Source organism: Macrobrachium rosenbergii, chromosome 52, assembly GCF_040412425.1.
Source record: "Macrobrachium rosenbergii isolate ZJJX-2024 chromosome 52, ASM4041242v1, whole genome shotgun sequence".
In the NCBI taxonomy this organism is placed as follows: Eukaryota; Metazoa; Arthropoda; class Malacostraca; order Decapoda; family Palaemonidae; genus Macrobrachium; species Macrobrachium rosenbergii.
This window is the reverse complement of record NC_089792.1, coordinates 27,190,399-27,294,135: the sequence shown is the minus strand read 5'-3', so window position 1 is coordinate 27,294,135 and position 103,737 is coordinate 27,190,399. Positions and strand designations below refer to the sequence as shown.

General features: G+C 36.8%; 1 protein-coding gene across 4 annotated transcripts; it reads left to right on the top strand.

Moving 5' to 3' along the window:
* The first annotated feature begins 15,803 nt into the window (after positions 1-15,803).
* LOC136833767 (bridge-like lipid transfer protein family member 1) lies at positions 15,804-95,516 on the top strand. 4 transcript variants are annotated; one of them, XM_067096013.1, is made up of 19 exons: positions 15,804-16,084; positions 23,899-24,100; positions 28,117-28,803; positions 42,020-42,204; positions 44,986-45,196; positions 46,818-46,997; positions 48,160-48,417; positions 53,207-53,326; positions 53,463-53,696; positions 59,180-59,383; positions 59,539-59,751; positions 62,588-62,727; positions 63,498-63,795; positions 68,268-68,380; positions 73,621-73,801; positions 79,498-79,659; positions 79,829-79,932; positions 81,828-81,958; positions 92,823-95,516. In XM_067096013.1, exons 3-19 carry the CDS (start codon positions 28,429-28,431, stop codon positions 92,987-92,989), a joined length of 3,276 nt encoding a protein of 1,091 aa, XP_066952114.1. In that variant the 5' UTR covers positions 15,804-16,084; positions 23,899-24,100; positions 28,117-28,428; the 3' UTR covers positions 92,990-95,516. The 4 variants fall into 4 exon arrangements, with proteins under 4 accessions (XP_066952114.1, XP_066952115.1, XP_066952112.1 ...); XM_067096014.1 differs by lacking the exon at positions 15,804-16,084 and having other exon boundaries at positions 23,970-24,100; positions 59,557-59,751; positions 92,823-93,910; XM_067096011.1 differs by lacking the exons at positions 15,804-16,084; positions 23,899-24,100 and having other exon boundaries at positions 28,308-28,803; positions 81,795-81,958; positions 92,823-93,910.
* The last annotated feature ends 8,221 nt before the right edge of the window (positions 95,517-103,737 follow it).

The window sequence follows — 103,737 nt, the reverse complement described above, 5'->3', positions numbered from 1 at the left end:
TGTAAAATTCATAAAAATCAAAAACCCTTGTGGGCCGTGCAGTCCCAGCCCTTGACAGGTAAGGGAAAAGGGGATTAACAGTAGGCCTCTGTGTTTCTTCACAGAGGCAAACATACTAATTATACAAGTGTAAAACATATGGCTGTGAACGTATGTGCAAAGCTAAATTAATGGTATTCTGATACATAGACAGGTACAGTATCAAGAAGGTGATTATAACGTTGTTGGAAACATTCACTGAAAACATTGTCTCAAGATTTTGTGTTTTCTTCTGACCTCTTGTCATTGCATGGTTCACATGCAGTGCTTTCTGAGGTGCACTGAAGTCATCGGGGTAGGCCGTGTGGTTGAGCACGATGTGCCAGGACTCCTCCCCAGGAGAAAGCCTATGTCTGTTGGCTGGTTTCAGTCGGAAACCCACGTTGTTCTTCTGTTAATCATCATCTGGAATATTTTTTGGTCATCGTTGAAGAATTCTGTGTGGGCCGGGTATGCTTGGGAGGAGGGGTTCATGTGCATCAACCTGATGAGCGGTACTTTACGTTCATTGAGTCTATGGGGATGAATATTTTTCTGTCTGCTTGGTATGTTGTTTTTGCCGGTCACAATTTCTCAATTGCTCTTCTTGTTTCAGATGTCGTCAGTGGGCTTTTTTGTTTTCTGGGAACACGTCTGCTGGTAATGTCAACGCTTGGTTATAGAGGACTTCGGCCGATGATACATTGAATGCCTCATATGGCGTCGTTCTTCATCCCAGCAGGACCCATGGTAGTTCTTTCCTCCAACTGCCTCGAGGCTTTTAATGATCGATGTAGCCTCTCAATTATTTTGTTTGCTTTGGGGTTGTAGGTGGTGGTTGGCATTATCTTTAGCATTATCTTGCTTCCCAAACTGTTGGCGGTGTTTCACAGACGGAGGTAAAGTTTGCACCTCTGTCGCTGGTGATGATCTGGGAATGCCGTCTACTGACCCAGTCAGTAAGGGCTTTAATGCAGCTTTCTGCCGTCTGTTGTCAGATGAGGATTGCTTCTGGCCATCTTGTATTCCTATCTAGTTTTGTGAATAGTTACTTGTATCCCTCTGATGGGGATAGGGGTCCCACTATGTCGATGTGAATGTGGGAAGGTGGCGTGATGTCATCTTGTATTTTTCTGTCCTGTTCTCCTTGTGCCTCATAATTTTTGAAGTTTGGCCTGGGATGCATCGTCTTGCCCATGTCATGACATCCTTTCTCATGCCCCACCAGACATACTACTCTGCTATTATTCTGGTGGTGGATCGTCCTGATGGGTGGGATATGCTGTGAGCAAGGCAAAAAGCTCTCTTCCTTAAACCCTCTGGCAGGACGGTGTGGGTGTCCCGTACTCGTCTTGCAGGTGATGGTTGCTGTTCCTTCATTGATTGGCAGGTCACTCCCATTTGAGGGCAGGATTTATCTGCTGCAGTTGTTGCAGTTGTTACCTCAGGATATGGGTCCCAAGCTGGATGTTTTGGCGCAGTTTCTGGATAGGGCATCAGCCACAGTGTTTGATGAGCCCTTCAGGTACTTGATAGTGCAGGAGTACTCCGCTATTGTTGACAGGTGTCGTTGTTGATGCACTGACCACACGTCTGCTGCTTTTGTGAAGGGCGTGATTTGCGGGTTTGGTGGTCTGTGGACCACACGATTCTCATCCTCGATAATTGATGGAAGTGTCGGATCTGCGTTGTAGACTGCCAAGTTCTCTGTCGAACGCCGGTATTTCTGCTCTCCTGTCGCTAGCTTTGCTGTAGAAAGCTAACGGGTGACGACCATCGCCAGTGTCCTGCTCAAGTACAGCACCCATCGCCGATGTTGCTTGCATCGGATTTGTCAATGTGAGGATCTGGATAAAGGAAATATTAGTGTTGTTGCTAAATTGTTATTGCTTCTTTTGCTAACCAAATGCATTTGTTGTGTTCTTGCCCAAGTTAACTATTTTTTATTTCCTTTCAAATACTGGATATATGGGCTCATGATTTTAGCTATATTAGGAATGAATTGGTGGTAGTAGTTCATGGGTCCCAGAACTCTTGTACCACTTTCACTGTTGTTGGTTTGGGGAATTCTGTTACAGTATTGCTTTTATTTTTCAGGTAGCAGTTTATGCTGTCTTGTCTCACTTTGAGTCCCAAAAATTGACTTGTTTCTTTCCCATTCGCACTTGTCTTCTTTCAGAATTAACCCTTTTTTTAGTCTTTTTAACACTTCTCTGATATGTTTGATATGCTGCTTTAGGTTTGGGCCAAATATTATTATATTGTCACGTATACTACACAGAACAGAAGGTCCCTGAATATGTTCCACATGTTTTAGTGGGTAGACCCCACGTCTTTCAGCAAAACCCTCTTGACTATTTGGCAGACATTTTCCTGACTATTGTCCTCCCTACTCTAAGTAGGGAAAGGTTACTTTGATCTTGTGCTCAATGCCTGAAGAGCAAATAAGAGAAAATGAAAGTTCATACTGGTGTAAAGATGGCCAAGTTAGTTTGTGTGGCCCCATGTTTCAGGGAATGGCATACAGAAGAATAATTTTTCCCTTGTATGTTTCATGCACATTATAATCTTTTGGAAATAACAATGCGAAATATATTTTTTCGTCTGGTCTTATCCTACATTCTTTACTATCCTAATATGTTTACAACAATAATATCAATATAAAAGAATGCTTAAAAAGAATAAAAACACACATAGACCAAATGACTGCTCTGTGAACGAGAAAATGTGACGATATGGGAGTGGCAGTGTCTCCCTTAAGTGATGCTTAACAGGTTAAAAACAAACTTTAGTTATGAAGTAGGTATTCTAGACAGCCCTTTGTTGGCCGACTCGGTAGAGCTTTAGACTGTCATTCGATGGGCGAGTTCAATTCCCGCGCCGGCTGGATGAAGAGTTAGAGGAATTTATTTCTGGTGATAGAAATTCATTTCTCGCTATAATGTGGTTCGGATTCTGCAATAAGCTGTGGGTCCCGTTGCTTTAAGTAGCCAAATGGTTTCTTAGCCACGTAAATAAGTCTAATCCTTCGGGCCAGCCCTAGAAAGAGCTGTTAATCAGCTCAGTGGTCTAATTAAAACTAAGTGTATACTTACTTTATACAAAAAGATATATAATTAATACAGTAAAGTATCATGCAAGTGTCTCCATATCCATATTTGAAAACTGGTAGGTTTCAGTCATAACATTTTTTTTTTTAGGGTCTCCATTAGCCTACATGGTGTATTTTGAGAGTAAACAGTGTCAGGCCAAAACATTGAGACAGTCTGTGTATGCATGAAGTGTTATGTTTTTTTTTTTTTCAATATTTTGCAGGATTGCACAGAAAATGATCCACCTTGCCCTACAGTTGCCTTGGACCGCTTGATATTTGAAATGAATAAAAGTTACACTGAAGCATGATTACAGGCTGTAGTTTCACCTCTATACTTACAACATCAGACAGTTACACCCATCGTCCACATGCACATCAGCATTTGCGTACTGGCTTTCTTATGCTGTCTGGCCTTCAGGTTGGTGTCTTTTCCATTTTTCATAAATGTATTTTGAAAAATACTGTTTAAAAATAAATTAGTGTGAAGTTAATATTACAGTGACCTATATTCTTTGATAACTAATATGCTTTATTTTTGTAATTTTATGAACTTGTAATATTTTTGATTTTAAATTTGATTTATTAAAAGGACTTTTATACTTTGCTAGATGCGCCATGAAACAATGTTTAGTGCAGAAGAGAACCATTAGATGATGAAGAACATTAGAGTATGCGTGGCTTGTAGAATTAACAGTTGGTACACTGTGTGGCAAGCTGACCACACCTCAGGTTAGTACAGTAGAGAATTATGAAATATAGTATATACTGTAGTATGAAAACAAGATGCTATTTTTTCCTAAAATAAGTCTGAAATTTACAGTGCATCCAAGAGACCAGAGGTTATCTTATGCTAAATAGTAATCAGAATTACTGTATATGACCTATCAATGAGTTGTAAATAATATCGTTTTATGAATACAGTACAAACCATTGGCCTTTACATTATGCAAAAATTGAATATGCACAGCTATGAGTACTATGGTTATGAAAAAATTCTGTGTAAATAAACAGGTATGGATGAGTTGAAACATAGCGTCACAGAATGGGGCCAGTGATTGTGGGAGGAGTCTCATTTCAAGAAGTCCGTGAGTTGCACCAGTATTCTCTTAACTGCCTTCTCAGTGGTTGTGTGCAAACATCCTCATCAAAGCTGGTTTTCTCCTCCTGCCATTTTGTTTGCAATTGGTTCTAATTTCTGTGTTTTGAAGTGGTGTATATTGTGCCTTTTTGTGTATATGTTTACGCTCCTTGGGGTCTTTGAAACTGATCCTCATGTAACTTGATCGAGACAGGTGTAGCCACATTTTGCAAATCAAAAGTCCCTGATATTATTTGCAACTTATTTAGTCCTTGCTCTGAATATCAAAATTGGTCTCTGAGCAATGGAGACATTAAAAGAAGAAGAAGAAGATTACAAGAAGAAAGGTGATGCTTAGCCATGAGGTGAGGGTTTAGACTTTCTATGAATACAGAGAAATTAAAAATGTTCCTTTTCTCCTTCAGAAATCATCATCTTGCTGCTTCTTCCTTGGAAAAATTTACCCTTCACATGTCTGTTGTTTCTCAAAGATGTTTTGAAAGACGGGTTTGGGAGTTAAAGGAACATTGTTGACTCTCTCCCTGCTCTGGCGGTGGGTAAGAACACTCCTCCCTCCTTGGATGAGGGATGAGATTCAGTTTGTGATTACTTCATGCGATTTGGATATTCATGGCTCTACTCTCCATGATTATTGATTGACCATAGGCTTTCCCAGAGAACCATTGTTTAGTATACCACTTTATTCTCTGATTTCTTCCATCTTACTTTCCACTTCTGCTAACAATTGATTCATAGTTAGTCTGCTGAGGTTGAAGTCTTCAAGAATGACAAACTGCAGTCAGCTCTCTTGACAACTGAATGGCGTATCGGCAGTTGCTTCTGGCCTTTGGCCTAAATTCGGTGTTTCAATTCATCATATGATGTTCTATGTATAAAGGATGCTCCATCCCAGCTTTAGCGATCGGTCGAACTGGGAAATCTTGAGAAGACTCTTCAGGCCTCACTAAAAAGGGTTGCAGTCCTCGACAGGTAAAACTCTGAATTTTTATGGTGGAAAACAATGCATACAATCTCTGGAAGTTCTCAAAAGTCATAGTCTTAATAAATTCTTTGAAAGAAAGATGCTAGAAGAAGAGGACTTTTATAAAAAGAGCTTTGTAAGAAGAATATCAGTCGAGTCTGTGTTTGACTCCTGGATCCATTTCCTACAAGAAATGTGGAGGGTTTGTTAGCTTATGTCATCCTGGACATTCCATCCAAGGTGGTTACGGGTTCAGCCCTCCACACCCCTTTTTGTGAGGAAACCACACTTCCAAGGGTCTGCATTTTGTCTGTGTGTACTGATCTTCTAGGAAGTCTAGATATAATCACTCTTACCACCACGTTTACACCCTCTCATAATTTCTTAGAATATGGAGAAGAAATCAGAAGGACTCACCTCCAGTACTCCATTTTCCCTTTTGGTAAAGTTGAATATAAAACTCGTACCAGTGATATATAAGGAAGATATATATATATATATATATATATATATATATATATATATATAGGATATATATATATATACATCAGTATATCATACCAATATATATATATAAATATATATATATATATTGTTATATATAATATCTATGTGTATATATATTTGTAGATACCTATAATAATAATAATAATAATAATAATAATAATAATAATAATAATAATAATCAATAATAATTTCAATTTATTAAAAGGTAACTCGAAAAATGTTTTAAATTGAAGTGTATTATTATATAATGACGCACCACTCCAGTGTAAGGAAAGATGTCCATTGATTTCCGGGAGCATTATTATGGGTTGGTTATGGGTCTGTCTTTGCCCTGATATGGGCAGCAGCCATGTTTGCTTTAATCAACTGATGGCTTTCTATCGTCAGTGATTAGATCGGGCCAGCAGACTGAGTTCGATGATAACATATTCGCAGCAAGTCTCGCTCGGTCTCACTGATGCTTGACGTACACATACAAAATCAATAACGATAATAGTAATAAGGCGAGGAGTGACAGGAACGGCAGCAGACGATCAGCGAAGTTAAGATATGTTGGTTGGGATCTGTACGTACCTGTATGAGGACTATCGTTGCCGCTAGAGAACAAACGGAATTACGAAGAGAAAAAGCTGACTCAGGCTGCTGACGAGGTGTCGACTTCCCACATACAATTCACACAATCGCCTAGCAGACGTAAAATTGCGAAGATAGGATTGGCTCATGAAAGTAATGGGAGATCACAGGCAAAAAGTTGATGAAATCTCAGAAGGGGTAGTAAAGCCCAGCCACAAGAGACAGATATGGAGGTCAGGGGATATAGAGGAAGGGGTAGGGCGTAGGGCTTTACTCCGCAACCTGATAAAACTATGATGAAAGCGAAAAGTAGGAGTTTTTACTCAATCAGTGTAGAAAGCGAGTTCCATTATAGCACGCTTATTGAATAGGCCTCGGTTTGGACGAAACACTGCTGATGTGAAAATTATGTAAGAGCGCCTGATTCCAGTACCACCCAACACTGACCCGGCCCAGGTTTTTGTTGAACATTACTCTAGTCTCCGCAGCAGCAACAGCAGCAGTCGGAATGAGTTCGCCCGTATTATTTTCGACGACAAAGAAGAAAAAAGAAAAAAATGCTACCCACAAAGAAGCGTTGCGTTTATATGATGGCGCACCGCTGAGTGGATACATTTGCTGTGTATGTCTTCAAATGGCATTGCTTGAAGAAGTGCCAGTGTCTATCTCTTCAGGCGTGGTTAGCATTGTGCGTATTATAATGGCACCCGCTATCTATACTGATTGAGAAAAGACTCCTACTTCTACTTTTCGTTTTCATCATAATTTATCAGGTTGCGGACTAAAGCCCTGCGCCCTACTCCTTCCTTTGTATCGCCTGACCTTCATATGTCTTGTGGCTGGGCCTTACTGCCCCTTTTCTGGTTTCATCACTATTTTGCCTGTGATTTCAGTCCTTTTTTTTTCAGTGGCAAAGCTTTAGATCGAGAAAAATATGGTAATAAAGGAATGGGGTTATTTAGGCTTTAGATATAGTTTTCTTAGGACCTATGTGGAAGCTCCTCCGTGATTATGGTCAGCTCAGCTGTTTGCACATAATATATAATATATATATATATATATATATATATATATATATATATATATATATATATAACCCCACCATATATATATATACAGTGTATACACACACACATGTAACTATACACGTGTGTGAAAACATCTCTAACTCTTGAGGCTTTTATTTAGGGTAGGTCAACGATCATGAAAACCAAAACCGCGTAGGTGAATTCAACGTGTGACAATTTTAATTAAGATAATGACAGTAGGTTAGGCAGCTTCTTTTAACACCACTTGCTATTCACACATTAAGAAACGGCATCGCTTCTAATGTTGGTGAGCAGTCCTTACCTGAGCATCAGGAAATTTGAATTTTGTGGCTAATTTGAATGGCATACTGTAAATTTAAAATTTCATTATTTCAAAAACAGTACCCCAAGGCACCCCTCCAGACTATGAGCTTTCAGAAAAACTATCACGGCTTATCTTTTGCCGTTGTTATCCCAGATTTGTTAGGTCTTACCCATGCTCCGACCATCCCCGAGCACCAAAAATCGATGTCTGGATCTCCGAAACGGGCGAACGGACTTCGACATGAAATTTTGGGTACGATTAGAGACTTTAGTGGAAACCTCTAAAGCCAGGTTTTCATCCCTGTCGCTTGAATATTTCCCAGAGTTATAAAGGCCAAACTCGTGGTTTTTGTACTCAGGTGGCTGGGGCTTTACCATTAACCGCCAACTACCGTGGCGGCTGATAAACAGAAGAAGGGACGTAACAACGCCAGTAGATCTTATATTCTTATTTTTTCTTTTTAATCTTGTTTGAGAGAGAGAGAGATAGATAATTTTATATACATAGAGAGAGAGAGAATTTAATATACTAAGAGTTTATATATATATATATATATATATATATATATATATATATATATACATACTTTTTTACATATATATATATATATATATATATATATATATATATATATATATTATATATATATATACATATACATACATACATACATACAGTATATCTAAAGATGGAGCAGGACGAAGGCATGTTTGATATCATGACTTCATTAGTTGCCGACGTTTTCAGGACCACATAAGTCCCATTTTCAAGGCTAAACAGACAAACAAATTTACAATCATTAAAATGACTCTTGACAAGAACGAAATAAAAATTGCAATTGTCATAAAAATGATTAAAACAGATAAACAAGCACTGAAACACAGAATGAAGGCACACCTATATTTCAAGAAGAAAACAGTAGAATGACAACAAATGGCACCTTGGGGTTCCAGGAACACTCATGACTGGTAGAGAGCGTGTGGTAGAGGACTGGGAGTTGAACTGCGGAACAATCTGCTTAATAAATAATGATTCCAGAACCGTTAGAAGGTGGTCATTCGAGGCTCTACCCAATATTTCAGAATCATCATATTTTATTTATTTTATGTTTTACATTGAAGCAGATATTCTTGTATGCTGGGAATTTTTAGCCTTGAAAATGGCACTTGTGGTCCAGAAACGTTGGCAGCTTTAATAAAGTCATGATATCAACATGCCTGTCCCTCTCCCTCTTTGATATATATATATATATATATATATATATATATATATATATATATATATATATATATATATATATTATATATATATATAAATAAATTTCTGACTCATGGTCGGGATTTTGACCCAGGTCTCTCAGAGTGGAAAGCAAGGGCGTTATCAGTCAGAAATTTATTTCTGTTCAATCATTGTGATTGTGTGTTGATGATTTCTATCTTATTCACTCCAGAAGGGATAATATATATATATATATATATATATATATATATATATATATATATATATATATATATATATATATATATATATATATATATATATATATATATATATATATTATATATATATATATATTATATATATATATATATATATATATATATATATATATATATATATATATATATATATATATATATATATATATATATATATATATATATATATATATATATATATACATACACACACAAATATATATAATTTATTTAGATCAATAGATGTTGTGTTGAGAAATTTCTTTTGCAGTGAGTACCTATTTAACAGGCACTAGTATTTATAGTAATTGTGATTTCTGATTTAAAGCATTTTACTTTTGTTCTACATGTTACAAAGCGCTTTACTCTGTGCATATCTTTGTTTTGATCAAAGTGGCATTAGCAGCAAGTCTTGGACTATTATGGTTATTCTTCTTTTTGACTCCAGTATATTTTAACAGCCCAGTAGCTTTTGCTGACAGTAGGAGCATGGAAAATCGCACGGCATCCACGTCCCCCATCTGTTTACATTTGTCATGCTCCTCAGCCCCAGTGTTTACACACAACTGATAGACACTTTGTAACAACCCAGATGTTATCAGAAGTACAAGATGATGCGTGCTTTGTTGATGGCCTCAGTCTCAGCAGTAGAGTCTGGAACTAATCTCTCAGTTTACAGGTAAATTTGTGTTCCACTGTGTAAATGTGTTCATAAGATACATTAGACTTATTTCCTCACAAATATCCAGTGGTAGGAGAAATACTCAACTCCTTATACTGTATGTATATCCAGGCATTGATTTTGCTAAGTTTTGTTGAAAGGCATACCAGAAGTTATTGCAGACTTGGAAACAACCTTAGGAAATAAACTTTAGGGAGCGGAACTTAAGCAGTTGTACAGTGATGGGGTTTTGTGCCCAGACAAATGAGGGATTTGTATGCCAGGAAATTTTTTTATTATTGCAGTGAATTTAAGCCTCAAAAGAGAAATGATTAATAGCATTTTTTTAAATGAACCTACTTCCATCAGATAGCCGTTTACTTCCCATTGTAGCAGAGTTTGACAGATTAAACAGAAAATGAGAATACTCAGTTTCTGAATATTCTTCTATCCATCTTCCCCACCCCCCACCAGGGGACTAGCTTAGTCAGTCTACTTCTGTCGCTGACTGCAGAGTTCGCAGATGCACTCAGTTTTCTGTTGGTTTGTCCTCTTATTTTTTTGTTTGTTTGCATGATCATGTAAGGTAAGTTACTGTAATAGGCATTATTCAGTTTTATTACCCTCAGGTATGTTTTGCCCGAGGGGAAAATTTATGATTGGATAACGATATGATCGTAATTGAGGGCCCGGTCATATTCCCCTCAGACATATTCCCAGACATTTTTCCCCTGGACATTTTCTTTTCCCATGACATATTCCACCCTAACATTTTCCCCTAGTATACGACAAGTTACTCAATTACCCCAGTGATAGTTTAAGAGTTGGGATGCTAGTTCTGCTAATTCTGTTGATAGTCTTGTTATCACAGTGTACAGCCTGTACACACAGATATAGTATTCTGCCACAGAATGGCCTGAAATTCAACCATGTCAGCTTTCTTTGGGACTAATAAATCTGAATGTAGGCATATTAGTCACTTGGAACAGAAAGTTACCAATATTTAATTTCACTTACAGGCCCTCTGACTGGCCTCCTGACGTTTGATGGGTGTTTTCAGCCATATTAGTTGGTTAAAACCTTACATCTCTCATTTTATGATTAAAGAGAGATTCTTATAAGTTTAAAGAATCCAAAGAGTGTAGGATGTTCCTAGGAGACCTTGGTTTCTTAGGAGAAATGATCCTGGATTCTTTGCTCTTTAGTAGTTTTCCCCAGAACTCATACCTAAGACAGTTTTTCTAAACTTCCACTTGCTGAAAGTTTTCAAGTTTCCACGTGATTCAGATGTCAAGTAGACACCATAACCATCTTGTGCTAGGGGAGGTTTGTCTATCTAACTAAGGATCTATCCGAGAGAAGTTGCAAGAGGTTCAACTACTAATGTTTTCCAGAAGCAGTGGTTAGTTCTCTCTCTGGAGTTGAACTCTAGGTATTTCCTGACCATGCACCCCTATAGCAACTTCATTAAGTTCTTAGTTTCTAGTTGCTGTAAATGCTGTCAGTTCAGCTCTTAGAGTTTTGGTCTTGTCATACTATGTTATAGGTAATGCTATACTAGACATTGCTTGCAATCTCTGGACCACAGGAGGTCTTTAGGTCAGGTGTGTAATTAAAGGACTTGGTACACTGTTGCTTTTTTTGGAACCTTGATGGATTTAGTTTTGGTTTCCAAAGCTGTTTCTGAGTCTTTGCAAAGCTTCTTAAAGCAATTCAACCTCTCTTGGTAGCTCTAGGACCTGTGATGTGGAAAGAGAATTGCAGAGTGCTGGGCAATGCTGCCTTTGCGCTGAAGATACTAGTCTTGGTTCTGACCTAGTTTTCCCCTCTCCAGAGTTGTTAAATGCAGACTGGACCTTATTTATAGATAATGATTTGACACTCTTTTATGCCAGGTAGCAATTAGAGTGTGCTCAAATAGAGTTATGTCTAAATGTTCTACCCCCTTTTTCGTTAGCTGGTCAGCATAGCACACAACCTCAACCTTAGTTACCAGAGATAGGATAAAAATGTTGCTATTTAGGCCATTTTAAGTTGTTTTATGTTATGTATTTTTGCCAGAATATGTGATGGGAAAACAGTATGAGGTTTTAAACAGTGTTTTATTTCATGAAAAATGCAGAAAACAAAATCAGAAGTGATACAATCAATTCTGCACCCACGGGAACAGGGTGGTTTTACTCTGAATTTGGCTGACATTGCAAAGCAATAGACATATAAACAGTGAATGAGCACCTGATCAAATTCATAACTGAAAATTAATTAGTACACATAACTAAAAGAAATGAAAAATAGAAACGCACATTTGATTAATGTTTTAATTAGCTAACGATTATCACCTAAATGAAATTCTGGCTACCACCTGTTTACAAAACATAATTCTATAAAATACACTGTCCTCTGTCAGTCAACACATTTTTATAAAATGAGAAGCTCCTCCCTACATTCACATTGGCAGCTGGGGCATATTTCAGATTCACTATATTTGCTGGCCCCATTCCTTCAAGAATTGTGACACTATTTCTGTCCTTGCCTTTCAAAACTTCTTTTGACTGAATGTAATACCAGTATCTGGATTTCTTTGCTAATACTGCCTCAAACTCTTCCTAAAGTTCATTACCCTTTTCTCCAGAAATTTCTGATCTTACTCTTGGTTAGTTCCAGTTGGTGAAGACCTCCACTGTGCGACAAACCTGCAGTCTCTAGTTTTTCTCAACTGAATAGAATGAAAACAAATTTTGAGCTGTGAAGGTGAGATCTGTTGCTTGCAGTTGGAGATCTTCAGTGACTTTCTGTGCTTTCTGCATTGCCACTGCTTCTGCTGGATCCAACTTGGCTAAGACAGACTTCACAGCATCAAAATTTTGAGCATAGGAACAATGCAGCTTCTATCCATGTTCCCCATCTGGTTCAGGTGGAAGAGGTATTTCAGTGCATGTTTCTTTCCCAGTACACACGGTTTGGGGCTTTAAAATACCTTCTTCACAAAAAGAGATTAGTTCATGAACTTCCAGGAAACATCTCTTGAATTGTCCAACAGGCGTGATGCAGAGAGCAAGAGTAAGACATATCACATGCATCATAGAAGGAAAATACTTTGAGTCCTTCCCAGACGTGAGCATGTAAGCTGCTGTATCACTCAGTAAAAGTTTCCAGAACATTACATTTAATTCTGGCCAGAGGCATATAGTATCGTTGATCATCCGAGAAATGGGGAGAGTTGGGTTTATCAATGAATGCACAATTTGCAAGTGGTGGATTGTTCTTCTCACTCTCAGTTTTCAATCAGTACATTAACCATATCTCACATGCATCAGTTGTTTTTATCCCACCAACCCATATGGGAGAGTTGTACAGTGTCTGGATTTCTTTTGCCTAATCGTAGCATTCTGAAGGTAAACTTTTCTGATTGTAGTTTGATCTGGCAGTGAAATCCCAAGATTTGCTCAAGAAAGCCTCGGAACATTGGATTCTGGCCGCCATGGAATATTTGCTGAGAGCATGGCCTTACAAGCTCCTTCCCTAGAATTTGAGTCCTAGACTTCTTTGGTTTTGGAGCAAGAACATCTCCCAATTGGCACTGTTTTAGTTGTAGATTTCTAGCATATTTAGCCAGTTTCTGATGCTGCTCAAGATACAAAACTGCTAGGGGCACAACTTGTTGAGCAGCCACCACTGGACCCAAGGGAAGTTGTTCAAGGACCTGTGGGCAACATCCTCAGGTAGAAGGATATGAAAGTGGTTTAGTGAAGCCAAGAACCCACATTCAAAATCCTATGAACAGATAAGTTCTTCTGAATGCCCAGGAGGAAGAAAGCGAAGAAACTGGGAAGAGTGGGATGGATAGGATCTGGAAGCAAGTGTTATTAGATCATAGTAAAGCTTGTAGTTGTCGTTTCTGAGAGCTGCTAGAATGTTTGAGGAGTCTCCATTCTGAACTGTCTTCAGATGAAGAGGTTCAAAAGTTGAAAGGTCTATCACTGGCCTCAATCACCAGTGGCTTTGGGGACTAGAAGACTCGGCTGTAGAAACTCAGGAAGGATGCTTGACTTACATTTCTACTGCTCCTTCTCCATCACCTTCCTCACTTCTTCTTGGAGAGCTAGGTTTTTGAGAGCCCTGGGCTAAGGGAGGTGTGAAGGAGAGGACTGTCTCGAGAGGGAGGCGAAAGTGGAAGGCAGTACATGGAGATATCCCACTCAAAGAACATCTATTACCCATGGCTCCACTGAAAATCTGCAATGTATCCCAATGGTTCGCCAGGCATCCCCACTGGTAGCAAAAGAGTGGGGAGGGCACCACTCCATCATCTGCCTCCACTAGCTCACCTCTAGCTCCCCTTCCTGTCCTGGAAGAGCAAGACTGAAAGGGACGCTACTGGTGCAGACTTCTTCATTGACAAGCAGGTTGAGAAGGCTTGCTTTGTGTGGACCTGGTCTTTAAGACTACTTGGGAGGAGGCAGTGGATTCTGTCTTGGGACATTAGGGCAGAGGGACCTGCTGCTTAGTCACTGCCTGTTGAAGTAGACAATCGTTATTGTCTTCTCGACGCCTGTCGACAGCTGCCTCCAGCTGATTCCTAGGGAAAAGTAGCTGGGAGTCCAGGATATAGCCATTCCTTAAAGATAGCAAAGAGTCAACATTGACAGACCGAGCTACTTTGGAGAGGGCTGCATCTCTCCTCATCAGCAGGATATTAGCCCATAAATTCGCACTTAAATGGGTATGCGATATGGCCCTTAGCACCAGATTGCAACAATGTGATGTAAGACACTATTAACTTTATTTCTTGAAAGAAGAAATTCTGGCCACTGCTGCTGGACTACAATCAGAAGCCTGAGACAGTCTGGAAGGCAGAAGATGCAGCTTCTTGAAAAGGAAAGGACCTTCCACTTAACCTGATCTAGGCCAGCCCGGCTTCAACCGAACAACATGGGTTGACTTGTTCATTTAGAAGAGGCACAGAGGAGTTGCATAATACCTTCTAAGGTGAAGAGAGGAGGAAGAAACCTGAAAGACTGCTGGAACAAAAGAGAGTTATCCTGGCCCAAAAATCAAGGAAATGACTTGATTTAGGACAGAATCTGCATGAATAGAGCAAGGTAACTCAAAGATGTTTTTGAGTCTTTCTTCAGTCCTAGCTATGCTTCTCTATACCTGTCAGGGTCCTTGAGAAGGAGTCACAGCTTTCTTAGAAAGATTATTGAACCCATGAATGAGAAGTAAGAAACTCTTGACTCTCCAAATCTCCATTTCCTGGTCACAAAGATTCCTGTTTGCCTCTGCCAATGGATCTGCAGGGTTTAGCACCATGTCAGCAAGATCTATCAGGTCCTAACACTTACGGGGAAACTTGACACCTTTAGATGTAGAGGATGTGTGGTCTTGATCACTGGTTCCAGAATGCAGAAGACTCTCTTCTCGACGATGGGCGTGATCATCCTGCGGTGTTGAAGAGGGCAGTAGTCATGCCTCAGGCCTCCAGAAGACAAATGTCTTTCCTTGGAGATAGCGATGAGGTATGTTGTGTTTTTACTCAGTAGCTTTAAGGGTTTGTTGATTTTCACTTGCCCACCTCCTGTTTCAAATGTGAGAATCAACTATATAACAGAGAGGTAAGGTTCATTTAAAAATATAAATATTTAATTTAAGATTCAATTTTTAAATACTTACTTCTCCATTATATAAATTGCCCTCCTACCTCCCACATTCAAAGTGGACAGAAGTACCCTGAAGGCTATGGGTGTTTATGCCCATTAATCCTAAAAGTGGCGGGTGGGAAGTATGGATGGATAGAAGAAAGATATTCATAGAAAACCCAGTGTGCTTGTTTTTTGTTTTAATCTGTTGAACCCCGGCTGGCACGGAAATAAACGCTATATAACGAGAGGTAAGTATTTAAAAATAAACTTAAATTAGTATTTATATTTTCATTACTCCTCTTGAAATCGGGTGGCTAGTTCTTATTTCAATAATTTATTTGTGTGAGGTATCAGACAAGCGTATTTCTCTCATCAAACAGGTGTACCCTATTAAGCATAGCAACATGTAATCTTCATGGACAGCACACAGGTCTGGGCATTACTGCTCATATTCAAAATATTGGTGCCTGAAATTACATTTGTGGCCAGCATGGCTTGAAAGAAGGTGGTGGATTTGAGGCGTAAGCTTCTTCCAACCTGTGGTACATCAACCAGTGGAATGGGTGGTGGCCTTGGTTTTAGTGATTTTTATTCAGATGTTTGGTTAGAAGCTGCTGCTGCGCTTTGGGACCTGTATATGTGGATGCTGCTACCAGTATGGATGTTCTTTATCATGACATGCAGGTTATACAACACAAGTAAGTTCAGTAGTTTTTTTGTATATTAATTGTAAGTATTAACCACAGCCTTTTAACCGTTAACTCAGTTAAAAGTTTTTCACAAGATATGGAGATGTTTTGGAATACAGGCATTGGAAGTCGTTTGTAAGACTGTTAAGGGAAGGTTTTATTAAATCTAAGTACTTTTGATGTAAATGCAGTGCCCGGGAGGGCTGTACCATAAATGTCACTTTTTAGTTCATGAGATATCTTGGGATCCAAAACTCATCTGGTATACCACTTTTATGGCATGACTTGTGCATCTGTTGTGAAGTTTTGATGATGCTAAGTCTATGAAGTTGAATGAATATTATCCATAATTAGTTTTTATCAATGCAGTTATATGTCATGATGTTTGACATCCACCCTTTCTCGTTTGCTAGGAAACATCTGATGAACAAACATTGATGATGATGAGAATTATGCATTTTATTAAGCTAAACTGTACTTAGAAATATTGTATGCATCTTGAATATGTTTTGTGGCAATAGCAGAGTCCTCACCTTGTAGTTATCTATGTTTTGATTTTTTGACAATAAAATTAGTTTATGGGATTCATCATCCTCTGTTCATAGTTAGGCATTCAAATTTTTGATAAGTGCATTTGCTCATTTGTGTTTTAAAGAGTTTGGTAGTTATTAAATTGTTTAGAAGTCCAGTGCACGTAATCCTTTCAATCACTTGGCCTTTGCAAGTAATGTTTGTCCCAGAACTAGAATGTGTTAAGTAGTAATGTGCTGTTTTGCCATATGTGTAGTTATTATTTCATGCTGTAGTACTCATTCTGGTTTCATGTCAAAAGTAGAAGAATTGTACTGTGGTATGTTAAAAAGCAAATCAGAACAGAGTCAAATAAGGAATTAAAATCACCAAAGATGTCCCAGTCAGTGTGTCACCAGTGACTGAGACAGGATTTGATGACACAGCATGGTCATAAGTGATCCAAGGCAATAATTTTTGCTCCTTTAGAGCAAGTGAGTCAAGGAGTTTCAATAGTAACTCTGCAGAACTGATTAAATGTAAAAGTGTCTAGGACGATAAAATAGAATGTATGAAGACATTAATTAGCTGTGTGATCATCATTATATACCGTACATTAATATAAGTTTAACAGGACCATAGGTCCATCTACAGTCTTATAGGGTTCATGTGAAAGATTTGTTCTTATATGAGGGATGAAAATTGGAGTAAAGTTACAGAAGTTTAACAGCTAAGTTTTGAGCGATAGAAACACTGAAAAGTGTGGTTAGTACCATCTATGCTGTAGAGTGCATTACATGGTACAGTACTGTACACTGTAAGTAGTATTGCCCTCTTTCAGGGAATTGGGGTTTATGACTTCAACTGCCTTTCTGATACATTTTTTGCAAAAGGTTGAAAAGGTAAAAGATGATGATGTGGTTAAAGGCTGTTTTTAGACAACAGATACAGTGTTTTTCATATAGAAAGAAAATGGGAGAGGAGAGATTGGTGATATTGGTGTATGATATGTTAATTTGATAGTGTACAGCTTGAGTGTAAGAATAAAAGAGCTTTAGTTTCAAGAAAGCATGAGAGTGCTTGTAAGTTGACTTAGATGACTTGCAGTATATGTAAGGATGAAGTAGTCATGTTTCCTCTGAAAATACCTGCTTTTAGGAGGAAGGGCTTATTACCGAGATTATATAGTTGTCCCATTTATCAATGTATGCCCTTCTGCATGAATTATCAAAGTAAGTTGGATCAGTTCCAGGATTTTAATAGCCGAACTGATGGATGAAGGCCACCATTAATGTATGGCATACTTTAGTAGTCAAAGCAGTATTCTATCGCTGTTAAGTTAGTGCAATTTCTTTATGTGAAATGCTTAATGTATTGTAATTAACTGTGATGTTCATCAGTTTATGACAGTTTTGAGAGGTATTAACTCTCAGCCATTACTCCAATGATAAAACAGGTTTTGATGTAGGAAAAACTTATTTTTGCCAGCTGCTGTAAGTCTCAAAGGAGTTCACTCTCATGGTCTCCCGGGTCTGTAAGACAGACCAACTTTTACAAGAATTCTCATTCCTGGTGGTCAAAGACAGGATAATGCTTGTTGGCAACAGTGATAGTATAAAGGAATCAGGACAGGAGGGCTCTGTTTCTGTCCTACAGTGACTGCCTCGGCTCTCCATGCTCCATTCACACAGATGTGACAACAGTGTTTGTCTGCCATCTACCTCATTATACACCAGGTCTGTGCAAGATAAATGTTCACCCAAGTCCTGTGCCTTTTTGTCAGGGATAATGGTTGGGTTTGAGGACTAACTTTTCCCTACCCCAAAAGTAGGTTTTCCTTATGTCAAAACCTGTTTTTGGCTTTAGCACTGCTTTGTTTGTCCTCAAAGAAGCTCTCCAAGTTGACAAGTAGAAATATAATTTTTTAATCTAGTCCATACAAGTATATCAATTTAATATTCCAAGTAGTAATTCAATATTAACAAGTTTCTTTATTCCAGAATTGAAGGGTTTGGCAAGTAAAGTTTAGGAAACAACACCTGAAACCAATATATGATCTTGTGTTTCCAAAATTTTTATTTAATTCTTGTCGAGTGTTACTGGATGTGCCTTTTTGAAACTTCCCATGCATGCATAAATATCTCAGCATGACCATGATTATAGATGTGTTTCATAAATTTTTGATTCAAGGAAAAGGTCACAGGTTATCAACTGTTTGAACTTATTCCAAGATACCCATTGGGGTTTGGCATTTAAGAACAGGAACCACACACGAATCCTTTAAATGTATTGTCCACTTGTGGTTCAACATGTGACTTACCTAATTACTGTTATGGTATGGCTGCCTTCACGGTTCATAAATGATGGCTAGATAACTGATAGTTGAAACTTGGAGACTTTTTGAAGGTAATATGCTGTGAAGAGAGTTAATGATGTTTTGCCTTTTTGATGTCATTGACTTAGGAATGGAGTGAGGGTCTGCCTTTTTAATCCAATACCTAAATATTCTCAGCCCATTGTAGAGTGGGTTGTTTGTTTGTGCTAGCGTGTATGGTCAGGGCCATTTGGGATTATCTGCCATGACATCTATCTAAACCTCCCTAAGAACCGGGCATAATACTTCAAATTGATACTGTATACTGAGTCCTTTATGAGAAAAGAGATTTTTCACATAATTTTCGTCATTTTCTTAACATCTCATAGGTCCTAGGCCAGGAGACCTTTTAGTTATCTGAACCAGAGTGTATTACCTCTTCATCAAACAATGAGACGACACTGAAATCATGGACAGTTCACTTCCAAACATTTCTATTGCATGCAATCAAGAAGAGGCTGTCTTTTATTCATTGGGCCATGAAGTGAGTGGATGACAGAGTCTAAGAAGTTTATTCAGGGACCAGGTAATGGAAACCTAGCAGGAGCTGACCTTTGCAGCGTAAAAAGACTGGAGAACAGAATTAATCATTTCTGTATTAGAATCAATTCCAAAACCGTAAGGCAAGGGTTCTGCCAGTGTTGCCTTCTATGCCATGATTGTTGAAATAGCAAGGTGTTGACCTCAAAAATTAATAAAATTAAAACTGTTTCAACAGATTTCAACTGTAATCTCCATTTGGAGGTAACCTAATCCATTTTTCCATCGGACTAAGATGTTGGGATGAAGTATCAGTTTTTTGTGACTGGGTACCCAGCAATGTTAACCAAATATGAGCAAGGTAGACTTGATTTAAAATCCACATGCATTGCCAAGGAACCAAAGGAGGGGATCTGTCCTTCCATGCTTTTCTGTCTGAGATAAACAACAGACAGCACTGGAATCTATTTTCACACCTGTTGAAGAAATAGAACAATGACATTTCATACATAATACAGGGGCCACTAGATAGTGGTTCCATTGAAATACATATTTTTTTTTTTTTTTTTTTTTTTTTTTTTGTGTAGATTGTTAAAGCTTTCAAAAATATGGGACAATGAAGAGGAAAATATATCATCCTCTATTTGTTCCAGTCTTGTGTGGAATGCATCTCTTGCTATTGCCTGAATGTCCAGGTTCAGAGACCTAAACACCGATAGTTGATGGTTCTTGCATATGGCAAATCAGTCCACTATCAGATTGTGGAAGAAACATGTTAGCAAAACCTACTTGAAACTTTGCAAATTAGCCCAACCTATTGGTCTAAGACATTGCAGTCATACTAGAAGTTTCCGAAGTTTTTTTCTGAGATAGAAAGACAGCCAATAACCCCAGGGAGCTCATAAGATATTCCTTTAGAACAGTCCTCCCAATGATCTCCCCAACTTGTCAAGGAGACATCCATGTGTTATCATTGATACAAATGGTGGAGTCAGGTCAGCCTGTTTTGCCAGAGGGACAGAGTATCTGAGATGAAGGCGATTTGCTCTTTCGTTTTTCCTGGCATATGAGTGCCAGACTCTGTTTAAATCCTAGAGTCACAATCTTAGGATTAGACCTACCATGGACCCAAACTGTAACAGGCCCAGACTTTGCTCCAATTGTCATCTGGAAAAGCTGGGCTGTGTGTGGAATCATCTCAGGTCCTTCTGTATTGTGGTTTGAGTGCTGTTGGGAAGAGACAGCTGGCCATGAAGAGTAGCCCAGCAAAGACCCAGCCTCAGAAAAAGTCTGCTGAATGTAAATAATGTAAATACTGTTGTTGTTGATGGTATTGTTTATTGTTCTGTTGATTTTTACAATGTTACTGTTGTTATGAGTCTATTAGTTTTGATACTGATTTTGTGTTTGCAAAGTGCATTACTCTAAAATGTTTGGGGCTGAAGATCAAATTTTCATGATCTCCAGAGTTGTGCCTGCAAGTACAATGTTTTTTATCTGAGACTCCTGTTAGTATTAACAAGTCAAAGGTTGAGTTTTTAATACCAGGGTTTGATGGCCTTGATTTTATTTAACGTTGTAACATCCCACATGCGTATGGTATGGCTGTATGCACTTTATTCCATCAGAAAAATTTGGAGCGTAGTTGCCATGAAGTTCTTTGTTTTAAAATTTTCAGTAAGTTCTACATTGTTTGCATATTTGCTGTTTACTGCAATCCAAATATTGATGATTCTGTATATGACTGTCTTTCGGAAAGGATTAGTATGGCTCAGTCACAGGATTTAAAAGCTTCATTCGTTATTTGTGGAGACTGTAATGCAAAGCACAGTGAGTGGCTAAATTCAAATTCCACAGATCAACATGGCCGGTCTGCTCTTGAGCTATGTGTATCTGCCGATTTTGTCCAACTAATTGAGGAACCCACCAACATTTCTGGTAATAGATTAGACATCATATTCACAGATGTTCCAGCTATTGTGAAGTCAAAGGTGTGTGACTATATAGGCACTTCTGATCATTGTGCCATTGAAATGGACATATCTGTCAATCAGCATATGCCTAATTCCACCATTGGAAAAATGGTTTGGCTAAAATCCAGAGCCAATTGCTCAGGCACTTAATATTTCAGTTGCTGTATTAGATCATGATCCCAAGAAGTTAAATGAAATGTTGGTGGCTATTTTAATAAGGTATTTTCCTAGAAAAGTCATCAAATTTAGGACAAATGACCAGCCATATTTTGATGATACATGTGAACAAGCCTACCATGACAGACCAAATTCAATGCATGGAGACAAAATCTTTTGTGACCTCTCTGACATGAAGTCAAATTGACAGTTGCTGATTTTAATTTTTCTTAGCCTTTCCTCCAAAATGTTCTCCAATTTGTATGTAGATGTATTACTCAGGATGAGCTGGAAATAATCAGTGAAGCTTTTGGCATAGTGATCAATTGGTGGTAGATGGATGATTGGGGTGGGTGCCTCATTCACCTTCTGTAAGCCAGCTGTATTTTTTGTTGGCTGTGGTTGAATTAAGATGTCTTGCTGTGCTCTGACTGTCAAGTTTAAGCTTCTTTAGTCTTTTTGACTGTAGTTATGGTGTTTGTGTTTTTTCTTCTGTGTGGATTTAAACAAGAAAAGTGAACAGTGAAAGCTATATGAACAGCTTAAGCATGTGTATGGCTGTTTTATGCCCTGTGTTAGTATTTTCTTGTGAATTTGTTGTTGGTTTCTTTCCTAGTGGTAGAGGTTTGGTGAGAATAGTGGAAGGCCAGACATTCACTGGCATCTTCAGGGTGGGTTGGGATGCTTTAACCTTGACACAGCCAGATCTTTTTGGCTACGTCATCCCAGACTCCCTCCCATCAGTCCTTGCCCATTTTTTGCTTGTTCTCCTTTGGTTTGTCAGAGGGGGTTAAAACATTAAGTAGGCGACTATCAAACATGTGCTCTCCACAAACAGTGCCAACCCAGATGTGCATACTAACTATCCCAGGATAGACAAAGGTGTGCTTGTTGTTTGCCACCCTCTACTCCTGCTTTGTCACCAACTTCTGTACAGTACGTGAAGATGTGGCGGTCCCATATTTCAGGCAACCTGTTGTTGTTTCCTCTAATGGGCTAAAAATCTATTGAGAATAGTCCTGTGTAGTGGTTGTCTTTCCTTTAGAGAGACCCCATGGTATCAGGCACAGGCCATACTCTTTTCAACACTGCTACCTGCCTCAGCCATATCGTCGGCTGCAGCATACGATAACAGGACCCATTGATGGAATACTGTACTACGCATGTAATCTGCAGGCTAAATGTAAAAATGAATGCAAAAATTATTAAGGATCTTTTAATTCATTGATTTTTGATTGACTTGATGTTCTTTTTCTGTGTTTAAGTAGAAACTTTATGTCAAAATTTTTTTTATTGTGTAAAAAAATATATAATGAATATACTCTAATTATTATACCCTTTAAAGACAAAATTCCACAGAAATATTCAGTTGACATCTTTTAACATTTTCAGACAGCCTTTCACTGCCATCACTTTGGCATTTGCTAATGCCAGATGTATGTTTTGTACATGCACAGTACTGTATTTGGATTGTAGATTTTTGCAGTTTTCTTTAATGAGAATGTTGAAATATTAAATTAGGAGTGCTGCTTATATGTAGGATCATTTGCAAGCTCCTCAGTGGTTTCTAAAAATATTTTGCCTCAGCCTGGATTGTCAGCAGGTCAAGGAGTGGTTGTCAGTACGTACACTTAAAAATTAATTTCTCTTTGCCATCAGTCAGCCCAACTCTTTTCTTTGTGATAACAGTGGATTTTACCAATGCCAGAAACAACAGCATTATTAATTAACTTCTTATCCTTTAAGATGGTTAAAATCATCATTTGCAGATTTTCTCCTCAAGAATAATTGCCTTTTCCTTCTCACCAGTAGCAGTAGAGACAGATGGGCATTTCATAGATATGGTGGATGCTTAAAAACATGACATAGATATAGGAGGGTAACCAAAAAGAATAGTATCAGTTACAGCATATACTCTTGCCATTGCATGGCAGACTAGGAGAAGCAAAAGCTGCTACTGCTTGAATGCCCAGCATTCACAAGACAATATCATACTGAGTATCCCATGTCTTAGAACAAATTTAAATTCATAGTTGAAAATATAGTTGTTGCTAAATGTGTATTCTCATTATCACTGTTGTAAAGTATTAATACTATGGTCATAATGAACTATCATAACTCGGGGAGGGGCTGTACTTTGTCCCATTCACATGTTTGCCCTCCTGAATATTTTTATCTTATCCTCAACTGTGGTAAGATTCTGATTCCATTCCTCTCAGTGTATCTGCTTTGCCATTGTTTTGGAAATTTTTTATTCACTTTTTGCAGTATATGCATACTTAATTTGACAGAGTATTTTTTAATTGACTGTAATTTATTCATCATTAAAGGTTCTTGAAACTTCATGACGAGAAAACCAAACGTTTATGGTTTCTTTGGCCTCAAGAATTAACTAAAGTGTCAGCTCAAGTTTTTGGCAAATGTGGGTGTGTTGGTGGCTGTGCATTCTTTGGAACAAACAGGAACGGTCCTTCCTTCTTTAAACCCAGCAGACAAGATTTCTCAGTATGGATATAATGTCGCTCAGTTACGGTAAAGTTTACTTGTACAAAGATTTAGGATCTTTTAGAAGTAATGCTTAATAACCTTTTTCATTCTCTGGAATGGATGACATACAGATTTTAACTTTTCTGTTATGGAGAACCACAAAAATATTCTAGTTTTAGGAGACAAAAAATAACCTGTAAGGACTGATTACATTTGAGGATGAGAGTAATTGGTAAGACAAGATTTAGAAATAACTGAATTGAGCATCTAATTTATTCATAACAAATCCATCAATCATATTGAGCCAAAATTGTGGCACAATGTCTGAAGATGCACCCATAATGAAGTCATGAGGACTAAAGAAATAGAAAGGGTAGGATTGACAGTCTGTGCATCTGCATACTGAACCATCAATTGAAAGGTACTATCCAGCTCATTCTATTAAGTCTTGTTACTGTAAAACATCCTTGTGAGTCTCCCAGCTTTGCTTCAGTCATTCAGATTGTGTATTCCATGTTAATCCATTTTTTGATAATGAGCAATCTGGTTAGGTTTTGGAAGACTACATCCTTTTTATTATCACATTTGTGAAAGAGAATCCAACTTTTAAAATCTTGGCAGAGTGGTATTCCAGACAGTTTTGAACAAAATTCTCCTAAACCTTTCTAAATCAGGCAGGTTGAAGAACTAGAGGATAATAATATAAAAAAAAAAGACTTGAAACAAAACATCCAGTTATCACTCCATGGTTCATTTCAGAAGCATTCACTGCATATGTATGCTTTAAGAATATGGGAAAAAATCACTTGAAAGAAGCAGCAAAAATTGAATTTTTAGAACATGTTAATCATAATAAAAAAATTAACTGAAAATTTATACTATTGGATCAGATTTGCAAGGTAGGGTAGGTTAAGTGATAGTATGTGAAGGAGAGTCACATGTTGCTAAACTATCAGGCTCTTCCTCACTTTTTACTGCTGAAGCAACTGTCAACTGTTTTGAAGCTTGTGACCAAAAAAAATTTGAATGCTCTTGTTATTTAGAGTGATTCTAGAAATTTCTTGGAAGCATTGAAGAAACGTAACCCTTCTCATCCATTAATCCCAAAGGCTCAGGAGTGGCTCTTTCACCTCTATGTTAGGCTTAAATCGTTTCAGTTTTGTTGTACAAGGCGATGAATTAGCTAACAGGGAAGCTAAAGATGTCAAAAGACAAAGGACATTTCAGAAATTTTTAATGACAATGTAGATGTAAGTAACCTTGTGGCCAACATACAAGAGGCCAAGATTTTTAATTGAGAGTAGTATTAATATACTGTATACTATATTTATTTATTTATTGTATATATTTTATGAAGGGGAAAAAACTTTATACCCTGTAGTTCCTCAAGAAAATTGCATATTCAAAGGTGCAGAATAGCCATAAGTTCAGTGCTTGGCCATAAGGCCTAAACCTCATAATCAGTCAATTAAGTCATCATATTTGTTAGCACACACATGTAATGAACACCAAGAACCAAAGTGTGCCCAAGAGAGAGGATGAGGTAACACGCCTGTCCATATCCTCCACCACCTACAAGAAGCTTGTTGGTAGCACCAAGAATCAACTCCTGCCAATTCAACAGCACCAAATTTCCTCTGCAGAATGTCTCACTTGTTCATCTCCACAGCCATCTAATGGGTAGAATGAGGCCTGAAAAAGGCAGTGACATCTTTAATAATTGTCTCCATGGTGAACAAAGGCAGACTTGCTTGTGAAGAACATGAAAGATCCTGGTTTGGCAGGGGAAAGTGATGAGAAGCTGGAACCATGACCCTTCATGTATCATGGTATATCCTCACTGATAAAAGGCAAAGACTTAGCCAGAAGGAGCTCAGATGCCTTTAGACCCATAGCATTCTGCCTGACGGACCCTCAGAAGAAGAAGGGGAGGAGGCAAAAGCAGTTGGAGAAGATACTGGTGGTGTCGAAGGGAACGGGGTCTTCTCAATGTCCTCTCACACCTGTACCTCTTCATTAATTCAGCCAAGAGAAGATCCTTAACATCAGGAGACATCGAAGGGCACGTTATGTGGATGAGACCGGATGAATAACTGAGGTTGCCGTGACAGTTGTCATGGCAGCCTTAGATCCAGTAACTGAAACTGTAGTCCCAGTTACTGATGCCGTAGAGAGGGGGCGGCTGGTTGGAGGCACTAAGATGTGCAATCAAGCCCCACACTGATGGTTCCAATGAAAGAACTAGGGGTGGCCAGAGGTTCCTAAGATCTTGAAAGGTCTTCCCAATCTCTCCCAGACCTGAAAAAGATGGAATATCAGAGGCTACCTCCCTTTGTCCAAGGGGAGAATGCTCCCCCCCTCCCCCGGAGTAAACAGAGGAAGCCCTCGAGAGATTGTGACAGGCCCCTGCTCCTCCATGCAAACGCCCCATTGTCGAAGCACCAGGGAATGTGGAGGAGTGATTTCTCCCCTAGATGAAGAAGCAGCCGAACAGAATCGCATGGGAAGAGACAAGGAGCTACCTACCGTCCTTGGAGGAGAATACCCCTCCGAAGATGGACGAGCAGCCTTCTTGGGTTTCCTCTTTCCAGCAAACCTCATCCACTGCTCTGGGGACCAGTCACAACACTCGGGACAAGTATTAGTCATCGAACACACGCGATTGCAGCATTTGGTGCAAACAGTGTGCTGGTCTACTTCAGAGGGTGAGAGACAGCAATTGCACTGTCGCTCTCCCACACCTGGTCAAAAGCGAGGTTTAGGCTTAGTGGATGATTCTTGGGTTTGCATGATATCCAAGAATAAGAAGATATATCACAAATTATACTTATAGCACTCCCCTGTGAGTTGAGCTGTACTGCCCTCCTGTGTTCTTGGATTCTAGTCTTTATTCCCTACCTGTTTCACCCATATTTGTCTCACAATTGTTGCAATTAATTATGTATACTCCCCTATATCATCTGCATTACTGTCTTCTCCTTCCAATTTATTTTTACATACTTTGTCTTTTACGGTGTTTAAAATGAAACAAATTACATCAAAAATGAAAGAAATTAATTATAAATTTGTGTATACCTTTGACAACACCATAAGAAACAAAGTATGTAAAAATAAATTGGAAGGAGAAGACAGTAACTAATGTGATGATATAGGGGGAGTATACATAATTAATTGCAACAATTGTGGAGACACGTTCTATGGGTGAAACAGGTAGGGAATAAGGACTAGAATCCAAGAACACAGGAGGGCAGTACAGCTCAACTCACAGGGGAGTGCTATAGCTAGGCATTGTTGGGGAAAAGGACCATAGGATGGATTTAAAAACAGTAGGCTTATATACAAAAGCAATAACATCAGTCATAGGAGGGTAGTGGAAGGGCACTCATCAGATAGATTAAAGTGATAGAAGGAAACAAAAGATTTACCTCAGAAGATCCCATAAGCCAATCTTTAATATTAAAAGACGCTAAGATCGACCCTTCTCTGACCTGGAGGTTAGGTCTCTGCTCAACAGACCGATGGTAACTACTGACATACCACAAGGGTTAATACCACTGACCATCAGATCAGGATATCAAACCGTCAGGAGGAGATTAACAACTCTCAAGAGAATGGAAACCAAGACAGCCATCATATAAATGACAGCACAGGGAGAAGAAGTTCCAGAAGATTGCTGGGCCTTGAACCAGCCTGACTACCTCATCTCTTGAAAAAGGGTCACAGTTAGGACCTGAAAGTACTCGAGTTTAAAAGTAACATGTAAATATTTACAAGTAAACAAGTTATACGCAGGAATCTGTGGGTTTCTCTTTCCATCTTCAGAAGAAAACTGAAAGAAGTTTTTGTTTGGTTTAACTGGTTAATCTTATGGTTGAACTATTTATTGTATGTAAGTTGTGAACTTGTTGCATGTATCATTAATTGGTAATAGAACACTGAGTCCCATGGTATATTTTTTAGTATAGTACCTCACTTCACTTTCTGTGTAAGATAACATTAAGATTTTTTTATCATTACTCTATACAAAATTCTCAAGTTTAATTTTTATTTAAAATTTTTAGGGTAAATGAGCCATCAGAAGATCCTGGGTATGGTCAAAGCATCCTGCAAGAGGGCCAGTCAGTATTTCATATAGGAGCATATTCAGAACTCTCTCATTCCCATTATGACTCTCATTCTGGTACTAGTAAAGATCGATGCGCTCTTAGCTCTGGTTATATAAAGAGTGCATCTCCTGCTACCCCAGCTGATTTCATGAGAGCCAGTAGTTCCCTTCATCATGGTACAAATCTCCATGCTTCAGACAAACTTAATCCTCGTCATAATTACCAGAGAGAAGTATCTGTCACTAGTCATGACTCGATCCCCTTGTTATGGAGTCGGAGGTGAGGGGTACCTCAGGGCCCATGGATCCAAATACTCTTCGAAGTGGTGGTAAAGATGTGGTGCTAGGAGTTCCTGGTACTGCAGATAATCTTTCAACCCCAGGAAGTCTGTCAGACTTGAGACGATCAGTGGATAATGTTAGCTCTACTAGACAAAGCAAAATGCCATCAAGTCTGTCACTTCAAACAGAGCTTCCTCTCCATGCCTCTAACAACCATAGATTATCAGTGACTGGAATGCGTGAATCCAATTCGAGACAGAGTCTTTCTAGTCAACACAGTCTTTTAACAAGTGTGCAGAGAACAGTTTCAGTTGGAAGTGAAACACAGTCTGAGGCATTCTTTTCTGCTGATGAAGATCAGGTTAGTTGCCATTACTGTTTTTATATTGCAGTATTTCTAGAATGTGTTGCATTTTAATCAGTGATATATTTAAATAAGAATCATGAATGCTTGCTTATTTAGTGTCATTGCTAAAATAACATTGTTGTTTTGTGTTTTGTTATGGAGAATTTGAAAGATTTATTGTCTGGTTATCCATTCACATGTTCTGTTAGTTTTATGTAGTCATCATTTGTAAGCATTTGCAACCATAGGTTTCTGTTATGAAGTTTGCATGTGTACATATCCCATAAGTGATGTCACTATAAGAAATAGAGTAGCATTTTGTCCACTTAGTAAATTAATTAGTGGAATGAGCATGTGTTTAGTTGGATAATCAGATGGTTACTAGCCTTGTTATTGTACGTCTTGCATGCCTTTGCTATTTTTTGCCCCTTCAATCAGGGTGAAAGTACAATAATGATATAAGGAGTGTTTTCCTAAGTTTTTTCTTTTTTTTTTCAAATTTTTATTGCTCTTGTTTTGGTCAGTTTCTTATTTTGGTTGAACTTCTGCCCCAAGTTTGTATATGAATATTCAGTTATGTTATTAATTCATAACATTCAGTGATAAATTCGCTTGGTAAAAGTATGTCATGTCTCTTGTTGTCCAGGTAACTTAATCAAGTAGGTATCTTAACTTTTCTCGTGATATGAATTGTAATAGCATCCCCGGAGGATATATTGAATTTATTTTGTTAGAAAAGCATTGCAGAATGGTCTAGTGAAATTAGCTTTCATAGCAACTTATTCATCACAAATCCATCACTTAAGTTAGCTCACATTTGTGGTCCTAAGTGCCCTAGACACTGCAGTCTGTTGTATAATAGACAAAAGATGATCAGTGTTGCCTTGTGCATGTGCCTTATGGATCCTTGGGCCCCCAGTGGTTAAATGTCTGTTAACAGCCAGCTGACTTCCCCAAACCTTGCAGCTGTTTCAGAGTTCCACAGGATTGCTGAAAAGCCTACCTTCGTGTAACCATTACATCATTGATCCTCGTTCTTCCTTTTTCGATGTGTGATCAGTGAATAAAGATAGCTCTTTGCTTGGGAGCATCCATCCTCTGTCAACTTTATTATTTTTTATGCCATTTTGGATGGTAGTTTAGCAAGGGGAATTTGTATGACTGTTAAATATGGGCTTTGAGAGAACAAAGATAATTTTGTGTCATTAACCCATGGAGGGTGCAATTAATCCAAAATAAAATTTTCATACCAATTTGTTTTTAAAAGATAATACCATTTTACCAATGAATGTTGGTTTTCTGTGGAGTAAGCAAAATATTCTTTCTTAGAAAACAATAAGATACGAGGTTTTCTGAGAAGTTCCCATATTCCTTGGTGAATAAAAAAACCTGTGTAGAGGTTTCAAAGCCTGGAACTTTAAAGGGCTGCTCACAGCTCTGTGCCCATTGTTTTAATGTTGTGGATTTTGATTTTCTGCTGTGTGGTGTAGGATCTTTCCAGCTAACAATGGTGAACTGGTCAGAAATTTTGTAAGTTCGCTAATTTTGTAGAGGGTTTGAGTATTTTTCTGTGCTCGTTCCCTCTTACTGTTTTTTTTTCACTTCTTTTGTTAACAAGCAGATGTTATTAATAGATTTTTTTTGTAATGGCATCTACTAGTGTTACTGTGTCGTGTTTTGTATGTATTTAGAATTTTGTATTTTGTTTCATTTACAATTCCTATATGGTTTTGTAATAGATTTCTGCATAATTTTATATGTATATATATTAATGCTTGTATATTCTTATTTTATGTTTACTTCCTGTACAGTAACACCTCAATTTAACAGACAGTTTGGAGGTCTACCCCTCCCGGTGAAATCCACTAAGTAACAAAGATTGGTAAATAGCCAACACAATACTGTATCTGGGAGCAATTCACTTAGCTTGTAAGGAACACCAATTCCATATAGAATAATTAATAGCCCATCCTAACTGGTATTTTAATATTTTCATTCTCTAAAATATTTATGCACTAATTCAATTTCAGAGATCTATCTGCTAAATGCATTTACAGTACTGGACAGTGCAACTTAACAAAAACAGCCAATTGCTATAACTCTATCTACTTATGGGTATGTTTACAGGATATGTAAAATACACAAAAATCGTGTCAAATTCATGATAGTCATGCAGTATATAAAATAACCAAGAACATCTTTGTTTTAACATAAGTTACTAAACACTATGAACTTACAGTGCACTCTCTCTCTCTCTCTCTCTCTCTCTCTGGTTCAGTATTTTTATTGCCATTCATTTAATGCAGTACAGAATTGTATGCAATGCAGCAGCGTAGTGCGACGTTCATAAATATTTCAATTTGTGTATGTGGTTGCTAATACTGTACATATATACATGACTTTAAGGTAAATCACACTTGTTGTGCATTTCCTTGTCTCTCTCTCTCTCTCTCTCTCTCTCTCTCTCTCTCTCTCTCTCTCTCTCTCTCTCTCTCTCTCACTGTTGTTTTTATGAAGTAATAAGAGAGAGAGCATGGTAAACTATAAGAGAGGTTAATCATAATGCATTACATGTGTGTATGTGTATATGCATACATACACAGACTAGATAAATTGGATTATCTAATAATTCATTGCTATTTGTTTTTGTTAACAGCCACTTACTATTAACAACCACTTACTATTTCAATGACCACCGCTCAGCAAAGCATGGGCATAGACAGGAGCAAAAACTGAAACATATAACTAAAGTAAGAAACAGCTGTTTGCTGATGTCAGTTACCATAACCAATGCATGTTTAAATTATTTAGAGTTGATTACAGTTGTACCTTTGTAAAAACATGCAAATTATCACTGGTAACTTCCATAAGTAAAAATAAAATACATTTTTATTCATCCTTCATGCATTGAAGAAAAAGGTCTTAAGAAAGTATATTGCTAAAGCTGCAGGGTATAACTGCGGCTGAAGAAACAGATAAAGTGCAGGCTACTAAATGTTTTGCATAGGCGAAAACAACAGCCAAAACTGACCAGTCACAGTTTTACTTAATTTAAAATTTGTTTGTATAGATAAAGATAAGCTGCATTTTTAAACCAAGCTTTATTAATTTACAAAACATGCATCTCTGAAATATGCTTCATTTAGCAACAAATAGTGATGATGTCAGTAAAGTTCAGTCAACTGATTCTGAGAATGTAAACATTACCAGAATTCAAATGGCGCATGATCGCAGTGTTTATATTTTTATATGATAAGATGACAGTAATACATTCTATATAATTGACAAGTAAATCAACAGTTTTATCAAAATTGTTAGTACTTTAGATACAGCTGTAGTGTTTGACTTTGGAGATTCATAACAGAAAAGCCACCTACACTGCTTCATTATCTTCATAGTCAAAGGAGCATTCTTGAACCAACAGTAGTGATGAATTTTTATCTAGACACAACTTAGTCACCATGGTAGGGAACAAGTTGAGACCAGGAGCAGAGAAAGGAGGTGCTCTACTAGACGTCAATATAAAACTGCATGTTGCAATCAGGCCAGGGTTGTGACAGTGCCATTGCCAGGAATTGGAACCATGGTAACAGAGTTAGACAGGACAAGTCTTTCTGCAGACCATGGCTACTAGAAACATTGTTCAAATGTCAACTATATTGGAACCAGGACATGGGGCCGGGGTCATGAGCTCAATCAATGACAAAGTTAGTCAAGACAGGGACCATGAGATATCCGGATCAAGACCACAGCCAAGGGACCAGGGAAGACAGCATTTTAGAAGTGAAGCCTGGCTGTGACATGATTCATGCAGATGCCATTAGTCTGGACCATGACCAGGAGACCAAGCAGGGTAGATTTAAGCTATAAAGCCAGGTCAAGAGACCATAAAGAGCAGCATTTCAGTCAAAAGGCCGGCAAGGACATGGACCATGCAGGCACCCGGAGTTGGGACAGTGGCCATGGCACCAGTTAAGGTGATATTCATTTGTGGGGTCATCTCAGGACTAGAGACGTGGCTGTAAGGAAAGGCAATCTTACACTTACTAAAGGAGACAGCACTGGTGCTTTTATGCCAGAATAGAACCTTCACCAAAGTGAGAAGTCACAAATCATCAACTAGTGGTTTGCTTGCAGACAGGGCTTGGACCCTGGCCAAGAGAAGCTCTTCTTTCATCATATCTCCTTGCTTAATGCTTTATGACATTCAGGGAGGACAAAGAGATGAATTGCTCTTGAGGCCAAGACTTCTGTTACTCCAGATCATGCTTGAAAAGAAACAAGAGAGAAACATCTTCCCCCAAAAATTCTTCCAGAGTTGCCATGGCTCTTCAAGGTGAGGATTCATTTTACCAAGACCTGGATAATTGTGTTTAGTATTTTTGGGATGGAAAGGCTTCAGAAACCCAAGAAGGGGATATCAGTGCAACGATAGAGTGCAAGCTGGGCTTGGCACTTAAGGATTCATCTTTCTTATAGCCTGTGGTCTCCCTGTTGCCAATGCAATTTCATAGCTTTCTGATGTTAAGAAACCAGGCTGACAATAGATCAAGTGAGGGCTAGGATAATTCCAGTTTCTCTACATTCATTTGTATTTCTTGACCAGAAGTTCCAAAAGTATTATAAGATAGCAGATGTTTTTTCACAGGCACATCAGCTACCTTCTGTGATTAAGGCCCTAACTCCTTGTGGTGGAGATCAGATGATGCCAGAGGTAAACAGCGCAAGCATAAATCGTTATCAATGCTAGAAAATGTTTCTCCTATTAGCAAATGTTTAGTGTTGCATTTTCCTCAATAGATGGCAGTGTGCTTTGTTTACTTTTTGACGGCAGTGTCAAAATGCACTGAGTGATCACCGAAACTCATTCATTGTTTTTCGTCATTTCATTATTCTCTACAATAAAAGTAAATAACAAAGAAACTAATTATGAAGGTAGTAAATTTAGGAGATGAAAGTCACCAACAATGTTCTGCAGATTCTGATAAAATTAAGTAGTTGACTTAGGGTTAGGCTAACTCAGGAATGTAGGCTAAATGTATCAAATAAAGAATAGTATTTTAAAGAAAATTTTATAGTATAAAGTTATAAAATGATAAAGTGAAAATATATTAGTAATAAAATGATAAAAAGCAGTGTCAAAACTTAGCCAAGTAGTAGGCTAAGTTGGCAGTTAGGCTATTTGTATGTGGAATTAGCTTACAAGACTATGTTTATATAGGGCTTCATTTTTTAGGGATGTAGTCTATATTCTGGGATTTTCTGTGTTCCAGCAGTGGCCTGATCCCAATGTTCCCATATTTAAGAGGTTAGACTATACCTTCCTTCAATATGAAGAACCTGTGCTGGGTGAATGTTATGGTGCACAGTTGTTTCTGGAAGTTATGGTGAAGGAACTTGGACAAGAGAACTAAGCTGCAGCTGGCAGATCTCAGTATGAGTTTACGAGAATATGCTCACTTCTTTTAAACCAGCCTCCTGAAGAGTTGCTGGTTAAAGGATGCAGTAAACACAGAAGGCAGAGGATTCCATGTTGTAGATGTAAATTTAATTATTGGCTAATAAATCAGTTGATCCTGGACTTTTCAGTGTTGAAAGTGGATGGTACACATTCAAGTAGCCCATAAAAGCATTGCTCAAAATAATACATAGGAAAACAGGAGGCAATGACATCACAACACAGGCTATCAATGAGTAGCTTTTGACTCAGTTCTTTTCAGGAAAATGCTCGTATAGACGTAATTCAAAGTTTATGTTTTTAAATAAGGATTTTTAAAATTTGAAGCAAGAGAATTAAAGAAGTTGTGTGATTTGTTTGGTTGAAACAAAGGGGCATATATGGTTATTAGGGCAAAAGATTACTTCATTGCGGTCCTTGATAAAAAACACAGGAAGGGTGCAGTAAATGAGTTGTGCAAAGTAAGTAATCAGCCTTTAGTTGAATCATATGTACCAGGCATTGAGGGACAGGTTAAATGAGACTTATATTCATGGAACATGTAAATTTTTAAAATTTATTCTCCCATAGAGTAGATTAACATTTCCATATACATTTTAGGTGCATTTTGTTGTTGCTTATCTTGATGATTATTTTTCTCTTAGAGATCCTACCAGAGGATGATGATTATGCTGCAGGAGAGGAGATTCTCCCACCAGGTTGGGAAAAAATAAGTTAATGTTAACACAATAAGCTCAATTTCAACAGCAGTATGGACTGCCTTCACTCTTGTTGCATTGCTTTCCTTGTTTATTTAGTTGCTTGTTTTTCACATTATGAAGTAAGTGGCAAGTTTCCTAAGATGGATATGCTTTTAAATCTTTTGTGGATTTTGTTTTAATGCTTACAAGAGCTATTGAAAGCTAATCAATTAGTTTTTATGTTTTATGAAGTTTATGTTCTGCCGATTCTTTATTTGTTAAGTTAATTTTACAACTAAAGTGAATGGCCCTTTGACACAAGGCATGTTATTCATAACATTTTGTCTTCAGGTTGAAGCTCTAAAACTTTCAGTTTTTTTTATTGATAGTTAACCTTGGTAGTATATGTGACTTTTTCAAGTTACAGTTTTCACCTGTGAGGTATGAAACATGAAATGTAAGCTTTTTTATAGACGCAAAGGAAAAAAGAACACTAGTAATTTTACTTTCACGATTTTTTTAATGTCTGAAGCAAACAGAATTTCTTTTGTTCATGTACCTATATTCCAACTTTGAAGATAATTAAATCAATATTGTTGCAGAGTATCAGAGTGAATAACCAGGTTGTAAGGGCCCTATGGAAGGTTATCACATACAGTGTACCTGAGTGGCAAACAGTAGGCTCTATATTAAGGTATTGCAGCATTTCATCAGCCTCAGTGTTATATGTTTTCTGTATTTTAATTCTCATCCAATCTTTTTGGTTTCTGCCCATCTGGCTGTCTATTTTCAATACCTTCAGTCCCTTAGATCACATCAAAATAACTGGATGCCACAAATGTTTTATGGAGCTTGATGAAATCCCTAGACAGGGCAAACTTTAAGGTTGGCTAACTTAAAAAAAAAAAAAAAAATACATCATTGATAGAAAATGACATGCACATGGTATGAAAAATTCTAAACAGTTGCGTGCATTTACCATAGCAAGTTGAAAGTGAATATTTCTGCTAGTGCAGAGTAGGGAGCCCAGCTAACTGAAGGGTTTTGTTCAGGGTGTAGCCTCTTACTGAAATCCTTGCAAAAATTATCAGCTATTTAACTGAGTTATTCTAATAATTTTGCATTAGAGCTAAAACTAGTAATAATCCCTGAGTAAAATGATAGACAAGACATATACAAAAATATAAGCTTCTTTTCATGTTCTCAGAACTTGACATTGCTATAGTATACCCTGAAGCATCCCAAGCATAAGGTGGGCTTAAAGGTGGGGCACCAGGTGGACACTTACTTATTCTTAACCCACTCACATTTCTTCATGTTTGCACTCACATGGCACACCCTTTGTCCTTTTGCTCATGACTGTGTTGGCAGCATATAAGCTTCTACCACTCCTTTCTGGTTGAAAAGTGCCATTCTTGTTGAGAAGCCTGCAGACTCTCAGAGAAAAATCCTGCAAGACTTGGAATTTCCAGTTTTGTGCTTATATGAATTATAAGCATTCAGCATGCAGATGTCAGTTAGGTAAAGAAATGCTTTTTTATACCACTTCAGTGTTGTCACACACACATACACACTCAGTGGTACCCATCTGCATATCAGACTTATTAACAGAGCCTCATGTTTTTCACATAGTTTACCATAACATCCAGCTTCTTGATTAGGTCCCCTGTCTGATGGTCACGTTACCCTGAAAGTGCTAACAGGCCATTGTGTACCATTTGATGGTAAGATGATGCCCTTTCTTTCTAAACACAGTATCTCCTTTCTTCATGGCTGGGGGAAGATAGGCATCTCTTCCTGTTTTCATGAATGGTATCAGTCATTCTATGCTGCGGTCACGCAAATATTCACTCTTCACTCAAGCCGCGGTGGGTGAAGTTGTCTGTGTACAGAATATGACCATCGCCAAGATCCTTATCTTGGCCAGAGTGTTTTCACAACAGCTTAAGATTGACCTAGAGGGTTGTTAGTGGGAATATCAATATCTGTTCCGGTGTAAATAACATCCATTACATATCCAGTTTTACAGTTACAGATGAAATTTTTATGCCAAACCAGTGCCTCTTCAATGTAATATACAGGCAGTTCTCACTTATCACTGCATTTTGGTTTTACGGTGCTTGGCTAACAACGTCGTTAACCATATTTTTGGCGACGGTAAGCGATTTTTGGTGTCAGTAAGCTGTTTACCGGTGTCAGTAAGCAGTTTATTGGTGTTGGTAAACAGTTAACGGTGCCAATAAGTGGTTAATGGCGCCAATAAGCAGTTAACGGCGCTGATAAATGGTTAATGGCGCCAATAAACGGTTAATGGCGCTGATAAATGGTTAATGGTGCCGATAAGCGGTTTATTGTGCTTATGACATTGTAAACGCCATTTATTACCGTAATTGTCACCGATTTTCGGTTATCAGCGCTCGGCCTGGAACAGAACCCCCACCATTTACCGGGGACTGCCTGTCCTGCTTGAAAATAAGACACCCTTTGAACAACACATGACTCATCAGTCACAGGTTTTTGAAATGAAGAAAAAATCTTGAAAATGGTTCTCGTGTTTGTGTCACAATGTTCCTTATTTTCCACAGTCTGTCGTTAGAATGGCAATCACTGAAATCATTATCTGTGAATTGCAAAATCTATAAATGGTCTGGTACTATTCACAAGGCATAAGCTTTAGAAATACAGGTGTATGAATAAACATAACAGTCAATCAATAATCCTTGACATGCTGCTTGAATACATGGAGCATGAGTAATGTTATTTTGAGGAGTATTATCATTTCCCACAAGCAACTGTTCACTTCTTCATCTTACCTAATCCTTGAGGTCAACCAGTGACATGTTACCCATGGTAGCAGTTTGCTTCAGCGACCATGACTAGAAGTACTATATTATCAATAAATGGCATGAAACAATCTGATTTGTTGCTGTCAGTCCTCAAACCAGAATCGATTGTCACTCTTGCCATTCCAGGAAAAACATAATTATTTGGTACATAGTCATTTCCATGTGTCCACCCATCATGTTCAGAAGCTTTAGCCAAACCACCAACACCGCTGCTTGACAAGTGCAACCTTGAATGCCTACCATGTTGTTGTAAAGACCTCCCCACCAGCCTCTCTGTTTCACCACCTTCATACTGAGCACTTATATCACTTTCTACATCACTGTGTTGTTCTTGTTGATGACCTGTATTATTATCACCATTGTCATAAATATCTAAATCACCTAAGACTTCTAATAGGTTGTTATCTTTATTACTCCCATTATTCCTGCTGTCAGAGTCAGCAAACTCACTGTCTTCCATTTCATAAAACTCCAACTGGAAAGATATTTCTTCCCCTATCAATGTGTCTTTTTAGACATTTTACACCCAACACATTTCCAAATACATTAGATTCACCAGAGCCACCTCATACTGGGCATGGGACCAGCAGGAGATGCAGCATCACCTTCCATCTCGAGATCTTATGGGTAACTGCCATTCCACCCCCCCTCACTGCAGTGAGGTCTGGAGGTTGCCATATAGTTAATTATGACCTGTGCAAACAGTTTGAATGTGTTCCCTCCAATTTCATTCAAATTTCATGGCTTGAAGTAATACTTTTTATGTGATGATTGCTGGACCCAACCCTTTTTCTATTATTGTACCTCATGTGATCATTGCCAGACCAAAAGGGTTAAGTAACAGATTACAATAAGGGATGAGACGTAAATTCCCAGTCAGATAGCTTAATGTGGTACAAATAAAACAAATTTTAAAAAAATGTTTTCATCATAAACCCATTATTTTTATATAAGTAACTTACCAAGTAACTACATAGCTATTAGTTTCTAACAATTGTGGCAGATCAAAATTTGAAATTCGCAGTAACGCTCTATTGTTTTGGTGTAGATAACCAGACCCAGCCCACTTTCAGGGAAGAATAGGTATAACAGTGCTAGAGAGCTTAATTCATTTCTGCCAGTCAACGACTGATCATCGGTTGGTTGAGCAGCTCTGATTTGAATTTCGCCAGATGGCTGTATCTTTCACTTTTGGTGAAGTATTCATTTGTGTTAGTAGCGTGCTAATATTTATTAGCTTAGCTAGTTCCTTATTCAGACTTGTGACTAATTTTGACTTAGTATGTCGGATTCTAGCTTGTCTAGTATTAGGTATTGCAGCAAAGGCTGTAATAGTAGACTCAGTTCTGCTAAGTATGACACACACTTTGTGTTGCCCTCTTATGACTCGCATACTTTGTGTTGTCATTGTAGAGGGCAAATTTGCTCGTTTGAACTTAAATGTTACGAATGCAAAGACTGGGATTAGGGGAAATGGAAAGTTTTGGGTGCACATCTTGATAAACTCTGGAGAGACAGGCAGAGAGAGAAAGGCAGCTGCTAGAGTTGAGGCTAGGGGCTTAGCTAGTCAGGTTTCCACTCCGAAATCAGATATTGGTTTTAAACCTGTGCCTTCTATGTTTGTGACTGCATTCTCCCCTATCACCAGCCCTCCGACTTTTCCTTAAACTTCGCTACCTGCGACCCAATGCCATTGCCAGCCTCGAAGCTAGGATAGACCAAAAGTTTGGTTTGCTTGTTAATATTGTAACCCAAGTCGGGTCTTTTGTTAAGCCCCTTATGGACCAAGTGAACATGCTTAGTGTTGGTGCAAGTGCAGTGTCAGTGGAGGAGGTGACTACTCGTCCCACTGATGCTCCTGGACAAAGGTCAATGTCAAACTCCCCCAAACCTGGGAGGCGGCAAACCGGAGGCCTAAGGGAGGTCGGTGGGGTTTGCCCACGGGTAGTTGCCCCCTCAACCGAGCCTGTTGATCAGACCCAGGACTCTTCGGCTGGCCGTTGGAAAGGTATCCATACGGATGTTCTTGTTCTGCCATCCAGTGACTTTGAGACCAGTGTGGATGGAGGGCATAAGCATTTTTTGAAAGTATCAAGGCCATTGAAAAGGTATGTTCCTTTCGCTGAGTGCGCTTCCCTGCTTCCCCGTAAGCTTCCTAGGGAGCAAGAGCATAGTCCTCTTTCTTCCTGCAGTCTTTTGGGATAGTCCCGAGTACTCATAATATTATTTCAGATTTTTGGCAGAGAAAGAGAGAGAGAGAGAGAGGGGGGGGGAGAGAGAGAGAGAGACTCTCTCTGACACTGAGCAAAAAAGCATGGAATCTCAGGATGCATGGAGATCAGTAGTCTAAAATTACTGAAGTACCTATACATACAGTAGGTCAGATAATCCATAACTTAAAACCTCATAGAGTACATTACTATTACAAAAATTACTGTTGTGTATAGTATACTGTACACATTTATACCACTCACCAACATACAAAAATTGTGCAGAAGTATATACAATATAAAAACCTTAAGGATCATATAAACATAGAACATTGTTAAAGGAAAAGGATTAGAAAGGGATAAGTAGGAGGATCTGAAGCATTGAAATTGCTAACAAGAGTAAGTAGAAAAACAGAGTTCCCAAGCACAGGATTCACTACAAGATTGAACTATAGATCTGTCAGGACCAAAATGATGAGAAAACAGGGAATGACACATTTCCAGTAGTTCACTGACAAACAACCAGTAGTTTTTTTCAGTAAGAGACAAGACTGGCTTATCACGTTTCCTTTAGTGCGAGAAAACTTCCTTCCGAGTAAAGAAGTATAAAACCACACCCATACACATTTGCTTTTTTGGTGTTCATAACATAGTGAAAAGTACTGATTACTTGCTGCCTAACATTCACTGAGTGTATGGTGGATGGTGAGCAACTGTGTAGATGTCTTGGAAAGAGGAAAAGATTCTTGGGAAGAAGAACTTGACTGAATACTTCCTGGCAATTTCTGTGTCTTAGGGATGTGAATATCCTGCTGATTATGTTTTGTCTTGTTTGGTTCCCACAACTGCTTGCTGATTATTTGAAACTCTACGAAACTCTTAAACTTGTCATTTAGATTACTAATAAAGCAAGATCTACTAGAGACACCTCTGATCTCACTGGTGTTTGGACATCTCCGTTGACATTGGACTTTTGTTGTTGCTGTAGCTATTTTGTTAACAGGAAACAGATCCTCACCTTTTTTTTTTTTTTTTTTTTTTTTTTTTGTAACTTTTCTTCGGTCTCCAGTACTTATTTTACCATTCATGCTTGTGATGATGATTCAGCACTAGTGTTGTTCATACTCAGTGTCAAATTGCTGCTGTTTCATCTGTCAACACTGTTCTTATGAACACCTCCAAATGGAATTCAGATATTTTAGTTGTTCAGTACTTCAGGACATAGGTATCATGTATTTCTGAGTTGTCTCCCTCCCAAATTTTCATTATATATTTTTTAACAATTATTTAAGCCTCACTTCTGTCAACATTTTTGGCATTAAGTATTTCAACTTTAAGAAATCACATCTATTAAGTTGTTATATCTGCTTTTGAAAATGTTCCATTGAACTGAAGGAAAGTTGTTATATCTGCTTTTGAAAATGTTCCATTGAACTAAAGGAATGAGTCCATCTTCTGAGGCAACCTCATAACACCTCGCAGAACACCTCATCTCAAATTTATTATGTTCAGTTTGATAATCCATGAATTGCACTGTTTGTGAATGTTTGTTTCTTTTTACTTCTGATTGTTGGAACTGTGTCGCAAGTATTTTTCCCAGAAACATAACATTCCACCCCTTAAGAAGGTAGTATTCTTTCCTGGGCTTCTTTTTCGTTTCCCTCTGGCACGGGTTAGGTAGGAGCATAGGGCTGGCCATCTCATCAACTTGTTAATTTAAAAAAAACAAATATTTTAGTTTCAAGTGGTATGACCATAAAATTGACAAACCTTGTGTATGTAAAACCTTTCGTGAACAGTTTAGTACTTGAAAGAGCATATACACTATTAATCATAATTTTTTAACTTGTAAGTTGAAAATCATTCTGCCAAATCTCATGCTACTGTGCATATTCCTGTATTAAGCATAAAATTGTCCTTTATTTCTGAGAAAAGTTTGTTGTCTGTCTTGATTTTTATTATAGATTTAGGAAGGATGTAATGATGTTAAAATATAACAAATTTTGTTCTATTATTATATATTTTATTAATCAACAGATGACCATAGTTGGTAATGGGGATGGCAGTCTGTCAAGGGTTTCATCACAACAGTCACTACCTGTTGTACCAGAGGATCAACAACAGATGACCCCATGCAATGAATTTATCCCAAGTGAAGCCTTTTCTTCTTCACCACATCATGATCAGTCTTACATTGCTGTTGGCTATCCAGAACGCCATGGGTAAGTTTTATCGCCAGAATGTTGTATATGAATGATTGTAAGTCCCATATCCTTTTTGTCATACCACAGTGTGTAGCCAATACTGTACTAACAATATAAAATTCTAGTCTGCCTGACAAATAATCACTTAATAGATATGAAAGGTATTGTCCCTTATCAAGTCCTTACTATGTTCCTGTTCTTCATTGAATGCTCTAAAGCCTACAAATTAAGACTACAGTACTTTACAGTTACTCTTTTTCAAAAAAGTTTTTTGTAATCATTATGAAGCAGATATTAAAAGACAGTATAAACTTTTATGGAAATCAGTTGGCTGCTTTATACATGAACTAGTCCTATGTGTGTATGTGAATTTGTGTAACCAGTTACACAGCCAGGCTTATGATGGTGTAGTGTGCTTACTGCAAACTGTACTTCCTATGATCTTTTTTATTTACTGTGAACTTATCATATTTGTGCCGCTGTTAGCATTCCTTCTGTTTCCTTCTTGAGTTCTCCCCTCTGTAACCATTGCCATGTTTCATTGCTAGCTAGTTCTTTTGTCTGTCTCATGTACTGTCCGTGCATTGGTTTGTTGTGCCATTCCTGTGTTCTGTTTTGATTCTCCTGTCTCTGCATATTTCTGGTCTTTGTCTACTTTTATCAGTCCTTTGTTATTATTATTATTATTATTATTATTATTATTATTATTATTATTATTATTATTTGAAAATTAGTACTTATTATTTGGCAAAAATTTATCATACAAAACAAATAAACGTATTCATGTGCCATAAAAATTCTCTCATCTTGGTAAGAGAGAGATTATTACTTTTATTATTTAATGTTATTTAATTTATACATAAAATCTTGAAAACTTATAAATTACATGAAAAATTAAACATAAACACTTTTGCAGGGTTTCTCAGTATTTGCAAATGTTCGCATGTCTGTGAAAAACTCGTATATAACAATTAGTTAGGTTTTTAATGAAAAGTTTGTGTGTCTGAATTCATGCAACTTGAATCGCACAAGTTCGGGGTGTTACAGTATTATTGGAATATTTTGCAGTTTACAATATTTTACTGCTTCTTTGCTTAAAGGATACTCAGTAGATGTCAGCAATGTGACAAGCAGTTTTTCTACTTCTTGGATCACCCTTGTTGGAGTCTATCTTAGAGTGTGGACTTATTTTTGTTTAGCTTCCCTAGTGTCGTTTTTACATTTCCGTTATTTCTGTTTTCCTTAATGGTAATTTCTTTTGTATATTACTGATAAACAGGGAATGACCTGACATATAGTCCTCAGTGCAGATTAACCAAATATTCATTTAGTAAATCTGGATTTCATGTGTTCCTGTGGATGATATTGCCTTACCATTTGAAGATCCTGTTTGTTCCCTGGACTGGTTTGCTACTGTTCACCTATACAAAAAAATACTTTTGGATTCTTATATTCAGTCTACTTCTGGATTCTTATATTCAGTCTTTTACCTTTGCCCTCCTGATTAATTGATATGTGCTTTCTGCATGTTAGTGATGGGTGTAACTGTGATAGGTTCCCAGATTGCTTTAGCAACCTCCAGTTTTTTATGGCTTTCTGTTTCTTCAAGGGTGACTTATAGATGTCACTGAAGTGAGCAGCAATTACTTCATCCCCTTCTTTGGTGTCCCTCAGGGTGGTATCCATCTGGATTTGTGGACTTGTTTTAGTTCACTTCCTTATTTTCATTTTTACAATTTATTTTGTTGATTTCTATTTTCCTTAATGCTCCTTTCCTTAGTTTATTGGTAGGACACAAGGAATATCTGATGTGTAATCTTCAGTGTTCATACTGTTGAAGTATTCTTGCTTTTCATTGGTCCCTGCTGATAATATTGCCAAGTTTATCTGTTGTTGATTGGTTTTCTATGGTTCATGTGCAAAAAATTCTTAGTGGATTTACTTTTGCTCTGGATGCATTCTTATCTCCATCTTTTACTTTTGTCTTCCTAGTTAACTGATATACTGTCAGTGAATTTATGATCTATATCTCTCACTTCTGATGTCTGTAACTTTGACGGTTTTATTCTTCCTATGTGTCTGATTGCTTTAGTAATATCGTCACTAAACCATCTTGGCTGTTTGGTTCCATTTGATGCTATTTTTCCTTCCTGGATATAGCAGCCTTGAATTAGAACAAGTCTGCTTTGAATGAAAGTCATTTGTTCTTGGCATTTGCTCTCTTGCTGTTATGTATTTTTTTTTATCTAGTTGAAGTCCTCCAAAGTATGATTATGTAAGTTTATCTTTATGATTGTTTTTTCCTATGAAAAGGCATTCTGTGTCAAACTGATATATACTGTGGTTGCATTTTCAACATTTTTTGCCAACACTCTGATCAGAGAAGAAAGTTTAAGGTAGAGGAAGACTAGCTTACTGTAAGGAGTTGTAAAAAAAAGACTATGACCTTTGTTTGCACAAGCTTTTGAGAATGTTGAGATGCATTGGATAAAAGCATCTATACCTAAAAAATGGCCAAAGATAGAAGAGTAAACTTTGTTTCATTTGTATACAGTACAAGCATTTTGCTGTAGATTCATGTTAAATTTTATAAATTTGACTTGTGATTGAATGTAACTAAGCTGCAAGCATTGAAAAAGGTAAAAAAAGGTCTCCAATGGATGTCACTGTATATGGTGAATGTCACTAAATTTTGTAGGTTACATTTGAGTTGAGTTAGTAACTTGTTAAAAATTATGAAAAACTCAAAGAGTATTGGTTAACACTATAGAAAAATTTTCCTTTTTTTTCTCTTTCAAGTGCTGAGGATAACCATAAGAGTGCACATTCAAGAAGTCGCAGTAGAAATAGCAGCAGTAGCAGCACTCAGAGTAATAGCAGTTGCAGCAGTAGTGGTCACAGTGCTAGCCTGGATCACAGTCAAGCCTCACTGCTGCACTCAGGAGCATATGACTCTTCCAGGGCTTCCGAAAATGAACACCTTTTGAGATCCAAGAAGAAAAGGGTTCAGGTATGTAGCTGTTGACTGTGATTTGTACTCAAAATCTTAAAGTATGACAGCACTGAGTATGGTCACTCATATGTAGAAATAGCTGTTCTTAAATTAGTACAAAGCCTTAATTTTTCGTAAGTCCGTAAGTTTCGTAGCTTAAAGGAACTCCCTGCTCAAATCCAAGTTAGAGAGTGATCTGATGGAATTATATATTCTTCACAATTCATAACCATTTAGATTGTATTTGAACCTCACCTTTTGTCACATACAACAGACTCTCATACAAATAAATAGTAGGAAGTATGCAAAGTCAGGACTCCTGTGTAATGCAATATACAAACTTTAAAAATGTATGTATTCTTACTTGTTGTATGTATAATCCAAATTTATCAAAATCGTGAAGGTCCATTATTTATTCTTGAATACTGTACACCTTACAAGGTCATCAGTGTTATTAAGAGAGCCAGGAATTTTTGGAGTGAGTGGTAATTTGAGAATCAGGTCCAGATGCTTCACTGGAAGAATAAAAATTAATGGGAGAGGTTTTACCAAGAACATCACAATTGGAGGCTTTTACCACTGCTTTTGGTTGTATGATTTCATAACTGGTTTTTATCTGCAATTTTTGTTGCCAGAAAAATAAAACGATAGCTTTGTTACCAGTGAAACAAATTCTATCAAAATGTACTGTATAATAAAAAACCAATAAAGAGAAAAATTTTTTCCTTTCAAGATAAAATATTGCCCTTTTATTTAACTGTCCAGTGCTGCATTACATAGATGCTTTGTACTTAGCAGTGAGTATTAGGGATATTTTTTTTCATCAGTAAGCCATTTTCTCAAGAAAGTAACTATATGTATGAAGTTAATAATTTTATGGCCAACTAATTTGCATATTATGAGCTGCTTCATGTGAGTACACCCTGTGCTCATTAGCAGTGTGCTGATCCCCTTAAAAGTATTCCCAATAGTCCATTTGAGCTCTATAAGCCTATTTCTGAAAATACAAATTCAGAAACTTTGATCTCTTACATATTTATCCTTTTTAAATCAAATTCAGTAAAAATGTGCATAGAAAATGCCTAGACCTGTGTTATGGATAAAGTAACCTGTGTTTTATATATTATACACTCTTATTTTAACTGATTTCCTTCTGTTTTTGATGGGTGACAGCAAGACTGAAAATTTTAGATTTTTTCTGCAAACCAGTGGATTTTTCATAAATTTTTGGTTACTTCTTGATAGTCAATTCAAGGTTCTTGTACAATGCTTATTTAATTCATGTAGAACCATTAGTATAGGAGTAGGCTTTTCAGTTACTGTATTAGATTTACTTGCAAAAAACTGAAAGTGTCATAGAATGGGTGTTTTGGACTAACTTAAAAATTACATGGATATCATATTCCAATTAAAATTTGAAATGCTAGAGTAATAGTAAATTTGCATGTAATACGTACTGATTAATGAATATTGCAGTATAATAATTTAAGTTAAAAAATGTCAAGTGGGAGGTCACAATCCACTGAGGAAAAATGCTAAGTGGGAGATCATTGTCCATTGAGGTATGTTAGATATTTGCCATGGAAAAGGGTACTTGGTGGCATAATTTGTAATAATTTATTGCAAAATGCTTCCCCAGCCCGCCGTTGATTGTAGTGGTGATAGCAGCTCAGAAGTCGTTAGTGTGTCCAGTACTTCTTTCATTTCGGCAGTTTCATCCCAGGAAGATATAGCTCTTGTTGATCTTCATATGCAACTCAACAAACCTATTACAGACTCTCCATTACTGATGTCTTCATATGTAAATCATATGACCCAGGTTAGTAAAAAGAGTTTATCATGCTTTTTGTCATAAGTATTGTGCCTTTTTGAATTTGTGAATGGGACTTGCTGTTACAGCCTATGCAATATAGAACTTTTCTAGGTCATGGTCCTGAATATTAGCCTCCTAATGATAAATTTTCTTTTTATGTAGAGTAGGAGAATTAGGAGAAACGGGCATAATTTATTCAGCAGTGCTAGGAATTTGATATTCCTTTGCGTAAATACTAAACATAGTATGTCCTTTCGTATATGTTTTTTAGTTTGACAAGCACAAAGTAATTTAGACATGTCCTCTCTACCCATTCTCAAAGTGAAGGCTCATGAAGTTTGAGCTGTGGCTACATCTTGGAGTCTGTAAAGAATTTGCCATTAGATATTAACGTGATGCAATTGGAGATGCAGTTCTGTTTTAATATATCTCTATACTCAAAAGATGATGTGGCAGTCACTTTTGAAATTGACACATTTAGTCCTCTAGTCGTTACTGGGCATATCTAATTTCAACCCCAGTTGTACCTCTTCTTACACCTCTTCTTACACCCATAAGTGGGCGGGCGACGTCACCATAACCAAAACAAACTAGCATGACCCACAATTTCAAAATTTTAAGCTGCCAGTTAAAAGAAACTAATAGCTATGTACAGTAATTACTAGGTAAATATATATGTCATTTTTACAATAAAACTAGGTTTTATGAGATCTGTTAATGAAATTCTTGTTCTGTCCTCCCCTACCTTCTGAAAGAGATAGGCACAGAAGAATGAATATGAGTAGAGCATCAGCAATGATCTAGAAGTTGGCCAAAGATGTGTAGTAGAACTGTTTTCCTTGATGAACTTCATACTTGGTTGCATTCCACTGAATTGAAAACTATTTTTAACTCTAATAGATTGGTATGGAAACTAGTTTTAGTGTGAAAACTTTTTTCAGCACAGACAAAACTTTTGTATAGGAACAGAGTATATAATTTAACATTTCCAGCAGAGAGTAATTATATGTTTGTGTGTGTGTAGGGGGCACTGCCCTGTTGTACAGCATAGTAACAACAATATTTGGTAGTTTAATAAGACCTTTTAAGTTGAAATTGTCAAATCTCGCTGGAATTGCAAAAAAAGCGTAGAAGTTTACCTTTCCTTTACTTTGTTTTCTTTTTTCAGCTTCGATGTTTAAATTGGGAAGCTGCTGTTCCAAGTTTTAGTGCCTGTAACTGCAGCGCTGCAGATTGCCACACACCTGTCTTTGAGAAAATTAGCGAAGGATTTACTGCTATAAGAATGGTTGAAGGTAATAGGCAAGTTCCTCCTCGATCCCCACAACCAACGTCTGGGCGCACGCCATCTCACCCATACACATGGGATACTCCAGTTTTCACATGGGGTGAAACACAAGAAGAGTCAGGTCATGATGACTCTCAGGTAATGTGTCTATACAGACAATGGGTTTCTCATTTTGGTATATTTTTTGCAGAAGCTTACTTTCTCTCAAGTATCTATCCAACTACAGTATTGCTAAAGAATGTAGGCTCCTGTTATACACTTTTTAAAACTCTAAGCAACAATGAAGATGCTGTGAAGTTTTATTAGATAGTAGAGATTCCTGTTGCTGTACGAGTTGAATTGTTAAAGGGAATTAGTGGGAGAATGCCACCTTTTCAAATTAATAAGTTTGAATCACAAACCTAATAATTCACATTAGCCGTAGTATGTTGGTCTCATGAATCCTAGAAACTTGATTTCTTGAAATAATGGAAAGGGGATCAACTATTGGCTAAAAATGTCAGCACTGCACATGCTTGCCTTCAAGACTTGGTTTCTAGTAAGGTCAAGGATCACCCTTTGTCCAGAGGAATGCTTCTTGGAGATGCTGAAGAGTGGTGGCAAATAAAGCCATCTGTATGATACCCTTATAAAAGGAGGTCTGGTTTTTAGAAAAAACTACTTTAGAGGAGGGGAAGGGTGAGACCATCTCAACTCTACCCCATTGTGAATTGTACTGCGTCCCCCAAGAGGAGGACTTCCAGTGCATGTTATGCTGTTGAAGACAACTCCAACCATGCAAGTCCTATGGGGCTCCACCTCTTCCCTTCCTTGTAATACATAGTCCAGGAATTGATTTCTCTTTCCCCTGGTAATAGTGTCTTGTTTGCTTTGAAAAGGGTGTTGATGCTATTGTTGTCCTTTCGTCTATTGTTGGAGGGGTCCTTTAGTTAGTCACCCACGGCTGTGATTCACACCAAGTTTTCTTATGCTAAGGAAGAGGAAACTCCCAAGGGTAGTGTTGCCCAGATTCCCCTTTTTCAAGCTATATTGTGCAATTCTGTTGTCAGGCTCATTCAGTGAGTTGTTCAACAACAGGCTCTTCAAAAAGTGTGTAGGGGAAGAAAGCAATAGGGAGGTTACATTGGTGAGCGAAATGTTGGAGCCCACCAATGCTTCCTTTCAAGCCGTAATGCGACACTCCAGAAGGTCGTAGAGTGCTCCCAGTAGGATCCACATAGGTATTTTGGCTATTGCAGTGAACATTTTTCTGGAAGACACCGGAAGCTCTTCAATTAGGTGGAGTCTAGCATAAAATTCAGCCATGGCTGTCCTGAGGTTTTTCTTGTAGGGGTCCAAAATTTCTGGGTAGCCATGTCCAGTGGGAGCTTTTTTCTCTCGTAAGGGAGGAAAAATGTTGCTCATTCCTTTGTGGCACTATCAGATACTGGGATGATGGAGACATACGGCTTTATTTCTGCCATAAACTCCCATTTCCCAGTCATCACAAAATTCTGAAATTCCTTCTTCACATGATTGATTGTTTCAAAAGTGAAGAGAAAGTAAGCTGGTGCCTCCCAGAGAGTTTATTAGTTCTGTAAAATTGTTGTTGTACTATATTTTACATTAAATTGGAGAATAGTTGCTTCTATGGTTTTCATTAATATGAATGCTTCTACAGGCAGTCCTTGCTTATCAGCAGCATCAGTTAACAGCGTTTCGATTTTACGACGTTGTTAACCAGATTTTTGCCGATGGTAAGCGGTTTTCAGGTTGGTAAGCAGTTTATCAGTGTTGGCAAGCGGTTTATCGGTGTTGGTAAGCGGTTTATTGGTGTTGGTAAGCGGTTTATCAGCACTGATAAATGGTTTATCAGCGCCGATAAGTGGTTTATTGGTTACTATATAGTAAACACCATTTATTACCATAATTATCGCTGATTTTCAGTTATCAGCGCCCAGCCAGGAACAGAACTCCACTGTTAACTAGGGACTGCCTGTACTGCATTTAGCTTTCATTGCTATATTATGAGGCAGGATAACCATGTCCTTCAACAGTTTGTGAATTCCAATGGAAGGAGGGACCAAGCACCATTCAGTATTGGGAAAGACCACTCTGTCTTGAAATTCCATATGCCCAACCTCAGTCAATTTTCCTTTCATTAATGAGGTATTTTCCATTTGGTGAAACGATGCACATTGGGGTGTCTCGTGAAGGGTTATCAGTATCATTCTCAGGGGCAGACATTGGTGCCCATACTACATTCTGATTTGAGGTTTTACTGTCCAACCTGGTCTCATTTGTTACTAGTCAGACCTCTGGGAGTGAGTAGGTTGTTTCTTATTATCCATTCTGATTTCAACGGGGGTTCTAGACAGCTGGTTCAACTAATTTTTGGCTTTAGGTTTTTTATTATCCTGTTCCCATGACATAGGATTTTTTATGAGAATCCTATCTCTGCCTGGGCAGACTGTTCAGCCCCTAAATCCTCTAGTTTAAAAGATGATAAATTTTACATATACATGAATCCATATCCAGGACACCAGAATTCCTCTTGGGAATCATGGATAACATCTCTATGCTGATGCTCAGTAGCAAGTGAGTCCTCAGAGGAGTTACACTCTCTTGAGGTCAACTGTGATACTGTTTATGATTTCCTCCTGGAACTCTGAAAGTGCTGCAAGCAGAATTTTCCCATTAGTGAAGCTTGCATGAACTAATGAGTCAGGGCAGTCGTATCACCACTGCCTGGCAGCATAGAAAGTACAGCAATCTGATTTCTCCAATAGGGAAGCCTGCATGAACTGACTGAGCCTGAGCCAAGGCAGTGGTATCATCACTGCTTGGCAGTATAGAAAGTACACCAAGCAGACTTTTCATATCAGGGAAGCCTGCATGAACTGATTGAGCCAAGGCAGTCATATCATCACTGCTTGGCAGTAATAGAAAGTATAGCAAGCAGAATTTTCATATTAGGGAAGCCTGTGTGAAATTATTGAGCCAGGCAGTCGTACCACCAATACCTGGCAGTATAGAAGTCCAGGATATATCACTACCACCTAGAAGGTACAGACACTTCAGATGGGGTTGGGTGGCCTCTCAGTACATGATTGCTGCCTGGGAAAAGCCAGATTATCATTTGAAGTATCTCTCTCATGTAAAGCAGAAGACTGTTCCCTAGATCTTCTGGATTCACTTCCTGTCAAGTATCAGTGACCTCTCTCCCAAGGAGAAACTCTTTGTTGCATATATTTTTCAGATATAAAAGCTTATCTACATTTTCAGATATGTTACTCTGCCTATCACTTCATTGTTCATAACTACCAGATGTGCTCTCTCTCTCTCTCTCTCTCTCTCTCCTCTCTCTCTCTCTCTCTCTCTCTCTCTCTCTCTCTCTCTCTCTCTCTCTCTCTCTCTCTGCATTACTACTACTGTAATTTTAAGCTTCTTAAGGATACATAAGGTATGATTCATGAAATTTTACAAAATCGTTACTCATATTTAGTTTAACATAAACTCAATGCACACACTCAATGCACACACCAACCAAAACACGTAAGTGTTTGAACATACACAGTCATGTATCATTTATTGAAACCTTGGTTACTATATTTACTGATTAACACAATGATACTGATTACATTTTATGCAGTGATATTAATTTTGTCAAAACTTGGAATAAGATAACCAATACACAGTGCAGGAGCGAATGAGAGAGAGTATAGAGACTGACAAACAGCCACATATTCATATGATTGCTTACAGACACTATAACTAATGTGTAATCCTGACAACATTTTCTTGTAAATTCTGTGATTTACATTATGGTAATGATAACTTTATGTTAAATAACAGCTTTGGAGAAAGAGGGAAGAATGAGACAGGTTTCTCATGATTAGTGCATGAAATGTCCAAGTCTAATTAAATAACAAGAATATTGGTAATTAAATAACAAGAACATTGGAGAAAGAGGAAAGAATGAGGCAGGTTTCTCATGATTAGTGCTTGAAATGTCCAAGTCTAATTAAATAACAACAACATTGGAGAAAGAGGGAAGAATGAGACAGGTTTCTCATGATTAGTGCATGAAATGTCCAAGTCTAAAGCTGATGAAGGTGTGGCTGTCATCTTTCTTTCATGACTTTTTCCTAATAGAACTTGCGTTAATGAAATTCTTGTAGGATGGTAACCTTACTTCTGAAAAACTTTGTTTCTCAGAGATTTTTATTTTCTTCTATCAGAACCTGGCGCTGTAAGCACAGCGACCACCAGAATGCTTAAGTAGGTGTATCGTAATGAGATTTTACTGTAAATCAGTTTTCTGATGTGATATTTTAAAGGCCTTTGCATTATGTTTAGTAAACTGGTCTTTTTAAGTAGCAGAAGTGTGTCACACCTAAGAGATAAGAAACCCAAGTAACCCCACCTAAAATACTTGGGTGACACTAGGCTGCACTTTTATTTTGTAGACTTAGTATGGTTTATTCCTTTCAAATATTTTATTTTGTGGAAACTTTATGTTCTTGGTCATATGTACAACATATAGTACGTATATTGATTCCTTTAATAATATTATGCAGTACTGTGGTAAAGTATTGTAGTTGCACCAGATCACTTAACTCTCTTGACTCACAAAGCTAGCTCATATGATTTGTTTTTACAAAATGGATGAAAGTTAAAGCAAAGTTGAAGCTGTTGGACAAGTCAGAGGGTAAAGACCACAAGGATGAAAGGAAAAGGTGGAGGGCAGTGTAGCTGGAGCATAAGGGATACTGCAAAGATTCTAGTACTGCCCACAGTGCAATTTGGAAAGACACATTATAAGCTGTAAACCATGGTCAGGTTAGGTCTGATTTCTTTTTCTTTAAATAGGGGTTTTCTAAAATTCAGGCAGAAAGTAGCTTTTGGACTGGAAAACTGAGTAATGTTCTCAATGTTTTTATTACAGGAAATGGTTGGTGTTTGTGATGCCAACACTACCCGGACTACTGTAGTTGTGAAGCTCAAGAAAGATGTTGATATTATGTTGTCACCAATGGCCCTTGAGTCCACACAGCTCTTCATTGAGGTTTGATTTATTGTAGATATTTTGTCAAGTCTAAGTTCATTTTTTACAAGTGACTGATATGATTTAGTATAATTTTGGCAATACTGTGATGTCCATTTTAAATGTCTGTGATCTTTATTTAGAACATTTTTTATAGGCTTTAACACCTGTGTTGGAGACACTTCATCCACTCTCCATCATAAATGCAGCCCATATGCGTTCATTGTCTGCTGTTGCTGGTCAAAATACTCTAAAGAAGGAACGCTACATGTACTGGTCTCGTCTCCGGGACAAAAAAGTTGCTGGGACACCGGAGCAGTCAGCAGTATTAAGTACCACTTATCAAGAAAGCTGCTTTCAGCAGATGCAAGGACAGGTTACCATGCCACGAGTAAGTTTACTTTACTTAGCCAGTATATTACCTTCCATGTGGAACAAAAACTTTGTTGCTTTGCCTTTGCAGTAGGGTGGTCAGTCTGATGATCATGTAGATAAGTTTGGTTGATATTTCTTTGAAGGGGCATATACTGACCCAGTCCAGCAAATATGGTATTGCTCAATTACTTGCATGCTTATCCAGTAGAAGCTGACCAATGCTTATCTGTGGGGAATATATCACTCCAAGGAAATCAGATATTGAGAACCATAAATTCTGATTTCCATTAAGGATATTGTGACTCTACTGAGTCTTCCTTTTTCTAAAAAATAACGAAAAGAATAAGGATTTCTCAGTGTCAAAGAACACTGGGTTTTATCTCAGTATTTACTCTTGTCTAACTTCCTGTTGATTCTTGATGACTGAATGCAATTACTGTTACCTTTTATGAGATTAATTATTCTGAACCTGTAAGAGATTTATCTTTGGCAAGATGATATGTCTGAATTAGATTTATCTTTAAGCAAGAAAAAAAGTCGCTGCAATCACCACAAGGGTAAGAATGGCATGGTTTCTAAAAACTAAGATTTTTACAATCATTTTAGCTTCTTTCACAAAAGTATTTAAGGTAATGATTAGGAGGCATGCAGTAGGTTATGATGTCATGTAACAGATATTCTCCTCCATAAGAGATTTATTAGTGGTATGGCTGCTACGAGGTAGAGGTGCGGTCAATTGCATGTATTTCAATATTTTTATTCTTCTTGGTGATGATGTGCGGCTTGGCAGTGGTCATGAAAGAATCAACAATGGCTATAATATTTTTTGTGTGGTCATATAATATCCTCTCTCATTAGTAGAAGGAGATCTTTGGGGGTGAACTTCAAAGTTAGACTTGGGCAGTACCAAGTTCCCAGCCCAGAATGGGAACACTGAATTTTTATGGTTCCCACACTTCATCTGCATTTCTTCCCCATACCCATTGGACGTAGTATGAGAGGCAAAGACCTCCTTTTGAAGATTAATGAAAGTTTTAAGGGCTTGGAAGCTTGAATTTCAAGTCAGTGTCCACTGTGGGCTTGTTCCATGTGAATAGGGTTCTTCTGAATAATAGTAATAACAATAATAATAACCATGCAGTACATGAGACATGTGTACAGTTGGCCTCCAACTATTCGCAGTTCAGTATTCGCAGCTTCACCTATTCTCGGATGTTTCTGGGGAACGCATCTCTAAATTATTCGGGAAAATTTGCCTAATAGTGGATTTTTGCATCTAGCAATATTCACTAATTACTGTATTTTCATGTTATTTTTGTCACAAAATATATTTTTTATGATAAGAAAATGATTTACTAATTTTCAAATATTAATATTAATGTAAACACAGTAAAATACTTTTTTATGCATATTTAAATATTAACTCTGAGAGAGAGAGAGAGAGAGAAAGACTTACTTAACCCTGGGATAAGAAACAGGTTTTAAGCTTTGCCCTAGTAATAAGCCAGTTTTCTCCCCTCCTTATAGTGAACCCTTATAGGAGGGACCTCCTTATAGTGAACCATCCCAGTGGCTACAGGTCCCTAAACTGGTTTTCTCACCGCATTATAGTGCCTACAGCTACACCGCTCAGAAATGATATTGAAATATTGAAATTAAATTAAAATGATATTGAAGTGATATTGAAATATTAAAATTATATTACTGTAAAGTATTTTAAGATGATAGTTTAAGGTATATTTGGTGTTTGAACTATTAAAATAGGCAGTTATAAGCATTTTTAGGGGGGGTCTTTGGTGTTTGAACTATTAATATAGGCAGTTATAAGTGTTTTTAGAGGGGTCTCAAGTATTCGCAGATTTTAGCTAATTGCGGGTGGTTGTGGTCTCTGTCCCCAGTGAATACTAGGCATCAACTGCATAGATTTTTAATCAGTCACAGACTTAGTTGAGGATTTTTATGGAAGATGCGCCATCCTGGAGTGTGCACAGATCACATGCTTGTTCCTCACGTGAAGCTTTTACCAACAAACACTTTTAATTGGCAAGTCAAATATAGCTCTCTTAGGTGTCTAAGGAATGGAGTACTTGGAGATTTCCAAAGACCAGGGGGTTTAGTGTGCGGGGTTTGGAAAGAAAACATTTATTCTGTGTTTAGTGTATGTTGTAGAAAGGGCAGCAAATAAAGAATGATGAGTTAGGAGAAAAGCACCGCTGGAAGAAACCACAGAAGAAAAGATAAGATGGTAACCTCACATGCTTGATCTATCAAAACAAAGCTAGTTGAAGTACAGTTTAGATCAGGAGTGTTTTGCGCAGGAGGGAGTTCGTTCTAAAATCATGATGATCCAAGGATGAGTAGTGCTAAGATCTGTGGCATGTTGGAAAAGACTCAGGGGAGCTTCTACCTAGATGTATGGTAGAGCAAAAATCTAATTTATGAATGCCTCAGGGAGGAAAGAGTGGTTGTGTACATGAGGTTGCTGAAAGTTCAAGACGACAGAAAACTGGATGGAATGGCAAGAAGGTTTAAAGATAGGACAGAATGGCTTATGGGTTTGGATGATTGAGAGACCTTATGGTGGTGTTCCAGAATGCTCTTAGGAGAATAGACTTCAGCCACAGCCCTATCAGCAGAGGCACTGCAGAAGACAATTTGACAGGGAGGGGAATAGCTTCCAAATGAGAACTAAAAAGCCTGAAAAACACAATATTGTTGGCACAGGAGGGTCATTTTTAAGGGCATATGAAAAAGGGACATATCACAAAGCATTATAAGTTAAAGTCAGCAATTATATATGAGATGAGGGTTTCAATCTACTTACTCATTTTTAATAATGCTTGTAATTTTAACTTTAATAATGCTTGGTAATTTTAACATAAGGAATATGACTTACAGATGTGTAGACATTTTATTTTGGATCCATGGTAGCAATGGGATGGGTTATCACCTTTGGTCAAGGAGAGACAAGGGTAGGTAGAACAACCATCTTTGTCTCGCTCCCCTCATTTCCCCAGGGTTAGACTATTCTACATTATACTAATGATTGAGTTATTTCACCATGCAGGTAAGTCCTAGAGAAAGTGGAAAGAGCATGACAAAGCCATGTGACACAGGTCTGTTACTGCTATGCCAACCTAAATTGGACACTAAATTTATGTTTTTTTATTACAAGAATAATAATTTTTGAAAAATAAATGGAAATATAATTTTATACAAATCCATATTTTATACATGTAGTTAATCACTAATCTGGTATCATGGGGCCAGTAGTGGTTATATTAGAATACACTTTATTGTAAAGTGGCAATGAAGTAGATGAAATAAAGTTTATATATCCTGCATGTTGTGCAAGTCCTATTTTCACTAGTAATGCTGCACTTATGAAGCAGTCATTCATGCTCTTTTGTCAGCTGATGACTCCTCAATCAACCCCTCAATTCCTATAGAACATCTGTGTATGTACAGCTCATTGCACAGAAGAAAATGGTTATATATTAATGTAAAAACATCATAATTTTATTTTTATTACTGATTTGAGTGCATTTTATCAACCAACAACTAAGAATTTTATTAACATTGTTGTACAGCTGATGATCTGGCTATTTACCATTATATATCTTTTGTTTTTACTGTACTGCAGTATCTTTTATTTATACTTTTGACACATTTTTATGTAAATTTGTAAGAATTTAGAAGAAAATACTTTTAAAACAGTTATTTTTGTTATTGATTTTTGGTCCATCTTAGCAAGCAACAACTAAGAGTTTTTCATTTCCTTGGTTTTATGTCATCTGATCTCAGTTTACAGTTACTTATTAAAAATACGTATGTATTCTCTCTCTCTCTCTCTCTCTCTCTCTCTCTCTCTCTCTCTCTCTCTCTCTCTCTCTCTCTCTCTCTCTCTCTCTCTCTTCTCTCTCTCTCTCTCTCTCTCTCTCTCTCTCTCTCTCTCTCTCTCTCTCTCTCTCTCTCTCTCTCTCTCTCTTCCCCCGAGCGCCTGGCGCCAGCTGTTCAGTCTCAGGCGCCTGCACCTGTTTGTTTGGCGCAACTACTTCTCGCTCGGCACCAAATTCGGACTGTTCGCCTCCTTCTTCTTCTAAGCATCCCTCTTTCGTCACCTTGAGGATTCTTCTTTGGCTCCGATTAAGCATCAGTTGGAGGATTTGATGACTTGCTTAAGGAAGAAGATGGTTCCTAAGCCCGAGGATTTAGTTCTCTCTCCTATATCGTCAGAGGAGGAAGAAGGCAGACCATGATTCGGCGTGTCTCGGCATATTTAAGTCTCCTCAGGTTCCTGTTATTGAACTTCTGGGACTCCTTCCAGCCTGCTCCTCCAGATTCCCCTGCCTCTACGTTTTTGATGAGGAAGCATGCCTCTGACTCTTGCTGTCCTAAGCTCGTCTTCTCCTCTTCCTCGAAGAGAGTGTTGAAAGAGGTTGATGAGTGGTTGACTTCGAAGAGGGCTGCTGGCAAATTAGTGATTGAATTGGATTAGTAATTAACTACCAGTACATAATTTCTCTACTCCTAACCACCTTTCCCATAGTCAAAGGGTTATGACAAAAAAAAGAGACAGTTGACAGCTGAGACATAAAAGAACTTCATGTGACAGAAACTGGCATTCTTCTTCCTCCTTAGGAGGTTGTCAGGAACATTTGGGGGCAAACAAAATTGGCTTAAGTTATGGGTTTTTGTAAGAAAATGGATGTTCTTTTATGTTTAGAAAAAACTTCATATATTAGCACAATACTGTTTTATTGTTATTCAGTTGCACAAGACTTTGGTTGAAAATTTTTTTTTATTTTGGTAGTGTTAGTGTGCTGTCCAACCAAGCTGTTCATCACTCAGCCACAGTGATCTCAGACATTGGCTAGAAAGCCTTCCCTAAATATTTTGCAGTACTGTACAGTATTTACTATGTGGTTCACTTCTTTCAACTAATGATTATACAGTATATTTACTCTTGCAGACCTGTACAAAATTCTTCCAGGATTCATAAAATTTCATATTGCTCCAGTCAGTTCCAGATATATATTTACATTTATTCTGCAGAGTGAATGAATATTGATCAATACCACTAGTTTGTATAAAACAGGCCAGATTTCAAGTACTGCATGACTGTCACTTTCTTGAACAAGTGTTTCAGCATTCTGTTACATATTAAAAAGGCTCTCAAGAATTTTTAATGTTTGTACAGTAAGGACAAGGAAAATTTTTAATATGGAAGAAGGCAAAAATGATGTTTTAAAGTGTAGTGTAAATTGGAAGATGAGTTTTCATGGAAATTTATTGTCTAGAGTCTTCAAAGGATGAAATTTTTTAATCCCTTTTCAATTTGTAGATGAATTTTTTCCAAGTTTTACTAAAAAGAAATCTTGCAGTTAAGTCTAAAGTAGATAGTAAAATATGTGGTTAGGCAGAGAAATTGTTTACATCAGTTAAGGTATTAAGTCATAAATTAATTTTAATAAGGTTTTGCAATATTTTTTTTTACAGATAAATATTACATTACTGCAAGCATCAGTTGTTGAAGAAGTAATATCCTTTTCTGCTCTTGATAACATCAGAGACTTGACTTGTGTATCACTCTTTTCTGTGTGCCTGGATAATGTCAGTCTGCAGTTTTATTCTGGTCACCAGTCAAAAAAATCTGTCCAGATGTATATGAGAAATCCACATGATCCTGTAATGCAAAAGAAGGTAAGAATGAAAATTTATTTGACCATGCTGCTTTATTGTTTAGTTATTAGTTAATAGATATATTTGACATTTTTTTGTTTTCTTTTGTTTTTTTATACGCTAAGTTCTTTTGTACTTTTCCGATTTAGTTCACAATCTCCAACTTAAATTGGTAGATATGGTGGTCTTTGCAGAGCAAATCAAAAGCAAGGCATACGGTTGACATCCTAGCAGAGCCTGTGTATGTTGAAACCTCAGAACGACAACAAGAAGAGAATATGGTGTCTGTAGATGTCAACAAGATGCATGTGCAGCTGCGCCGTCTCAAGAATGAAAGTGTCCTCTTGAAAGATGCCAGTATAACTGCAATACCAAACCATAGATCCAAGGTACAGTATTTATTTATATGTTTATGTATGCATTTAATTCAGGTTATTCATTTTGTTTTTATTTTATGGTACTTCCTGGTGCTGTGTTATTTCTCTCTTTTTCCCATATAGACATTGTAATCCATGGGAAATAGTTACCAGATTAGTTGAGTGTTTTGCAGATTCTCTTAGAATTTATGTTATATGTTGAACATTTCCATTTAAATACCAAAGTGATAGTTTCTAGTGAGTCTTATTATTTTTGTCCTTGAAACATTTCTATGTTGGTTGGGTATATCTAAACCTCTATACACAAGAACACTTCACAATTGTAGCAGGGTATTGAGTATTCTAAAATGAGTAAATTGATGCAGTTTATCTGTTATTATGTATTTTTATGTGTGGGTGACATTGCACTGAAGTTAACAAGAGTTTAATAAGGTTAATACAATGTATTTAAATCTTTCATCCATTAAATTACCTGTTGCTCTGTATTGTGTTTTCATACTGCAAACTAGAACTTGATTTGTAAGTTATATTATTTTGTCTTTGTTTCATCACAAAGCCATAGAGTAATATAGTATTTTCATGTGTTGCGATTAAATTTAAATTTTTTCATGTTAAGTTACTGTATTTGATGGCTTAAATAACCTCTGGATGTATATAAGTTCACCTCCCATTTCTGTTGCAGAAAAAAACAAAGACAAAACATGCAACCAGGAAAAATATTCATAACAGTGATACTACTGCACTGAAATTTACAAGAGAAAACAAATACAGCTTATTTTTAGTTGAAAACATTTTATAGAAATAATCTACCAGTAAAGGTGAATCAGGGTATCATACTAGAACAATGGTCATTTGTAATAAGAATATCATTTTTGAATTCAGTAATAAAACATGGCAAGAAAAAAGCACCTAAGGTATAGCAGAAAACATTTACACAGGCTTTGGTAGATGTTTTTGCATTCCTGTGTTCTCATATTGTAGGGGCTTTTTTTATTTGGCACCATTGTTACAGGATGATGGGAACAGATCTGAAGGTTACTAAATGAAACTCTTTCCTTAACCTAATTTATTACCTTAATATTACAGTGGCCTGAAGACCTTCCAACAGAACCTTATCCTACTCTTATTTGCATTTGCCACAGTTTAGCAATTACTATTGTATCATACGTAACCTAACTTATTTCCTACTTACCACTAAGTTTACCAAAACAATCTTCCTATACCTAACTTAGCCTAACTTAATACTATCACGACCCCCAAAAGAACCTTTTAAGCCTTACTGACAATAAATCAAGAAATACAGTGTTATATTTTTACTTCCATAGTTTTTCACTGTCAACATCAACTTCTTCAGTAACCTTTTCACTTTCTTCATTCACCTCAACTTCTCAGTCTTACTCTTTTTCTGTCTTCCTCTTTGAGGTGATTTCTTCTTTTTCTTTACAAACTATACTTTACTTGAGGCTTCCAATGGAGGCAAGAGCCCACCAACTTTTTATAAACAACTCAGCAACATCCCAAACACGTGACCCTGCCTCTGCAATCTGGCACAGTTTTCTGTTTCTTCCATCCAAACACTACACCTCCTTGCAGAAACTGAATTCGAGTACAAAAAAGCTGAATGAACCACAGATGTGCCCCCAGAAATTTACTCCTAACTTTCCCCCACTAGCATCACATTACGACCACCCATGTCCCATCTGCCTTTTATCTCTTGTCCTCCCACTCCGTCAGTGCTTTCCCATTCCAATAGTCAAGGCAGTGATGTTCCTTGGATGCAATCAGCTTGGTTCATCCTTTCCAGCTCTGATCTGGCAATTGCCAATGTAAATCTATTATATCTGTAGGCTCCAACAGTTCAGGTGAAGGGGAGCTCATCCTATTTTAACACACTCGCTCAAGCAAACTGCAAGTAAAAAAGTAAAAATAGTGATTAATTAAACAATCATACACCAACAACACATTCATAAACAACATATACACACACAATAAACTTAATAGGAAAACAAAAAAATTCAATCAGACAAAATAAAAAAACAACATAACAAAAACGGAACAATCAATTCACACAAATGTCTTTCATCATACAAACCCAAACTTAGCCTACCACAATATCACTTTTGCTGTAGGCATTACCCACAAAACTCTTGCTGCTGTTGTTCCTATGCACCTGAGCATAATGGACCACTCATAATTTGCATCGCATATCACAGTTTGAGTACATTCCTCATTTATCCATCTTGAGGGTAAGAACTTCCATTGCTATCACCATGCATGTGTATTTATGCTTTTGTTGTTATGCTGATGATACTCCTTATACTTGACTCTTCAGCATAAATGGGAATTTATGATACACAACATTATATTGCAGTGATGCTAGTAAGGCCCATAGTAGTGGTGATCACTATCAGGGTAAATCATCATTATCACCCATATTTTTAAGCATGTTTGAAAAACAAAAATATTTCCATGTAAAAATAACAAGATATATGTGGCAGATATAATATAAAAAGATAGAAATCCTCATATGGGCTTAGAAATGGTTGCTCTTTAACAATTTAGAATTAAACTATCCCTAATAATAAAAATATTAATAATATTTATAATGAGGAGGATATTTGTGCAGATAATATTATACTCTTATGAAGTTATGTAACATAAAAGTATGTACAGTATAGTCTATGGTGTTTAGGACGAAATTATCATATCAAATATGTCAACTTTTTTAATAAAATGAGGGTAATAATTTTTTCCATCCATTGTGTCGGGAAAAAAGGTGGTCATATATGCCATGAAAAGAAATCATGTTTTTATTAGAAAAAATTTTTTTAATAATTTTTTTTCCAAGGTACTTTTTACATTTAAACGATGTCCAAGAGGAGGAGGTGATGATGGAGAGGGAAGTGGTGCATCTGGGACTCCTGTCATGGAGGATGATCGAATGGGTTTCATTATGTTTGAAGCTGGTTTGGAAAATGTTGCTCTGAGGTGAGTTTTGTACATTTCTCTTGGTGAAAAGGATGGTCATTTTGTGGTTTAACAAATAGTTACTGCTTTGTTTTTTGTTCTCATGCTGTCTGGCAAACTTCAAGTTTTAAATTTGTCACAAGTTAATACAAAATTAAACATTTGTAGTATATTACTGCAAGCTATAGTTTAGAAATTATATTAATATAATGTAAGTTGCATGCGTGGTTCTCATGGCATTCATATGGGTACCAAAATTATTTTTTTTAAATAAAGCAGGATTCTGAATGCGGTAGACTCGTTAAGGCAAGCACAGCAGAAGTAATTTTCAAGCAGTGAAAGCAATAATGACTGAAAAGAATTTGAGTTAGTTAATGTTATGAGTGTTTTTGATTCTTATATAATGGGATATGCCACATTTATTATTATCAGGCTGCTAAGGTATATTGAAAACAGAACAAGGTAAAGTAAAGTTAAAAAAGTTAGACTGCCAAGGGAGAAGAGACCATAGGGGCCAGATGAAAAGTACAAGGCAGAAAACGCACCAGCTAGGACTGAAGGAGTATAACAGAATCTTTAATAAATGTAATGTGTGTAGCTTACAGGTGGTGCATTTTAAGTGGTACTTCGTATGGGGATTTTGATTATAAGCATGCATTATTCATCACTGGATCTTAGGCTCGTAAAGCAGTGTTACCCTTCTGTTTTTTGTTTTAGTTATTTAGTGACACTGAGGACAGTGTATCATTTGTACATGTTTTTATGTGCTGCATTGTAACTCAAATCAACAGGGCTGTAAAACGTAAAGGCTTTGGTCAGCAAGGTGAAGGAACTGTTCGGCATGATGGAGTTGGAACAAGTAGTGGTCCAGCACCTTCAGCAGGGAGTGGGGCAGTTCCAAGCAGTAGCTCAGCTCCAGGCACAGCAACTATTGATCCGACAAAACCTGGATCTGAATCTCGAAGAGATCACTCAGAACGGATGTGTTCTGCATCAGTTTCACAAGTTTCCAACATGTCTAGCCACTCTGGTGCTCCTCATTCAAGTTCTTCTGCTAATAATAGTATCAAGGACCTTCCTGTAATACAGGTATATTGTCAGAATTTATTGGGTGTATGGTGTTTGACTGTATTTAAATTTTTGGCTTAATACTTGAAATAAAATGTGTTTTATATCACCCATCACTTTAGTATAGCCTTAAATGTTTGATAACTCATTTTACAGTCATGCTGAAGAATGGGAGAAGGGCTCCCACCATGTTTGCATATCCAGACTCCAAAGCTCCTGTAATAGCTAAAATTATTCCGGTTATGTCTGTCAGTTTAAGTCGACCAGACTCGTTTGATCTAAGAATGTTTAAATTTTCAGGATCATTTCTCTATTAAATTTACTTTATCATTATGTTTTCATTGATAGGCATGAATTTCACTCTGGTGATGGGTCACGTTTTACCTGGAAACTACCAAAATAGTGTGTTAATAGTTGATATGAAGACAGCTGACAGCAAGCAGCTCTTAAAGGAAGGGGTATCAGTTGTATGAAATTCCTCTCTGATCAGCTTTGTTTATTATTAGCTACCCTAGGTTTTGTTTTCATACCAAATTAGTTACACTATCTTAAGTTTGCAGCAAAGTTATTTCTCTGTATCACATCCTGTAAATTGAATAACAGGTTTCATAAATTTTTTCATGAGTTTTTCAAAATGCTTACAGGATTATTTCCTTCCTATGAGCCTAGTTTACATATCTGCTTGAATTTTTCATTGTAACTTTAGCCTAAGTCATTAATACAGCTACATGTCTGATATTGAGTGAGATTCACACTTGAAATATAGTGTTTGTAGATGACAAATTTGTGTGAGATATGTAAATTTTGAACTAATGATCAGTGGCAATTGTACAACAAGGAAGTAGTGTAAATATTTTTGCAACTTGGATGGAGGCATTTCTTTGACAACAGTCTTCTGTGGCTAGTAATTTTACCTCATTAAGGTCAGTGCAGAGGCCTTTTCCAACGATAGAGATGAAAATTGGGGTTTGAAGAGCTGTTTATTTTCTAATACAGTACAAACAGATGGAAGAGCGGTTGTTTAGGTTCTTGCAAGATTTACCAGATGATTTAGCTTTGTCTTTAGTTGTTAATGCAAGAAGTCCCACCTCCTCTTGCCAGAGCAAATCACCTCCATCAAGGGAATTGGAATGCTTTTGCTACATTTGTTGAGGTGCATCCCCAACCCTTTCATGTTCAGTCCTATAGTGTCTGTAGCTAGTGCTATTGTTGGTGATAAAAACTTGCGCTTGGAGAGCATTATTCCAGTTGCTCTTGGTGAACATTTGGATGTAACAGCTGGCATGATGTCTTGAGTTGCTCTTTGTTCTGCACACTAGCATGTAACTCCAGAGTGTAGTGCTTGTGTTTGTTGTTACCCAGTTCTTCTTAAGGATAAGAAAACCAATTCATTTTCCAACAGCAGGCAGTCTCTTCTTAAACGTCCTTAAAAAGTTCAGATGTAATTTAATTACAGTACCAAAATGGTATTACTTTGGAGAGGATCTACAGGAAATTACAGAGTATTGTCAGATGATGGAGTGGATTTTGAATTGCCTCATCAGAACTACATTTCTTGTAGTGAAACATGAGACTGGATCTGAGATTGTGAGGTTAGAGTAGCTTCAGTGGCTGGGTCTCAATACTATAAAATCTGATCTGGGGATTTTCCAGTAGATTTCCAGCAAACTGCAGTGGGGGCTAGGAATGCCATTCTCCAGGACATTAGTAAGCATATGCAGGTAAGGAGTTTAGAGCATGTTCAAGAAACCAGTGGCAGCTGTGCACATTTTCTCACTTCCAGATGTAAGATCAAGATTTTATAAATGGGCTGGCTGCTCATCACATGCCCATCAAGCTCCTCAAGATATTGAAGCTTTAGCTTTTGTTGTTTCTTCTTTTCCCAAGCTAGGAGTGATATTGTCTGCAGAGACAGAATGGAATGAGAAATTTCTGAGAGAGATGCTAGTATCTGTAAACTTCTGAGGACAATACTTCACTGATCAGCTCTCACCAACCAGTAACTAACCTACCTAAGAACACGGTTAGTCAACAACATATAATTTATGATGTCCTTGAGCAATAAGCGTAGTTTTTGAATCACTTTATGAGGTCCCAGTACAAATAAAAGAAAGCTGCACAGACAGTACCACTGCAGTTTCTCAAGGCAATGCACTCATAGACTGTACAATAAGTTTCAATATGTTTTATTAACATCAATAGCAGTACACTGCAGTTTTTCATAAATAGCATTTGTAATTTTTCTATTACTCTCTCACTGGGGCAATCCTTCTCAATACATCAGACCTGAAATGAGAAAAGGGACCCCATTAATCCTAACATTAGGGAGAACAATGACATGGAATATATTCACATATTTCAGGAAATAAAAAAAATCAAGTTAATGTATTTAAACAGCCAATGTATGACCCATACATGACTTTCACTCAAAGCAGAGTTTATGCAATCCAAGGATGGTGCATCAAGGAAAGAAAATTACACCAAATGGGATCAGTGAATTTAGATGGATTACTACAAATATTGCTAAGGCAGACAGGAATGGACAGAAAGAAGACACACTGTCGTTTACAGCCATCGTAAGAGAGAATTTGATCACGAAAAATGAGTACAGATAAAGGGGAAAATTAATTGGGAAAGTAAAGCTAGAGTACATTGATATGACTACATGTAAAGCAAAAGAAAATTTTCAAGCCTTGATGTAAAGGGCCCTGTGAAAGTCTGCCACTCAGATTTTTCATACTGTATCTTCCACAAATCTCCACTCACCTCTAACCTCCCGTCTTATAATTCTTATCCAAATATTAAATAAGTGGAGTTCGGTTTTAAAAGATAAAGATGATAGTACTTTGTTACAAATAGTGTAGACATGGATGGTCTGTTAAATGAATACTTGGCCACCATATATGCCGTGAAGAAACCATAGAAATTCCTAATTTTGCAGTAAGGTACTTTAGAGATGAGCCTTTAAGGACAATAGAGGTAACAGAAGAAATAGTAAAAATAAAAGTAAGAAAGCTGAAACCAAGTAACTTCTTAGGTCCAGATGGATCATACCTGAGGATGATCAGAGATGTGAAAGAAATTGCTCCTAACTTCTCTGACATTTGCAGAGCATCCATTGAAAGTAAAGAAAAGCAGTTGAGGGGCTGGAAATTGCAAAATATTTTCTAAGAAAGATTCTAAGTAGGAACTACATGTAGGAAACTACAGTCCTATCAGCCTGATGTCACTTACTTGGAAGATACTAGAATTTATCATAGATGATGTAATGACCTTTAGAATTAATTAATCCAATTCTAGTATGACATGTTTGATACATAGAAATAGAGCAACAGATAAATTTTATTTGTATTTCCACAGAAAATATATTAAAGCAAACATTAGGTATCATATACTGCAGGTGAAATAGGAAAAAGATCTCCCTATTTCGTATGGTATTGACTTTTATTGTTGGACAGGAGATATGATAAGGGACACTGGATTCAAGAAGGTTTGTGAATGGTCAACAGGTAGTGAATCAAGGAAGAAGACAGCAGAGAGGAGTTCAGATGATCCTCCATCCCTTTAAAACTTTCTTTCTGAAATAGGATATCAACCACGCTTACTGCTCAAAGACTTTGGTATCATTGTTTGTCTTGATGCAGAAGCTCACAGATATCCCTCACCCTAATCAGCCAGTTTTCAGCAGCTTCATCCTATCCACCCAGACTGTGTTTTGGGCTAATTATGAGTGATGGATTTGTTTTGAAATAAATGTAATTTAAAGCAAAATTATTTTTTTCATGCAAACCCATTACTTACAGTAAAGTTTGTACTTCCTATTCCACATTTTTTTTTTTTAGCAAATTGTCTGCCATAGATTTCAGGAGCCATGAAGTGCTTGCACAATGCTGCTGACCTTCAGGCAGTTTTTAAGTGATTTTGAATTAAATCTAGTATTTGTAGAAACCATGAATGTGGGTTATTTATATATTATATTTATTTTTGAAAGTAATTAGTTTTATTTGGAAAAAATTACATTTCAGTGTTCATGTTGATTTTAAATTTGCTGATTTTGTTTTATATTCTGATCTCATCTTGATTAGCTTCCTTGCACAGTGCAAAACTTGATGCTTGTCTTTCTCTTTTGGCAATATCGAGTCTTGAGCTTAGCAGTGTGAACCATGAGCATAAAACTCAATTTGATAAAAAGAAATTGAAGGTACTTTATTACGATACTCAGTTCCAAGGACATATGCATACCAACACTGTATTTACTGCAAGCTGAAAAAACTTACGTATTAAAACTTAGTGTACGTTATTAATCATGTAAAGTATTAATTATAAATTATTCTTTGCTTTGTATTTTACTCAAGGATATTTCCACCATGAATAGAAAGGAATTAAAATTTCAAATAGTGTAAAGGATAGCTGTAGGAAGAAATACAGAGTATTATATTGTGTTATGATGCATTTTATTGGTGGGATACAGACATCTGTAACTTTTCTTTCAGACAAAGAGTGACAAAAGGGATATTACATCTTTTATGGTGGAACTGAGAACAGTTTGGTTTAACTTTGCAGCACCTCCCCATGCACCTTTCACAAGAAAAATTGATTATACTCGGTAAGTGGTGTTTCCTTATAATTGCAATTTTTTGTCAAAATTAATGAGAGCACTGTACTTAACAAATAGTTCTTAAATGTTAGAATGGACACATGGTTGGGGAACTACAGTATACAGTATAGACCATCGACAGATGATCTCTTGTTTGTCAGTTTTTCATAAGTTGTAATTTAACAGGGATCTTTCACATTCACAATTGATCCCTGATCCCCTTTTCTTGCCACGAGATTTGCTGAACAGCAGCACCAATATGCAGTAAATGTACCTCACTGTAGAACTTCTCAGTTCCAGAGGTCCTTTATCGCTCACATCATTGGACTGTAAAAGTCTTCCTGAGGATGTTGTGCAATTGGAGCTTCAAAAGTTCAAGCGAAGATGCAATGCATTGCTAGGCTACTACTATTCTTGCATTTTAATACATTTTTATCCATTTTTTAATTGATTTATTTTTTCTTCTTTAATAAGCAAGATCTTTACCCTTTACCTCCTTTCCCTTTACCTCCTCATACCTCTTCATAATGAACACCATATTCTTTGGAAGCTTGAATTTCAAGTCAGTGGCCCCTGTGGGCTTGTTCCATATGAATAGGGTTCATCTTCTGAATAATAATAATGTAATATAGGTATCAGTTCTTTTATGTAAACAAAGTTAATTATTCAAATAGCCATATAAGTATGTATGTTTTGTCTTTTTGATTTATTTATTATCTTTTACATTTTATTTGGGAAGTTGATATTTTGTTTTTTGTAACTAAATTTGTGTTGGTGTGGGGTGGATTTGCTTACTCCTTGGGTCACTTGAGGCAAGGAGAAGTAAGTACTTCACACTTTCTTTTTTTATTTGAAAGTGTGTACTATATACACACTTAATATACATCACAAACATTTATATACATGCACATAATACTAAACTCAATGCATGACCTTTACAGTTCCAAGTAAACCAAGTAATGGAACAATTTCCACTTTCAGTCGGAGTTCAATTGGAGTCTATATGCAGTGATCATTTTCTATCTTCATAACACTCTTCTAACATCAAAATGTTTAGCGCTCTTATAATGTAAAAAGGAATATGTTATCACAGTACTAGTCACCAGTAGCTACAGCCATGTCAGAATATCAAATATGTTGACACCAAGTAACATCTGAAAGCTCGACTTTCACAAATTGACTTTCTGAACTAATTCTGTTTATTTTCCATACAGATTGTCATGAACTGAACTTTATTCTTAGTCCATAAAAAAAAATTAAGTCATAGGAGTAAACTGCGTTGCTGCAGAGTTCAGCATTCATTCATCAATCTGTTGAAGAAGACAGAGTTAGTGGAAAATGATAGGGAGAGGCAAAATATTTTTTTTTTTAATCAGCTGCCATTAGTTCTTGAGTGGCTGTGAGAGCAGCGCCACACTTTTCAGTATTTGGATATTTTTGGGTTTCAGAACTGAAGCTTGCTCCATAAATACACAAGCACAATTCATTTCCAATTAAAATATTCTGTGGAACTCAAAAATATACAGAATACCGTAATAGGTCTAGAACCCAAAGTTGTACACAGTATATACTGTACACTGGTTTTAAACAACAAGTACTGACATGTACAGTACCTTCCAATCTCGTGTATCATGTGATCATTAAAATTTCATCCAAATAAATTATTTCATCATATACATCATGTACAGTATAGTGCGAGGTATACTCACAGTAGATTACACTGGGCTAGGCTTTCTATGTCTTGGTTTTGGTAGGTACTATTGATAATGCATATTTATCTGAGTTAGCTTTTAACTAATAAATAGGTCTAGAACCCAAAGTTCATTAAGGTAAATGGGAATCTTCATACATTAAATCAGGCTTACCAGCATTGTGCCTTGTCTAAGAATTCATCACCATTTCTTATAATTAACAGCCACTTACTACTGTGTACAAGACACTGGCTTAAACAACAGCAAGTACTGACATAAACAAATGAATCGAGAAACAGCCATTAGCCTATGTCAGTTACCATAATTAACACACGTTTGTTAAGGGTTACGTTACAGTTGTCAACGTGTTAAAAATTTGGTAATTTTCAACGGTGACTTCCATAAATGAAAGTAAATAAAATAAATCTTTTCTCATCCTTCACTTAGTGGAGAGGAAAGTGTTAAAGTATGCCACTAAATTTACGGTTATAGCTGCAGCAGAAGAAACGAATAATGTGCTGGCCACAAAACGTTTTGAAAGAGGCAGAAGCAACATCCGATACAGGCAGTCCCTGGTTATCGGCGGGGTTTCCGTTCCGACGGTATGAAGATAAGCTAAAATCTGCGATTTTCGGTGCTTATCGGAGTGGTTATCGGTGCCAGTACGTGATTATCAGTGCTGATAAGCGGAAATTGACACATATTGCGCTGAAAACCGCAGATTTTCGCCACTAGACAAGCGCTGAAAAACAGGGGCACCGATAACCAAGCCCACCGTAACCGGGGACTGCTTGTACTAGCGAAATCACATCTTTACTCCATTTGAAAATAAAGTAAGTTGCATTTTTAAACTCTGCTTTGATAATTTACGTATAAAACAAATCTCTGAAATGTGTTTCATTTAACAACTAATTGCCTGTGATGATGTTGGTAAAACACAGTCAGCTGATGATTTTGAGAATGTAAACATTACCAGAATGCAAATGGCACATGTTTGCTATGTTCGTAAATTAGAATGCTGTATGATAATAATAAGACATGAAGTATATTTGCACACAATACTTAAAACAAGAGTTTTACTAAAATTATCAGGCAGTCCCTGGTTTACGATGAGGGGTTCCGCTCCAATGCTGCATCATAAGCTGAAAATTGTTGTAACCCGAAATATTGTTGAAAATCATTTTAATCATTTGGGTGTCTTGTAAATGACGTAAACTGCATTTTTATTGAGTTTTTCATTTAAAATTCCAAATTTTGACCATTCTTGCCCTTTTGAGCCATATTTCTTCCATCAGATCAGCATCGTCGGTGTTGTAAACCTGGAACATGCTTTGTAACCCCGGGAAATAATTTTTGATGAATATACTTGAAGAGCACCTTAAGCTTGGAATGTTGTAAGCCGAGCCCGTCATAACCCAGGAACTGCCTGTATTCTTAAACAACTGTATTATTTGACTTGTGCAAATGGATGTCTGTCGGTGTAACAACCTGATCAGGTCAATAGTCTCTCTCTCTCTCTCTCTCTCTCTCACTCACACATATGCACACACACACATGTAGGTTTAAAGAAACAAAAGTAGCAGATTTTAGATTTTTGCTGAAAACGAAAACCATAAAAGTTTGTATGGTGAAAAACAATGAAGTGTGCTAGGAGATCAGAATTTGACCATGCGTTTATCAAGAGGTTTAAGCTCCGATAGCGAAGGTGTAAGCATTTCCGGAGAGATGCTTATGGAACAGGCCAGAATTTCGCTAAGGAACTAAACCTAACAAATGACAGTGATTATTCATGAGCTTTGTTCGACTTTTGATACCACAGCAATATGTATGTGAAATGAGTTTGCAAGACTGTTTCCATAGAGAGTTTTTTATGGATAGTTTCTAAAATCCAGGATTTTCTGTGGTCTGGCTATAACCTGGCCCCAGGGGTGCCAGTTTTAAGAGGTTGGACTGTGCAAAGAAGGTAGCAAGGAAGGGTTTACAAATCATGTGTATGATAGTGAGAGGTTGAAGAGAATCTTGGAAAGCAGATGGAAGAGAAGCTGAAGACATGGTCTAAAATGGAAAAAATCCACCAAGCCTCAGACTCACTCCATTATGATGAAAGTGTGTTATTTCTGCTCAACCAAACAGAAATTAAAATTGTACTAGAGGTATATAGTTATAAAATTTTTATTATTTTTTGTTTTTGTTTGCATAATATAGAATGTAATCAGTGCATGAGGAGTTTCACACTTTATGGATTGTCTAAGAAATTCATGGATGTTGAGGCCCCTCAACATCATCTTAGCTTTTCACGTTGCTCAAGCTAGTAAGTTCTTAACTTTCAGTCGACACATGAAGTTCAGAAAATAGCAGAATTGAAATATTTAATAGTATCTTGCCAAGATATTCTTAAGGATATATTAGAAAAGTCTGAGGTAGAATGAAAGTGTGTTTATATGCTGTGAACTTCTTGGTTATAATACTAACAAAATGTTTTGAAAAGAATTATAACAAATGATGAAACATAGGTTAGTGGATTTGACACAGAAAAATGCAGTCTTCACGGCAGGTTAGTAATTACAGTACAGTATATGCAAGTGTAAAAAACATGAAACATCAGATCAGTTAGAATTTTTTATAACTACTGGGTGTTGTGTTTCATGACTGCTTATGGTGAGAGATAGAAAGTGACACTGCATTCTTATAGTGTTTAAATGTCTGAGAAGTAATATTTTGGGAAAAAGGCTCTCATGGACAAATATTTCATAGTTCCTCCACAGGATCAATACTAGTTGGAGTGTCATTTATCTCTTGAGTTTTAACCCCAACCCCCCCATCACCTGAAGTGTTCAGTAGACTTTTTATTTTACTGTTTCTAAACTGAAAGCTATTGTAAAGGTGAGAATTTATGAAGTTAAGAAATATTTGCAGACAGTCCCATGAATGATCCAAGAAAACTTATTCCAAGACTGCCAGGAAGCAGAAATTACTCAAATAGCAAGTATTGAGAGAGAAAAGGACTGCTTTGAAGGCAAAAAGGCAGGATGCAGCTGTCATTTATAAAAATAAAAGTTCCATTACTTTTTTTAACAGGACAGCAAAAGTTGTGGAATACCACTTCTTGATCCACAGCCTTGAAGTGCAAATGCATTTTTGCACCTATACAGTACCATTTTAAGAGTGAAATGACTTTATGATGACCTCCCATGTATGAAGATGGAATTTTTTTTTTACCCTTTTATGGTATTAATAAAGAGTGGTTTACCAATTGCCCTTCCTTTTTCACTTATGCCATGATGTTGGAAACTTCTTTGCAAATAGCACAGATATACATGTATTCCCAGTAAATGAAACATAAGGGTTTCAGTCAGTAAGGCTCCATCTTTCTATGCATAAGAAAATATCTTATTTGGTGACTGAGTTCTACTTGTTAGTATCATTTGAAGCCTTTTTCATTGTCTGCCCCCAAAAAATCTTTTTTTTTTAGGAATTCCAAAATGCCTATGGGCAAACATCTTTTTATTACAAATTGTAATTTCATCTTGTATTTTAACATGATGGTTTATATTTTAGGTTGGATTGGAACTTGCTTAGCACCGCATCTCCCTCCATCAATGCTTGGATGAATCCAAGTGATCGATTAACTGTAGCAGTCATTCAGTTCCTTCATGCCTCTGAAAGTCGGCGGCTTGGAGTGATGGCATCACTTATGGCAGAAGCTTTGGATGTGCAAAGTATCCATGTGCCTGTTAAGGTAATTCTTTTTAATTAAGAGGAATCATACAGATCCCTTTAAATTTAGTAATTTTATTTAGTAGTGTCATGTTGTATTTGAAAGAAAATGGAGAAAAAACTACAGTAAAATAAGTGTCATTTGCAGCTAGAGGAAAGGTTAAATCTTGAGTGATACGACATGAATGCATAGGATTTTGTTCAAAATTCACTTACTAGCAACCTAACATGCTCCATATTTATCTCTTATTTCAGTGTGAAAACACGATTATTTCATGCAATAAGGCCGTAATATGTTTCATAAGAGTGAAATCTGTCATATATTTCAAAACTAAGAAAGTATCACGTGTAGCCAAATTTTGGAAAAACATTTACAAAACATTTTCAAAACTTTCATTTACTCATCGATGTGTTTGACAAAAGAGTCATCATCAAACCTCTGTTCAGTTGTTAGAATAGTAAAAAAAAAAAAAAAAAAAAAAAAAAATTGTCATAAAATTAATATTGCCTCCAATGCAACCATAAAATGTGAAATAGTCATAGTATTTGACTTTTATGCCTCATCACTGAGAAAATGTAAATAAGTAAATCCGAAAGTATTACTGTAGCTACAACGCATCCACCAACGTCAACAGGTGAGCGGAGCTTGTCTGACACAACCATTGGAGTGGCGGTGCAACATAAACCACCAGGAACACAGGTCTACAATGAGTAGTGACAATGAAATTATCTTGAAAACCTTTATTTTATATTTGTTGGAGGTAATTTTCGTTTTTTATAAAAATAACATGATTTAAGTTATATTTCTTAACCACTTCAAAATTATGGCTTATTAGCAAATATTTGCATATGCAATTATTCTTTTGTTACTGACCATAAATACATTACACTTAGCATTCACATCTCTATATTAACAATTTCTGGCCAGAAAGCACATGAAGTTATGTACACATTCTTGCACTTCAGTTTACTTGATGAATGAATAAATTATACACCAAAAGCGAGTAGAATGACTTTTAAGAAAGTAAATATTTTAAGCCAGTTAAAAACCAAGTGTTCCATAGTCCTTGATATTAATGCTAAGATATTTTGATTAATAGCCATCTTCTCCATATAATTTAAATCATCATTATCTTTTATTCTTTAGAGAACAGGTATCTCTATAAATAAATTCTTTAGCAACAGAGATTACATCTCAGAAGGCTTAGATTACTTATTTAGGCCTATAAATCATTTTGCAACACAGGCAGCTTGAACACAGCATAAAACTTCAACATTCAAAGAAAACTTATTGCAGTTCATATTCATATTTTGAAAATTTTGTTATGACTGTTGAGCTTATTAGGTCTAATGTTATAATGCTGCAGGAGCATGTTAAGAGCACTATCATTGATGGCATTGCTAACCTTATCACACTGTGCTTTGAGCTAAGCCATGTAAAAAAAAAATCAGTTCAGATCACACAGATTACGAATTATACCAATGCATAAAAGGAATCATATTAATGTAACCATAGGGAAAGTAGTGTTAGCTGTTAATTCACAAGATTGTCGACATGTATGACATTGGAAATGAAAAAAAGTTTAACACTGCTTGGCAACCGTTACATTGCATCTGAGATTTTGGACGATACAAAAAGAATCATGTCGCCTCAGATTTGAGCATGACTGTACAAAAAAGAAAATAATAATTCCAATAATATATTCATTTCTTTTAGCAATTAAAAAATTATTCTCCTAATTCTTTTGCTAGGTAGTGGGTTAATGTGGGTTTTTTTTAGCAACAATCCTTCAGGGTGTGATGTCTCTGCCTACATGAGTTATGGTAGAAGAGACTCTTTAGCCTTGGCAGGCAACTCTTTAAGGAGAAGGACACTCCGAAATCAAACTAGTGGGCAGAAGGGACTCTTTAACCTTGGGAGGCAACCCTTCTAAAAGAAGGTTACTCTGAATTTAAACCTTGTTCTCCAACCTTGGACTGTGCCATAGCCATTGTACCATGTCCTTCCATGGTCTTGGGTTTGAATTCCCTTGCCTGAGGGTACAGTGAGGCACTTATCCTCATTTTTGTTGACTTTCGTGTTTTTTCAAAAAGTGTGTAGGACAGGCTGATGAGAAAGCGTAAGTTACTTGGTGGATTATCAGGAAAGTGCCTTCATCTTTACCTAATCTTTTCCTTCTGAGTGTTTTATTTCTAAATCCATTCTGACTGTCCTCGCCTAGATGTTATGGCAAACCTGGTGGATTTCATTTGCCTTACAAGTTGTGCTGTCCCCACCTTGTCGACCAGTTTTTCCGCTCTTTTTTTTTTTTTTTTTTTTTTTTTTTGGATGACTTGGACACGTTTATTTGGTTTTCAACAGAATTTTCGTAAATAATGTAAATACTATTGCTGTTGATGGTAATTTTGTTTATTGTTCTGTTGATTTTTATGATGTTACTGTTGTTTTGAGTCTATTTATTAGTTTTGATAATGATTTTGTGTTAACTTTAATTTGTTCAGGGGACATTGAGCTGAACCCTGGGCCTGTTACTCAGTACAGTAAGAAAAATTGGAAAGTATTTTATACTCAGATATTTGGGGCTTAGGGTCAAATTTTTTGATCTCCAGAGTTTTGCCTGTAACTACGATTTTATGTTTTTATCTGAGACTCTTGTAAATAGTAACCAGTCAAAGATTGAGTTTTTAATCCTGTGGTTTGATGGCCCTGATTGTTTATCATCGTAACATCCCACATGCTCAAGGTATGGCTGTATACACTAAGTCTGGATGACCTATTTATTGTCAGAAAAGTTTGAAGTTTAGTTGCCATGGAGTTCTTTTTTTTTTTTTTTTCAGTAAGTTCTACAATGTTTATTATTTGCTGTTTACTGCAATCCAAATATCAATGATTCTGTATATGACTGTCTTTTGGAAAGGATTAACATCAGTAACAGGATTCAAAAGCTTCATTCATTTTTTGGGGAGACTAATGCAAAGCACAGTGAGTGGCTAAATTCAAATTCCACAAATCACCATGGCCGGTCAACTCTTGAGTTCTGTGTATCCTCTGATTTTGTCCAGGTAATTGCAGAACCCATGCACATTTCTAGTAATAGATTAGACCTCATTTCACTTATGTTCCAGCTATTGTGAAGTCCAAGGTCTGTGAATATGTAGGCACTTCTGATCATTGCGCCATTGAGATGGACATACCTGTCAATCAATATATGCCTAATGCCACCATTAGAAAAATAGTCTGGCTAAAATCCAGAGGCAATTGGGATCACATTATTGAAGCTTGACAGGCACTTAATATTTCAGATACTATATTAGATCCTGATTCCAAGAAGAAGTCAAATGAAATGTTGATGGCTATTTTAATATGTCCCTAGAAAGGTCATTAAATTTAAGACAAATGACCAGCCATGGTTTGATGATACTGTATGTTTAGACGAGCCTACCATGACAAGCAGACCAAATTCAACACATGGAGATGAAATCGTTCAAATGAAAATTACACCATTTTGTTGAGTCTTGCCCTGCTGCGATTAGAACTTACCATACAGATGAGAGAAATTACAATAATTCTTTAAAGAGGAAACTTGAAGGAATTAATCAGCCTCGTGTGTGGTGGACCAAATTGACATCATCAATATTTGAGTCAGGTTCCTTTTCCATTCCACCACTACTAACAAATGATGGTGATTGGTTACTGGCCCCAGGGAAAAGGCTGAACTGCTTCATTGAGGTTTTGAAGCAAGCAGTCAGCTGAGGATGTCCCTCTACCTGACACTTGTCATCTGAACCTATTCTTACAAAATTTGCATTTCACTCCAGGGATGTTAAGAAAATTCTGGATAATCATGATAGCTGGGGTGAAGATCCTGATGGTTTCTTCCCTTTGTTTTTTAAGAAAGTTTCTAGTGTGTTGTCTCCCAAGATGAGTAGATTCTATAGATTTTTATCTTGTAGTATCTTTGTGATTGAGCGCAAGCTTAGTAATACAGTGCCTTTTCCAAAGAGTGGCATATCTGCAGACTGCAGTAACTACAGGCCAATCACTATTCTTCCTGTGTTCTCCAAAGTTGCTGAAAAACTTTTTTCAAAGCCACTATATAAGTATGTGAAATCTAAAGGATTGTGAGCTAATAGTCAATATGCATATAGGAAGCAGCTAGGTACTTACGATGCTCTTTTAGACTTGACATGCCATTTGCAAGAGAACCTTGATAAGGGTTTTGAGTGCAGTGTAATTCAAATAGATTTTAGTGCTGCTTTCGATATAGTAAATCATAAGGCACTTATTTGTAAACTTCAGAATCTTGGAGTCCGTGGATATGTTTTAGGATTACTGCAGGATTTCATTACAGGTAGTTAGCATCGAGTTTCTGTTGATGGAATCTTTAGTGAACCAAAACTTATTTTGTCTGGAGTTCCACAGGGTAGTGTTCTTGGTCCACTATTATTTTTTGGTGTATACAGTACAAGCGGTATGGTGGTTGGCCTGGAAAACAAGATTGTTCAGTATGTTGATGATGCAACACTTGCGGGTGTAGTAGTCTCTACTTATGAGAAATGAAACTGCCCTCAGTCTCAATCAGGACATGGACCGGATAAGTGAGTGGTGAAGTTGGTGAGGTATGAGGCTGAACTCCAGTAAAACAAAAACACTACTGTATTGATTAGCAGATCTTGTACTGATTTTACTCCCCATCCTCCCCTTCAGATGGATGGGACTTTGCTGAATGAGTCTAAAGCTTTAACTATTCTAGGTGTAACTTTTGATGTACATCTTGCTTTTGAGAAACATCTAATGAAAGTTTCAGCAAATGCTGTATGAAAGTTAGGTATTCTTCATAAGACCTCATATATTTATAACACTGCTAAAATCAATGCAACCTGTTTTAGGTCATTTGTACTGCCTTTACGAGAATACTGTTCTCTGGTGTGGATGTCTGCTTCTGCCAAAAATTTATCTCTTTTAGATAGATTGTTCATGATGGTGGGTTTTTGTTTCCTAATATTATCAGTTATGACTTGGACAATCAACAGATGGTCTCCTGTTTATCACTTTTTCATAAGTTTTAGTTTAATAGAGTTTCATAATCACAATTGATTCCTGATCCCCTTTTCCTGCTGAGAGCAACCAAATTTGCTGAACAGCAGCACCAATATGCAGTAAATGTGCCTCGCTGTTGACCTTCTCAGTTCCAGAGGTCCTTTTTTCTTCACACCATTGGACTGGGGAACAGTCTCCCTGAGGATGTCATGCAATTGGAACTTCAAAAGTTCAAGCGAAGATGCAGTGCATTACTACCCTAATACTATTCTCCTTGCATTTAAATACATTTTTATTTATTTATTAATTTATTTTTTCTTTTTAATAATTGAGATATCCTCACTCCATATTTCCCTTTACCTTCTCTTACTTCCTAATGAGCACCGTATTCTTTGGAAGCTTGAATTTCAAGTCAGTGGCCTCTGTGGGCTTGTTCCTTATGAATAGTGTTCATCTTCTAAATAATAATAATATAATACAGTAATAACAATAATGGTAATGGATTTTTATGTACACAGCTATTTCTGTTTTTTTCATGGTAATTTCTCTGTGATATATATAGTATTTAGGAATAATGCAAGGATTAGCAATCTGGAATAGAATCCTAATACCTTTTTTGTAGCTTTGCTGAATAAATCTGCTCAATGTTATTATCAAGGGATAAATTTGTTTTTCAGAATAAATACCTGAAATTAATGCCCTTGAGTCAGACTCTACAAGAGGATCCTTCATGTCAGCTTTGTACCGTTTTACGCCGTTATGTATTGCAATCATCCCCTCGCACCATTGAAAGTAATCTCACTGCTCCACATTTACCAAAGTTAGCTACCCTAAGACAGGTGAGTCACCATACCCTCCTTTACTAGATTAGATTTCATTTCAAGTCAGAAAGGTACACAAATGAGCATGTTTAATCTCGAAGTCAGTAGAGTACAGTATACTGTTTTTCAGAGTATAAGTAATTTAGGTTTACAAGTTGGCCTATTATTGTCAATTGTAATATTGCAGGGAGTTGTAGTGCTTAGCCGACAGTGGAAAAATGCACTTTATATGCCTCTCTTGATGGAGCAGACCTTCAGAAATAAGCAAGCAAGACCTACGTACAACTACAGGTAATTTTTTATTTTTATTTATTTTTATTTTTTATTATTTTTATACATGTTTAAGAGATTTTTGTCTCATATGCTCTATAAAATGAATTACACTTGATGAAAATGTTCAATGAACAAATTTTATTATGTACAAGAAGCTTATGTTTAGGCTAGAAATATGAAATTACTTGGAAAACAATACATATGTCCTATGGATAAAGAGCCTTTTTTTATTTTTATACTGGTGTCCATAAGTCATGTTGCAATTTAAAATACTTGTAGCTTCATAACTATACATGATAGAATTAATCCGTAAAATGGGTAAGAAAGAAAGATTACCTAAGTTTTCTATTCACCTTGTTAATTTTCAAAATGCCCACCATCATTACTAATACAAAGAGAAATACAATTCTGTGGTTCTTGGAAAATATTTTCCAGTGGATTTTCACTAATACCTTCAATCTCATCAGTTATCCATACCTTCAATCTCATCAGTTATCCTTGCATGCAAGTCTTCCAAAGATTGAGGCTTAGATGAATAAACAATACTTTTCACATGTCCCCATAAAAAGAAATCCAATGGAGTCAAATCTGTTGGACATGGAGGCCAAAATATAGTCCACCTCTGTCAGTCCAGAGCAAAGTGAACCATCTTGTTGAAAAACTGTATTCTCTATGAATTCTAATTGTTAAAGCTTAGTAATAAAAGTAATTTTGTAGTAGTTCTAAATACTTATCATCATTAACAACACATCCTTCTAAAAAGAATGGCCCTGCGATTCGATTTTTTCCCAAAGCACACCAGACATTAATTTTGAGAGAATCTCATTCATGTTCAACAGATTCACATGGCTTTTCATTTCCCCAAATAAGGCAGTTATGCCTGTTGACCTTGCCGATAACTGAAAATTGCTGATAATCGAACGCTGCTGATAATTATGGTAATAAATGGCGCTTACAATGTCATCGCTTATTGGCACCAACAAACCGCTTACCAACGCTGATAAACCACATACCAACACCAATAAACCGCTTACCAATGCTGAAAATCTGGTTAATGACGTCGTTAGCCAAGTGTCATAACACTGAAACGCTGTTAACCGACGCCACCAATAAGTGAGGATTGCCTGTATACATATACTTGCATATATGATATACATTTAAAACTATTAAATAGTGGAAAGATTTAATACCGGAAGAATTGGAAAACCCAGATCTAATTGGATAAGAATTATGAGAAAGGAGCCTGGATGTGAATGGAGATTTGTGGAGGACAACACACAGAAAATACATTGATAGTGGAATTTCATGAAGGCCCTTTGCATCATGCAACATGTGGACCAAGAGGCTGCTAGATATACTAAATAATTTTATTTGAAATATTGTTGATAGATGATTTTTATTTAATTACTATTCTTTGTTATCTCTCTCCATGTTTGCTTTATATTTTATTTTTAATTTTTTAATGCAACAATGTAAGGTACAACTCTTTCCCTAAATAACATGCAGAAACATTTCAAGGTAGCCTTAATAGTAATTTTGCTATGGTCATGAAAACTTAAACATTACCATGCTGATTGGTATCAGAATGTATAATGAAACTGAGGGCATAAATACTAAAAAACTTGGTGTGTAAAAACTTTAAAGTGTTAATGTCCACTGAATATTCTTATTATTTATTTAAAAGGCTCTTTAGTTTATGTTAATAAAATAAATGCCAACAGTTGATAATTGGTTAGCAGTGATCCAGCAATGTGCAGATCTAGAGTAGATTGGATAAAATTTTCCCTTTGTTCATGGATTTGGATTCTTTTTTCTATTTTGAAAAAGATTTTTTAAAGTAAATTTGAATGATTTCTTTTATTAAGTTCATATGATTTTAGGCAGCCTACTGTACCAGATTTATATGATAATAGGCCACCAACTGCTCCAGAAGGTAGAACGTCGCCAAAGTTTGATCCAACTTTAATAGCAACAGAAGTAACTGATGAAAAGACAACTCTTCTAGAAGCTGAAGGGGGATCTCTTCACTCTCGTCATGGATTAGGTACAGTATTTTGTTTCTCCTTTCATCTCTTCATCTCAGTTTGAAATTCAGATTAGTTGATACTAAGGAATTTGGTGTGTTGGTATGTAAGGGATAACTAATAGTAACTTTGAGGGGACTGATTTCTTGTAAATATAGTTTTCAACACAATTATAAATATAAGTACTGCATCCTAGTCTGATTAGTTTTTCTTTAGCATGTCGTATCATACCATCAGAAGAATTTATTTTTGCTCTTGAGCAGTATTTTGTAATCGGGGTAATTTTAAGAGGCCCATTGATATTTGTCAGCCACTGGGATACCAGTTGGTCAACAGATACTGTGTTGATAGAAATCAGTGTGACTTACAGCTTTTTATTTTAAAAGTGGTTATGGCATGTAGTGTTTTCTTTGCAAAGTATGATCAATCTACTGAGATCCATCCTTGAATGTTAGCAACATTCTCTTTACACAGACCTCCCCAAACTTAGGTAAGAACATTCAGTTGAAAGCATGTGTGGCACTAACATTGCCATCATTTAAGTTATAATGCATATTATTGTACTTCCTAGGCTTATTCAATATATTTTGGTGGTTTGTTGGTAAGTCCTAAGCTGTTATTGTTAGCATTGTTTATTCTGCTAAAGTTACCCATCCCTTTACCTGGTGTGGTGTTGGGCATGAATAATTGACAGTATGCCTTTGCATTGTACTCTTTTATCTGTCCCCAAAGTTTTTCTGACATCAGAAACTTTACCCATTTCTTGATCCTGCATTTTTTAGCCACCCCAGACACATTCATTCTCAGTCTTCCTGAGTCCTGCATACCTTGGCCTTTCATTTTTACCACAATTAGTACCATAACCTCTGATCTTTTCTTAAATCACCGTTTGCATATTTCACCTGTCCTGCATGTTCACATGCATACAAAACCAGAGACTTAGAATTGTATATGCCCTCAGAATATTTGTGAAAAGAGTTTTGGGTATGGGAATGTAAACCCCATGTCCCTAGCCATTTGGTGTGTTTCATGTTAATAACAATTTGTTATCAGATTTGGGCTTTACCTAATTATATTTTGACTGAGTTACTTAAGTGGGTTTTTGTAGATTATGAAAATTATCATCTGCATATGACTGTATTTCAAGGTTTGTGATATTTACATCTGCAAGTACTGCAGTGTGAAAATCTTTATTAAAATCCATACTGTGTTTATTGACTTTTGCATCATGTAGCACTTGTTTACTTGCCAGGATTCACGAACTAACTGATGGTGTTAGTGCAGATAACTTGCTTTACAGGGCATTTACTATAATGGTATAGTCATACATAGGCCAAAGCTTTTGAGTCTGAATAGATCATTTTATGGTTGTTTGTTCTGGTGCCTATAAAGAATAAGTGGAGTCTTTTAAACTAAATTTTCATGATTTTCTTTTTTGAGTTGAAGGTCTTAGTTTGTATAAATGAGATGGTTTTCTTAATCATCGATGGGCAAGTGTACATTACTATATGACTAGTGAAACTTCTGTAAACCATAATATCTAGATTAGGTCACCTTAAATCCTGTAGCTCAAACAATTACACTGGCTACTAATGGTTATGTGTGGGAAATTCCTTTAATTACACAAGTAAGCATATCAACTTATCTCAGGATTGGCCATTGTCAGAACTTCAGCATAGTGGATGGTTTGCAAATTTCCCTTTGACTGGCACTCTGCTATTGAGACTTCAATGAAATTGCATAGAGATTTTATTTAGGTATATGAACATATAAAAGTTTAAAAAATTTTCTGCAAGATATGTCATCATCCTAAGTTCCTGAGGTCCTTGAATTAGTGCTTGCTGCCTGTTTTACAAAGCATCCTAATATCAGTTTTGTAGATATGCCACATGTCATGCATTCCCCAATTCCAGAGGCATTATGCATCCTTAGTACTAGCTTCAAGTGCATGCAATGCCACCTTCATTTGCCATACCCCTGTGTTGTAGGTAGAGTATTTTTAGCCTCTGTTTAAATGTTACTAACATATTTTACTCATAGCCTCTGTTTCCAATTTTTTTGTTTTTCATGTATGGGCATCCTATTCTGTGGAAACATTTTAGTCAAGCCTTATGACTTTTGTTTCTCAGGAATGATCACAGCAGTTCCTGTATAAGTAAATGAGTGACCTAGGCATTTGGGTGAATGGAACCCCTAAATGGAGGCTATCATTCAGCATTGCAGTACTGGTACATGTAATCTCTGCATTCAATTTCAGTTAAGAGCAACTAATATTCTGATGGTGTATTTACTGTTCTAAACGGAAGTGTAAAAATCAAAGTAGAATAATTTAATATGAAACAGCAGCATTTTAAGGATCATAAGCTCACTCTCTGGGTACTACAAATAGTTTATTTCCATGAAAGCTCTTAAGTAAAGGACAGAGAATCCCAGAATGATAAATTTGGCACTGTATATTGTGTCAGTTTTTGGAAGAGTCAGTGTTTGGACTCTTACATACATTTTGAATGTCTCATTAGCTAATCAGAATGTTTAGTAGATAAAAAATGACCTGAGGTACTTGAGATCATTTAACCAATATCCATATCATTTGGCCCATACATAATAATAAGCTATGTTATTTTCTTTCATTGAAAGGAAATGTAAAAGCAAAATATTTGAATTGGATGAGTGTTGAGATGGAAGGTATCCATCAAAGATTGGAGGACACTGTGCCAAAAATACACTTTTGAAACTGAAAGCCCTACTTTCAGTGGTGTAACTAGCATTAGTGGCACCTGGGGCAGACTGAAAGTGCCACTCCATTCCTGTGCTAAAAAGTACTAAAGTGGTGAGAATCAAACATACATTTTAAGCCTTAATGTCTCAGTCATTTATTTTATTTAACAAAGCTAAAAGAAAACCAACACAGCAGATTTACCATGGAACCCTACGTGCTTTGTTAGAAGCGAATTCGCTAATAACAACATAAAATCTAGAATTATGGCAGACCAGACCTGCTCAAAAGATGCCAGAGTGGCGCCTGGGTCAGGCCCCCCAGAAAAATTGGTTCCAGTGAAAAGCATCAAAATGTTTATGGAATATCTCTATTTCCTAAATTTTTTAAAAGTAGAATGGCATCCCTTTAATTGCTTGGATGATGGAAGGAAGTTGTTGAAGGCCAACAAAGATGAGAGAGCATTCACTTCATGCACCTCTGCCTTTAAATGAGATAAGATGCTTTTTGTCACACCTGAGTAAACTCTCATGAACACCTGGAGGAGTCAGGAGATATTGTATTCTTGGACACCATTTTCTTTTGATTGCACATATGAAAGAAGTATATCTAGAATAAGGAGACTGCAATTCTTGAGTGTGTTGGTGGAGATATAGCCAGACTACCCTAAGGGCAAAGTAGAGATTATACTCTTTGGAGGATGAGGGAGACTATATGGGAATAGCAGAAGGAACAGCCATGATATCCAAGATGCCATATATTTTTTGCCATGAAAGAAATCTAAAGTTTGCCTCCAACCTCCTGACCCCTTAGGGCTGGAAAGAGATGAGTAGAATCTCAGTGACTGAACACACCACCTCGTTTGCTTCCCTTTCAAGTGTCAAACTGGCCTCATTAAGTACTTGAAACTTCCTCCTCTTGTGGGCACAGGAGTTGAAGGGAACTAGACGAAGGAGCTGCAACTCTCATCTCCAGAGAGAAGAGTTGATATCTTTTATGTAGCCATGAACGCTCCAAGGCTCTGTTTCACTCCAAAGAATTCAAATGTTCCAAAAGACAAGTCCCCACAAAAAGATTTATTGATTGAGGGGGAGAAGAGCCTCATCTTCACCATTCTCCTCTGCCAGGTGGCTTAGCTGGTGGAGGGCATCTTCTCCTAGGTAGAATGGTTGGTTGTGGATTCTCTGATTGAAAAGAGATCTAACTTCTGAGTTCTGAGTCCTGTATAGTGAATAAGGGCAACTGAACTGGCTGGTAGATGACTTCTGACACTTTGGGTTGAAGGATCTTGGATACTGGGTGAAATACAATTTTGGCCCAGAACGCAACTTCTGTTATTGGGCAGATATTAACGCAGTGATGAAGCTGATGAAGAACTGCTGATACTAAAGACTGCAGCTTCAGTGACCGTGGAGGTCAGGTTTTTGCTTGGTGCTTTGCTCTGGGAATCCAAGAAATGAAGTGGATGTGCAAGATGAATATTCTACCCAAGGTTAGGATCAAGAGCATCATCAGGAGTTTACCCCTGATGATGCCCGCAAACCAGGACCAGGAGCAAAGGCAGTGGGCTCATTGTTGGTGATGATGTCTGTGGAAAATAGTGGATGGTGTGCTTGAAAGGGACACCCCTGAATCTTGTCAGATATCTTAAGTCCAGTTGGGAAAGTGGAAGACTGGGGGTCTTTCAGGACAATAGGGCCGTATGGATAATTTGATCATGGATAATTAAGATAAAACATAAAGACTGTATTTTCCCTAGCCGTATAGAAATAGCAAGCAGTGATTGGGAAAAATGAAAGAAAGATTCTTAAAGGCCTACAAAATAAAACATCCTGGCAGAGAAAAAGTTTATATACTGTATTGGCTGATATGGTAAAAAAAAAAAAAAAAAAAAATGAAAGCTAGACTGCCTCACTGATGCCAGTTGTATAACAGCAAGAAAAGTTGCTAGGTCATTTTTTTTATTGTTTATATGTTTCCTGTTGTTTACTAAGACCCTCAGATGGTGTTTTTTTTTTATCCTATTGTTTATCTAGGAAAATGACTGACTTTCTGCAAGCATCTAGATATCAGACCACTCTACAAGGTTTTGAAATGCACTCAATAAACCATAATAAAAGAGTTTTAAATTTGTATTTGATAATCATATTCAGTTTTCAGCATAATTAGATCAGCTTGTTGTATTTATGTGTTTGAAATAAGTTTTGCATTTTATGTTACTGAAAAAGTGAAACAAAATATAAGTATTTGCAAAGATCCTAGTGGTGACGAGGAAGAAGAAAGCAAGTTGAATCCTGTTCGTGATCCTATGCTTGTGTTGGCTAACCATTTCATCACATTGGAAGCTTGGGGGACACATATCTCAACTGCAAATCTACTAGGCCACAATTCTGATGGTAAAAATGTTAAGGGAGTTTAGCATTAACCTGTTGGTATTGCTAGACATGTAATAATTTGGAGTACCCCATTGAAAGCATAGTTGATGCCTATTCTTTCACTTTAAGTGAATACTTGTTTAGTGTCAGTATTGTGTAGCTAAAACTCTAAGGTATATTTAAGGTAGGAGAGTCTCAGCAATCTCTGATCTTAGACTTTTAATTTCATTATAAATTGTATGATTTCTGTAAAGAGGCATAGACAGCAGGTAGTTTGAATGAAAAGATAATCAGATACATTATATAAGTGCTTGTAGTTTTGTGGATGTAATATAAGTGTTTTTAAGTGGGTAGTTAATTCTTTTCCATCTGTAATATAGTAAAAATTAGAGCATTGTAGTCATTAATATATTGATATGAATGTTTACTTAATGAAAAAGATTATCCAAGTTTTCCCGTGGTGCATTTCATTGGGTTTTAGCAATCATCTAGCCTAGGGATATGTCACATTTCTTATGCTAAAGTAGATATGTACTGTAATACTAGTTGTCATTAATATACTGCAATCTTCTGTGGAGTTATAGTAAATTCCTTTGCAGCAACCAACCATATTTTGTGAAATTGTTATTAGTTTTGTGATTAAGCATCAGCTTCAACATTCTACCCCTTTTTATTGTGATTTTGCTTCAGTTATGAAGTCATATATTTCTTTTCTTCTCTCCTATAGTGTAGTGTCCTTGTTAAAAGAGACCAAAGTAGTTTGCATTCACAGGTGAGGGTGTGGTATCTTACTCATCATTGAAACCAGTTGCTCACAGCCCTTAGGCCTTTACCATATAAGGGGCATTTTGGATTTCTTTGACATTTTTTCTTCTGAAAAGAACATAGCATGTCATATAATCCAGAAAATACAACAGTTTTTTGCAAAATAAATTTACTTATACAATCCCATTACTTATGATTTTCTTACATTCATGATCATAATGAATAGTAAACAGTTCATTTCCCTTTCAAAAGGAAATACACTGCTAGCTGGCAAGATTGTGCATGTGCCTCACAAATCCTAAGGTCCTGGTCAGCAAAAGTCCTCACTTTATGCGTAGTCTGGATAGTTAGCTGCCAGATAAATGGCAGTTGGTGTTTTTAATACGTTTGTTTCACAAGAAAACCATTAATTGTAGTTCACCAAAATTGTGGTTTATGTAGGAACGTTTGAGCTACTGGATCCTGGGAATGTAAGATCTATATGAATGCTCTTGGGATTGAAGTAAACAAAGGCACCTGAGTCTAATAAGAAAATTCTTGTGTGAAAGTACAAAACCCTGACCCTTAGGATTTTTTAACAACAAATCCAAAGCTTATGCTCAGAAGGAATAAAGTAGATGACTGTATTCATCAACCCCCAGGACAGGAAACTTCACATTAACATGCTAGAGTTGAAAGCAGCCTTCCAAGCACTTCAGGAGGTTTTGATGTTGGAGAACACTACGGTGGTAGCTTAGAAAAAATGGGAGGGCGGGGGCGGCACCTTGTGTCACGCCAACTTCACTTGATAACAGTCCAGTTACACCAGTGGGCTATCAACAGCTCAGTGGACCTCATGGCCAGGTACATTCTAGGCAAGAGTAATGTAGTGGCTGACAAGCTAAGTTGTCGGGAACAGGTTCTAGGGACGGAGTGGTCTTTCTGCAACAGGAGGTGGCAGACAGGCTTTTTCATCTGTGGGGGAGACCAATGATAGACCTCTTTGCGACAGGGTTCAACAGGAAGCTAAAAGTCTATTGTTCAGTAGTTCCAGATATCTTCACCGTGGCAGAGGACACCCTTCAACATCCTTGGGACAACCTGGACGTCTACGCCTTTCCCCCCCTTTTGCCTGATCTGTCATGTCCTGAACAGAGTGATGATTTCCCAGAATCTCAGGATGACCCTTGTAGCTCCTTTAAGGCCTCAAGCAGAATGGTTTCCAAATCTTCTAACCCTGCTCTCAGCAGTTCCAAGAGAAATATCGCCTTGGCACAATCTTCTCTGTCAGTCTCATTTAGAGCGATACCATCAATGGATAGCATCCCTATCTCTTCACGGTTGGAGACTATCCAGTATCTCCTGCGAGCAAAAGGCTTTTCTCGCAGAGTAGTGACACAGATATCTAGTTACCTCAGAAAATCCTCCTCAGCCATGTATCAGGGGAAATGGGCCATCTACTGTGATTGGCCCCCTCGATTTGGGACCACCTTGACGTGGTGAGGGGGCTCTTGAACCCCAGGAATCTGTTCCCAAGTTTGAGTCCAAGAGTCCCATATACCATTATATATTTTTTTAAATTAATTTTTGTATAATTTTCTACTTTTGCTAAAATTTATTGGACCTGATAAATAGGAAAATATATCATAACTGGTATTGGGTTTATGTCTGAAGGTAAATAGTGGAAGCTGTGGTGGGACCATCAACTGCCCGATAATGTTTGGACCTGAGAGATATCAGGCGGAATTATACTTTAGGGCTGGACCACAGACACCAAAGAGAGTCTGGTTCTAGGGATAGGACTCTTGGCATTCTATCTGGTTTGCCCATGATGTGATTAGGATGGGGATGATTGTATCCTTGTAATACTCTCAGTCCTAGCAAGCAGGTTTGGCTTACACTTGGGCTACTCTAATCATGTTATGCCATCCCCCTGTGGGGCAGGGTAGGGGGCGGACATTTGGGAGTCTGTTCTCACTTCTGCCGTTGGTGGAAGAATAAACTCCATGAAAGGCTGATAATATCTTTTTAAGGTATGTTGGTTCACTCGTAAGTCAAGGCTTGACTATATGTATATATAAATATATTTCTGTCAGCCACTATCCCATTTTATCTGTCTATCTATCTATCCATCTCTCACATTCTACAAGTATCCTTAGGCATAAAGAGAGAGAGACTCTTTGCCTTATCTGTGGTGGAATAAATTAACATCATCTATTTTTGGGTCAGGCCCGTCTTCCATTCCACCACAACTAACTGATGGTAGATTGGTTACTGGCCCTGGGGAAAAAGCTGAACTGCTTCATGAAGCTTTTGAAGCTAAGCAATCAGCTGTGGATGTCCCTTTCCCTGATACTTGTCATCCTGAGTCTACTCTTACAAAATTTGCATTTTGTTGTAGGGATGTTAAGAAAATTCTTGGGAGAAGATCCTGATGGTTTCTTCCCTTTGTTTTTTAAAAGTTACTAATGTATTATCCTCAAGATCAGTAGATTCTATAGATTTTTATGTCCATGAAGTGTCTTTATGGATGAGCACAAGCAGAGTAATACAGTGCATGTTCCAAAGAGTGACATATCTGCAGGCTGCAGTAACTACAGGCCAATTTCTATTCTCTCTGTGCTCTCCAAAATTGCTGAAAAGCTTATTTTAAAGCCACTATATAAGTATATGGAATCTAAAAGATTGTTAGCTAATAGTCAGTATGCATATAGGAAGCAGTTAGGTACCAGCAATGCTCTTTTAAACTTGACATGCCATTTGCAAGATGGAACAAGCCTACATTATCTATTGATTTGAAATTCAAGCTTCCAAAGAATATGGTGCTCATTAGGAGGTAAGAGATTGTAAAGGGAAATTCAGGAAAAAGAGATCTGTTCAAAGGAATAAATAAATGAATAAATTGATGTTGTAAATAGATAACAAAAATCTATTAGAATGCAAGGAGAATAGCATTAGGGTAGTAACACATTGCATCTTCGCCTGAACTTTTGAAGTTCCAATCGCACGACATTCTTAGGGAGGCTGTTCCACAGTCCAATGGTGTGAGGAATAAATGACTTCTGGAACCAAGAGTTCAACAGTAAGGCATATTTACTGCATATTGGTGCTGCTGTTCAGTGAATCTGGTTGCTATTGGCAGGAAAAGGGGATCAGGTATCAATTGTGAATGTGAAAGATCTCTGTTAAAGTACAGCTTATGAAAAAATGATAAACAAGAGACCATCCGTGGATGGTCCAAGTCATAACTGCTAATATTAGGAAACAAAGCTAAAGGAGATAAATCTCTGGCAGAAGCAGACATGCACAATAGATAACAGTATTCTAGTAAAGGAAGCACACATGACCTAAAACAGGTTGCATTGATTTTGTCACTGTTATAAATATATGAGGCCTTACAAACAATACCTAAATTTCATGCATCATTCGCTGAAACTTTCATTAGATGTTTCTCAAGAGTAAGATGTGAGTCAAAAGTTACCCCTAGAATAGTTAGAGCTTCAGACTCATTCAGCAAAGTCCCATCCACCTGAAGGGGATGATGGGGTGGAAAATCTGTACAAGATCTGCTACTACACCATTCACTGATCTGGTTCATGTCTTGATTGAGGCTGAGGGGAGCTTCATTTCTCATGAGTGGAGACTGTACCACACCCACAAATGTTGCATCATCGGCATACTGAACTATCTTGTTTTCCAGGCCAAAAATAATAGTTGACCAAGAATACTACCCTGTGGAACTCCAGACACAATAGGTCTTGGGTTGCTAATGATCCCATCAACAGCAATTTGATATTGCCTACCTTAAGGAAATCTTGAAGTAATCCTGAACATGATTAGTGATCATTAAATGGTATGAGTATAACACTAAGCATGGAAAAATCAGTGATCTTCAAGCAAATGTCGAATATCCATGATCATTTTCATTTTAATATCAAGCCAGAATTTTTATGAAGATGTCTAATTCATGATTAATGATTAACAGATAAACAGGACAGCTGTTCTAAATAAAAAGAAGTGAACAGCAGGAGTTATGGAGCCTCAGGGAAAGACAAAATAGGCTGAAAGAGTGAAAATCCATTGAGGAAAACTAAAATCTGGTCAAGTTCATGCTGACAGTCATCATGTATTTACAGACCAATAAATGTACTAGACATAACAATTTTCTGCCAGTAGAAGGGCACAGAGCCCATATGTGCTGACACTGAACAGGATTCTTCTTTTTATGAGATTGTTTGGAATGAGAGCCAATGCACCTGAAGACAGTTGTGAAGTGATGAATTTTCAGTAACAAAAACATCTTTCAGTTGGTAGGTGTAGCTTATCAGCTCTTAGCATTACTTGCTAAGTTTGCTCTGAATCTGCCCCCTGAGGGTGTGCAGTGAACCTGAGCTAGTAATACAAGTTTTAGGTTTACTAGTGGCAGATTAGCTAATTTTATGGCTGCACAGTGAATATGATAGTTATGTTCTGCAATGCATTCTTTCAACTTGAAAAAAATTCAGTGAATGAGATGTTGGGTGTTATATTATATGTTTTATTGTTTTATTTGAATGAAAACATTAATTGAAGAATTGAATACTGGGATCATGAATTTTTGTGTTAATGAAAAGCCTTGCAAATTACAGAAGTATGTAAAAGGTGTACCCAAATAAGTAGGTGAGACAAAGCAAAAAATATTGGAGCCAAGTGGAATATTTTTTAAAAGGTGGCACCAGTCATCAATTGGGTTTGGATTTATGATTTTTCTCCAGTTTTTTGTTATTAAGAACAACCTTTGTGCTACAAAAGCCATGTACAGTAAGTTGAAGGGAAATGTTTGTGTTGGGAAATCATTACAGTATAATTAAAAATAAAAATGTTCCATTAAGGTTACCTATTTGTAATGTAATTAAATTTTTCAGTTATTTTTGTTTTAAAGATATTTTTGAGGTGGTGACAGTTTTTAATTATAATATTTTGCTAATGGCATTGAATATATGATATCAGTTATTTTTATTGTGTTGAATGTTTGATGTCAGATATTTTATGGTTTATGTCCATAAACAGATGACAGTTGTACCAATGGAGGTGAAGATGTAACAGAAGGGATTATGAGCTCTAACTCTACCCAGCTTCCACCACGACGTTCCCTTCCATCATATCCTCCACGTTCATCAAGAGCTTCTGTCATACTGCCCATCTTCAACTCTGCTTTCGAGTCTCCTGCAAGGTGAAAGAAATTTAAATGAGTTTTGCAGTTTTTTCTTTTCCTGTTGTGGATCTTTTGTAATTGCATCGTATGATTTTTGGAGGATTAGATAAGAGCATGGAAGCCAGCTTTGAAGCTTTAGTTTTTAAGACTTTAAATATACCTTTAACCCTTAGTGTAATAATATTTTTAGGCTGAGCATCAACCCATCATGTAATATTTTAAGCTATTGCTGAGTATCTCCTTATGGAATGAAAAATGCTGTGTAATATATTCATGTTATATTTTTTATAAAAGGAAAGTAATTATGCTGTACTGTATAGTCTTCAAGTGGTAAACTGTGACTTGAAAATGTAAGTAGTGCTTACAGAACATTTTGTTTTCATTCACTTTACAAGGACATGTGACATTTTGTATATTTTATAAAGTTTTAATGCTTTAGTTGCAAGAAGTAGGCACAAATACAGTATTCCCTGTCTTGTGTATGAAACATAGTTACAGTATTTATTTTATGCTTATTTAAGGGGAAAACCAAAAGGCTTTGCTAGAAAAAATTAAAATAGATCTCCAAGCAAACATTAATAATAATTTTATTGACTTTGCTATGGGAGGTATTTTAAAATCTTTGTTTTACTAAATACTCATACAGTATTTAAATTTTCTTGTTACATCAGAATCAGGGTTAGGATCTTGAAAATAATGCTACAGATATACACTGGAAAAAGGGATGGCAATATAATGGATAGTGTATGTTGAACTTTGATATCAATGGTAATGTGCTTTTGTAGATATGTAGCATATTTTGCATCATGCACCTTAATTTTTGATAATTGTTCCTTTGAAATCTGTTTTAACTATGGTCAAGAGAAAACTGTAGCTTGTCCTAGCACACATTATGGGTTGTGTTTGTAGAAGAATAAGTGGAAATACATTCTTAACCCTCACTCTGCTTTGGGGTTTCTCATTTCTATTTCATTGTGGAATTCAGGAAGATTAATTGTAGTTATTGGAGCTATAAACATTCAGTCTTTTATGAAATCAGAATACATTAGTAAATTGGCAATGAAGAGCCAGTAAATAAAGGGTAAGATGAGAATGAAACTGGCACATGAAAAAACTTCAGGTAAGAACTGTTGTCATGACAAACTGTACTTCATTGCAGAAGGAAATGTACTATGCAAGATGTAATGAAGATTATTGTTTCATTCTTTATATAAATTTTTAACCAGTATCAGGAGATATTGAGCCTAAATTACATACATCATATAAGACTGATCTTGGCATCCATTGCCACAAATTACCCTGTATTGCACACTATATCCACTTTGTTTCAGCTGCAAAGGCCAAGTGTTTAGGCAGCTCATTTGCTGATGCAACCCATATTAAAAGAATGGGCAAAGGATTAAAACCTAATCCCAAGGTAAACAGTAGATTCATTCTTGAGGAATGATAGGGTGGTTGCAGGATTAAGACATCCTTTCTTCATTACACAGTGTATTTTTTCCTCTGTGTTTGCTGCTGGCAGGTTATTTTTTATTGTTTTATAAAGCATTTTATTAAGTTTGGATAGACTTCAAAACTATCAACGAGTCTGTTGTTCTGATCCAAAGTTAGGTACTTGCTGTATGAGTTTGGAACAGTGATCCCAGAAGCAGTCTTATGTTTTAAATATTTCCTGTTAGTTTCATAAGCCTTCAAGACCTGGTGTGTTATTGATTTCTGCTACAAGGGCTTAGGAGTGGTAACTTTGAAGTTAGGTTACTCTTTGTATGAAATGCTACATTTTTTATACATAGGAAATATACAAATTACTTAAAAAACTTTGCATATGATCACATTTTTGTCATGATGCACTTGTGTCCCAAATAAATATGGTTAAGATTGCATGTTATTAAGACATGTAGGCTTGATAGAATGGATGTTAGTGGAACATATAAGGAGAAAAAGGATGAAAAATTAATTAGAAGTACAACACAGAGGCAGGAAGAATTTATGAAAAGCGCAAATTATGAAATTAGGGTTATAGAGGCAGCAAAGTTTTTGTGGCTGGGGGGCTACTAAAGGAATATAAAAAAATAGCAAGAGATGGCATGTGGGATTGTGATTTTTAATAAAGGAAAAAATAATTTATTTCAAGTGTAATTGAGTAGAATAATATAAGGTTATACAGAAGTATATGACTGAAAAGGAAAAGAAATCAAATATTGAAAATAAATGGATTAATGTAAGAACATTAGGGAGAAAAGTAGTTATTCGAGAGATAAACAGAGAGAACAAGAAACAAAATGAGTACAGTATGTATTTAGAAAATTTGTAGAAGATGGAAGGTAGAAGAGAGGCAGAACTGAATAAAGTAAAGCTAGAAGGGATTAATATATTTAATAAATATACTTGTGAAAGTGACTGTTGAGGACATGAAGAAAAGAAAGACACCAGGTGTTCTATGACTGATGATAAAGTAGTTTATTATAATTGTAATGGCATAATGTTACTCAGTATACAATGAAGATATTTATTAGGATTTTGATTGAGAAAGAAAGACATGACAAAAAGAATGAAATGAGAATAGTGTGGGGTTTAGGACTGAAGAGTATGTGAATCAGGTTTTTGTTCTAAAACTGTTACATTCTTCTTCTTCTTCTTCTTCAGAAGATAAACCCCTCTTCATATGGAAGAGGTCTATTGACTTAACCTCTGACTTGAAATTTAAGCTTCCAAAGAATATGGTGTTTGTTTGAAAAAGTTATGGAAGATAATAGTAAAACAGAAAGAAGAGATCAGTTGTTAGAGAAAAAGGTAAAAATGAAATATCCATTAAGCACATATTTCTAGGTATATTGCTAAAAATACCAGAGAAAAAGCTATCAAAAACAGGCTCATCTATTTTGACATCAAAGGGTGAAAAAGGCCTCTGCCTGTAGAGATTTCTCAAAAAAACCCCGGAGAAAGTGAGGGGCCGTCGCATATCCAACGCCCATCGCCCAGCCAACCAACAAAGTCTCATTGTTTTAGATCGTTGTATCTTTCTCTTGTGCTGCTTTTTGAGCAGTCCATGTCATCCGTTCAGGAATTCTCTTCTTCCAAGTTAAGTACCATCTTCTTTTGGGGTTTTTTGTTTTTGAGGCTTCTTATTTGACCTTTAATTCCAATAATTACGGGTTAAATAACTCCGGTCATCCGGTCGCCTCTCCTTTGGCCATGTTTGGCCTTTGTAAATGGCCTTAGCAGTGACTTGTGTTTTTGCAGTTATATATTTGTTAAGTTATTAGTTATTTCTGCCCTTCAGGATGTTCTTTTGGATGAATTGTTTTAGGTAAATCTATCAAAAACAGGTTTTGACATCGAAAAACCATGCCAACTGTAAGTCCTCAAAGGACTTGATTGTCTTCCAGGGCTCCATAAATCAGACCAACCACTGGGTTCTCTTGTACAGGGACCATCACTTGATTAGTAATTTTCCTGGATTACTGACTGGTTAGGGTAGAACACACTTAACCCAACATTTAACCACCTCATCCTACCTTTAAAATACCCTGTAAATCAGTACAAGTTTGTTAATAAGGAAGAAAGAAATATTATATGAAAATCGAGTGAAATTTTAATGAAGCATAGGCAAAATAAATAGTACTGAAAATTCTGTTGGCTTACACAAGAAAGTTCATCACTGCTGTTCCCAAGTTGAAGATCTAGAATTTGCAACTAAATACATTTACATGTTAGGTGAAGGGCTATCAGAATTCCCATTTTCTTCATCTTGGATTTTTAAAATTTATTTTATGCTATTCTCATTTATATTCTTATTGTATTTTCATATTTTTTATTTTTACATCCCAAAAGATAACAGCAATCATTTGAGTAGGGTAGTAGAAATGCAAAAACTGAGTCGCTGGCATTGGAGAACTTGCTACAGCTTGTTTTGGTTTGTGTTGTCACACCTATGATTTTTAAAATTTATATTGTACACCATTCTCATCTCCACTTTTACTGGATTTTATAATTTTTAATTTTTAAGATTCGAATGATAAACGCAATCGTGTGCATACTGTAAGTAAGTACAAGTGCACTAACTCATATGCTGGCATCGGAAAACTTGCTACAGCTTGTTTGGTTGTGTTGTTATGCTTATGATTTTTAAATTTATATTTTACACTATTTTTATTGATATTCTTATTTTATTTTCTCATTTTTATTTTTAAAAACCAAAAGATAAACACAGTTGTGTGCCTAGCATACATATGAATGGACAAACTCATTCGCTGGTGCCAGAGAAATTGCACCAGCTTGTTTTAGTTGGTGTTGTTATTATTATAATTTTTTCATTTATATTTTACGTTATTCTCATGTATATTTTTACTGTATTTTCTCATTTTCTTATTTTTACAACCAAAAGATAAATGCAATCATGTGTGTAGGTACTGTATGTATGAACACAAACTCATTTGCTGGCATCAGAGAAGTTGCTTGTTTTGGTTTGTGTTGTTATGCTTATGATTTTTTTTATTGATATTTTATGCTATTCTCATTTGTATTTTTCCTGCATTTTCTCATCTTTTTTTTTTTTTTGCAACCCAAAAGATAAATGCAATCATATACCTAGTGTACGTATGAGCACATAAACTCATCTTATTTGTGTTTTTACTGTATTTTCTAATTTTTTATTTTACAACCCAAAAGATAAACACAATCGTGTGCCTAGCATATGTATAAATGTACAAACTCATTCTCTGGCATATGAGAACTTGCTACAACTCCTTTTGGTTTGTGTTGTTATGCTTATGATAAAATAAGTGAAAACCTGTTGTAGGTCATTTGCCCTTCCTTTACTAGAATCTGTTCTCTAGTGTGGATGTCTGTTTCTGCCAGATATTTGTCTCTTTTGGATAAAGTGGTTCTTGGTAGTAGGTTTCTGTTTCTAACATTAGCAGTTATTCTTGGACCATTTATGGATGGTCTCTTTGTTTGTCAGTTTTTCATAAGTTGTATTTCAAGTATTTCAACAGAGATCTTTCACATTCTCAATTGATCCCTGATCCCCATTTCCTGACGAGAGCAACCAGATTCGCTGAACAGCAGCACCAATGTGTAGGAAATGTGCATCGCTGTCGAACTTTGAGTTCCAGCTGTCCTTTATTCCGCACACCATTGGACTGTGGAATAGCCTCCCAGAGGATGTTGTGCAATTGGAACTTCAAAAGTTCAAGCAGAGATGCAGCGCATTATTACCCTAATACTGTACTATTCTTCTTGCATTTTAATATATTTTTATATATATATTAATTTAGTATACATTAACTTATGGGTAATTCTTCTACCGCCAGCTGGAAACTGGTAAAAATAACAAACAAGGAACTGGTGGCAACCGTCAAGTTCCTTTGCACATGTACAGAGAGAAATGATGCCTCAGTTTCTTAAATGGCCCACTTGCCTTGGTACATGGGTGCGGAAGATCTGAGATAGCCAGACATTGCCGATGCTGCTCTGCGAGAAAAGCCTCTCGCTCAGAGGAGAGACTGGATAGTCTCCAGCCGTGACAAGATACTGACTCTACTGAGTGGTGGAATCTCTGGAAGTGGGGTTGACACAGAAGGTTGTGCCACAGAGGAATCTCTCTCAGAGCTTCTGACAGCAGGGTATGAGATCAGGGAACCATTCTGTGTGGGGCCACATGAGAGCAACTAGGGTCAATCTGAGGTTCTGAGAGGCCATTACCCTATTCAGAACTTGACGGATTAGGCAAAATGGACGGAAGGCATAGACCTCCAGACTGTCCCAGGGGTGTTGCAGGGTGTCCTCCGCCACTGCAAATGGATCTAGAACCGTTGGAACAGAAGACTCTCGTTTTCTTGGGTTGAACCTTGTTGTGAATAGGTCTACTGAGGGTCTTCCCTAAAGATGAAAGAGCCTATTTGTAATGTCCTGGTGCAGAGGACCACTCTGTCCCTATGACACAACTCTGACGACTCAGATTGTCGGCCACAACGTTACTCCTGCCCAGCATATACCTGGCAGAGATCCACTGAACAATCTATTTTGCCCATTGATGAAGGAGCCCCTCCTCTCTTGCCTGATTCATGTATGCTTGTAAGCATGCCATGCCTCCAAGCTGTCATATGCCTTTTCCAGGTCAAAGAACACAAATCACATGAAGCTGCTTTGATGCATATGAAGGACTCAAGACGGATCAGGGCATTAGCGGCTGAATGCATTCTACGGAAACCCAGGTTTTAAAAAAGCTAGAAAAAAGGATAATTCCTATTACCAGGGCAACTGGTGCCATGCCATGGTTCTGTTAATAATACTTAATACAGGCAGTCCCCGTTAACAGCGGCTCAGTTAACAGTGATCTGGTTTTATGGGACTTGTATAGCGATGAAAATCGGCAATTTTCGGCGCCGAAAATCACCGATTTCCGTTTATCGGCGCCGATACATAACTAACAGAGGCATCGATAACCGAAAATCGGGGCTTTTCGGCGCCGATAACCCCCAAAAATCGGAAAAAGCGCCGAAATCACCGATTTTCGGTTATCATCACACCCTCAGAAACGGAACCCCGCTGATAACCGGGGACTGCCTGTAAATAACTCTGTGTTTACAGAAGCATGCTTTATCATTGTGTAATGGAATTTGAATCACATCAGGGACTGGAGCTATGTCATTACAGACTGCCAGAGCTGAAGCAAACTCTTCCTTCAGTAAAAGGAAGATTCCTCTCTTCCTGCTCTAAAATCGAGTAATTTCTGTTCTTCATATCTATGCTGGTATCCTGGGACCACTTAAGGGGATCGGCCGGTTTCCCACTTTTTTAATGACAGGTTGTTGATATATAGGGGGTTTGTTTAAGGACATTATGTGGAACTTCTGGGGAAAAAAATTTACAACAATGATCTAGGTATTTGACACTAGAGCAATTTTCGCCAAATTGGGCTATTTTCAAAACATCTTCTCCTTTGCTTTAGTTTTAAGGGATGGGATTTGAACCAATGTATAAACATATATGAACTTCAATAAAATGCTGTGATTTTATTTTAATTCTTCTTCGAGATATGAATTTTTTATGAAATTTTCCTGAAAATGACAGAAAAAAATGACCAAAAATCAGCAACTCAAAATATTAAAAATCCCCCGGCATTTTATTAATCCACCATGTTTCCTCAAGTTATATATAAAATTTCATTTAGATTGGTCCAATACTAAGGAGGAGATGCATTTTGAAGGCGGCAAAATTTATGTTTTGAGAAACGGGCTTTCGTGTTTTAGTTACAAAAAGTGTATATTTTCAAAGACTGTGTTATAAATTAATTAGATATTTTAATTTTATTTTGGTTATTAATAATGCAAAATGATTATAAATAAGAATATTAATTGATTATTTATGTGCCTAAGACACATTATTATAAATTTTAGGTTCCTGGTCCCCCTGTCTGATCTTGTTGCAAGGTATTACCTAAGGTAATCATAGTTGCTCACACTTTTTTATTAGTGTCTCTGAATCCATCCCTGCCAAATGGACGATCCTGGAAATTACTTACATTCACAATTAGGGATCTGTGGATTCAAGTAATTCATCAAGTCTTGCTTCACTTATTATGATCATTTTATTTTCACGCTCGCTCATATTATCAGCCTCCTCTAGCTACTGCTTCTTCTTCTAAAATATCTTTGCCTCAGTAGTGACGCCCACGAATAATGAAGCGCCTAGGGGTGGATGTGGCTGGTCTCTGGTCATAGAGATCGCGCTCGCGCCCGCTTGTTGGGCTGGCTTAACAGCCCTCTCTCCGTCAGCCCATTCTCTATGGCACTAATTTTCTGAATTCTTCTTCACTGCCTTCGACTTCTAATTTGGCAGCACTTAGCTACGAAGGAACTCTTGGACCTTTTTAGGCAATGGCAGAAAAACAAAACACCGCAGAAAATACAGATTCAGTCAACGCTAGCAGCATGAAAAAGTGTCCTTCTGGCTTGAAGTTTATAGGCAACCGCTTCACAGTCAGCGCCATGGTATGACGCGGCATGTCATGGCTAGGAATAACTAAAAGGCGCTACAGGATATACACATATACATTTCATTTCAAAGGAAGTTTGTAACATACATCGCTAAAAACTATAACAGACTAAATCATTTGGCGCTACTGGTGTTTTAGTGTGATATAGTTATTGTTACATTTGAGGCCATAACTAGAGAAATAAGGCAATTTAGCATAATATTTCATAAGTAATATTCTGAACGCTTATTCGGCCATAGAATTTTTTTCTAGCAAATCGAATTTTTAAAAGATTTTTGGATTTTTTAGGCGGCCGATCCTCTTCAGATTTACATGACATACTGAAAAAATGTTCAGCAAGGGCATTACTCACTTTCAGATGCACCTGTCATGTACTGACCATTCACTTTTAAAGTAGAGGTGGATTTGGTGTATATTTGCCTGCTATTTTTCTTACTTTCCTCCAAACAGCAGATAGTGGGGTTCTACTGTTTACTGATGAAACAAAGGATGACCATGAATTATGTATAGCTGACGTTAGCTGCTTCGCCAGTATTACGAATTCAGGCTCGCATTTCTTGTAGATGATGATATTCTCTTCCGCAAGGTGTCTATGGCATCGTGTTAGTGCCTCCTTGTAAAGTATAGTTTAGTTCTTACCACCACTGAGCTGGGATTAACACTTCTCCTATCTGTATCACTATATCACTGAGCATACCTAAGACCCAAGGTGTCTGGCGCCGATAGTGTGAAAAATAAATTATTTCCAAAATTCAAATAGAAATTTATGCCAACAACATTCATTTTGCTGTCCTTTTTTCTAAATGTTTATATTTATGGTGGAATAGTCAGAATAAGAGTCCTGTAGCCCAATATGAAAATGAGTTATTTAACAAAAATTTCTTTTACTTATTTTTATACTGCTTGTAACCCAAAAATCATGAAAGTCAAGGAATTAATTATTTTTATGAGGAAAGCCAACAAAATTCCCTAAAATATCGACATAAAACAATGGAAACGAATACTGTAAGTCCAGTTGGTGAAAAATTGACAGAAAGAGGGTGGTAAAGACACTCTGTCTGCCTATGGTGAGAATTATCGCTTAGAAAAATTATTTTGAAGAGCCCACCGTTATTTTTCATAGAAATTACTTTGTAAATATACAAAATGTAGAGGAAAAGTTGAATAAAGGGAGAGTCAAGAAAATGGCTTTGGTAACGCAAATAGTTTCATTTTGACGCTATAAGTTGATCGAACGTAAAAATTTTACAGTTGTCAACATTATTGTTCAGAGCTCAAAAGCTATAACAGTTAGGCTTAATGAATTATTTTTTATGAAAGCCAACACAATTTCAAATATTGACATATAAAACAATGAAAAACGAATAAGTCCAGTTGGTGAAAAATTGATAGAATAGAGGGTAAGAAACAGAGCGCCTGCTCCAGCGTATAGTGAGAATTATCACAAAAACCTTTTGAAGAAATTTATCTCGGTTATTTTTCATAGAAATTACTTTAAATATACGAAAAACAGAGGAAAAGTTGAAGAATAAAGGGAGAGTCAAGAAAATACTGGTAATGGCAACAGTATCATTTGACGTTATAAGTTGATCAACGAAAAAAAAGTTGCTGTTGTCAACATTATTGTTCAGAGTTCAAAACTATAACAGATAGGCTTAATGAATTATTTTTTATGAGAAAGCCAACAAAATTTCTCTAAATATCGACATATAAAGAATGAAAAACGAATAAGTCCAGTTGGTGAAAAAATTGATAGAAATGAGGGTAAGAAACAGAGCACGCTGCCCGGCATATGGTGAGAATTATCGCCAGAAATTTTTTTTGAAGAGCCCTAGCTCGGATATTTTTCAGAAATTACTTAAATATACAGAAATGTAGGAGGTGTTGAGGAATAAAGTGAGAGTCAAGAAAAAATGGCTTTGGTAACGCAACAGCTTCATATTTCGATGTTATGTTGATCGAAACGTAAAAATGTTACCGCTTTTGTCAACATTATCGCTCAGAGCTCAAAAGCTATAACAGTTAGCTAATGAATTATTTTTGCGAGAAAGCCAACGTACTTCTAAATATCAATATATATAATAATGAAAATGAGATTCAGAGCCCTGCCTAAAAATCCAGACGCCTCTTATGTGATGCACTAATGCTTTTCCACTAGTTTTACTATAAAACTCAAGTAAAGCATGTTGGAAATGTTCTCTATTGACGCCACTGTATGTAAACAACCAATATTTGTTTAGCCCAATTCGCACGCATGGTCTCTGACAGAAGCGTGGCCTGCCAGGCCTATGCAAGGGATCAGCTGATGTCATTGCAGAATTTTACTACGCTTCAGGATTTGCGCATGCACAGTACAGAACTAAAAATTCAGAAAAGAGGGTATGAAACAGAGTGTTTCCAATAATGTAATCCTACATTTTATAAAAAAAAAAATGTTAGATACGAGAGAGAAGCGTGGGTAGGATCAGTTGATTACATTGTGAGAAATTTACTATGCCAGGGATTTGTGCACGCGCAGTATAGGAACTGCTTGGCTGGCGAATTGATGCCTGAGTTACACGGTCCAAGGTATGCTTTAGCCTATGGAAACCACCAACTGTCCGAAAATAAAAATTTACCCTCATCACACGCATGAAAATTCCGTACTTACGAAATTACGCCATCAGGTAAGTAGGGGTAGGGTGATTTTGCGTAAAATTACGTCAATTGGATATGAAAGTGTTAACAGCTCTCCTAGGGCTGGCCCGAAGGATTAGACTTATTTTATG

Bases quoted from the DNA above. Each gene is read 5' to 3' on its own strand.
- LOC136833767 (XM_067096011.1), top strand. From the start codon at position 28,429: ATGGAGTCGGAGGTGAGGGGTACCTCAGGGCCCATGGATCCAAATACT. The intron at 42,205-44,985 runs GTAAGTTTTATC...TTCTCTTTCAAG, and splicing joins GGCTATCCAGAACGCCATGG to TGCTGAGGATAACCATAAGA. The intron at 46,998-48,159 runs GTTAGTAAAAAG...TTCTTTTTTCAG, and splicing joins ATGTAAATCATATGACCCAG to CTTCGATGTTTAAATTGGGA.